The sequence below is a fragment of the Microtus oregoni genome, unplaced genomic scaffold (assembly GCF_018167655.1).
Source record: "Microtus oregoni isolate MIOR12 unplaced genomic scaffold, Mior012 000002F_ref0000024, whole genome shotgun sequence".
NCBI classification, from domain to species: domain Eukaryota; kingdom Metazoa; phylum Chordata; class Mammalia; order Rodentia; family Cricetidae; genus Microtus; species Microtus oregoni.
Genome location: NW_024543061.1, coordinates 12,864,869 through 13,009,047, shown reverse-complemented (window position 1 = coordinate 13,009,047; position 144,179 = coordinate 12,864,869). Strand labels below are relative to the sequence as shown.

The 144,179-nt window shown below is 41.9% G+C and overlaps 2 protein-coding genes and 1 pseudogene across 5 annotated transcripts; 1 reads left to right on the top strand and 2 right to left on the bottom strand.

Annotated features, from left to right (window-relative positions):
* Positions 1–15,254: 15,254 nt before the first annotated feature.
* On the bottom strand, positions 15,255–16,161 carry LOC121466004 (annotated as a pseudogene).
* A 21,932-nt stretch (positions 16,162–38,093) lies between these two features.
* On the top strand, positions 38,094–80,754 carry Kdm3a (lysine demethylase 3A). Of its 3 annotated transcripts, none has more exons than XM_041639943.1 (26): positions 38,094–38,201; positions 38,722–38,937; positions 45,984–46,139; positions 47,406–47,516; positions 50,851–50,953; positions 51,493–51,617; positions 51,842–51,914; positions 52,007–52,095; positions 57,817–57,980; positions 59,009–59,520; positions 61,949–62,153; positions 65,918–66,132; positions 68,168–68,320; positions 68,451–68,546; positions 68,890–69,017; positions 70,402–70,597; positions 72,279–72,451; positions 72,760–72,996; positions 73,934–74,105; positions 74,946–75,039; positions 75,649–75,779; positions 77,596–77,715; positions 77,804–77,943; positions 78,985–79,161; positions 79,243–79,377; positions 80,084–80,754. In XM_041639943.1, exons 2-26 carry the CDS (start codon positions 38,752–38,754, stop codon positions 80,162–80,164), a joined length of 3,972 nt encoding a protein of 1,323 aa, XP_041495877.1. In that variant the 5' UTR covers positions 38,094–38,201; positions 38,722–38,751; the 3' UTR covers positions 80,165–80,754. The 3 variants fall into 3 exon arrangements, with proteins under 3 accessions (XP_041495877.1, XP_041495881.1, XP_041495873.1); XM_041639947.1 differs by lacking the exon at positions 38,094–38,201 and adding an exon at positions 38,327–38,496 and having other exon boundaries at positions 72,447–72,451; XM_041639939.1 differs by lacking the exon at positions 38,094–38,201 and adding an exon at positions 38,330–38,496.
* Positions 80,755–88,736: 7,982 nt separating this feature from the next.
* LOC121466360 (charged multivesicular body protein 3) lies at positions 88,737–128,543 on the bottom strand. 2 transcript variants are annotated; one of them, XM_041680023.1, is made up of 6 exons: positions 128,389–128,543; positions 117,108–117,168; positions 111,796–111,975; positions 94,031–94,152; positions 90,847–90,961; positions 88,737–89,258 (listed from the first exon to the last, which is right to left on the bottom strand). In XM_041680023.1, exons 1-6 carry the CDS (start codon positions 128,431–128,433, stop codon positions 89,107–89,109), a joined length of 675 nt encoding a protein of 224 aa, XP_041535957.1. In that variant the 5' UTR covers positions 128,434–128,543; the 3' UTR covers positions 88,737–89,106. The 2 variants fall into 2 exon arrangements, with proteins under 2 accessions (XP_041535957.1, XP_041535965.1); XM_041680031.1 differs by lacking the exon at positions 117,108–117,168 and having other exon boundaries at positions 128,389–128,509.
* Positions 128,544–144,179: the final 15,636 nt, after the last annotated feature.

Below are 144,179 nucleotides of genomic sequence, written 5' to 3'. Positions count from 1 at the left end.
AACATATGATATCATTATAATTAAAATAAAATGTGGAGTGTATTTGGAGGAATCTGTGCATCTGTGAATAGCAGGGGGGAAGGCTGACTTCACGATTCCTTCTGGAAGCTGTACATTCCTGACCCGGTTTCTCTGCAGGAGCATGGACCACTATGAACAGAGCCGCCAGGGTGGGGGTCTTCTGCCCACTTCATTTCCTCCTCCGGTATCTGTAGAATCTTCTCTTCCTCTGCTTGCAGAGAACAAAACAAGCACAGGGTGAGAACACCACCTTCGTTAAAGCCCCTCCTCACCGCAGACAACAGACCTTCCAGAGTTATTTATGGACCACAGAGCCTGCTTCCCATTCTCCAAGCCTCCCCCACTCCCTGAAAGACGCGCAAGGTTCATTCCTACCACATGATCCTCTGAGCTGCTGTCAAGCCGACACTCTTGTTTGCTCAGATTCCCACTTGCCAGACCAGCTTTCCAGCATCATAATTTTGCTGTTGTTTGTTTAAAAACAGGATTGAGTTCTGATAAAGATATGTATGCTACATAACAATGCAATTGGACACTCAAATAATCAGACATATGCATCTGTATCTATTCCAATAGCGTCCTATGCAATTAAAAAGAGGAATTAGATTTTCATAGAGGATTCTCAGTAAGTCACCATGTGACCAAGCTCTTCCTCTTTTCTAGAGATTAATGGGAACCCAGAAACAGATATCTCTGAGGAAATAATGGAAAAGAAATGATAAGAAGGAGATGTTTTAATCTGTTAACCAATGAATGGCCCTTTGTGTGTGCACATGCACACCCAAGAAGATATGAAAAATCCTTCCTGGTTTACAAAGCAGGAAACAGGTAGAGAAGAAACAAAATCTTAAATCTAAGCAGCCAGATCTGGGGATATGGTGCCACTGGTAGAGCGCTTTTCCTGGTGCATGAAGCCCTGGGTTCGATTCCTAGCATTGTGTAAACCAGATGTGGAGTACATGCCTGTAGCCACAGCATTCAAGGGGTAGAGGCAGGAGGATCAGCGAGTCAAGGTCCTCCTCAGCTGCATAACAAGTTTAAGACCGGCCTGGACGACAAGAGACCCCCACCTCAGTAACCACGCTCGGTTCTGGACGCCTTTGGATGGCACAGGAAGATGTTGGGAGTCTGGGAGCTGAGTGCCCCTGTTTGTGTTTTTTCTCCAGAACTCTGATAGCTTGGAGGGGTGTCTCATGTTTCTAGGCAATGCGGTAGCAGTAGCGGAGTGTGATACCAGCCACGGAGGTCCTGGTGAGATGGGTGAAGGAACCCACCCCTCATTAAACACCAGGCAGGTGTTGCATCTCAAAGCATTGTTAACATTGACTGTTTTATATGGCTGCAGCCATGCAGTTTCACGAGCAACTTTTCTCTTCCTAAGACAAAACAGCATAACTAAAACAACTTATTAAAGGAAGTTTCAATGTGGGATGCCTTTCTGTATGCTGTGAAAGTGTTTTATTATCATTGGTTAGTAAAGAAGCTACCTTGGCCTATGGTAGAACAGAGTATAGCTAGGTGGGAAATCTAAACAAAGATACAGGGAAAAAGAAGATGGAGTCTGGGAGATGCCAGCAGATGCCGGGGAAGCAAGATGTGAGGTAGCAAGCCACAAGCCTTGTGGTAAAATATAAACTAATAGAAATGGATTAATTGAAGTTGTAAGAGCTAGTTAATAATAAGCCTGAGCTAAAAGACTAGTTTGTAATTAATATTAAGACTCAGAGTGTTTATTCAGGAACTGGAGGGCAGGAGAGAAACGTCTGGTAACAAATGGCACCCACCATCTGGTATGGATCCACATAAAACCTCAAAAAGCTTTTAAAAGGTTCTAAGTGCAAAACATGGGGCCACACTGAGCTCCCTCGTCTCTCATGATAGCCACAACACAGAGATGCACCTCTGGACCACTGCCTGAGAGATGGAGCTGGCCACCAACTGCCATGGGTTGAGCCACATGGTGGGTTCCCACAGTCTCTTACACAAGACACAGTAAAGGTGCTCCCAGCCACTGCCTGTGGGCTTGACAGCACAGCTGTGGACTGGAGAGCACAACACAGCTATGAACTACCTGGCAGATTTAGCTTTTACTCACACAGACAGAAAAGGTTTGTGGGCTGTCTGCATGCTACCTGGTGGCAGCATGGACCCCAGAGTTGGGGGAATAAATGTGACTCTTCTGGGTACCTCCGCCATGTTGGGAAGCCAAACAGGGCAGAGCCAACAGCAAAGACAGCACTTTGGTCTAGCCACACCCTCTTATCAATTTAAATGATAATGATTACAGATACATAATAAAGACAGATTCAGACAAAAAGGCCTCTAAACAGGTCACAATGTGTTTGATAAATATTCATAGGCTTGGGAGAGAGAGATAAAGGATAAACAGAATCATATATTAAAAGAATAATTTAAAGATAATAAACTGAGGGTCTTAAAAATGAAATAGAGTAATAAAAATTATAATAAGCCACATAGAAATGGAAAATATACAGAGAGTCTGGATTGTGTATTCTATTGTGTTTTCTTTGAATTTTTTGACTGTTAAAGACCTAACTGCAGAGAGACATTTATTGTGGGGGCTGCTAAGCTAAACCAACATAAAGATATCTTAACTTCAAAATTTGAGTCTAAGGATATGTTGCTTTGGAAAAGAGGTTCTTCTTTTGTTTCTACAGGAGATGAGAAGCTGTGGATCCCTTCCAAGCTAATATGGTTTGATCAAGCAAGACTCCCTGAACATCTCCAAAGGAAACAATGGCCCAGGTGATCCAACATCCACAACAACTTCAAGGAAACTGGCTGAGATGATGCAGCTTCACAGACTACTACAGCCAAGTTTAACCAGAATTCTAAATTTTCTCAGGATCCTCATAAGATTACCAGCACCCCCAATCAGCAGGAATGATATTCCCAAGATATTGTTTATAAATATTTATTTTCATTTAAAGGAGGTTGGTTATAAATGGTTAATGGTCATAGTCAATCTCTTTCTAAAGAAAAAAAGGGGGTATGATATAGAAATGATAAAAACGGTAGATTATTCAATCACGTTTGGTGTAGACACATATCTTCACAGGTCTGAGGGTTTCCTGTGGCTGATGCAAATGCTACTGTCCTAGATGGACAGGCAGGCTGCAATGATCACTTGGTCAGTGCCTTAGTTTGCTTTCTATTGCTGTGATAAATTCCACAACCAAAAGCAACCTGGGAGGAAAGGACCTGCTTCAGGTTACACTTAAGAGTCCCTTGTGGGAGGGAACTTAGGGCTGGACAGGAACTCAAGGCAAGAACTGAAGGAATGCTGCTTGCTTGCTCCTCATGGCTTTCTCAACCTGTTTTCTTATTCAACTCAGGACCATCTTCCCACTGGTCCATGACCTGGATCCTCCCACATCAACCATTAATCAAGAAAGTGACCCAAAGGCTTGCCTATGAGCCTTTCGCAACTGAAGTTCTCTCTTCCCAGATGACCCGGGCTTGAGCCAAGTATACAAAAGATTTAACTGGAGAGTAAGGTAGTTAGTTGGGAGATGCCTCATCATACTGCCTCCTCCTGATGTTGCAGCATCAGGACAGTAAAAGCTTCTCTGGTGTGGTCTTTTCTGGCTGATTTAGTCAGCTGATTGGCCCAGTTAAGAGAAGGGGCAGCAAGAGCAGAGCCGTGGAGCTGAGAGGTAGGGAGGCAGTAGCAGCTTGACAGCCAAAGAAGACGGAGCCGCTGAGAGCAGCCACAGCACAGGAGCAGGCTAGCCCTGGGAATCACTCAGCTGTGACAGGAGTAGAGATGATACCATCAGAGCTGTCAACAGAGCAACCACAGTAGAGAGGCAGAGGTCGTAACAGCCGTAATGGCCATGATGCCAACATTTTCTGACCACGTGAGCATAGTAAGGGTATTCAGGGCTCAGGAATCCTGACTCAGTAGGCCCCAAAGACGGAGCAGCAGCTGCTCTGCGGCCGAGGAGTCCTGGCTTCCTGTTAGAGCTGCACCAATCCTCGAGCTGAGGGCCCCACTGCCAGGGTTGTGGGATAACTGCACTGTTGCAGGACACCACCTGTGGCTGCTCCTGCCTTTGTGCAGTTGTTACTCCCTGCTGTCAAGTGTCAATGGATACAGGGACTGGCAAAGACCAGAGGGGTTTCTTGCTTACCCATGATTTCCACTTTGGTAGGTGTGGGTGGGACTGTGAGACGGGGTCTCATGTATAACAGGCTGGTCCTGAAGTTGCTACATAGCTGAAGTTCTTGAATTCCTGCTTTTCCTGTTTCTACCTCCCAAGTGCTGTATTACAGGCACATGCCACTGCACCTGTCCTAACCACAGTTTCTATCCCGTAAAGAGGAAGTTCTTTTTCTACTGGCTTAGGGGCTGCACCTGAATTTACTGATGTTTTAACTGCCATCTGCAGTTCTGTAGCTCCACAGACGCTGTGCCCTCAGGCCTCAGACTGGCAGGGTTCCTGGTCCCACTGGCATAGGCTTTGTCACTGCTGCCACATGTAGCCTTTTCTTTTTAAGATCTCTTTATTTGCTTATTATGTATACGATGTTCTGCCTGCATGCCAGAAGAGGACACCAGATCTCATTATAGATGTGCTGTGAGACACTCTATGGATGCTGGGAATTGAACTCAGTACCTCTGGAAGAGCAGCCTCTAAGCCATTTCTCCAGCCTGACAAATGTAGTTTTAACTAAGTCTCTCCATCGTTCTATTTACCAATAAAGACTTGGAAGTGAGATGTTGGGGTGAAAACCTGCTATCTCAGAGAGGCTGAGATGCAACCAGCTGACCTTCCTTTTTTGGCTATAGACCCAGCAAGAGAGTATCTCTTCAGTTGTCTTAAACCAAAAAGACCACACACTTTCAAGTCCCTCCCTATTCCTTCCTGTGCATCTCTCTATCCATATTCCTGGCTCCTCCTTACTCTCTATGGAAAATTTCTTTCAGTAGGTTGCTAGCTCTGCCCCCTGATTCAGGTTGATTTTATTAACACAATCTTGGATTTCACAGTGTCATCAAATATCCTACAACAGAGTATCTACTTTCCAATGGCTCTGAAATGGTATATGGAAACAGCCAGAAGCATCTGAGATGCTCCCCCAAAGGAACAAAGGGGAGAGAGGGAGAGACGAAGGGAAGGAGAGAAAGAGAGAGAGAGAGAGAGAGAGAGAGAGAGAGAGAGGAGAGAGGAGAGAGATCTAAGGTTGTTTACAATGTAGAGGTGCTCCCACAAAAGTACTGTGAACTTAATGATTTTCATTATCAGAGATCCCATTTAAAGTGGAGCAGTATCTTATTCTGTACACATTGACCAGTTGGGTAGCTCTATGTTAGTTGCCATCAACCACAAGAAGCTTCTCTGACAAGAGTTGAGAAATGCATAGCTTTATGGGTATGAGTCAGTTTGAGATGGAGCCCATATCTGGCTGTGGTAGTTTGAATGAGAATGGCCCCATAGTTTCATATATTTGAATGCTTGGTCCCCCGTTGGTAGAACTGTTTGGGAAGGATTGGAAGGTGTGGCCCTGTTGGTGGCAGTGTGTCACTGGGGATGAACATCCCAGGCCATTCCTGGTTAGGCCTCCCTCACTAGTGCCTGTGAATCAGGAAGGAAGCTCTCAGCTGCTGCCCCAGTGTCACATCTGACTGCCTGCAGCCATGTTTCCTGTCTTGATGCTTGCGGGCTCTAATCCTCTGGAACCATGAGGCTCAAATTAAATGCTTTCTTTTAGAAGTTGCCTTGGGCATGGTGTCTTGGTACAGTGACAGAAAAGAGACAGACACTGACACAATTTTTGGAACCAAGAACCTGAGGCTAGGTAGGTCATAGACCTTAGGGGAGAACTTGCTACCATTATTCTATCTGTTTTGTGTTTCTTTGATTTCTTTAGTCAGGATCTTGCTATGTAGGGCTGGCTAGCCTGGAATTTGCTATGTAGACTAAAGGACTTGGGGTTAAGCTTAGTGGTAGAGCATTTGTATATCAAGTACAAGGCTGTAGGTTCCATTCCCAGCACACACAGCCACAGAAGACCAAGTAGGCCTTAAACTTGTAATGATCCTTTTGCCTCTGCCTCCCAAATGTTGGGATTATAGGTGTATATACCATGCCAGTTCATTAACAACTTTTTGGTGCTTAGCAAGACTTATATGCTTGGTGAGCTGTACTTGATCATGATGCCCTGTATTCTGCCAGCAAAGCCCTGTTAGTTTGGTGTTTCGCTCAGAGAACACTAATAAGTTATACCATGCTCATTTATTTTGTAATATTGTTATATTCAATTTGCTTAAAACTTATTAAGAATCTTTGCATGAGTAACACTAGTCTGTAGTTTTATTAGCTGTGCCTGGTTCTGTTACTAGATTAATGTTGACTAGGTTAAGTCTGAGTTCCAATGTATTCCTCCTGCTCCTGCTTTCTGGAAACCATTATAGGCATTTAGCATAATTTTCCCCTTATACATTTGGTAGAATCACTAATTTGCTTTTAAGTTGCTCTGATAAATACCATGATGAAAAGCAACTGAAGGAGAAAAGTGATGTGGGAGAGTTTTCTGTTTTGTGTTGATTTCATTGGTTAATAAAGAAACTGCCTTGGCCATTTGATAGGCCAGCCCTTAGGTGGGTGGAGTAGACAGAACAGAATGCTGGGAGGAAGAGGGAAGTGATGCAATCGCCATGCCTCTCCTCTCTGGACAGATGCCATGGAGCCAGCCACCAGGTCAGACATGCTGAATCTTTCCTGGTAAGCCACCACCTCGTGGTGCTACACACATTAAGAGAAATGGGTTAACCATAATGTGAGAATTAGCCAGTAAGAGGCTAGAGCTAATGGGCCAGGCAATGTTTAAAAGAATACAATTTGTGTGTTGTTATTTCGGGGGGGAAAGCTAGCCGTGTGGGAGCAAAGCAGGACGAAAGGCAGGCCTGCTTGTTCCTGCACTACAGAAAGGGGTTTATTTGAACTTACAGGCTTATTGAGGAAAGCCAGGGCAAGAATTCTAGGCGGGAATCTGGGGACAGGAACCTGGAGGCAGGAACTTGGAGGCAGGAAATGAAGTGGAAGGAGAATCACAGCTGACTGTCTTACCTACTCGATCATGCTCAGCTACCTTTCTTATTCAGTACAGTAGTTCAGTCAGAAACATCAAAGGGGTTATGCTGTGCTAAGACTGGATTAGGTGAGGCAGGTTTCATGGGTTGTCAAAACTAGGTAATCTTATGGTCATATCCCTCCCATCCTGTAGTGAGCCGGACAGGATCGCCATTACAAGATGGCGCCGACATCCTGTCTTGTTGGTAATAAACAACTCCATATTTGGCTATGCCTTTGAGAGCTGCGTGTCCCCGCTTCCCGCATGTGCGGTGGATGAGGATCCTTGAGCCTATCCCGATGCAGTCTGGTGTCAGCTGTTGGTGGCAGCCAATCACAGGGCGACTAGTGTGCCAATTCCCTATTTAAGCAGCTGCCTAAGTGCCCTTCGCCCCTTCGCTTCATGCTCTCCCTGCCCTTCCCTTCCTGCCCTTCGCTCCCTGCCCCCTTCGCTTCATGCTGTCTCTCCCCTTAGCTCCCTGCCCCTTCGCTTCCTACCCTTCCCTTCCTGCCCCTCGTTCCCTGCCCCTTTTGTTTCATGCTCCCCATCAATTAAGGGCACTCCAGTAAAGCATGATCTGAGTGGAATCCTGGTGTGGTGGTTGTTCTTTCTCGCCGGTCGAGAAGTCCGCCACACCATCCCAGGTCTCAGATTCAGTGAGAGCTCCAGTAACCACCTAGCCCTTCACCCTCTTCCTCTGCCTTTACCAATACCACATTATGACCCCAGTCCTTTGTCTACCCCTGACACTGTCTTCTGTTCATCCTCGCTTGTCTCCTGTAACCCTCACAGAACAAATCAGACATGAGATTACCAGTCATTTCTGGCACTCTACCTGCCCCCCACGGATGAGCCCTCAGTAGGTGGTCTTGCCTGCTCCCTTTGCTCAGGACCTATCTTGATTCTAGACAACATCGAGAATGTTCTGAGAGATGGGAACAGTGGACAGGCCACCAGGAGGCAGCCTGATACAAGGAACCCCAGGGATGGGCTTGAGCTGGGTGTCTGCAACTGACAGGTAATCTCAGGCTGCACCTCTCTAACTCCGTTTTCTGTGAAACTTGGACAGTAGTATCTACCAGACAGGAAACTGAGGAAAGCAAAGGAGAGGACTGTAATACCAAGCACAGCCTCTAGATTAGAAGGACAGTAGGAACATGGCAGTTTTTCTTACCTCATGTTGTGTATAATCCTGAATATATTCCCTAAGAACTCAATTTGGGGCAATTTGACCTTTGAAGATTTTCTATGTCCCCAGAAAGAAGCATTTGACTATATGTGTGGATAAGGTTGGTCACACACAGTCACACTCTCCCAGCCCACTGTAAGAAGACTGTCAGAGTAGATTGCTTGTGGGTGTGTAACACATGCCTATGTGCAGCTCCATGGCTGTGTTGGAGATTTCAAGGAGATTAATCAGTTAAATCTGATTCAGATTATTACCTTCTATTAGTTTTTAACCCATGCTCAGATCTTAATCAAACCCTCACTCTTAGCACTGTAAATGTGGTAAAGCTCAAATCATATGCGGTACGGCTTCTGCTACAGGGATTTGCCCATTAAGACTTCAACATGGGCGAGGCACACAGAACTGTACTGAGGAGGGAGGAAGAGACCCAGCCTCAGGTTCAGCTGGATACAGGGTTCATTTCTGATAGGATCATTCCTGAGCCCTTCCTTCCTTCCTTCCTTCCTTCCTTCCTTCCTTCCTTCCTTCCTTCCTTCCTTCCTGTTTCTCTGTGTAGCCCTGGCTGTCCTGAAACTTCCTTTGTATACCAGGCTGGCCTCGAACTTAAGGAAATTCACCTGCCTCTGCCTCCCAAGGTGTGATGAAAGGGATTGAAGGCAGGAGCCATCACACCTGGCTCCTAAACTATGTTTTAAAAGATTGTCCTGTGCAGAATGGTCGGTGCTAAAACTATTTGTATACAAAAAACAAAAATAAATTCATCAAGATGTATTTGGACACATTTAAAAGATTGTCCTGTGCAGAATGGTCGGTGCTAAAACTATTTGTATACAAAAAACAAAAATAAATTCATCAAGATGTATTTGGACACATTTAAAAGATTGTCCTGTGCAGAATGGTCGGTGCTAAAACTATTTGTATATAAAAAACAAAAATAAATTCAAGATGTATTTGGACACATTTAAAAGATTGTCCTGTGCAGAATGGTCGGTGCTAAAACTATTTGTATACAAAAAACAAAAATAAAAAAATGTATTTGGACACATTTGTGCATACAAACACACACACACATGTGTTTGTAACAATGGTAATTAAAAGAGGCCATCAACTTGAGAGTGGGGGAACTAGGGGGGCTCAAGGGAGGAAAGAGAGGGGGAAAGTGATGCAATTCTAGTTCTAGTTCCATGTTTATCTGAAAAAAATTTATTTTTAAGTGTGTGTGTGGGTGTGGGCACGCATGTGCACGCACGCAAAGGCCATAAAATCCCCTGGAGCTGGGGTTGCAGTGGCTATGCACTATCAAGACTTGGGGGCTGGGAACCTAGCTATCATCCTCAGAAAGAGCAGTATGCTCTCTTCACCTCTGAGTTATCTCTCCGTCTCATTCCTGAACTTTGGTCATTTTTAGGGCCATCTACAGTCATACTTGAGCACACCTGATCTCATCTCTCTTCTTGCTAGCTCCATTTTCATACACTGGCTTCCCTCAGGGGGTAGGGGACCTGGCCATGCAAAGTTCCAGCTTTACGTCTACATGGTCTGCAACCAGAGAGAGCAGGGCTCTTTACAAGTTCTGTTGAGGACTATCCCACAGAGAGATTCTGGCCAGTGTTATGGAACTCTGTCCTCTGGACACGACATGGTCGTCCAGAGCAGCCGTGTGTGTGCATAGGGGACCCTTCAAGATTGGGCCGGTGACATTGAGGGTTCCGGGAGTGGCACATGAGGTCTAACCCTTCACTAAAACTATGTATGAGGGAGACTCTTCTTCAGTGGTAGGGCTATGAATATAGACACTGCACACCCCTGCAAGTCACCTCTCATCCACGCTCCTCTCATCATTTCATTTCATTTCATCATCGTTTATGCCCTGGCAATGCTTAAGCATCACGGGAAGGCCACTTATGGCGGTTTTCCAGTTGTTGCTATCCTGGGCAGCCCCAGATGCTTGTGTTATTGTCATACCCACAGTTCCATAGTCTTCCTTTATGCTGCCTATCCAGCATTTTTGGGGCCTTCCTCTTCCCTTATCCCGTGCACTCCTCCAAGCAGTGCTGTCTTCAGGTATCTGCTGTCATTCATTCTCATAACATGGCTGAAGTACCTCAAGCTGTAGTTTACTTCCTAGTTTACTTCCTTCTGTAGATGGAGATGTTTCTTAATGTCATCTCTTCGTGTGATGCCTAGACTCCTCCTGAGACATGCCACCTCAAACACATTCAGCCGCTGTTCAGAGGAGCGTCTCATTGTCCAGGTTTCGGAGTTGTAAAGAAGGCAGCTCAAGACAAGGGTCACATATACTTGTAATTTTGTTGTTATGTCTCTTGCTGACCAAACCTTTCTTAGTGCCTGGAATGCAGCCCTCACTATCCCTATCCATCTCTGGATGTCTGAAATAGTTCCCTCCTTTGAACTGAGGTTTCCTCCCAGATAAAGTTGGTTACTTGAGGTTCTGATTCTTTATTACAATGTTAAAATCCTGTGCACCCTTCCCACGCTCTTCCCAAGTATTGTATCTCAGTCTTCTCGATGTTCACTTTCTTACTAAGGTTTTCACTGACTTCCACCACTCTATTTACCATGGCCTGCAGCTTGTTCTAACTTTCAGCAAGTAGTGCTTCTCTTCTCTCATGCTCCCATAACTAACCGTGATTGAACTCATTGGCTCAGTGTGCTAGACTTGGGTGGAATTGCTCCTTGGGTCTGCTGTGGGTACTCTATCTGGGTTGATGGCTGTCAAACCATGGCTCCCCAGGAAAACTAAGGCCACACTGCTCTCCTCTGTCCACTCCTGGCTGGATTGGCATGCTCTGGGAACTGATGCCTTTCTCATGTTACCTCTACTACCCTAGCTAGTGCCAGAATGCAGGTATCACAAAAACAGATGAAGTAGGCTTCTGTTAGAGGTTGGGGATATTAATAATGATACGCGGAATGATATTAAACTTTATTGGGGAGTAAATACATAAATCAGCAAAAAATAATAAGTGATGAATTCAGTGGTTTATAAAATTCTGTTTTGATGATGTCAGTTGTCTTTTCCTAATGAGAACAGTCTGCTTGTGTTTTTCTTGTTTTCCTTTGGAGTGGGACCCTGCCTGGCAATGCCTTTTGATATCATAAACAAACCCGATCCAGTTATTTTCCAGAAAATTGCTGTGGTTTTACAGCTTAATGCATGTCCATGATGTGAACAATTATCTTATTTCCTTGATGGTAACCTTTCAAAGGGTCACATTAAACCATGGTTTAGGACACACAGAATTTAGGTCACCTCTCTTGTCTGCTCCATAGTACACAGGGGCTCTTTCATTATGTGACCACAGCGCCTATAATTACTGGTATTGATATCTGCTGACATTAAGATCTGGGCACGTAGCTTCACTGGCACAGTGTTTGCCCAGCATGCATTCAATTCCCAGTGCAGGACCGATTCCATCTAAAATGAGATAACTGTCAGGAAACTCACGGGTGGCACTTTGAAAGGGAGAATTCTGATATGCCAGGATCTGTCCTGACTTTTGTAATTTTGTGGGATAGGATCGGAAAGGACCCAAGACCAAGTAGAGGTAGGGCAGGAACTCAGTTCTCTGAAGTGGTGATAGGAGATGAAGAAAAGGGCTAACGTGTCCAAAGCTGCGGAGGAAGTGATTTGAAAGAGAGGACACAATCGACCTGAGGCTCCCGAGAAGGGCAGGAGGGCTGTTCCAGACCCGAGGCTCCCGAGAAGGGCAGGAGGGCTGTTCCAGAGCTGAGGTTCCCGAGAAGGGCAGGAGGGCTGTTCCAGACCCTAGGCTCCCGAGAAGGGCAGGAGGGCTGTTCCAGAGCTGAGGCTCCTGAGAAGGGCAGGAGGGCTGTTCCAGACCCGAGGCTCCTGAGAAGGGCAGGAGGGCTGTTCCAGAGCTGGGAGACCATGAGCTGAGAAAGTACTGGGCAAAGAGTTTTAGACCAGACACAGTGAGGATAAAATGCCAAGATTTGTTGTACTACTGAGGTAAGCAAGCACAGGGAATAGTTACTAAACTATTCCCTATAGCAACCTGGGACTCCACCAGGTTTGGGTTATAAGTACACTCCCCCTTCTAAAAATAATGTGCTTGTCAGTCTGAGCCCCTTACCTGTGTTCCCTACACACACACACACATACACACACGCATGCACGCACGCACGCACACACAACGCAGGCACGCACACACGCACGCGTGTGCCCGCTCAGTAGGGCGAACTATGTTCTCAAAGTGAACTTTTAGGGAGACTCTCTTATGTATAATCATACGCCTATGTATAATTTGGCATACATATGGTTAAAGTCAGATACATTATGGGAAGGGACATGCAGTAAAGAAATTATTATATAACTCAAATAGCAGAGACTACTTCAGACCACGCCCCTTGGTTACAGCCCTCTCATTCACCCTGCTTCCACCGTGTTGTGGAAACACTGGCAGGCACCACCATGCCCAAAGCCTAATTACCTTTGTGAAAGGAAAACTTGATAACGGCTGACACTGAATATAGGTACAAGGAAGGAGGAAGTTCCCCGAATTCTAAAACTTGTCTCAGTTCCTTAGAGACAGAGGCACTCACAGCCCGTTGGTAATCTGACTCCCGACTGCATCTGGCTCATGCCACTGGTCTGCTCACGCTCTTTGCCTTGTAGAAGGTTGCCAGAATAAACAGCTTGAGCAGAGGTTGCGCCGAGAGCTCCTCAGGGGCACCGAGAAGACTGAAGGAGAGAAGGTGCCACCCAAACTCCTAAAAGGCAGCAGGCGAGCAAGGGTAGATTTGTGCCAAATGCCAGGGAGGGGAGCTCCAAGTTAATCCCGTACTCTGGAGTTCTCCAGAGCAAAAGAACCAAGAGTGTTATGTGTGCATATATTTACATATGTACTCTTGTGCATATGCAATATATATCACTCTCATCCTGTATATCATGTATGATTGAGTGTGTGTGTGTGTGTGTGTGTGTGTGTGTGTGAAGAAGTTAACCCTCTGCCGTCTACAAGCTGGAGAACCAGGAAGCCTGTGGTATAATTCAGTACAGGACCAGAAGCAGGAGAACCAACTAACTCACAGTCCAACAGCCTAAGAACGAAGGGTGAAGAGAAGAGGAGGTTAGTGTGGGCCCTGTAGTCCAAAGGCCTGAGAAGCAGGACAAGATAAACATCCCAACTTAGGAAGACAGGTCACTCATTCTCCGCCTTTCTCTCTGGGCACACAGTGGACTGCCCACCCACGTTGATGGTGCAGATCTTTTTGACTTAGTCTACTGGTTAGATGCTGAGCTTCTTCAGAAATCCCAGCCACATCTCAAAGTTATATTCTACTTGCTCCCCAGAAATACCAGAGTCCGTCCACTTGACACATAATCATAGACACTTGAAGAATCCAGGGTGGGCTAAAGGCTTCAAGGATGGGGGACACATACAGCAAACACTTCTGGCCACTCTCCTAGTGGCTCCAGGGCAGCTCGCCTCTTCTTCCCATGGATGCTGACATCACTGTGAATGCAGACCCCAGATCCTCATCAGCACAATCATAGCCAAATTAGACATGTCCAGAAGGATGCTTCATAGGAACGTCCCTCTTAGAGTACCACAAGCAGAAATACAGGTGGGATGTTCTCAACAGTTTGCAGTGTTGAGTCACTGGCACATGTTTTAAATACTTCTTTATTTTTTTCTCTGAAATATTTCCAAAAAAATTTATTTTGTGTGTGGGTATGTGCATGCCATAATATACATGTGGAGGTCATAAAACAACTTGTGTGAGGTGGGCAATGGTGGCGCACGCCTTTAATCCCAGCATTCAGGAGGCAGAGGCAGGTGGATCTTTGTGAGTTCGAGGCCAGTCTGGTCTACAAAGCGAGTTTCAGGATAGGCTCCAAGGCTGTAGAGAAACCCTGTCTCTAAAAACAAAACAAAACAGAACAACAACAAAACAACTTGTGGGAACTGGTTCTCTCCTCCCACCATGAGGACTGAACTCAGGTCATCAGGCTTGGGAGCTGACACCTTTACCAGGGAGCTATCATACTGATCCAGTAATACTGTATTTTTATTTATTTCATTTAGAATGGAATATGAAAGTAATTCTTTATTAGGATGTTCAAGATTAACACATTATCACTCTCTTCATGTGATACAGAATACATTTGACCCACGTCGTGGAAGGAAAAGAATAAGGGCACCTACAGTGGATGTCAAACAGCTCCACAAGACATCCCCATTCACCAAGGAGAGGGTGGATGTTCCTGGTAGCATTGTCTCTGCTCTAAGTTCCAGCCAGATAGCCATGATTTCCCTGGAGACCTTTATTCCAACACAAATCGACCTTGTCCTTGTCACTCTTCAAGATCCAGGCAATCAAAGTCACCCAGGCCACCTCTGAGTCCACAGAACATCCTTTGAATTGCTCTTGCCCCGACAGCCTCAAGCACAGTTGCAAGTGAGGCGAGAATATAAGGTTACACACATCAAAGCACACAGAGCATTAATAAATGCCACTTGGACATGGACCTAACATGATCAAACTTCTTCAAAAGTGGGTAGGAAGGACAGATACCCAAAGAGTGCTCCTCATTCATGGTAACATTTATGGAGATCTTGTAGCAAAGGCATGAGGAAGTGCTACCATCATCCTACACTGTGCAGCAAGAATTTACAGACAAAAGCAGACACTATCCCTGGCTCTTCCTGCTTTAAGATGGTGACATTCTAGCTCTCACTTGTCTTAGGTTTCATTTTTTTTTAAAAGGAAGATTAAAAATGATAAAAGAAAGAATAAAGAAACTGGAGCAAAACCATTCTGTAAGGCAAATAAAAAATTACAAAAACTAGATGTAGTACAACATTTACAATAGGAACTGGCTAAAAAGCCTGCATGCCAGCAGACAATAGGATGCACAAGTAGGGTGGGAGCAGACAGGAAGGGCAGAGCCATAGGTCTACACTAAGAACCTTTCAGTAGACTGCTGGATGGACCGGATCTGCTGCTTTAGCTGAGGGCCTTCTTTGATGGTAACAGAACAGATGATGACAGGCCTGGAGACCCCACAGGCCCATCCGAGACTCTTGGAGCACACAAATACATGGGGGACATTCTTGTACTGCAGCGGGAGGTGCAGAATGATCTCTAAGGGCTTAGCATCTGCTGCCATCACAGTGACCTCAGAGATGCTCCTGTTGAGGGTTTGGTGACTTCATTGGTTCCTTTCTAAAGCTGCTTATGGTTACAGGGCTACTGAGCCAACTCCAGCAGCTTCTTGATGAGGTGAGCCTCTGCAAAAGGAGAGTCTGTAGTTGGCATTTTCTCTGGGTCACCAACTAGTTCCACATAAAGATGAGGAGGCTTATTATTAATTATGAATGCTCAGCCTTAGTTTAGGCTTGTCCACTAGCTTCTAACTTAATTTAACCTGTTTCTAATCACCTACATTTTGCCTTGGAGCATTTTACCTTTGTTTATTCTGTATGTCTTACTTTCCTGCTTCCTCCATGTCTGACTGGTTGGCCCTGTTGTCTCCTGTCATCTCCTTTTCTTTCTTCCTAGAGCCTAAATTCCTTTTCCTACTTACTCTCCCTGTCTGGAAGTCCCACCTATACCTCCTCCCTTGCTATTGGCCGTTTAGCTTTTATTTAGACCGATCAGGTGCCTTAGGAAAAAAAGGTAAAACAGCAACATATCTTTACATAGTTAAACAATTATTCCACAACATAAACAAAGGCAACACATCTTTACATAGTTAAACAAATGCAGCACGTCTTTACATTGTTAAACAAATGCAGCATGTCTTTATATTGTTAAACAGTTATTCCATAATAGTTCTTCTGATTCACATCTGCCTCTGTCATGGCTGCAATGCACTGACCTCATAGCAATCCCAATATTTTATTTTAAAATTATTTTTAGTGTATAAAACAATATGCTTCATTATGATATTTCCATACGCACGTATCACTATACTTTGCTCATATTTGCTTCGCCTGCTGCTATTCCTTGTCTCACCTCTTCCCCATTGAGGAGTTCTTTTTGGAAAGTGTACCGTGTGGTTTGCCTGGAGACCTGGCAGGAGAAACTCTACTCCCTACTCTAGGCCCCCCAGAAACTTTTTTTGACTACCAAGTGGCCCAGAAGCCTCTTTGGAGACTTTGGAGACCTTTCTCTTACAAGTATTTACAGGCTGGGTTGGCCTGAGCCTCTTTTTAAAGTCCTGTCATTTCTGGATTTGTAGGCTCTTTTCCTACTTGGTATAATTTGTGAATAACCAAGCAGTCCTGGGAGCAGGGAAGAGATATTAATCATGGATAATAAATGAAGAAAAGAGACCATATTCTAAGGACACCTTCTCCTGGAGCAGCTGTGGCATTTCAATTTTGTTTTGTTTGTTTTGTTTTTTAAAAAAGGACTGTATGTTTATGCTGTCATCAGAACTTGTCACAGGGAGGGAAAGAGTTTTCCAGGGACCAGGGCATCACATTTTCTTCCCTAATTTATGCATAGTTGGATCTGTCATGGAGCAGGGAGGTACTGTTTCCACAATTACCATGTCTCTGTTGATTGATAAAATACCATGACTAGCCGGGCGGTGGTGGCGCACGCCTTTAATCCCAGCACTCTTAGGAGGCAGAGACAGGCGGATCTCTGGGAGTTCGAGGCCAGCCTGGTCTACAAGAGCTAGTTCCAGGACAGGCACCAAAGCTACAGAGAAACCCTGTCTCGGAAAAAAAAATAAAAAACCAAAAAAAAAATACCATGACTAGGGTGACTTATAGAAGTAACAGTTTACTTGTGTTTAGAGTTCCGGAAATAGGGAAACATGGCAGCTGATGGTGGGCAAAGCACCCAGAATGGGGAGTCGAGAACTCACATCCTCAACTACAGGCACAAAACAGGTAGAGAGAAGGTAGCAGGGCGAGCACTCCAGAAGTGGAACGAGGCTTTATTTGTAAAGCTGCTCCTCTGTTATGCACTTCCTCTAACAAAGATGCCCCACCCAACCTTCACCAATGCCACCAACTGACCTCCAAGGTTTCAAAAGCCAGAGCCTTTAAGGGGCATTTTTCATTCAAACCACTACACAATGAGACTGTGATGAGTTTAAGATTACCTGGAGGGTCAACATTTGGGTCGCAGCAATCTGGATGGAACTTCACCTTCTTGACTGGCAATATATGACATGCTTTTTTTCTAGACAGGATCTCTCTCATGTAACCCAAGCTGCCCTCAAACTTCCTATGCATATGAGGATGTACTTGAATTTCCAATCCTCCTGCCTTACCTGCTAAGTGCTGGGGTTGCAGGTGTGTGCTCCACTATGTTCAGTTTGTGAGGTGTGGGGATTAAGCTCAGAATTCTCTGTATGTGAGACTTGCCCTCTGTCAGCTAAGCTGCACCCCCAGCCCTCTGTGAAAATCTGGTGGTCAGCAGCTAGGGGCATGTGGTCACTACAGCCAGTTGTTAGCTTTTCCAAGCACGCAATTAAGACAACAGATGATCAGCAATTCTGAGGCTCAGGCTGGTGACATTGCAGCAGCAGCTTACAGCCACAGTCTAGAGCTGGGGGCAGTGACAATAGATAAGGACTACTCTTTAGTTTGCTGCTAAAACAGTGTTGGAACTGGACAGTTGCAGTCAATACTGTGTGTGTGTGTGTGTGTGTGTGTGTGTGTGTGTGTGTGTGTGTAAATTCTCACATGCACGCACTTGCCTAAGGAGGCTGAAGAAGAAGCCAGGATCCCCTGGAACTGGAGTCCTAGGTTATCCATCCATCTAGGTGTGGAGCCTGAACGTGGGTGGTCTTAGGCACTGAGTCATCTCTCTAGCCTCCCCCAGCATTGTTGGAGCAGCACTATTATTATTCCTATTTCAAAAATGAGGAAACTGAGGCACAGAGATGTTGAGTAGCTTCACATTCTTATCTCGAGGGATGTATGTGATGGAGTAGAAACAGAAGCATCAGAATCCCACAGGCCTATTATGAATTCGGAAGGGAAGAGAAATCCATGACATAAACGCAGAGCCTCACAGGAATTTTAAAGTAGGCCCAGAAGGCCCACGCATCACCGTCTCATGTGTGTGTGTGTGTGTGTGTGTGTGTGTGTGTTAGTATGTGTAACATATTCATGTGGGAGTCGAGTGTGTACACACTCACCTTCCTCAGTCAGCCCTCCTGCCACCCTTTTGAAAATGTTTTTTTTTTAACCTTTTTTTTTTTTGACAGTAAAAAGCCAGATGAAAACAAACAGTAAAAAGTTAAAGAAAGAAGGAATAGTTGAACTAAGTTTTGTGTCACGCAATGCCTGCTGTTTGTGGGAGGCTGAGGTAAGGTGAAAATGTCTGGAGTCCAGCTTTGGACCAACCTGACAATTGGACAATACGGTGAAACCCCATCATGGAAAGAATGAAAAAGAGGAAGGGGGAGGGAGAAGGAGGAAGAGAGAGAGAGAGAAAGGGAGGGAGGGCAGCAAGATGGCTCAGCAGATAAAGGGCACTTGCTGCTAAACCTGATGCCTTGCATTTGATCTCTGGAACCCACTTGATGGAAGAAGAGAACTGACTCAGAAGAGTTACCTTCTCCACCCCCAATACACACAAACAAATACATTTTTAAAGGGGAAATGAGGAAATAGGGACTGTTGATATGGAAAGTTTCTTTCCTAAGGGGAAAGGGAAATAAAATAAAAAAGATTAAGAATTGTGGTCCAAGCAATGAAAAGAGTTTAAAACAGAAACCACAGGTTTAATACTTCGTAGTATGTTACTGATCCAGTTCAAACGAAAAATTATTTTTAAAGGACTTTAAAGTCAAGGCGCTGGAGATGTGGTTCCGGGAGTAAGAGAACTATCTGTGCAACCATGACGACCTGAGTTGTAATCTTTCAGTACACACACAAAGCCAGGCACATGGCTGTAACCCCACTCGGTGGGAGCAGAGATAAGAGGGGGGCTGGTGCTTGCTGACTGCCAGCCTTGCTCCAGGCTCAGCGAGAGACCTGGTCTCCAGGGAATCAGGAGGAGAGTGATCGAGCAGAACACCTAATATCTTCCTCCGGCCTCCACATACACATGGAAATGCCCGTCTGCACACAGATGTGCACACGTACTGCACACACACACATGCGCGTGCGCGCGCGCACACACACACACACACACACACACACACTTAAAATAAAATAAAACATGAAAACAAATATCTCCCCAAAATACTAAAATATGCTTTAAGAATAAATGAATAGTGCTGGGGTGACCTTTCAGGAGGCAAAGTGCTTGCAGTTGTTTCTGGTCTCAACAGGCACCACACATAAAAGAATAAAAAAATCTCAAAACTGAAATAAAATATTCATAAATAAAATAGATTTATAAAATTATTTATAAAAATAGATTAAAAATCTAAGAATATAAATTATAAAAGAAATATAAAGAATTTAAAATGTAAAGTATTTTTAAAGTAGGAGTTGACAGTATTAGGCTCTCTAGAGGAACAAAACTTAGTGAGTAAATCTCTCTACGTGTAGAAAGGGAATGAGAATGACCTACAGATGTGGTTCAGTTAACCCAACAATGACTGCCCCTGAATGGGAGGTCCAAGAATCTAGTAGTTTGTCTCAGTGGTCTTCCGTCCACACTGGACTCCTGAAGGGGAGGAGCTAATGCCAGTGAAGGAAAGGACTTGCTGGAGAGGTGAGAGCGAGCAGGTAAGAGCAGATGCTCCCTTCTTCCAAGTCCAGGTAGGCTTCCAGCAGGAGGTGTGGCCCAAATGAGAGATGGATTTCCCCAGCTCAAAAGATCCAGATTAAAGGTGTGTCTCCCTACCTCAAAGATCTGAATTAGAAGTACTTCTTCCCACTTCAAATTAAGCAAAATTCCCTCACAGGTGTGCCCAGCCATTTTGGGGTTTTACTTAATTCTAGATGCAGTCATACTGACAACCAAGAATAGTCGCCACACTGACCGAAACAAGTAAAACCGAAAGTCAAAAAATAGTAAAAGCAAAAAAATAAATAAATAAAAAATAAACTGGATTCAAATAAAATGTTGGGGAAATGTTTTTGAAATTCCATACAAAATAAACATTCAGAAAAGGAACGAGCAACGAAAATAAAAAACAGAAAACAGAATTCTTCTTTTTGAGTCATGCACCCCAGGTTGGCCTCCAACTTACCATGACCTTGAGCTTCTGACCCCTCTGTCTCAGCCCCTGAGTGCTAAGATGCCAGGCAGATGGCGCCTTGCCCACTTTAGTCTGAGGACCAGACCTAGGGCTTTGTGTCACTCTGCCGACTAAGCTACCTGTCCAGCCCCAGAAACAGGATTTAAAGAGAAACAATGGGATGGGCAGAAGATTCAACAGGTAAGAGCATTGGTGGCCTGACAGCAGAGTGCAGGCCTTAGGACCCACAAGGTGGAGAGGAGGAACTGGTGCGGGCACTTGCTCCCTCCCCCACAAACACACACACAGAATAAAAAATAAGGTAAAAATAAAACAGTGCACTTTGAAATGATTCTAAGAACAAAACATGTCGAGTCAGCAACAAAGCAGGAAAAAGAAATATTCCAGAGCAAGAGGAGGCCTAGGTACATGCAGAAAGGAAAAGGAAACGAAGCAGATGCTCAGACATCAATCTCAGCCCTCTGGGCTTGCCCTCTGAAGGCCGATCCCAGGGAGATGATGCTGCGATTCTCAGCAGCTGGCAGCCAAAATCCAGCAAGCCAACTGGGCCTTCCAGGAGCCCAGTCAGCTCTCCCTTGCACATGTGCCCTCGGCTGCAGCTGTAGGATGTGTGGAAAGACAGGCAGCTTTCTCCTGGGAACCCAGCGTGAGGTGGTTAGTGGCCACTGGGTATGCACTGGCTTGGAAGACAAACTCACTTCCTAGTTATGGTCCTCAGAAGTGTCCTTTCTGTGCCTCAAAATTCTCAGCAGAAAAGCACCCATTTTACAGTGGTATTTTGAAGATTCCATCAAAGTTGGAAATTGCATAATGAGTAATCAACATGTGGCCTTTCCTGTTAACTTGCAGGGAGGGAAAAGTCCATTTTTATTGTATATAATAATAATAAACAATAATATAATGATCATCTTAAATTTGTGAGACAAGTTCTCACTATGCAGTACAAGCTGTCTTCAAACCCACGACAGTCTTCCTGTCTCATCCTCCCGAGTGCTGGAATTTGAGTGCTGGCATTACAGGCATGAGCCAATAAGCTCAACAATCTTTATTTTTTTATGTGTATGTGCATCGGTGCACCTGTTGTGGGGGCGAGGGCATATATGTATGTATATGTTCATGTGGAGGTTTGAGGTTGACGGGGGAGTCTTCCTTGATCACTCCTCACCTTATTTATTGAGGCAGGATCTCTCAGTTGAACCTAGAGCTCACCAATATAGCTTACTGGGGGGCAGGGCGGGGCAGGGAGTTTCCTATCTCTTTCCCCCAAACACTGTAATAGCAGGCTGGCCTCTGTGACCACCCAGCATTTACCTGGGCTCTAGGGATCCAAACACTCACACTTGAACAACAAGTAATTTATCTACCCAGTCACCTCCTGGGTCCTGTAAAACCTTTTAAACTATCAGAATTATCTTTAGATAATAGGAAGGATTCAGCTGCCCACTCCCCTTTGGCTTAAAGCCACGTGTTTATTATCTCACCGTGCCAGATAGCAGAGGCTCTAAGATCAAGGTGTTGGCAGTTTCGTGTTACGGTCCCTCTGGAGGCTTCAGGACAAAGTCTGTCTTCTGCTTCTCCTACCTTCTAGAGTCTGCCTGAATTCCTTCACATTCTTCTCCCTCCCTCCCTCCCTCCCTCTCTCTCTCTCTCTCTCCCTCCCCCCTCTCTCTCTGCGCACACGCATGTCCCTCTTTCTATTTTCATATCTTAGGATTTTGTCCTGTGTTGGAATAAGGATATTGTAGTTATATCAGGTCCGACAGAATAATCCCCTTATCTCAAAACCCATCATCACACCCGCAGAGCCACTTTGTGTAAGATGATGTAATATGTTCACAGGTTCTGTGGAGTTCTTCAGGGGATTTTTCTGTATACCACATCCCCTACAAGGATTAGCCTGATACTCATTGTGTTTAGATTTAAAATCTAGTAATATAGACCAATTATTCAGATCAGATCTACTTCAAAGAACCATGTAGTAAGTTAGACCTCTGCAGTGAAACAGGCTTTCCAAGGTCTGTGGATGTAGTTCAGTGGTAAGGGACTTTCCTAGCAGGGCAAGGCCATAAATTTGATCCCTAACACTGCAAAGAAAGCAGGAAAGGAAAGAAAAGGAAAAGAAGGAAGGAAGGAAGGAAGTATGAATTGCTCAGATGCCCAACATTCAAAAAGGAACCAATATCAGTTCAATGAAAAACAGATCCCTCAAAAAAGTTCAGCATTTTAATTTTGTTTCTGCTCTTGTGATAAAAACACCCCAACAAAAGAAAATCTAATGAAGAAATAGTTTATTTGGCTTACAATTCCAGGGTATGACAATTTTGATATATACACATGTGCTCACACACACGAATGCACATACAGAGACACACATACCCCTATGTAGATCATCCTGCCTCTTGAGACTTTTCAACAAATCTCTTTACTCCCTGAATACAATGGTTAGTTTTGTATGTCAGCTTAAGGAAATACAGGATCAACTGAAAAGGGGGTTACAGCAAGAGATAGTTGTGGAGGATTCCAAGTCCAGCCTTGTGAGGAAAGTCAGGGCAGGAACCTGAAGCAGTTAGTTACACCCACGGTCAGAAGCAAAGAAAGGAATAATACATGGCTGCTTACTATTGCTCCTTTCTCTTTCTCCATTCTTATACTGTCTAGGACCCAAACCTAGAGCATGATGTCACGCACAATGGATCACCTCAATGTAATCAAGACAATCTTCCACAAGGAATTATTTTAGTAACTTTTTACCTAAAATACATGTAATTCCTTGTATATACATGTATAGTTTTTATAATTTATTTAACTTTATTTTATGTGCATTGGTATGAAGGTATCATATAAGATCACCTGGAACTGGAGTTACAGACAGATGTAAGCTGCCATGTGGGTGCTGGGAATTGAACCCAGGTCCTCTGGAAGAGTAGCCAATGCTCTTAACCACTGAGCCCGTCTCTCTAGCCCACATATGTAGTTTTAATAAACTTTTCTTATCTGAGCTGCTGGGACTCCCTCCAAGAGCCAAAGACCATCCAAAAAACCTCCAATACCAGACACGAAAAGCCCTCTTTTGAGTTGTTGGCCATAGCTAAGAGACTGCCAAAACATATAGCCTATTGTTGCCTTTGATTGCCCCCAGAGGTGGAAGGAAGGTAAGTCCCTATTGCTGAAGACACCATACACTTAGGAAACAGGGCCCAGAGACCCCTGAGCTGGAAGTGACATGAATGCCTCCTCCCCAAGGAAAGCACCAGAAAGCACCATGTAAGCTTCCAGAGGAGGGAGGCAACTAACAATCCTACCCAGTTATGACACCCATGGGCCATATCAACAGTTAGCAAGGCTTGATAGCCCTAAGGGTGTAGCAGTGGCATGCATAATTTGGCAGTAACCATAATTCTTCTAACTGGACTTAAGATTTGCCCAACAAGAGGAAAACCATGACTGGAACTAGAAACCTAGCTAACTATTTAGCACTGGTGAAGTCATGGTTGTTGGCAGAGAATTTACAATTGCTAATTTACTAAACCTGCATAATCCTTAATACGAATCTATAAACATTTGTCTCTATACCTCTCATCAAAGAAATTTGAAATAGAAGGAAACTATTATAGAAAACTAGAACCAATCAAAATGCAGAGTTGGGGAGTACAGTCCCAATGGGTACATCTACAAACCATTCTCACACCTAAGGCTAACATCACAGAGAAGGGGTGGAAAGATTGTGAGAGCCAGAGGATCGTGGAATTTGCTGTGAGGTGGTACCTCCTAGTAACATCAGAAGCTACCCCTATAAAGTCTCACCCATGTGACTGCCCAAATGTGAGCTGAACAAGGATAACACCGATTGTCATGCCAAATGGATGCAGAAAAGTCCATGAGGCCTCAACTCTTTACAAAGAACCACAGGCAACTGAGGAAATCTGGAAGCAGGAGAGGTGGTTTTCCCCAGGGAAGAGCACAAAAATTGGTTATCTGGTGCTAAACAGTCAGCTCTGAAAACATATATACAAGTAACGTTATGTGGATTCAACAGGTTATATTAATGAATATTTATAAATGTATATATACAAATATATGTGTGCAATAACAGAGAGAAAAGAGGCCATGAATTCGAAGGAGAGTGGGGGGTATGTAGAGGATTTGAAGCAAGAAAAGGGAGGAGTTTTGTGGAATATTCCTTTATACCATGTGAATATATGTCACTGTGATTGGGTTAACAAAGAAGTTGACTGGCCAGGTAGCTGGATAGGTAGAGATTAGGTGAAAATGGCAGGCAAAAAGAGAACTCAAAGAAGAGGAGTCTCAGGAGTTGTGAGGAGGTGCAGAGAAAGAAGATTAAAATTCATGTGGCAAAGTGTAGATAAGAAAAAATCAACTACCAAACTTTGCCAAACAAGGTAGGTAAGTCCTTCAAAATTCCCTGCTTCTCAGTAATGTCTGTTAGATATGCTAGGCCTATAGGTCAAAGTTGGAGTCCCCAAAGTTGCAGAAGAACTTTGTGTGACTGTCCAGGCAGCTGGATGTTTCTTTCATCCCTTAACTTTGAAAGTCACTTGCTCTGTACTTCTTGTTTACTCAGGTGATATTGTGAACATCTCACATCTTTGATGGGATTAAAGACTATATAGTTACAGTTATAGTTCTACTATATAGTTACAGTAATAGTTCTACTATATAGTTACAGTTATAGTTCTACTATATAGTTACAGTTATAGCTCTACTATATAGTTACAGTTATAGTTCTACTATATACAGTTATAGTTCTACTATATAGTTACAGTTATAGTTCTACTATATAGTTACAGTTATAGCTCTACTATATAGTTACAGTTATAGTTCTACTATATAGTTACAGTAATAGTTCTACTATATAGTTACAGTTATAGTTCTACTATATAGTTACAGTTATAGCTCTACTATATAGTTACAGTTATAGTTCTCCCTAATCATAAGTAAATCAGGTACAAAACTCTGGACTCTTCAGAAGAGGACAGCTGATGGAACATTTTTCTATTTTGCCAAATACAAATCAACTGAATATTATAACTATAATATTCTTATAACTATAAAATTTTTACTTGATAATTATTTTTGTAGTATATAATTTTATAATGTTAAAGTTAAAGCCTCCCTTTTTTATTTTGACAAGAAGGGGAAAATGTGGAATATTCCTTTACATTGTGCAAATATATGTCACTGTGATTGGGTTAATAAAGAAGCTGATTGGCCAATAGCTGGATAGGTAGAGGTTAGGCAGGACTGGCAGACAAAAAGAGAGCACAGAAATGAAGAAAGGAAGATTCTGAGAATCTTGAGGAGATATGGAGAGAAGAGAATGAGCTTGCCATACTGAGAAAAGGTACCAAGCCATGTGGCAGAGCACAGATAAGAAATATGGCTTAATTTGGAATTTAAGAGTTAGCTAGTAATAAGTCTGAGCTATTGGCCAAGCATTTATAATTAATAAGTCTCTGTGTGATTATTTGGGAATTGGCTGGTGGGACAGAAAACTCTACCTACAAGGTCTAGTAAAATAAATGCAATTATATTGTAATCTCAAAAATAAAATTTTAAAAATTCTTCACAAAGGAAGCAAAAGAAATCTTTGAAGAAAAAAAAATCAATAAGTAAAAGTCAAAAAGAAGCTGGGCCTGGTGGCACATGTCTTTGACTGGGCTATACCCCAAACTTCTCTTATGTATTTATTTTTTGAACATCTGATCTGCCCAGCACTAGGGATGGAGAGGCAGGTGGATCTGCATGCCAGCCTGGTTTACATAGAGAGTTCCAGGCTAGCCAGGGCTACCATAGTGAGGCCCTGTCCCATAAACAAATAAACAAAATGGGTTTGGACAGAAAGCACAGAAGTTAAAAGCACTGATGACTCTTTCAGAGGTCCCGGGTTCAATTCCCAGGATCCATATCATGGCTAAAAACCACCCACAACCCCAGTTCCAGTGGATCTGATTCCACTGGCCTCCTCTGACAAGGACACATGTGGTACAGAAACATACGTTCAGACAAAACACTCATAACATAAAATAAAAGCAAATCTTTTTTAAAACTTTAAAAAAGAAGAAGTTGGGGGTATAGCTCAGTAAGGTAGAGTGCTTGCTTAGCTGTGAGAGGCACTGGGTGTGATTCCTGTGGCTGCAGTCACTTGGTGGTGCATGCCTGAAATTCCAGGATGCAGGAGGTGAAGGCAGGAGATTCAGAAGTTCAGGTGTTCAAGTTCAAGGTTAGCTACAGAAAGTCAGTGACCAGTCAGGGCTCCTTGAGCCACTGTCTCAAAAAAAGAAAAAAAGAAAAAAAATTAAATCAAGCACCAATTAGAACATGTGATAGAAAAAAAACATACATGTGCATGTTTGCCCACATACATGTGTGTGCACACAAATATACATACACACAGAGATCCATTTTCCCTAAGGTAAACAATGAATAAAGAAAATCAAGATAGCTATATACAAATAGTCACGAAAACAAAAAAAATATGGAAAATATTCTTTATAATTGCTATGGTGCTCCTAGCAAAAGCAAATAATTTTTCTAATGCTTTAGGGTGATCGGAATTTACTAGAGAAAAATAGGAAACTCAGAACTCATTTATAAAAGTAAGGTCCACATGGAGCAGATGTTCACATTTTATAATTAAGTCAAACAGCGTCATATTCCTTTCCCCTTCCTGAACATTTCAATCCTGAAGCCATTAGGAGGGACAGAGGGACAGGCTCTCAGGAGAGTGCTGCTCTTGTAGGACTTTGATATTGAAGGGGTAAACAGGCAGCACAGAGTTGGGGGATGCAGGGCCCGAATGGGATAAGGACAAATACAAGCCACCCAAGCATGGGGCACTAAGAGCCCAGATAGGGTGGTGAACAAGAGCAGTCCCTTAGAAGCAGAGCCTGAGTAGGGCAAGGAGACAATTCACTGTGGCAAAGCATGGCCTGGGGTGGGGCACAAGAAGGGAGTCTGGTCTGGAATCAAATGTCAGAGACTGCCTGTAGCTCCAGCTCCGGGGCAATCTGATGCACTCTTCTGATACCTGTGGGTGTCACACACACGTGTGGCACATACTCATGTGGATACACACACCTGCACAAAAATAAAAATATATCTTAAAAAAGAAATCACCTCTAACAGTTAGTAGTAGTTCTCATATTTATAAATATGTAATATATGTGTAACATATATGATAGGCATATGTATCCAAGCTGTAGCATGTACATTCGATTAACACCCCCACCTCTGTGCACCTGAGTTCACTTCTATTCCAAGAGATATCAGAAATTTCCCAAAGCCTTTAAGACTGCTAGTAACTTGAAATCTGTTATCTGTTTGACTCTTGATGCTTCAACTACCAACCAATTAGAATACAGTATTTAGCTCTTGTAGGCTCCAGCTCTCTGTCCCTCTGTCCCTCTGTCTCTCTCTCTGTCTCTCTCTGTCTCTGTCTCTGTCTCTGTCTCTCTCTCTCTCTCTCACACACACACACGCACGCCCACACGCACACACACACAGATCATTTCCTAAGTTCTCAGACTCAAGAGAACCCTGACCAACACAAAGCCAGCCATGACTTCAGTTGTTGTTCTCCTGTGTGGATTGTGTCCTTGGACAACCAGATGGCTCTTCTCTCGAGTTATTTTCCATCCCTCTGATTTTCAGCAGCTTTATTCTGGTGTTCTTACAGGTCATTTTCTTTAGATTTAGCCAACTGAGCCCCCTAGGTCTGTAAGTTTGTGTCGAATTTTAGAAAGATTGTCAGCTATTATCTCTTCGAATGTTTTCTGCTCTTTTCTTCTTCTTTTCTGCTTTGGGACTATTGTTCTCCATACCTTAAATGCTCTCACTGTCCCTTTTCTTTGTTTGTTTCCTCCCCCTCCGCAGTACTGGGGGTTGAGTCTATGTCCTTATAAATGGTAGGCAAACGCTTTACCACCAAGTTACATCTCCAGCCCTTTTTCTCTTCTCTTCTCCTTCTCCCCGCTTTCCTTCCTTTCAGCTTAAGCAATTTTTAATGCTTTGCAATAAAGTTCAGTAATTTCTATGTCTTACCTGCCATTAAATGAATTCATCTGTATTCGTTGTTTTTCCTCTAATCTGGTAAAACACCATGGCAAAGGCAACTCAAAGAAGAACGAGTTTATTTGGGGCTTACAGTTTCAGAAGGCTAGAGTCTGTGATAATGGAGTGGAGGTAAACATTGACACAGGCTGAACAGCAGCCGAGATCTCTCATTTTAATACACAGAGAAGACAGAGGGAGAGCTAACTCCAAGTGGCACAGGTCTTTTGAAACCTCAAAGCCCACCACTAGTGATGTACTTCTTCTAGAAAGATCACACCTGCTAACTCTCCCCAAAGAGCCAACAACTGGGAACCAAGTATTCAAATTCCAGAGAGTCTGGGACATTTCATCAAACTACCACATCATCTCATATTTTCTCATTGCTGGCTTGCTCCTTGGTTCTTTGTTATAGCTTTCATGTCTTCAAGGAAAATTCTCAGATAGAAAAGGTTGAGGTTTTTTAAACCAAAGGGAAATGTTTGGCTAAGAAACTAAACAAATCTGTATTTTGAAGAATCTCTGTGGCAAGCTGAGTTCTAAGTTGGAGGAGTTGGTAGCATAGAGGTAGTAAGTAGCTTAATCCAAGTGGGTGGCAGCCAAGGTGGAAGTACGGGACAGGTTTTGAAAAACAGCGAGGGACAATCAGAAGGGGGTGGGGGCACCATTAGGACACACTGTGTAGCAACATCAAGCCAATCAACATTTCAGCAGGGAGGTGGCAGGGACTCCACAGCCTCCACCTCCTCTGAGGGGCTGCTGACAGTGGCAGCTCCTGTGAAAGGGAGAGTCAGTTCTCTTTAACGGTTGGGTGGGTCAGCTGCTCTCCACTGGCAGACTACCTCACAGCTCTGGTGAGAGGGACAAATTAAACTGGGTGTGGTGATGCCTGCCTTAATCTTAACTCTGAGTTCCAGGCCAATCTAATCTACCTAGTGAGTTTCAGTACTACACAGTGAAACCCTGTCTAAAAACAAAAACACAATTACAACAGCCCACACCTTGGCCCCATCATCACACTGAAACCGTGTTGTTTGTTCCCTCTATTACAACTGTGAGCCAAATAAAAGTCTTTGCTTAAGAAGTTACTCAGCCTCAGACATTTTGTCATAGTAACACAAAATGTACTAAGATACAAACCATAAGAGCAGCCTGGGAAAGAGCTTTTCCAGCAGAAGGATTAGCCAGCTCTCTGAGGGAGGAGTTTACATGGCATGTCCCACACAGGCTAAAGTGGATGTGGGAAGAGTAGTTACATAGAGAGAGGGCACACGAGTAGACAAAGGCAATGTGGGTCTCTGTGGGCATTGTAAGCACTTTGGACTCCAGTCCGAACTAAATGAGAAGCCAGAGAAGGGTTTTCAGAAAAAAAAATTAAATTATTAGATCAAGATGATTCTTGGGCAAGAGCAGGAGTTAGGAGTTGGGGGTCTAGGTGGGAGATAATGGTAGCAGGGAAGGTGATGAGACATAGTCAGAAAATAGAACCTCCCTTCCCTCCTTTACTCCCTTCCTTCCTCCCTTCTTCCCTTCCTTCTTTCCTTTTTTCCTTTCTTATTTCCCTCCTTTCTTCCTCCTTTCCCTCCCTCCCCCCTCCCTTCCTTCCTGGCCTGCAACTCTCTAAATAGCAGAGGATACCCTAAACTTCTGGTCCTCCTACCGCCACCTTCTTTGGTTCTGAGATCACAGGCATGCTACTTGGTTTACTTAGTGCCTAGGAGCAAGCCATCTTCTGGTTCATGGTGGACAAGCACTCTACCCACTGAGCTACATTTCTAGACTAAGTTTTTAAGTTCTATAGCATCTTTCCATGTTTCTTAGGTTGGTCTTGAAATGATGAACTCACATGACCCTTTGGGGATCAAACTGTATGCCTCCACATATGACTTAATGAATATATTTCGGAGGTTTTGCTAATAGATTAAATGTGAGGTATAAGACATAAAGGGATGAAATTCAAGCCCACATTCTACTGTTTAACATTGGACTGTGTATATACATGCTCTTTGTGAGTGACATTGCCTAATTTCCATGCTTCCTTATGTTCTTCACCACAAAATCTGTTTCCACGAGTGTCTCAGTTCAATTGTATCCATTATGGTTATAATGTTTGTTACATCACTGCAAAATAATTTATGCAAGTTCTTTATCCTGTTAGCATGACCTGCAAGAAGAGTATGCCTTCTGTCTTGTTGGCCATATATTTTATTTGGGGGCTATTTTTTATACCTGTGTGTTGTGAAATAATCTTTTTGCTCACTGTGAATATATGTTGCTCTCCTTGTTTAATAAAGATCTAGATGGCCAGTAGCTAGGCAGGAAGAGGTTAGGTGGAGCTTACAGACAGGGAGAGAGTGTGGGGATGAAGAAGGGTGGAGTTGCCAGGTGATGCAGGGTGAAGTTAGAACAACATTGTGTGTTGAAAAAAGGTACCAAGCCATGTGGCAGAAAATAGATAAGAAATATGGATTAATTTCAGTTGTAAGAGCTAGTTAGTAACAAGCTTAAGCTATCAGTCAAGCAGTTATAATTAATAATAAGTCTCTGTGTAGTTATTTGGGAACTGGTTGGCAGTACAGAACATTATGTCTATACCTGTGTAGTTTTCTGTGTTTGGTTTTAAGGTCTTTTGTTTACCACTCTTGTTAAATTAATATCGCTATTTAAAAACATTTTATTACATTTATCTATTGTGTATGCCACAGTTGGTGTTAATGTAGATGTCAGAGAGAGACTTCTAGGTTTCTGTCTTCTACTGTGTGAGTTCTAGGCATAAAACTTAACAGCAAGCATCTTTACCTGTCTCACTCATCTGAGCTTCAGCAGAACTCCTACTGGCTGGTGATCAGGCTGGAAAAGCCTCCAGAAAAGACCAAGACAAAGATGGTTTCCCACTCTATGTGAGTGGCTAGCAGTTCCCCGAGGGCTGCTTTTACTCACATCTAAGATTCTAGGACAAACAGCCTGGACTGACTCGGAGGTATGTCTGCCACTTGCACCTTAACTCAGAGGCTCTTGACCTGGCAGAATTGCATCGAAACAGGGGAAAAGTGTAACTCTCCTCACTTGCAATGACCCCCTTATCAATTATCAAGGCTACAGCTGCTCTTGCTGGTGTCACCCCACAAACCCACCAATATCTGACTGAAAAGAAAGAACATTAAAGAACAACTGTTATTAAGATGCCTGTATTCTTTAGCACCCTAAGACCTTGGGTACCCTAACATACCTGCACTTCTTAACACCCCAAGATCTTGGGTACCCTAACATGCCTGCACTCTTTAGCACCCCAAGACCTTGGGTGCCCTAACAGTCTGGTGTTGGTGACTCCAGCTCACTGTAGCCGTATAAAATGCACTGTTTGCAATTTTTTTAAAATTCTGTTTGTAATTCTGTTTGACCAAATTGGAGGTTTGATTAGCTTTCCAACCAACCAGATTTCTGCATTAAATCTTAACTGTGTTTAAATGTTACTGTGGCTTCAAAGATGATTCAAAAGTAGTGGGCTTTGAATGAGTTGACTTTTTCCTCAACTGTTTATAGGGGCTGGCGAGATTGTTTAGTGGTTAAAAGTATTTGCTGCTCTTCCAGAGAAACTGAGTTCAGTTCCCAGTACGCAGGAAGATATAAGGCCTACCAGGCGAAAAGGAGCCAAGCAGGAGTCTGCCGGGCACTGTCAGAGGTCCTGACCATGCCTAGCCAATAAGGAGTGACCAACGGATATTTCCTGAGTGCTTAGCAACAGGCGCTGTCAGAGGTCCTGATGTTGCCTAACCAATGAGGGACGAGCATGAAATGTCAACTGTCAACGGATCAAAATGCCTGGGTCAGAACGCCTGGGTGCTGGGAAGTTATAAAAGTACCTCTACCCCTCCCCCCCCCCCCACAGCGAGTCTGCTATAAACCTTCTACCCTTTCACCCCCTCCCCCGAGGAAGATGTTTGGACCCAGCAAAACCAGTACCCATGCCAGGTGGCTTATTACCCCATTTCCAGGGGATCTGACACTTGGTGTGGGAGGTCCTTTTGTCCGTGTGTCGCTTTTATTGGTTAATGAGCTGCTTTGAGCCTAAGGCAGAGCAAGGTGAGGCAGAGCAGAGCTAGGCAGGGAGGACTGGACTGAATGCTGGGAGAAAGAAGGGCGGGGTCAAGGAGAAGCCATGTAGCCCTGCCGGTGCCCCACAGTTACTGGGTAAGCCACTACGATGTGGCAATACACAAATTAATGGAGATGGGTTAAATTAATATATAAGAGTTAGCCAATAAAAAGCTAACGCTAATGGACCAAACAGTGTTTTAATTAATATAGTTTCTGTGTAATTATTTTGGGTCTAAGCAGCCAGAAACAAACAAGCGCCCCCATGCAACAGACACCCTCTCTGCCTTCTTGAGAACCTGCACACATGTGTGCATGCAAACACATGCAATAAAAATAATATCTCAAAAAAAGTCAGTTTGGGTGCTTGTCTTCCTCAGTCAACCTGGAATACATGTGTGTGTTCATGCGTGCTGCATGAGTATACAAGTTTGTATGTGTGTGAGTATACACACACGTGTGTGCCCATGTCTCCATGGGAGACCCGACTTTGATATTAGGATGTCTTCCTCTATTGCTTTCCATCATATTGAGACAGGATCTATCACTGAGCATGGAGCTTGCTGATTTGGCAAGACTAGCCAATCATCAAGCCTCAGGGGTCTTCCTATCTTTGCTTCCCCAGCAGCTGGATTGAAGAGCAGCATTCTGAGCCTTTTAATGTGGGTGCTGGGGGCTTAGAACACAGGTCTATAGGTGATTATGAACTACACAACCTAAATATGTGCTAGAAAATGAACTCTGGGTCTTTTGTAAGCAACAAGTGCTCTTTATCTCTAGCCACCACTCCGGCACTTTCAAGTATATTTTATTTTACTTTTAAATATTAATTTATTTTTTAATGTATATAGATATTTTGCCTGCCTATATGCCTTCCTGTGTATTATGTGCATGCCTGGAAATCAAGGACATCAGACGAGGGCACTAGAGCCCCTAGAACTGAAGTTACAGACCATGTGAGCTGCTAAATGAGCTCTGGGAATTGAACCTGGGTCCTCTGGAAAAGTAGTCAGTGATCGTAACCACTGTGACATTTCTCCAGCCTTGAATATATTTTAGAACATCTCACTAGAAACGCCAGATTAACACTCAAAAAGAGAGTTTATTCAATTTTACTGGAAGAAGGAAGTAATTAGTTCTTTTTTAATCGCTTGTTAATAAGCCACATCAAGAAGATAATGGTGTAGAGAGATGGTAAACAAAATACTTTTATGAATATGGTAAAAAAAAATACCCTGCTGGAAACAGAAACATAATGTGTTTGTGGTGGGTAAATCTTAGATCAGTCTTCGAAATCAGCTTCAAGGTCAATTCCAAAAGAAATTGCAGAAGTATATAAGACCAGGATCCTTTGAAGCCACAGTGAACAATTCTAATAAAAAATAAGGCTTGTATACAGTACTTATATCTAATGAACTTTGAATCATTGAAGTCAACTTAGTAAGTGCCCAGTTGTTTTCTTGTAGCTTCATTTGATGGCTTCTCTGTACCCTGAGTTCTAGATCTGCCTAGAGAATGACATCTTACTGGAAAGGAGATGAGGTGACAGAGATAGATGCTGAGGGGCGTTTTTCCTCAGGTTGGATCTCCCTGCTGAGCCTTAGCTCAACTGCTTGTCCCTGCTAGAGGTCACAGTGCCTGATGTATGCTACTCTCCTGCAATCACTGTTGCTCCTTCCAGGTTCCAGTAGCGACCCCTGTAGGTAGAGTTTTCATTGGGACTGCTGGGAAATTCCCAAATAACCACACAGAGACTTATTATTAATTAAAAATGCTTGGCCAATAGCTTAGACTTGTTACTAACTAGCTCTTATAACTTAAATTAACCCATTTCTAATCCTTTACTTACTGCCACCAGGGCCCATGGCTTGTTATCTCATTTTGTATACATCCTGCTTCCTCTCCATCTGGCTGGCGACTCCCTGACTCCACCCTTCTTCCCAGTATTTTCTCTATCCTGAAAATCCTGTCTAGATATTGGCCATTTAGGGTTTTTTTTTGTTTCTTTTTGTTAAAGCAATCACTGTGACATATGTTCATGCAGTGTAAAGGAATATCCCACAAATCCTTCCATCCTGTATTAGTCAGGGTTCCCTAGAGTCACAGAACTTTTGGGATGAATCAATCTCTCTCTCTCTCTCTCTCTCTCTCTCTCTCTCTCTCTGTGTGTGTGTGTATGTGTGTGTAAGTGTAATTTACTGTAATGACTTAAAGGCTGTAGTCCCAACTAATCCAACAGTGGTTGGTTTTGAATGGAAAGTTCAAGAATTGAGGGTGTGGGGGTACATACCCCTAATCTCAGGCAGAAGTATGTGGGTCTTTATGATTCTGAGGCTAGCCTGGTCTACAAAGAGAGTTCCAGGACAGCCAAGGCTGTTATACAGAGAAACTTTACTTCAAAAAAGCCACACACACACACACACACACACACACAAAAAAAAAAAAAGAAAGTCCAAGAATCTAGTAGTTATTCAGTTCCATGAGGCTGGGTGTATCAACTGGTCTCATGTTTATGCTAGAATCCCAAAGAAGTAGTGAAGGAATGAATGTTCTGGCAAGGTGAGGGCAAGCAGGCTTCTTCCATTGTCTTTAGATAGGCTTCCACCAAGTGTGTGGCCCAGATTAAAAATGTGTCTTCTTGCCTCATGATCTGGGTTAAAGGCATGTGTCATTCCACCTCAAGATCTGGATCAATGCCAGGTGTGGTGGCACACATCTTTAGTCCCAGCACTTGAGAGGTAAAGTCAGGCAGATTTCTGAGTTCAAGGCCAGTCTGGTCTACAGAGAGAGTTCCAAGACAGCCAGGACTACATAGAGAGAAAATCTGTCTCGAAAATCAAAAGGGGGAGAAGAAAAAAGATCTGGATCAAAAGCCTGTGTCTTCCAATCTCAAGATTTGGATCACAAGTCATTTCTGGATTGTAGTTCATTCAGAAATAGTGAAGTTGACAACAAAAAATAGCCATCATAGTCATCTTGCCCCTTTAGGCTATGGTTGGTTTGCAAGCCTTAGATGTATGTCTCATTCATTGTTCTGTGGCTCTTCATATCAGCCCTCACTCTGTAAACAGACCTTTTCTCCATTCTTCTCAGGCATCGTACTTCAGCATGCTAGGATCTGAACTAATAGAGGAGGGGCAGGAAGGCAACTTCGTTGGTAAAGTGCTTGCCTTGAAGGCAGTAAGACCTAAGTTTGATGCCAAGAGCATCAAGGAAAGGCATTTGCTGCCAGGCCTGAATACCCAAGTTTTATCCCTGGATCCACAGGGCAGAAGAATGGAATTACAAAAAATTGTCCTCTGACAGCCACAGGAGCACATACATATTAATAAATAAATGAATGTAATTTTAAAAAATTAAAATGCCAGGTGTGGTGACACCACTTGTAATATTCTGACTCCATTTCTGTGTGAATTTTTTGCCACAGTGTGAATGTGGGGGGCCAGAGGCCAATTTTTATGTGTAGTTTCTGGGGCTAGAACTCAGGTCCTCAGGATTGGTGACTGTACCTTTATCCACTGAGCCATCTTGCCAGGCATATTTTAACATATGGTCTATTAAATGTACTTTTTTTTATTGTTTTGTTTTTCAAGACAGGGTTTCTCTGTGTGGTCCTGGCTGTCCTGGAACTCACTCTGTAGACCAGGCAGGCCTTGATCTACTCACCTCTGTTTCCCAAGTGCTAGAATTAAAGGCATGCACCACCAGGCCTCTTTTTAGGCTTTTAATTTTAATTAGTTATATATCCTATAATAGCATTTTGGCAAATGACATACTATACATACAATGACAATCCCATATGATTTTGTGACATGCAAGCTTCTGTAAGGACACTATGTTATTACTATGCTGAAATAACCTAGCAACCTTAGGTTATGTTCCTAGAGCATATCTCTTATTAAATGATATATAACTGTACAGAGATGCTAATGTAGTTTTCTTTTGATTACCTTCTGATAAAATTTACCATAATTTTTCAAGCTTCTCATGCTGCAGTTTTCTTGGGTCAACACTCATTTTTTTTTATAATACTAAGTACCTTTCTGTGCTTATGAATAAAGTTAACCCATTTATATTTATTGTAAAGATAAATGGACTTATTCTAGACATTTTTTTTTTTACCATACTTTCTTCTTCTTTCTTTTGTTTTTCTTGTTCCTATTTCCGTCTTCTGTTGAAGTGGGCAGGTTTCTTCATTCCATTTTCCATCTCTTTATGGTCTGCATATTATAAATTCAACTCAATTCTTTAGCAATATTCAAGTTTTAACTTTCTAATGTCATATATTCAGACCAAATATATTTCAAAATGAACATGATACTAATTTGCGTTATATATTCATTCCTCAATCCATTTTTGAACTTTGTCTGATGTCCCATTTTCACATTTGTAAAACAGGCAATTTCCATCCATTTTATGTTAAGGTTTAAATGTGATGCTGGGTCAAGCACCAGGCTTCATGAAGAAGTCTCCAACTATTTATTCCCTTTCTTCATTCAACCAATAATTTTCTGGTACAAACCACATAATCTTTTCTCTCCTTTGTCCTCCAAAGTCACCTTCTCTTCCATTATCACTTTTATCATCAACTCCATCCACTTTTTCAGCTTCTTTGTTAAGTCTCAGAACAACTTTTATCCACTTTGCATTAAAAAAATCCATCCCACATAGTATTTAATAGATTGTTTGCCTCCAGATTTAATGAGCATCATTTTCCAGGAACTCCATTCCTTTCTTCACTTAGCCTTCAAAATGGCGGCCCTAGGCATGCACGACCGGCACCACGTGCGCCTGCGCCTCCAGCGGCCATTTCACCCAGCAGCCCAAGCTCCAGAGCCCGCCCCTGCCAGCGCCTGCGCACGAGCCTCCGGAGCCTAGTGGCTCCTCCCCCTAGCTGCGTACGCCTGAAACCGCACGTCCCAGTACCGTCCCTCCCCCGCGGGCTGTGGACCGCCCCCGCCCCTTTCCCGTGAGATTCTTCCGCCTCTGGGAAGGTCCATCTTCGCTCGACAGCCTACGCTTCGAGTGCAGTCCAATCAGCGCTCCCGGTCCAGGGTCTCCCCGTTCAGTCTTATCTGTGAGCCTGTGCGATTTCCTGCCTGGCTTCAAAGTCGATAACCGATTCGGCGGGACTTTTTTGCGTAGCGCGAGGCAACAAATGGAAGAATGGAGCAGCGGCGGAAGGATCTGCCGACTGCGTCCTGCGCCCTCTAATGGGGGTCGGCTTCGAGTCGGAGGGGGGGGAAGGGAGGAGGCAGCCAAGGAATTGTTTTTTTTTCCTCGCCCCGCCCTCTTCAGGATAGCCAATAGAAACAGACAGTTTCTTCAGATGCCCCGCCCAGCCCCCGAAGCTCAGCCAATGAACGGTGGCAGCGGCTCTGAGGGGGCGGGTCCGGTAGGCTGTGCGTGTCTTGTGAGAGAGAGCTCTTGAACCAAGTCAGAGCTGGAGTCGGCTGGGCGGCAGGGCTCTCTTGCTGCCGTCGCGGTTGACTCAGGGAGGCGGGAGGCGGGGTAAGCGCACCGCGGGCCTCGGCTGCGGGAGACCGAGAGAGAAAGGTGAAGAGTCCGTGCGGGCGGTCGCCGCGTCTCCTCGGTTCACGGCGCAGGCGGGGCGGGGGTGCGCCCGAGTCGGCGGCCCGGAAGCGGGGGGCGGGGGCGCGGCAAGTGTCGAGTCGCAAGCTTAGTCCACGGCGGCTCCGCGGCCGCCCGGGGCGGGGACCGGCCGCTGGGACGGGCCCTCTGCACTCGGGGAGCCTTTTCTTTGCCGGGGCAAGGGGACGAACACTTAGGAAAAAGCACCGGCGCTGCGGCTCCGTCGTCCTCCCTCTCGCTCAGCGTCCTGCTTTGAAAGGTTTGGAAAAAGCGAAAGTTGGTGGGGTGAGAGGGTCACGCGGCACTCGGGCCGGTGCTTGCGGCCGGGGAGGGCTGGAAGGGGGTGGGGAGGCGCGGGTGGCAGCTTGGAGTATGGGGTCCACCTGCGGGGGTGTCACTCCACCGGTCCGGGTCGGCGCTTCTTCTTCGGGCCGCCTCCGACTTCGGCCGCCCCCATCGAAATTTGTTTTTGTGCCTTTTGCAGGGAGGAGCCCTTCCTGCTGGCGTGGAAACCATGGTGCTCACGCTCGGAGAAAGTTGGCCAGTATTGGTGGGGAAGCGATTCCTTAGTTTGTCCGCAGCCGAAGGCAGCGAAGGCGGCCACGACAGCTGGGACTTGGAGCGAGTCGCGGAGTGGCCCTGGCAGTCTGGGACCATTCGAGCTGTTTCCCACATTGACGTTACCAAGAAAGATCTGAAGGTAAAAAACCAAAAACAAAACACAAACCCCCCAAACAAACAAAAAACCCATCTCCTGGGACTGGGCAGTCGGAGGGTTTTCAGTTACCTTGGTAACGCGGCAGTCAAGCTCCCCTCCCTCCCTTTTTTGAAATGGGCCACTAGAAAGTTGGCATGTGATCTAAAGGTGCAGAAATCTAGACATTGAAAGTCTTTGAAATGGTTTGTAGCGTCAAGGTGTGTTTGGCTTAGAGCTCCAGCTGCCTGAGATTAATAATGGGCTTAGGATTGTTCAGACATGCTTCATTAATGCAGGCGCTGGGTCCCACTAGGACTCTCTGATTATGCCCCCAACGGGAGGAGTGTTGTTTATTAGCAATAGGTTAGAGAAGTGGATGACATTTATTGAGGGCTAGCTTGGAAGTGCTTTCAAAATAGACGATTGGAGTTGGGAGTGTTGCTCTTTATTTCTTCACTCAACTTTTTGAACTTTACAACTTGGAAATGAAGTATGAATGTAGAGGGCGGAGCTTAGTTCCGTTCAGCTTGTTGAGGTGGGTATTTTGCTGGTGTGTGGTTAATGAGGCCGGAGTGAGTTCCTGTTGTCAGAGAGGCTGGGTTGGTTTGGGTATGACCATATATGGATGCCTTGGGTGGAGCAGTCCCATACAGGGTGTTTGGGAAGAATGCCTTCAGAAATACTACATGTGGGTGTTTGGGAGGAAGGAGAGAAAGGGAACTGATGTGACCAGTGAACATATTTTTGATGTTAATGAAAACTGGAAGCCTTCAGTTCGTTCTTTTGCAAGGATGAATTCTGCTCTCTGATACAAGTATTGGAAAGATAGTCTGGAAACAAGCAGTAAGGAAGCCATTGTGTCATCAAAGACTCCCTTGTGCAAAAAACATCCGAGAAAAAAAATTCCTAACAGACTCCTAAGTGGTGATAACTTGGAGCTTGTCAGGACAGAAGACAGTTCTACCCTGAGTAATGTACGTGCGTTGGGATCTTTGCTTCTGGAAAGCTACTCAAAGGATGCAAGTTTTAGCTGTTGTCAGTTGAATGTTGATTTCTGAAACACGTCAGTGGAACACAGACTTGACAGTGCATGCCTATACTGTTGTGGGTCTTAAGAGGATTGTTGGAAAAGGATATTTGGTTATGTATTGACAGAGTTTTTACCATGTGCCCTGTATTCATGTTGCAAGGGAAGAGTAACCACTGGACATTCAACCACGCTCCAAGCATCATTGTGATCACTAACAGCTACACTCTTTTTTTTTTTTTTAATTCCCGTACTTTGGGCTACAAAGGACTGTTGTTCCCATTTTACAGATAAAGATCTTATGCCTAAAGAAGACTAAATTTATTAGCCTGTGGGCCTCTTAGTTAGGAATGAATACAGCCTGTATTCTAACTCAGGACCTTTTCCTGCAGAGGCTTCTGGCATAACCATCATACTGCCCATCAGAGACTGGAGCCACAGTGCTGCTGCTGCTGCTGCTGTTTTTCTTCTAATCCCACTCATTCCACCAAGTCTGGTTTTAGAGATAGTAAATTGTGTGGGAATGACCAGTCTGTTTGCTCTTGGGTAGTAACCACTGCATAAAGTGGGCGGTGTACCAAACTTCAATCATGGTTGTTGTGGTTTATTCACCTGACAAGTTAAAAAAAAAAAAAAGCTAAAAAAACCCCTCTAATACCTGTTTTTTTTGTTTGTTTGTTTGTTTTGTTTTTTTATTTTATCTGATCTAAATGGGAGCAGTATTTAAGCTTTGTAGTCCTTAGTTCTTGGGAAGGTGACAGGAGGCTAGGTATTTCCTTCTGTAATTAATGACCTGTTGGATTACACATGCAATGTAAAATATGTAAAATGTCCTTAACATGTTTTCATCTCCATATCCCCTCTCCCCCAAGCCTTTGAGGAGGTGATAGTTTCACTTTCAGAGAACTCTTTGGTCCAAGCTGACATAACTAGCCACTATATGATGGTGGGAACATTTGAATCCATGTTTCCCAGTGTGTAATTTTGGATTTCAGCTCAAGAAAATTTTTGTTATGAAGGATTTTGCCTTACTGCAAATTTTTGTAACTCAGTTCTTGTGTAGGTACAAATCTGCTTTATTTTCCAAACATTTATTACTCTGTTCCCTAGTTGAGTAGTAACAGTAATTAAGTTTAGGGGGGCATATTGTATTTAACAGAAATGTGTCTTAAAACTCTAGAATCAAGTTATGCTTTGTGAGACTAAAGCAAGAAATAAGACCATGTTTACATTTGGGCTTAGGGGCATTGAGGGTGGCGGAGTGACTAGGCTAAATTCAAGGGAATTTCAAGTTGTATGCAACTGCAACTGTCCATTTATTGTTAGTCCACATGTTAGCCTTCCTAGACTTGCAATTGGATGAATGATAACAAGATGAATGCTGCTTAACATTGTTTCACCTAGAAAAAGACTTTGTAACAAAGTGATTTTAAAGATTAGAAAAGCTATATATATAGCAGTGGATTCTGAAAAAGTTAAAGTGAATCATTTATTGTCAGATGGTTATTATGTGGCAAGTGCCATTTTGAACCCTTATAAATATTCTGTTTAGGAAGATACTTTTTTTTAATACAGAAAATTGAGATTTACAGAAGTTAAATAACTTTGTCACTCTTCTGCAGACCTCAGGCAGTGCCTTTAATATTCAGATAGAATGGGGTTAGTGTTCTTTATTTATGTGTGTCTTTGTGTCTTAACACCTGGAGCTTTGCTTAGCAGTTAGTGTGTTCAAATACTTGAATGAATAAACGAAGGATTACAAGACCATTTCCTTTACTATGGGGAAATATGGAAATCATTTACTGATGAGGCCGTGGCCATTTCCTAGTTTCAGGACTTGTTTTACCTTGCCCAAGTGTTTCTACTAGAGGGTGAAGGGTACATATGCGTGTTTAGAATGCCCTCTACACCCACCTTGCCTGTGTAGGTCTTTAGCTTTCTTTGGGTCTGCTATTTCTTGAGTTTCCTACCCCCTCCTTTGGTTGTCTTTAACAGATACATAGTTTTTATTTCCTGTGTAGGTCATTTCTTAAAACTGTCAGCAATTAGATTCTTTGGTTGGTGCCTAGTCTCTGTCCTTCCCTACCACTTGAACTGGAAAATTGTGGATCCACTGCCACTGAAGCTATGTAAAATTAGAAACTCATACCACAGTGTAATAAACACTGTTTACCTCTTAAATTTGGATGTCAGGTTGTAGGATCTTCAAGTAGCATTGCACACACATATACACACACATTGAATTGTTTTTTAATTTATGGGTTAGTGAAAGTACTAGTGCTCTGAATCGTTGTATAAGCAAACACTTCTGCTCTAGCCATACCATCCTGCTGTAGACACATTTTCCCTGGCATTTCCAATGGTTTTATGATTAGATACTCAGGTGAGATGAGTTTAAAGCCAAAATTGTAGGTTTGGAGAATAGCTTGATATGATGTAGCATAAAGATTACTGTTGGGGGAAAAGTTACTTGAAATAATTTGAACTATCCAACATATGATCAAGATTTGATAGACTAATAGGTACCACTTATATACTCTATTAAAAGAAAAGCAAACTTTGAAAGTATAGGTAGTGAACCATAGTTAATTAAGCATAAGTAGTATCTCTTTGTATGCCCACGGAAAGAACAATGGGAACCAGGCAGATTGATCAGCACATAGAGTTGTCTTTGGTACTCTGTCATGCAGTTGTTACTAGAGTTGTCTTTGAATATGAGTATCTTCTGACAGAAATATTGGCAGGTGATTATCTTGAGAGGAGTGCTCTTAATTTTGTTAATTTGAGACAGGTTCCATGTATCTGAGGAAGACCTGATCTCGTGATCCTCCGGCTTTGCCTCACTCTGCCTTACCTAACTCAGGACCTCAGGTGTGCTAGGCAAGTGTCCGCACTGAGCAACAGCCCTGGCTTTTAAAAGACACATGATTTTAATAGGAAACTGAAAGATGGTGGGGAGATTACAGAATGTGTTGTGTATGAGTCATTTGTTTTTAAGCCAAAGCTAATAAGAATTTTAGCCAAACACAATCTGATACTTGAAAGTCACGTAGATGTGTCCAACCTTTGGCATGTGCCCCAGGGTAGCTATAAATGCAGCCCAACAAAAAATTGTATACTTAAAATATTAGAGTTTTTTGTTCTTTTTAAAAAATGATTGTATAGCTTTTGGAATTACACTTTGTAGATGGTAGTGTCATCTACAAAGTTGATGAAAGTTGGACAGTTTTCAATAGCTAAGCTTTTTTTTTCTCTCAAATTTGAGACTTCTCGTCCAATTTTTAAATTAGTTATCTTAAGCTTCAAATAGTGAATGGATAATAATTGTGATTGTTACTTAAGTTTTGGGAATCTACTTAGTATCTTAAAGGAAATCCTTCACCTATTGTGAATACAGCCAGATACAACGTAATCATGTTGTCAACTTTGCCAGTCCTAATATGTGATCTAGCAGTGAGAGTTACCATGAAGTCTTAAGATGGCAGAGTGGCACATAACTTTAATCCCGCCACTTGGGAGGCAGAGGCAGGCAGATCTCTTGAGTTAAAGGCTATTCTGGTCTGTACAGTCAAATAATAGACAAGCTAGGGCTATATAAGACCCTATCTCGAGAAAATAAAAGGAATGCTTCATAATTATTTTTAAATCTAAATCCAGTGAAAGGTAGATGTTACTATTTTTATTTTGAAATTAGTAAAATAATAATCAAAGGATTAAATTTAGGGTTTAGACTTTTTAACCAGTGTATTTCTTTCTTTTGAGTGTGTGTTGTGTGCAGGTCTGTATGCATGTCTGTAGACCAGAGGTTGATGCTGAGTGTCTCATTACTTTCCACTTACTCTTCGAGATAGGGTCTCACTGAGCCTGGAACTTGCTGACTGTGCAAGACTGATCAGACCCCCAGCTCTCCATCTCCTGTTCACAGCACTGGAATGACAGGCAGATGCTGCCATGCTGAGCTTTTTGTGCATACGACGAATATGAAATGGGGTCCTCATGCTGTACATCAGACTTCTCTACTTCTCTATTATCACATCATACAAAGTGATGGGTTCTTAGCTGGGGTTCAGGTTAGTTGCTTCCTTAGCTTTTTTAGGTTGATTTTGTTGGCGTAAAATCATTTTAATAAAGCTTTGGAGCTGGGGTTCAAGCCCATATCTCTAATTCTGTACTTTTGTTTATGGTTATTCCTTTTATTCCAAATTTCTAATACTTAGTAAAACTGTCCCTGAAAACTGGGCTAGGCTTAAGACTGATGCGTACAGATTCTCTGCCTAGAAAACAGGAACATGGTGATCTTTGAACATGAAACTGGTGTTAAAAGTTGTGTGCCACTGTTTGGGTGCTGGGAACCAAACCCAAGTCCCCTGTAAGAACAAGAAGCCCTCTTAGCTGCTGAGCCATCTCTTGCTGGCCTCAGTAGTTTTAAAAAGTATTGTGTAGACCAGGAAGGTTTAGGATTGGCATTACCAACATTGAGCTGGAAGCCCATCACCTTTTAAGTAGATAACAGAAACAAGAGCCAGTTTAGAGAGGAATTGTTGATTTATTCATTTTTGATAATTTGGTTAATGATTAGAAATTGTGCGCCAAGGATATATGGTGCTACATAGAAGCAGACACAGACTGACCCATTAGACTTCATGTGTCAGTCTTCCACAGATAGCACTGTGCATGCGTTAGGAAGGAAAAGTAGATGTTTTCATTCCATCTAGGAGATGTTGACTCTGATAAGGGAAAATGTCTTCAAGGAAAGGATTCTCTAGTTTCTAGCAGATGAGCTAGTAATCCTCACTGCTGAGGAGGAGTAGGAGTCATGAGCAGACTCCATAGATAAAACAGTGATTAATCCTTGAAACTCAAAATGAGGGGCTGGTTTGTAGGAGGAATTTTAAATAAAAATAATTGATTCTTTTGCGTTGGATATTAAGTGATTATTTTTTGAAATCTGCTAAAAAAGATTAAATATATAGAATAAAAGACTTAAATACTTTTTTTGTTGTTGTTTTGTGTTTTTTTGGTATTTTGTTGTTGTTGTTTTTGTTTTGTTTTTTTGAGACAGGGTTTCTCTGTATAGTTTTGGAGCCTGTCTTGGAGTTTCCTCTGTAGACCTTGAACTCAGAGAAACACTGTCTCTGCCTTGTGAGTGCTGAGATTAAAGGTGTATGCCACCACCGCCCGGCTCAATATGGGATTTTTTTTTTAGCAGATTTATATAATTTAAGTTTTTGTGATTAATTCCTGACTCAGGGAATTATAGAGATCTGCTTTGGGATTGTGGTGGGTTTTTTAATTTTTTTTGGTACATGTGTGTTTTTTTTGTTGTTGTTGCTTTTTGGTTTTTGTTTTGTTTTGTTTTGCTTGTAGGTTTTGTTTTGTCATAATTTTAATTTAAGTAACTGTATTGGCTGTGGCTGTAGCTCAGTAATGGAGCACTTGCCTGGGTTCTTCCTCAGCACTGAAAATCAGATAACAGCAGACCTTTAGAGCCGCGTCTATGTTTCTTTATGGAGTAAAGAAATTAGTTTTAGACTTCTAACTCTGAGGTGAATTTTCCATGTTAGTTGGAAGGGATGTTGAAGAGAAGCTTTGTGCTAAGTTCTTCTGATACTGGGGAACTCTAAAGGTGGGTTGTGGTAGTGGAAGAGTCATTTTAAACATTCTCTTCATATTAACAGGGAGGTACAGTGCAGTAGAATAAATACAGGGGTTTCAGATTCCTTCTAGCTCTCTAAAGGTCACACTTTGACTAGCATGTTTAAAGCCCTTCTAGTTCAGAGTTCTTTGAGTTGTGGGATTTCCAGAGGTCATCTTGAGGGTATTGACCCTAAGTGCTCTCTATACTTGTGTATCCTGGGAGCTAGAGCTTGGTCCATGTGTGAGTACCTATGATTACCTTTCATATTGTATAGTCTGTGAAGTGGGGATAGCATATGCCCAGTAGAAAAATCATGCTTACAAGTAGGATAATGATAGCATAAAACTTCAGCATTTATAATTGAGTTTGCTTTATTGTGTTTAGGTGTGTGTGGAATTTGATGGAGAGTCTTGGAGGAAGAGAAGATGGGTAGACGTCTACAACCTTCTGAGGAGAGCTTTTTTAGTAGAACATAACTTGGTTCTGGCGGAACGAAAATCACCTGAAATTCCTGAACGAGTTATTCAATGGCCTGCAATAGTGAGTAAAACTTATGTTTTGTTGAGCTGACAAGTAGAGAACATTTAATCCATTTTGGGTGAAACAAGGGGAATAAAATGCCCTTTTGACCTTCAGGGAGACAAGTATCGTGTGTGACAAGGTGGAAGAGTTAAAAGAGCACTCAGGGTTTTCTGCCTACCCTGACAGGAGCTTTGTGGCTCTAGGCAGGTCCCATGACTTTTTAGGGCCTCACTTTCTTCACTTAGAAGTAGAGATGGAGGTAATGTCAAGGTCACAAGTTAGAAAGTAACAGACATGCATTCACACAGATCCCTTGGTTTGGCTAGATGGTCAGCTCTTGAAGAAATCTGGAGTTTGCTGCTGGCTTTAGAGAAGTATGGCAGGTGCGTTCTAACAGGCAGTGTTGACTGGACACTGTGGGCATTGATACAGAGGCCTGAGCTGGGAGGGGTGGGTAGAAGGACTCAGAATATGATGGGACTCCTTAAGTATTCTGTAAAACCAGGCTTTGCTCTACCCACATCATAAGTTTGGAGCAAAAATGCTCTACCTGGGTGTGGTGGTGCACGCCTTTAATCCCTGAACTTGGGATTCAGAGGCAGGCGGATCTCTGAGTTTGAGGTCTGCCTGGTCTACAGAATGAGTTCCAGGACAACCAGGGATATTAGACAGAGAACTCTCTCAAAAAAACAAAAACAAAAACAACAAAAAAGTGATAGGTGGATATGGAGAGGACAGGCCAGATTGTGTGTGATGACAACAAGCTGGAGCTGGAAGCAGGAGTCAGGTACGGAGAAGCTGGAGAAGCCGGGAAGCAGATGGAGAACTGCCATATTGTGCAGGCTGCTAGCAAAAGTCTATATTTTGTTTCTAATTGAAAAGCCACTGTAGATGGTTGAGCAATATGGGGTTGTAGTTGTATTCTGCCCTATGTATTTTTTTTCCAGCTGTTAAGAATTTTCTAAAAATATACCCAGTCTCTCAGGAAAATCAAGCCAAAAACATGTACACATTTTTTTCCATATAAGTTTTTGGGAACTCATGGATCTGTAGACTTGATTGTGTGTTAATAACTCCCAAATGTATATCTGGTTTACATTAAATTACTAGGTTTAAATAAATGTTGTAATCTGGTGGCAACACAAACGTTAGGAAATCCTTGCAGTAAATAAAAACTTAATGGCTTTGTCACGTTCTTCATGTGTGGAAAATTGCCAGTTCCTATTTCCAGAATGGCATTGATAGCAGTTAAAATGTCATAACAGTTTTTTGTTTTGCTTTTAGATGTACAAATCTCTAATAGACAAAGCTGGCTTGGGATCCATAACTTCCATTCGGTTCCTTGGAGATCAACAAAGTGTATTTGTTTCCAAAGACCTTTTGAAGCCTGTACAGGTAAATCTTTGGAATGGTATTTAACATACAAATAGAAGTTTTTTTAATGTGAGAAGTAAAACACTTATTCATTGCCCCTCATTCCGATACCTAATAGGGAAAAACTGACCAAAGTTAGTTGTTGTGTGGCATCTCTTAGTGTTAGCCTGTGGGTTTGTGCTGTTCTTTTAGAACTAAAAGGACAACAGTATCACATTGATGTGTAACGTGGTATGGAAAGAGGTAGGTGTGATATTTTAAAATTACTTTTTATATAAGGTGTACACATACGCAATCCTCATTCATGGCTTGTGAGTTTGCCTGTTCGCTCAAATACATTTATAATCCCCAATTGCTGTTTGTGCTGCATGGCTCTGCGGAGTCCTGCACAGAGCAACGTTTTCAGTTTTCTGAGACAAGCTCCAGCTGAAGTAACACAGGGAGGTTGTCTTCCGCCATTTTCAGCTTTGATAGTGGGAAGAAATTTCATTGTGCATCTTTTTTTTTTTTTTTTTTGAGACAGGGTTTCTCTGTGGTTTTGGTTCCTGCCCTGGAACTATCTCTTGTAGACCAGGCTGGCCTCAAACTCACAGAGATCCGCCTGCCTCTGCCTCCCGAGTGCTGGGATTAAAGGCGTGCGCCACCACCGCCCGGCTCATTGTGCATCTTAGTGATGATTTTTTTTTCCTGTTCCATTTGCTCCTGTCCCCTTCTTTGTTCTCTTTCTCTTTTTTCTTCCTTCTTTCCTTTCTTCCTTTCTTTTTTTAAAAAAATTATTATTTGAAGTGTCCATAAAAATGTTACAGTGCTGTCTAGTGTAAGAAAGTGGTAAAGAAAGAATTGTTGCATTAGATACCAAGTTTTTCTCAGCCATGAGGTTCAGGGTTAATGGAACAGTAATATATACTGAGACATTATCTTTGAACACATGTACACATAATATAAGATTGTTGCATATTGATCAGCTGATGAAAATGTGAACTAGAGGTTCACAAATGCCCATGTTTCTCCTTGGAGCAGTTGTTCCATGTTCCCTAGTTCAGTGTTCTTAGAGACTCTAGTCAGTTCTCATTATCAACAGTATCACTGTGTGTGCAGTCAGGTTGCAGAACTCGCACCTCTTCTCTACAACAATTAAGGTCTTGGATCTTGCTCATAGGTGATTGTTAAGTTTGTTAGAAGGGAGGGATCACTACCTTAAGAATAGTGTTGGCTTCATAATAACATTCATCTTTTAGATAACATTTTATTAAGCTTTACCAACACCCCTTTTCACTTCACTTTGTGATTTGGAGTCTCTTTTTCTGTATTATGTAGAGTTAACTAAACCTCTCCATTTGCTAACAGACATTTTGGAATCCATGTGGTCAACAGGATTGTTGAGCCTGTATTGGGAAGCCTGGAACACTGGCTTTCTCTCTACTCCTATCTCACTTCCTTGTCTTGGAAAACAAGTCTGATAATGCATGTACTGTATAGTGTTTTAAGTGCTGACATGGGAACATGCTTACTCCTGAGTTAGTTTCAGATGCAACTTATATGTGTGTTAGGGAAGTTCAAGGGATTTTCCTACTTTAAATGGAAGAAGGACTTGTCTATAGAAAGGATCAGGGAATTATTAGTGAAATAGATGTTTTACTTTCTGAGAGTAGTTTTTACTTCTGGGCACTGGGTTTTCAGAGTTTACATTTTTCATGTGTCCTAGCTTTTCAGTGAAAGTAGAATTCTTAGTTCTGCTCCTTAAGACTGAAAATTCTAGATTGAAGTTTTTTTTTCCCGCAGGAAAAACGCATGGTGGGTTGTCAGTGTGAATTTACTTATATAATGTTACTAGCAACATATAGTTAATTGAAGGGGATATAATATATGTATGCTATTTTTTTGCTAAAGAATAGTCAAAGTTTTATTTCTTCAGGGCACCATCTTCGTAGATAGGCATTTCTCTGTAACATCCCATGTTGGAGGCTGTTATTACCCTGTGGTCTGCTTGCTCTAAAGTAATATAGACTGCACCTGAAAACCCCTTTGACATATGCAGAAATTGGAATTGAAACTGTCTTGACATTGAATATGATAATCTGTGAGTAAGCAAAGGGTATCCGAACTCACTGACAGATTTCTTGGGCCCTAAAACTCCTAGATGACTAGAGTTGGTCTGTTTCATTAGTGAACCCTGTGTAGCCATCTTTGTTAACACATTATTTCATTTTGTAGTAGGAATTGGCGAATCATCTTAAAATATTTTTTCTGAAATTATAATAACAATAAGTGCATGAAATAAAAACACCTGCATCTGAGTGTTTGGTCGTTGACTTAGAGTATTTATGGAGCTTCTAGGTTTATCTGATGTTACCTGACTAAATAAATGCAGTTTTCTAGCATGGCCTCTTACTCTGAGACTAGTTGTTTCAAGCAGGAGACATGAGCGAGCCTCATCCAAGGCAGTACAGGGTAAGCCTCAAGGTTTGCTGCTGGAGGGCTTTTTGCCTAATACCTTTTTTCTTTGCTGTATTAGAAGTTGGGTTTGTCAAGTGATTCCTATTGACAGTTTCTGTATAAATTTATCATAACTGGTTATGCACACAAAACCAGGGAGCTGTGGAATAGTGCCAAGAATGGAGCTACTGCCAAGAACAGAGTGTCTTAGAACAAGCTTGTTCTGAAGTCTTAGGCTATTCATTCAGATTTTTCTGTTTGTCCCTTCACCTTTTATAACAAGAAATGCATCTGGAATACTATTAGATTAAATGAGTTTATGTGAAATAAATTGTTTGATAAAAACAGTAATTTCAATGAATTGACATTATGCATCTGTCTTGTGTGTTTTCCCACTTTTCCTGATCCTTAATAGGGTTTGGGATATAGAATATTTTTATTTGGTCAGTTTGATTTGTGTTTTATTCCTATAACCAAGATTATGTCATGTTGACTCCTAGTTTGCCTTTTGAAAATAAATTATTTTTATGTGTCTGTATGAGTGTATGCCATATGTATGGGTGCCCTTGAAGACCAGAAGAGAGCATTGGGTGACCTGGAGCTGGAGCTAACAGTCATCTGATGTGGGTGCTGGGAACCAAAATGGGTGCTCTGGAAGAGCAGACTAAGACTTCAGAACTCTTCCTGAACCATCTCTCCAGTCCAGCCCATAGTTCATTTCATGCTCCTGACTTGGGTGGTTTAATTTCAGTCTGCTGAATACTTTGATTGGTGGTTTTTGACCTGTTCAATTCACTGGAGTTGTAGTAGTTTACAATCAAATGATTAGTAGATATCATCTTAATTAATCTTACTGAACCAATTGAAAGATCCAACTCTTAACATTCATAAATAACTCTTGTGGTCTTTAATTTTACAGGATGTAAACGGTCTTCGGCTTTCTCTTGCTGATAATCAGATAGTCAGTAAAGAATTTCAAGCTTTGATTGTAAAACATTTGGATGAAAGCCATCTTTTACAAGGTGTGTAGATAATCTGTTGTTGATGGGTCATGAATTAGCCAATGATGGACCGATAAGAAGCTAGTATTTAGATTTTTCACTTACTCTTTATTGGAAGAAACATTTTTTTTGATGTTAGAAATTGGAAATTTCTTTTTAATTTGAAAATTTAAAAAAAGGCAAGTTTGTTGCTTTCTATATGTAGGAGGTGACCAATGGGTTTATTATGCCAAATAAATTTTGAGAGGTGACACTTACAAAACCAGCTATATTTTGACATAGATTTGCTGTTTTTGGAATTTTTGTTATATGAAGTTGATAAGATATTATTTGATAATCTTCACCTTTCTGTTTACTGTTGTGGTTTCTCAGTCAGCTTCATAGCCATAAGATTTTGCGTTAGTTTTGTTTGTTTGTTTTTTGAGCCTTAACAGTTACAGGGAACAGCTCACTTGTGGTGACTAGTTTGGTACTTCTTCAGTCTCATAGAGTACGACAGTATAAATATATTGATATTCTTAAGAGAGAGAATGCAATTGTTTTTCTTTTTTCTTTTTAAGGTGATAAGAACCTTGTTGGTTCAGAAGTAAAAATTTATAGCTTGGATCCATCTACTCAGTGGTTTTCAGCAACTGTTGTAAATGGAAACCCAACATCAAAAACCCTTCAAGTCAACTGTGAGGAGGTAAAAGCAGTGATAATTGATGTCATCCTCTAGGGCAGGATACAGTACAGAGCAACTGTCATTCTAAACCCCCTTCTTCAATCAAATGTTAAAGTTAGAAATGAAAAGCATTGCAGTCATTGTGAAAAGAAGTTGTTTGTATGGTGTCCCTATTAGTTGCATTCATTTCCAAGTATTATTCTCAACGTTTTAAAAATTTCCAGTGTATTTGTTTTATTTTTAAGATTCCAGCACTGAAAATTGTCGACCCTGCACTGATTCATGTTGAAGTTGTGCATGATAACTTTGTGACATGTGGTAAGACACATTGATTAAAACTGTTCTTCCTCCTTTCTTTATCCTCACAGTAAGAGAACGGAGCCCTGCTTACCCACTGTTCTGTGTTGTAGGTAATTCTTCAAGAGTTGGGGCTGTAAAGCGCAAGTCTTCTGAGAAGAATGGAAGTTTGGTTTCTAAACAAGCAAAATCTTGCTCCGAGGTAACTGATTTCTTTTTGTCATTGTGAAACTGTTTAACTCTGACATTGCATGGCTAGTCTTTAATAGTGATGCAGCAGTTTGTTCTGCTCTTCTGTTCTGTCTTGTCTGCTGCTGCTTTAAGTTCCAGATCTTGGCCATAATTTCTGTACTCAAGCAGATGGAGATAATATAAATATCTGGTTCACTATTTTTGGGGGCCAAAAGTTTTATTTTTTTTTAATAGTTATTTGATGAACACTCGTGTGACAGTTTATCATTAGAGATGTTTCTGAAGGTAATTGAGTTGGATGGTTAAGTTGGAAGGAAACACGCCTGGCATGAGAGAAAGGGAAGAACCTTGGTATTATCAGAAGCTTGTCTGTTGAAATAGGACCCTCAGCTTCATGATAATGATACCTCACATTGATCATTTGTGATTAAGTATATAGATATGTTACCTTTTTAGAATAAATAGTTGATTAATCTTGGCTCAGAAAAACAGGATTTTATGGATGCCATGTGAGTTTAGTTGCTTTATTTAATTCTCTTCTGAAATACCGTTTAGGGCTATTTGTCCTTTTGTCTTTAGGACCTGTTACAGGACTAATAAATTTTACCATTTAGGGATCCGAATGAACATGTTAATAATTTCCCACATTATGATTCTCCAGGTTCAAGTTTAGAGTTCTAAAATTGACTAGAATGATACTGAGCTTACAGCATTAAGAGGGGCACTTGAATATTAAGGGAATAAGGCAAAGGAAAACAGACTGGATCGTGAGTCAGTGAACGAATCTAGCTAGGGTTCTGGATCAAGTGCAGGAGGGATAGATAATAGGATTATGTAGAACCAAAGCAAGCACTGTGTGACAGAAACCCAGATTAGTTTGGGGTCTAAGAGCCTTGCCTGCACCTTTGTCTGTATTAAGACAATAAGAGCTTTGGTACTTTGCCCAAGGATTCCTGAATCAAGGTGATAAAAGCTTTTTGTCTTCCTTGCAAATGTCTAGTCTTGAACATTTTTGGCATAGGCTCACATCGTTCAGGAAAGAATAAAGAGGTCATTGTAGAAATTAGTATTATTTCTTTTCATTTAATTTCAAATATACTAATCCAGGAGAGTAAAAAGATGGTGTGTTTACTATGTGCTAGATGTCTAGTCTTGGAGACTAAATGTATTTGGACTTCCCTTCTCGAAGAGCCAGCTCTTTAGAGAAAAAGAGAGACTCTCGGAGGTGCTTCCAAACTCGAAGGGCTTGTCCTGAGCAAGAGTTGTTCAGGCACCTCACAAGCAGCTCTCAGAGAAAGAACTTGTCATGTTTGCTTAAGGGGAAGTATTTCATTATGGTTGGAGGACAAGAGGCAGGAGAAGAGAAAAAGAAGCACCTTTAGAGGCGAAAGGGATGCCTCAGTTTGGTCTTGAATGTATGTTGTGATTTGGGAGGAAGTGACAGTGGAAACATGGGCACTGGTAAATGTTAGTAGCTACTGTAAGTGCGCGTCAAATGAGGCGGTAACCTAAGAGAATAACGTTAATTTGACTTGGTGGAAGACTAGGTGTTAGGGCTGAGGATGTAGGGGAATACCTGGTACAATGTAATGAACAAACAAGTTGAAAACTCAAGTGATGTGGTCAGCTGATCACATATAGTACTGTGTAGTTTCTTAATATAGGAAGGGTCTGCACTGGTTAGAGATCCTTACTCTAGAAGGAAGTGGGTAGTAAGGGTGTTAGGAAAAAGTGTTAAAGGACTATAAAGAGAAAATGGTTGCAGTGCATCTTAGGGTGTGAAGCTCAGAGAGGATCTTTCCAAGTCAGGGTTGTGAGAAGCTAAGTAAGAGTGGGAACAATTCTAACCTGCCAGCTTTTGGCTTGGGAGCATTGTTAACCATCTATGATGAAGTGAGGGAAGGCCAGTTGGCTGTTACCTGTCATGGAGAGTGTAAGAGTGTGAGTGGCGTGTGGGGAAGGGTAAAGGAATGAGGCTGGTGTACCTTGTTTGGATATTGGAAAATCGTCCTGAGATGCTGACAGAATTAGGGTCTGTAGAAACTTCTTGGGGTGTGTCAGTTCCTCTGAGTGTGGGAAGGGCAGTGAAGTCAGGTCAACTTTTGTTTAAGGAGGTGCTTGTAACATGCTTATACATAGTGATCCTCTCTCTGCCTGCCTTCCACTGGGAGGGAAGGAAGACTTCATTTAACTTGGAGCATGTCTGTACTATCTCTTCATGCTTGGTAAGTTTGTATGCTCTTGAACTGATTGTTAGAGACTATTTAAAAATTAAGTCTGAACTTTGGCCTGGAGATAGTTCATTAACCTACACACAGGAAATGTAAAACCGTATTCTGTATTTTAAAGACGTCACTTTTTATCAGACACAGTGGTGTAGTTTTGCTGTCCCAGTTATTAGAGATCTGAAGCAGGAGGACCACTTAAGTCTGGGTTATGATGGGATATGCTCATTGGGTCTCCACCTTAAGTTTTTCATCATTATGGGTGACTTCTGGGAGCAGAAGATGAATGAAAAGACTTCAACTTGAATTCTATGCTATTCTAAAGGAATTTGTAAGTAGTAGGTTTTTATTGGAGGCTTGTGGAATCCGGCGCTATTACTTCAAAATTTGTGGTTAGTCTAGAAAAGTACAACAAAGCAAAGAAATGGTAGCTTTTCCTCTGGTCTCCTTCCTCTTGCCCTTCTTTTTATGTATCACAGAGGCCCGGTGTTAATGTCTCTTTTGAAACTAAAAGATTGCTCTCTTGTATCCTCCTTGATTCCTTGTGAATATTTTCCCAAATCAGTGTTCTTTAATATTCTGAGTGATTTTATAATTAAAAGTTTGGAAACACTGGCCTGACCTAGCTTTCATGAGAATTGGAAAGGTAAAGAAAGAGGAAGTAGGCAGTTACTGTAAATATAAGTGGCAGGTGAGTACAGCCATACACTTGGCTTCATTTCCCAAATACACTGCACTGGCACAAGTTTACTTTTAGGGTGGCCTTTGGAAGACAGGAGTTTGGGATTAGGTAGGTGAGACATTTGGCTGTGGTGTGGTAAAGATAAACATGTTTGCCAGTGACATCTGGCTCCTTGAAGGTCTTCTCTGCCTAGCAGACTATATTCCTCAGAGTTATGATGCTGTTTGGTTAATTGGGAGAGTCTGCTGAGGAGTGCGAGCCAGCAGTGACCTTTTTAGAATACTGTCGTACACTCAATTATATTATCTCCGTCTGCTGGCAGGGAGGAACTATTGCCATGACTGGTATAGAAGACCTTCAGGGAAAACTCTTCAGGTAAGAAGAAACTTTGACCTTTGTCAAGTCAGAGGCTAGTGCAGAAGTGTGTGCGTGAAGATGGGTTTGGGGATCAGGAATCCTGTCCCTGTTGAGTCTTAGACAGGGTGTGGACAGGTGTTCTTCAGATTCTTAAAATGCAGTCTCAGTTAATGCTGATTCTGTCACACAGTGACATAATCAAGAACATTTGGACAAGATTTTCTTGCTTTACGAGCTTATCTCTAAAACTGCTTTTCCTGTGTGTTAAGCACTATAGTAAATGGGAACAGTGGATAAGAAGTGTCAGAAACTTTGAAAATTTCAAATTTCAAACCAAGGTCTGACACCAGAATCCAGTGCTTTTACCCACTGTGCTACTGTTGTTACTTCTCCCCAATGCCTTTCCTTCGTTTGGGGAATCACCATTGTAAAAACAGCAGACTGTATCTCCCCTTCCAGTGAATATTTACTGAGTACTCTGTGGGAGATAGCTGTGGTGAGCACTACTACTGCCTATCTTTTCAGGTAACTTCTACCACTTACCTCCAGCTACTTAAGAGTATGAAGTGCTGCTGTGTTTGTCATCCATCTCTTCATGCACATATCATCCCACCAGTGTTACTGGCCATCTGCCTAATGTCTGGCTTGATGAGTTCAGACAGGATAAAGGAGTGGGCCTATTCTCCTAAGTGTACATTGTGCAACAACTAAGGAAAAGATACTTCCTAGTGTAACAGGTGCTTTGGAAAAGGAAATGGGGCTGTGATAAAGCTAAGGAGTGGCTGCTAGAACACTCTTGGCAGTGAGTGACCTGAGACTCTGAGGAGTAGCACTTTAACTAAGGTTAAGAAGATAGAAGCAGCCAGCCACTGAAAACTAGGCAGCAGGAATAGCAAGTACAAAGTCCAGACTAGAAGGGGCTTAGGATGAATGATGGAAGAAAAGCCAGTTTAGTTAGTAATGCGGACAACTGATAGTTCAGTGAGAGGGAGTGATGGTTGGCAGCAGGCTGAACTATATGGAATTCTTGTAGGTAGTGGGTGATAGTCATACTTGATGAATGTTTTATAAACGTTAGTCTACAATGAGATAGATCTGGGTAGAAGAAACATGAGGATTAGGATTAGCAAAAATGGAGGGAAGTCAAGACTAGTCTGGGAGAAACAGTAGTGGTGTCATAAAAATGGAAAGATTGAGTAGATACTTTGAAAATGGAGACATGATTTATTGATTGGTTGTGGGAAGTGGGGAAGATGGAAAGTTTCTTGACTTAAACAGATTGATGGATATTGTACAGAGTAAAACTATGTCCTACAGTTTACAATCTAAGTTCTTAAGTATGTTGTTTTTGGAGTGTAATTTAAGGAGAAGTATTTGCATCACCTCTAGATGTATCCAAAGAAAGGGAAGTGGCAGATGGAAGAGATGCTTGGTAAAAGTGAACCTTGAATAAGCACTTATAATAATGTGGTGATTTGGCTTTTGGAGACAATGATTTCATAAGTGGTTATCAAAACAATTCCAGCACATTGATGACTTTTCTTATTTCTTTTTTTTTTTTATAAAATTCTGTATTAGTCTTTTCAAGGCTGCCAGAGTAAATGAGGAAATGATTCATGAGTAGATAGCGTTTAACATATTGGCAGTTGTTAGGTTTTAAGAATTTGAGGAAATTCGTGTGTCGTAGTTTAGAGGTTATTGGATGTAGAACTGAAGACTTTAAGTTTGGATTTGGTAAATACAGATCATGGTATATGACATACTGAGAAGGGCCTGATGGACAGATGGAGTCCAGTAAAAACTGGTAGACTGACTGTACACTCTACCATACAGAAGTTGTCTAGAGTTTATATGTTGTTTTTTTCTCATGGTAGGAAATTCTATTTCTGTAGCTAATATAAATAGCAGATATGAATATTTAATATTTTTATTCTTACAAAGGTAAAATTACATGGAAAGGGAAGGGGGAAAGATATCCAAGCTTTTTCCCATAGGCCAGTCATGACTTAATATTTTTTACAGCTTGGGGTGACCTTTGTGACTTGATGAGCCACATAAGAACAAGAATCGTGTCCTCAAATCTTTATTGCATTGCCAAGGCTTATCGTGGTACCCAGTAGGTTCCATTGCCTACAAGAGTCCTATGTGGTCTGGTCTCCTGCCAATCTACGCAGTAAGTGCGTGGTGGGCACTCAAGTCATGTCCAGATGATTGCATGTGAAGCAGCTACCGTTGAAGCTGTCACTTGAAAGTCCACCTCTATGCACTGCCACATTTCCTTATAGTGGCAGAGATCAGATAAGCATTCTTGGTGTTTGATTTATCACTTATTTGTTATGCTGGTCTTTATTTGGCAATGATTTTGTGCTTGCTTAGTATTAAACAAAGGAAACTATCTTTAATTTCATTAACATTATTTTCCACTAGGGATTTTGTATTTAATGTCTGTTGGTTTGGTATCTTTTAGGCCTCTCCCAGTGTGTGCCCTGTAGAGTCTGTTCCCACAATAGTTTTTAAGGAGATCCTGCTTGGCTGTACTGCAGCAACTCCTTCTAGCAAGGACCCAAGACAGCAAAATACTCCCCAGGCAGCCAACTCTCCACCTAACATTGGAGCGAAACTTCCTCAAGGGTGAGTGAATAATGCTTTAAGGGTTTTTGGAAGAGCAGTGAAGTTTTTCTTGCAGAAGACCTGGGGTTTATTCCCAGCACTATGTTCAGAGCCATCCATTACCCCAGTTCCAGTGGATCCAGTGCCCTCTTTCTGGCTTCCAGAGGTACCAGGCAGGTACACAGGTGGTACACACATTCATACAAAACATACGTAAAATGAATAAATCTAATAAAGATAATACATTGTATAAATGTATGGAAATGTCAAAGAATAAATAAAAATATTTTTTAAAAAAGAAGTAGAAGAAATAGTGAATAAATTTTATGTACAAGCAAGTAATCAGCTTGTTCTGCTGCTTTGGGTTCTGACCACTCATGGTGGCTTGCTATTCATAGCGGGACAAGAGTTTCATCCTGCTGGTGCTATGTAGTGTTAGATTTGTATTTTGTATAGGAAGGGATTTCTGATATTTCTAATATATATAACATACTTCAAAGCTTTTATCTTGATACATCTGTAAGCCGTGAGATTGAGTTTTCAAGTTTTGGTATGCAAGAATACTAGTTTTCTCATTTAAATTTAAATTTTTTTTATTATATAAGAGACATCAGCACAAGTTTTTCTGAAACAGAAAAAGAAGAGATTTGGTAATTGGCCTTGTGTAGACCTTTAAATTTGACACATTAAAAACTACTGGGTTTCTTAACTACTGTATGTGTTTTCTGATTACATGTGACAGTGTTTGTTTTGAGGGAAAGCTAAGATTCATCATGCTCTAAGAAGCAGAAGTGACTGGAGCAGTTACAGAGTTAGAGAGCATGCATGGAGCATTTAGGTTTACATTTTTCTGAGTGTGTAAGATACTTTTCCAGAGCCATGGATGGATTGTTCTCCACTCTATCTCACAGAAACATAGCCAACATTTTCTACCATAACAGTTTTCTTTTTTCTTTCTTGCTGGTTGTCATAGCAAACTGAATTATTTTAGAATGATAAGAGATAAGAAAGACCAGGATGCTACTACTTTCCCCTATTATGTTTTTCAGATGTCATAAGCAGAGTTTACCAGAAGAACTTTCTTCTTGTCTAAACACAAAACCTGAAGTACTGAGAACAAAACCAGATGTCTGCAAAGCGGGATTGCTTTCTTCAAAATCTTCTCAGGTTGGGGCTGGAGACTTGAGAATTCTGAGTGAGCCCAAAGGTAGCTGTATCCAGCCTAAAACAAGCACTGATGAGGAGAGCAGACTGGAGTCTGCCCCACAGCCAGTTACTGGCCTTCCAGAGGAGTGCTTTCCTGCAAAGATTTCTTCTAAGGCAGAACTGGACGTTGTCACTACTCCTGAACTGCAGAAGCACCTAGAACATGCAACTTCTACATCCGATGGTCTTTCAGATAAGCCTGAAGTGAAAGCAGGTGTCGGTAGCCTTAATAGTTGTGCAGAAAAGAAGGTTGAACATTCAGATTTAGGGTGCCAATCTCAAAATTTAAAGGAAACGTCAGTAAAAGTAGATAATGAAAGCTGTTGTACAAGAAGCAGTAATAAAACCCAGACTTGTAAGTGTTTTGAAATCTTTATTGGTGAATGATATGTTTCTTCCCTTGTGATTAAAAAAAAAGAGAATGACTGTAGGAACAAGTTCAGATAAGCCATGTTATAGAAACGAGTTTATTTTACCCTGTGGATTAGTTTCTATTAACATTTAATGCTGCAAGCACTCTATTACAGCATTTACCCTATGACCTAAAATGGGTCAGATGATTCCTAATTTTTGATGGTAAGAAAAATCCTATTTGAAGCAAAATCTAGAGTGATCTGGTGATTACTTTGTCTTTAGACTATTGCTGTTTTTGTAGCATCCATCTGGGGTTGGAGAAGTGGGGCTTTGTGCTCATACAGGTAGTTCATATGTATGTGTGTGCTTTCTCCCTCTTCCCTCTCCCTCATCTCAGGCATGGGTGGAAACACCAAGCATGGTTGTTAAGGATAGGTCTTAGCATACTCAGTTTTCAGACAGTAGTGCAGTATGGTTCATACTTACAAGTTGCACATTCCTAAGCCAGTTCATAAATGTTTTAGAATTAGAAACTGTTTGAGTATTAGCAAGACACCACAAGTGGAAAATTCCATTCTTGACCTCATGTGATGGAATTGTAGTTACAGTATGGGCACACATAAATGAATTGTATATGCAATAGTCCTTATGTAAATTGACCTTAAGGCCTTAAGTGTTTTGGGTAAGCATTCCTCAACTTGTGCGCCAGTCCATTCTAATGAGGACAGTAATCAGAAGTGCTGTTACAGTGATTAGACAATTGGAAGGACCTCAGTGTGTCAAGGTTCAAAGCTATTACAAGAAGGTAACCTGAATTAACAGTATATGAAAAATGAGTGTGGGTTTTATAAAGTTATTGAAAACCCTAGTATAAAAACCCTGGTCAGAAAAAAACAAAACCATAGTGTCAGTGGGATGGTAAAGATGTCTACTGCCAAGCCTGGTGTCCTGAGTTTAGAAGCCAACATGGTGGAAGGAGAGAGTAATTCCCTCAGGTTGTCCCATGAACTCTGTGTATACAGTGTGTTCTGAGTTCACAGACAGCCAGACCCACACTAGTTTGATAGCTGGCCTCTGACAGCAGAAGACAGGGTAGTTAGCTTGACTTGTGTTCTTTATCGTATAGCTCTGGAAAAATAGAAAAATAAAGGGCTAGGAATTCTCTCAACCCAGCTTTGTCATTCTTGAGGCTCAAGTTGATAAAGTAGTTTGCCTAAAATTGCATAAATATCATACTGTTTTCGGCATTATGTAACCCCCAGGAGAAAGTGAATATTCATAACCGTGTATCTGTTCTATTTATTCTTTTGAGTCATCAGCCCTCACAGCTAGTTGGTGAAGCAAGTCATTTTAGTTTCTGTGAAGAGGGAGTGAAAATCCTAGTTGAGTAAACACGTGGCAGGTACCCGAGTGAGCTCTGGAGTCCAGCTTTATCTCACTGTGCAGTGCCTGTGTCCCATGCTGCTGTCGGGTGTGGGCCAGCAGCCCATCAGTCTCTGGGTTGTGCCCACTTCAGTTGCTTGAGGATATAGATGGACTCTGAAGAAGGATTCTGCTTCCTTGCTCCATATAGGAGCTACAGAGCAAAAAACACCTGGAATCAAGTAGCTGATTTTCTGTTCAGTTTGGTTCCTCAGAAGTGGGCTTTGGCACTTTTGCCTCTGGCCTGAGAGATTCCATTTTAAGCCACATTGAGACAGTTTAATTTACTAATCTGTAGGTACTTCTTTCAAGCCAGATTAAAAAAAACAAAGTTTGGACTGTACCTACTTATCATATGTGGAAGCCTGGAGCAGCTCTCAAAGGGTGGTGCCTTTCACTATCTGAGCAACTAAAATCACTGTGCTGTTATGTTTAAAACCCTCCTTACTTTACTTACCCATGGAAGACATTTAGAAAATAGCTCTAATTTTGTAGAACAATGTGAGAATGATTTTGTTTTTATTTAGAATAGTTTTTTGTTTAGAGTACTTCAAGAAAATGCCTTAACCTAGTTTCTTTTGAGCATGAAAATCAAGGTACTATCTGCAGAGGCAGGCCTGGGTAGGTTTCCCCCACTCTGCGATGACTGCACTGAGCGTGATTAGAGGAGGTCTTCCTAGCGGGTTGCTCTCATCTAACATTGGGAAGACATAGATGACTGACTTTCATTTGTGAGTCTGGCTCTTGAATTTGGTGGTTTAGGTTGCCAAATGGGGATTTTTTAATTATTATTACTATTTTTTTAAAAAAATTTTATTATTTTTTAAACAAAACTTTGCTAGTTGTTGTTTTGTCTTCTTTTGAGCTATTTTGTAGAAATTTTAGCTGAACCAAAAGTAGAGAATGCCCTTTCTTTAGGAATGTTGACTTTTTAATTAGAATTCAGTCAAATGTTGACATTCTATTCAGAAACTCGAGGTTTCATTTTCTTTCTCTTATGTTCCTAGCCCCAGCCCGGAAATCAGTTTTGACAGACCCAGATAAACTCAAAAAGTTGCAGCAGAGCGGAGAGGCCTTTGTTCAGGATGACTCCTGTGTTAACATCGTGGCCCAGCTGCCCAAGTGTCGGGAGTGTCGCTTAGACAGCCTGCGCAAGGATAAGGACCAGCAGAAGGACTCGCCTGTGTTCTGTCGTTTTTTTCACTTCCGGAGGTGAGGTATTTGAGGAAAGATGTGGGCTCTGTTTACATACTTTTTCTTCTGTGCAGGAACCCTGGAATGTAAGAATTGTATTTTTACTATGTGTTTGGCAGTCTAGAGCTTAACTGTATATTATTCTTTTACAACCTTTTCTCATACATAGATTCGAGGCTGGCCTCAAATTCCCTGTATAGCCAAGGAGGACCTTGAACTCTCTTAATTCTTCTCCCTCCATTTCCAGAGTGCTGGGATTTATAGGCATGCAGAAACTGTGCTTGGTTTATGTGGTGCTGGGGATGGAACCCAGAGCATGCTAAACACTTTACCAATTAAGCTAAATCCCCAACCCTCAATTTTTATATATATATATATATATCTCAAAAACAAAACAACAACAACAAAAAACCCACATTAAAAGTACTTTTCAGATAATTGTCATAGAAGAATGCTGACGTTTCTGGAGATCACTGCAGCTAACTTTTCCTTACAGTGCATTTCTAGTGTGTGCTCAGAAAGTTTGTTTGGCACACCTAACCTAGTGTATTATATAAACTGTTTTGAATCTTCACCAAACATAAGAAGGAATATTTTGATCATATTTATCGTTGTCTGCAAATACTTGGAGATTCTGTGTTGTATGCATTAGAACTTATAGCTGTTTGGTCTCAAGTGATCATCCCCTTGCCCACATCTCTCTTTACTTTGAAGGCATGTCTAGCAGTAGCATTGCTGGGTTAGCTGAGTTTTAAGGCTGTTCTGCCAGACTCCTCTCCTCTGTAGGAAGGGCACATCAGTGTCCAGGCACATTAGCAGATCAAGCACGTCTGTCTGTACTCCTTTTCCAGCATGGAGAGCATGTGAATAATTTCTTATTTCATTTTTTTCTTTCATTTAAATTTTTGCACATTATGTAGTTTGTTGACTTTTCTCTTTGGGTGCTTCCTCCCTTCTATTCCACCCCTTTTTACTTTGTTTGTTTATGTTTTGGTTTTTCGAGACATTGTTTTCTGGAGCTTTGGAGTCTCTGCTCTGGAACTTGCTCTTGTAGACCAGGCTGGCCTCAAACTCACAGAGATCTGCCTGCCTTTGCCTCCTGAGTGCTGGGATTAAAGGCCTGGCTTCTACTATTTAAATCAGATTAACAATTATTAATCATTTGCAGGTAGTACTTTAGTAAAAATAGAATAAACCCTTAAGTGACCAGAAGAAATTAGTCATTAATAAGCTAATGTTTTAAAGGTAGACAAAAGAAATAAAATTGCTGTTTCTTTTCCTAAGCCAGTATGTTAATGATGCTCCCCTCCTCTCGATTGTTCACAATTAAAAAGTAGAGTTTACAGAATTTTACTAGAATGACATAGACAACATCAGTGTTTAACTGCTTGGCAGCTATTTATAACTTATTATTAAAGACCTCTTAGACTTTAAAAATTCTTAGTCCTCACTTCTGATTGATGTCTCTTACTTGACTGGTGCTATTAGCTTACTTTTCCCATTAGCATATAGTCACTGTAGAAGACCATGAGGTGAGTTTATGGTAACCTTTTCATGTGTAATATACTCTGTGTCTCTCCAGATTACTCCCTCACATCCTCTTTGATCCCTCCAATGTCACAAGTAAATCCCCCTTCTTCTGCTTTGGGGCCCCTTTTTTTTTTCTGCATATAAGAGAAAAACGTGTATGTGTGTGTGTTTTTTATATTCATTTTATTCAGGTCCCTTTGCCCAGAGTGAAACAACTTTGTTTTCTGTTTTGCTGAGACATGAATGAATGATGTTCTGGATATAAATAAAGGTTAGATAGTTCAGTTTCTCAGTTGTGATATTTTCATGTTCAGCTAGTTTTAAACAAGTGGTGCTTTTGTCTCTTCCTGTTGTCTTCGTCTTTTCATCTAATTTAAAATATAATTTTAAATGTAAGTTGAAAAATGATTGCTGAGCTGGGTTAAATACACAGATGATTTAAACCACTTTAGAGGTCTTACTATGGTCTGAAAATGATAGTCGAGTATCATTGCACATAGTTTATTAGTAAAGTGGGAGCATTGTAGACAACACCTTACCACCATTTGCTCCTGAGTAGTTGCACAAATGTGGTAATGTATAGCATTTAGAGCTGCTGTCATGCACATGATGCATTTCTGAGTGACACCTGACCTGGAGTAGCTTCTTAATAAAGTTGGTTATAGTCTACTTCCTCTCAGGAAAATTGTTGGTTATGCAAATAAATGTGTTAAGATAGGCACACATTTGTACTTGGACGTATTGTGGAGAAACTAGAGAAAGTTTTGTTCATTTGTTCTCCTTCTGTTTTTTAGTACTTGTGATTGAAGTACCCAACCAGTGAGCTACATTCCTAACGTACTCTTTATCTTTACTCCTTCATAAAAAATTTCAAGCTGTGCTCACTAAGTTGTGCAGACTGGCATTGTACTCTGCTCTAGCTAGGTCAGGCCCTGAGCTTGTGATTTTCCTGCCTCGGCTTAAATGCTGGTGTTAAGAGGTGTACACTCATATCCAGTGTGATACTCAACCTTCTGTGTTATGGCTATTTCCAGTTTGGACTCTGGAAATTCACATCTCCTTTGGATAAATGAAGTCATTTTGAATTTGCTATACAGCTTGTAGGGACTTGTCTTATTTGCTCTGTACTCTTGAAGAGGTTTGTGTATGTGTAAAAATAATGGCTTCATTATGGTATTTTCATACACCGCCATTGGTGTTCCTTGACCAGTGGTTCTGAAAGTTGTGTATCTCATAGACTTAGAGAATTCGGATAGTCAGTGCCCAGCAAAGATACTGGAGTCCTCCAGCAAAATGTTGAAGGCAGTCAATATTTGGCCCTTCAAGCTCTTGATTTTTATATACACAAATGAAACCTTAGTTAATTCCTTGTTAGCATTCTCATGATGTACCTGTCTTTTTCTTGTTTCTGTAGGAGTTTTACTGAACTTAGCTTCTTTCCTAATGTCTCCTTTTCTTACAAGACAAACTTAGTTACCGTCTTACCATCTCTTCCCGAAGGAAGGTAGCTGTTTGTGTTAGCCCTACCAAACTCAGATTGGCACTTTGTCCTCTGACCGTTCTTGATGTTTATCATATTCTACTTTACCAAATGGCTTATGTCAACTTCTTATGATTCTGACTGCAAGTAAAATGTTAAGTTTTAAAAATATTCAGAGCTAATCCACAGCTTCTCAGACATCCAGATATTAAAGTATTAAAAGTACATTCTGAGAATGTTCTGCCTGCCAGTGTACTCCTTAGGTTCTGCGTTCTGTCTTCAGGTTTCCTCTGAAAGGTTTCAGGAGTTCACATTGTAATGCACCTCTTGGGTGCACGTGGACCAAAGTACCGCTCAAGTCCATATGGCCATAGCTTCCGTGACTGCACAGCCCCTCCCCTTGCTGAGCATTATTCCTGAAGCAGTGCTTCTGCTCTTACGTTGTGTTGGTTGTTGGTCCCTTCTTTGATTTGTTACTGTCTTTACTGTTAAATCCAAGTCTAGTAGGTAGAGAGTGTCTTTGAGGGTTCTCTGATAATTTGGCTTGAGTTCAAAATAGACTCCTCTCACATGTCGTATCTAGCTTCTCTTTTAGGAGAAAAACAGTAATATTTTTTAAAAAAATCTTAAGTCAATAAGATTTAAAACCAATAAATTGGCTGCCATTAGCCAAGGAGAGTACAGAAAACCAAAAGAGGCTGTGTTGGTTGAAATAGTATTTATGTAGTAAGTACTAGTAGCAAATCAATCTTGTGTGTTTTCCTACTTCCAGGTTACAGTTCAACAAACATGGTGTGTTGCGGGTAGAAGGCTTCTTAACACCAAACAAGTACGACAGTGAAGCCATTGGATTGTGGCTGCCTTTGACCAAGAATGTTGTGGGGACTGATTTGGACACAGCAAAGTACATCCTGGCCAATATTGGAGACCACTTCTGTCAGATGGTCATTTCTGAGAAGGAAGCTATGTCAACTATTGAGCCACACAGTAAGAGCATCTCCTAGGGGATAGGATGTTTGACTCCAGCTTCATATTTGTTTCTTCGTGACACCTAAGTTCCAGTTGCTCTGATCTCATTTCCACCAGCAGTGTAGGTGAATGGTATTGTGAGTTTAGTTGCAGTTTTCCTTTTGCAACAGGTTTCTTCTGAGCTGTTCAGTCTCTGGATTTGTTGTGCAACAATTGTCAAAGGAAGAATATTCCTTTTTTTGTTGTTTTGAAAGGTCAGTGTGAGGTATTAAAATGGCATTTGCATAGCCACACCAGATGTGTAAACTCACCGCAAGGGAATGAGCCTTCAGATTGGTTACAGACAAAAGATTCTTAATCTATAGTACATTTTAAAAACAGTAAGAGTGGATAGGCATTTCCTTAGCCTCCTGAGTTCCGCTGTGCAGGGCTAGGTCTCATGGATACCTAGGTGTGAGAGTGGAGCCAGGTCAGATGGAGACAGTTCTTCCCATATCAAGTTCTGAGGGGACAGCAGCAGCTGCTAGCTCCCCTGTGACTGTGCTCTCTATTCTTCAAGAGCACTCCTTTACTAGTGTTCAGTCTAGTGTGCTGCAGGGGTCAGTGCTGGCATCATATATATACCCTCAAGGTAGGGTGCCTGGAAGAATAACACTTTTCTTCCTCTCTGCATGGTCTGGGGAAATGACATATCAACACAAAAGCACCATGGGACTCATGGCTTACAAGTCTCATAATTTTAATACATACATAAATTTGATAGACACAGTAGTGTCTATCATTTTGGATTTTGAATAAGCATGTTTGAATGACAGTGTCTATCCATTCAGAATTTTGTTTATACTTGCCATAAACAAACTGAAGCACGAAATACTGTTGATACATGTGGGTCCTCTTATCTCTTTTTTAGGGCTTTAAAAAAGATTATAGATTTTTATTTTATGTGGATGAATGGTTTTGCTTCCACATATGTGAATGAACTGCATCTATTTCAGCTCATGGGGGTTGAAAGAGTGTACCTGATCCGCTGAACTGTAGTTAGAGATGGTTGTAAGCCACCATGTAGGTGCTGGGAACTGAACTAAGGTCCCTCTACAAGAGCAGAAAGTGCTCTTAACTGATGAGCCATCTCTCCAGACCTGTCTATTTCTTAGATTTAAGCAATAGAACCCAGAAGTGTGCCTGGGGATCAAGAGCTCCTGGGGCTGCTGGAGTTATTCCGAGGGGAGGGTCAGCTGTAGAATTACTCTTCTGTCTGCATGTTCACAAGTCAGAGGCCTTATTAAACTCTCTTCTCTGTGCTCTGGATAGGATAAGTTTCTCATGTGCACAGTGGGCTCTTTATACAGGTGCAGGTAAAAGTACTGCAAGTACAGAACCTTCTTGCATGTTCTTGTGACAGCCTGCATCTGATTGCAGTTCATAGACACATGAGTGAAACAGAAATGCTGCTTCCCTCCTGATTCTTCAGACCCCATTGGGTTTTTGTTTATGTATATTTTTTATTTGTATATATTATTTATCTGTATTTTATGTACATTGGTATTTTGTCTGCACACATGTCTGTGTGAGGGTGTCAGATCTTGGAGTTATAGACAGTTGTGAGCTGCCACTTGAGGTTTTAAGTAAGTAATGATTTTTTTTTCTGCCCATATTGATAAAAAGCACAGGGAATTGTCTTTTAAGAGTATAATTAAAGAATTTTCTTTTTGAATCTCTTTCTTTCTTGCTTTCGTGATCATTCTGTTCCTCTTTCTTATGTAACAAGCTGGTTGCATTAGAGAAGGAAATGAAATACCATGAATGATATGTATGGAAAGATAGCATCCTACCAAGAAGGCTTCCCCTCAAGCCTGATAGTAAGAGCAAGTGTCCACCATTAGACTGAACAGGCATGCTGGGGGATTCAGGAGAGCTTTATGGGCTGTAGCGTCTGTGATGAAGTTAACAGTTCAGATGGGAACTCTGGGCACAGAGTGGACTTATACCCCCACCTGTTTAATTTCAGAGGCCTTCTTACCTCAAGACTCAACGACTTAATTGATTTTTGCAGGACAGGTTGCTTGGAAGCGAGCTGTCAAAGGTGTTAGAGAAATGTGTGATGTGTGTGACACAACTATTTTCAACCTGCACTGGGTGTGCCCTCGGTGTGGGTTTGGAGTGTGCGTGGATTGCTACCGGATGAAGAGGATGAATTGCCAACAGGGTGAGTGACAGACTTGAGTCTCCTCTAGCCCCTGATACACTGGACTTAAGTCCTTTGTTGGTTTGTGGTTGATGGTTTTCTGAAGCACCGGGGCTGTGGTTTATGGTAAACAGCACAAGTCTGTTTGCAGGTGCTGCTTACAAGACTTTCTCCTGGATAAGGTGTGTGAAGAGCCAGATACATGAGCCTGAAAACCTGATGCCCACACAGATCATCCCTGGCAAAGGTATTTCCTGTGAGGCAGGGTTACCCCCGCACACATACACACACATCTTGGGTATCTTATAAGGGCTTTAGTTTGGTTTTACTAGGTGTAGTATGATTGCCTGCTAACTTTTAGTATTGTCCTGAAAATTCTCAGGAAACATGTTAAATAATGTCCCTGTACTTTTTAAGGTCTCTGGGACAGCTTTGTAGAAGGAAACAAAGTGTGCATTTGAGAAAGGCAGGATGGATGGACCTTCATGCTGCTGAGAAAAGCATTCTTATGGGACGTTATTTTCTACTCTGTTGAGGGTGAACGTGCACAGTGCCCGTTTTAAGCTACTCACCTTTGTCCTCTGTTTTAGCTCTCTACGATGTTGGAGACATTGTGCATTCTATTAGAGCAAAATGGGGTATAAAGGCCAATTGTCCCTGCTCCAACAGGCAGTTCAAGCTCTTCTCAAAGCCAGCCTTGAAGGAAGACCTGAAACAGGTATTGCTGCTAATGCTTAGTGCACTGTCCTTGTGGTTTTGTCTGTTTCTCAGTTAACTTAAGGACCACAAAGACAGCGGTCAGTTTGGAGTGAGGTTTCATTCCTCCCTGTGACAGTTCAGCATCCTGCCTGTGTACTTTATCGGTGACTTCTTAGTCTGTTTTACATTTTTGTTCCTTGAAAAGCAAAAATATAAGATTTAACTTTTTAATTTCTGTATTTTACCTATATAGTATTAGAAGAGTTAAAGGAATTCTTGAAAATGAGCCCTGCTATGCCCAGTCCTTGATCTCACACGCCTCTTCCTGGTGGTGTTACCATCACACCTATTCCCGAGCTGCTTTCCAGCCCTCACCCAGTAGCTGCCACTGCACCCTGTGCTCAGGAATCACCATACTGCCTTCAATAAACAGTTTTACAGAATGCTTAGAAATGGCTGAGAAAGCTGTGGTGCTTGGTGACAGAACTGAACTTGCGTTCTTTTTGTTTTAAGACAAGTTCTCTCTAGTCCTGTCTGGCCTAGAAATGGGTTTATAGACTGGGCTGGCCACCAACTGACAGAGATCATCTGCTCCTGCCTCCCTAGTGCTGAATTTAAAGACTTGTTGAACTGGAATTCTTTACTGCCATTTGTCACTTTGGCGTGTGCTTCAGCTTGCTTACTAGGTCTTAGCAGTAAGAACACAGTGGTAGAAAGCCCTGGGGACCAGATAGCACTGAAGCACATAACAGAGAGGAAGGGCCAAGACCACCACAGGAATTGGAGTAGTCCCCGTTTTCCTTTCTGATTATTTGTGTAAACTCACTGCACCCAAGTAACAGAGTGAGTGTGCATTCTTCCTAGTTGTTGGTGTTGTGGTTTTCTGAAGAGCAGTTCTTCACATTTAAAGTTTGCGTCAACAGAGAATCCCCTCTCTGTGCAGACTTCTGAGCCCCCTGCTTTCACCACCCACCTCATTTGTTGACTGTAGGTGTTTTCAGTGCCTGCTCTGGGCTCTTGCCGAGTTCCCCGGAGGAACAGGTACAGATCAGTCATTGTAAAGCCACTTGGTATATGGGGCCGTGGGAATATGTGCAAGACTTCTGGTGAGTGAGTGAGTGAGTGAGTGAGTGAGTGAGGGAGGGAGGCAATACCATAGCACGCTTGTTACCATAGCTTGTGTTTTCATTAGTAATACTTAAAAGCTAAAAATGAAAATCTCTGTCTTATCCTTACTGTTCTGTGTTATTACCAGAAGCTTGCTACAGTCATGATAGCTGGGGCTATTAGGTGACTTTGTGTTAGCTGTGTGTCTCTTACTGGCAGGCTGCTAGGGACAAAGGTGTAAGAAAAAGAAGATGTCAATCTTTATTTTACACCTAATTCTCCTTTTACACTTTCAGACACCCTTACCTGGAGAAAAACCATCTCCTGGAGCCATGCTCCAGCAAAGTTCCCCTGTGTTGGAGCCAACGACTGCGGGTGGGGAAGCAGCCTCCAGGACAGCCAGCAGTGTGAAGCCTGCCTGCTCCACAAATACATCGCCTTTAAACTGGCTGGCTGACCTTACCAGTGGGAACGTCAACAAGGAGAATAAGGGTGAGCATTCCCTACCTTTTGGAGTACTTGAGTACCTTCAGAGAGACTGAGCAGCTAAAATTGCTGTGAGAGCCGGACTAGGAGTGTTGCAGCATGGAAAGTGTTCCCTGCTGTTGTCCAGGTACATGGCATCATCCCGGGAAGGGAGCTTTCTTTACTCAGGGAACTTAAGTTGAAATCATTTTGGCAAGAGTGGAGTGGTGCTGAGACTTCGTCATTACTACTGACAAAGCTCTCACTTGTACAGTGCATTCTGGTTAGTTTCCCCTTTTCTTGTATCTCCCCCTACCCAACAGTCCTGCCTCTTTCCTACAAATTTCTTTCAATGACTTTTTGTTTTGCATCTGTTTACAGAGTTTAACTAGAGCTATTTTTCTAAATCATGGGCTTGAACCTGGCCAGCTCTCTGGTGTGTGCTCAGCTGGGCACCGTGTCTCCCTCTATACTAAAATCTTTTAGTCCGCAGCGAGTGGCAGGGTCCTATTCCCCGCCCCGTCTCAGCCATAGCTAATTGTTGGGTGGGCTGATCTGTGTGGCCAGTGCCAGTAGTAGATGTAGCCTGTGGTTCACGGTCGTGGCTGCGTGTTTGTAGATGGCATTTCCCAGGCATTCTCCCTGTGTTCTGGTTCTTATGTTCTTTATGCTTTTTATTCCTTCTGTATTTCCCGAGCCTTGAGTGACTGACTGTTCACTTGTGTCTGTCTTGTCTTAGTCTCAGTGTGCTGTCTCAGAATGGCTTGACATAAATACAAAGACGTGGACTTTGGAATCAGATAAAATTAGACAAGAATTTACATAATTTTGCTTTCTGGTGAGGGAAAAATTGCAAGTGAGTTCTTTCATGCAGACATATTAAAATTTTTCTGAATCAGATTTGATACCATAAACAAAGGATTTGTATGAATGACCGTACTCAGATATGTACCGATAATTGAATATCTAAAAGTAGATAGTCGTGTGATGAGATGTAAAAAAAAAACAAGTTTAACACCTGTAATTTTTATGAAACTGAAATTAAGACTAGAAGAGACCATCATTAAGGGTTTCCCCAGCAAAAATGCTCACACCAAGTGTTATAAATGATTTTGGGGGGTGGGGTGGGGAAATGTCTCACTATGTTATCCAGTTTGGTCTTCCATTCCTGAGCTTAGTTGATCCTTCTGCATCAGCCTCCTCAGTAGGTAGGACACTACAACTGTCTTGACTTATTTTGAAGTTGTTTTAAGAGATTCTTTGTACTTGGGAATAAGATGAAGGTTCTTACTGTTTTAAGCACTGTATTAGGAGTCCTGACCAGTGTGATAACACCATACACAATAATATTTTTAAAATACCATTTGTGATATTGGAGAGATGGCTTGGGAGTTCAGAGTGCTTGCTGCTCTTCCCGATAACCTGGGTTCGATTCCTAGCATCCACGTATACTCAAAACTGTGTAATTTCCGTTCCAACATAGCAGCACCCTTTTCTAGCCTTCACGGGGATCAGAGCAGTCAAAAGACCCACCTCCATAAAATAACAGTTAAAACACATACAATTTTCTGGTTTCCCCTGGGTTTTTGATACTGATTTTTTTGGTTTTAGGAGTAGGAAGTTATATCCTGAAGTTATTCTGCTGATATTAGAGACTAACAGGGAGTTTGCCTTGAATGCACACCTGAATGTTTTGTTTTTATTTTAGAAAAACAGCCAACTATGCCAATTTTAAAGAATGAAATCAAATGCCTTCCACCCTTGCCCCCTCTGAACAAGTCCAGCACTGTCCTCCACACTTTTAACAGCACAATTTTGACACCAGTGAGCAACAATAATTCTGGTTTCCTTCGAAATCTCTTGAATTCCTCCACAGGAAAGGTATGTGCTTGTTTTATTGTTTGTACTGGTATGAAGTTGAGTAGAAGAGATGGAGAGGCATTTGTCACTGCTGGGCTTCACAACTCCAGGGGTGGGTGGGCGCTTGACTCCAGCTACTCTTTTTTGTTTGTTTGTTTTCATTTTCTTAAACCCAGTTGTGTGAGTTGAGGGCTTGCCTCTTTGTTCTGATTTGGTTCTGATTTGGTCTCTCGTGGATATGTGATATGTGCTCATTGTACCATTATTGAGATGGGTTTTCAACAGTAGAGGATGGCATATTTAAGATTTGTGCTCTATATCAAATTCAGACAGAAAATGGACTAAAAAACACACCCAAAATCCTTGATGACATCTTTGCCTCTTTGGTGCAAAACAAGACTTCTTCTGACTTATCCAAGAGGCCTCAAGGACTGACGATCAAGCCCAGCATTCTTGGCTTTGACACTCCTCACTACTGGCTCTGTGATAACCGCCTACTGTGCTTGCAAGATCCCAACAATAAGAGCAATTGGAATGTGTTTAGGGAGTGCTGGAAACAAGGGCAGGTAATACTGGCCCTCTCCCTCTCCTGTTCTTTAGCAGAGTTCTGCTAATCCCATCCCTATCCTCACTTCCCTCCTGGGTGGTTTTTATTTTCTCTCCTGTCCTTGTATTTATTTGGGGTGGATATAATTAGGGCTGGGTGTGGCTGTTTCTTACTTGGTATAAATTGACTCGACTGCACTCTACCCACTCAGAATATGGTTGCTTTCAGCCAGCCATTTCTTGGGTTTGATGAGAGAGACAGGCCTGAGTGATCGTATGTTGTCAACCTCAGCAGTGCACTTGGAAGTGACTAAGATGCTGTTGGGACTGGAGGGATTTGACAAATGCAGTTTGAAAAAAAAATCCCTTCCTGCTTTCATGGACTAAAACAGTGCTGGAGCTGGGAGATGTCAGTGGTTAAGAGCTGCTGGGCTTGCAGAGGTCCCGAGTTGCTTCCCAGAACCCATGTTTTACTTGCAATTGCCTGTGTCATCATCTTCTAGCCTCCAAGTGCACCTAAACACAGATGGCAAGATATACACAGAGGCACACAGGTATCCATATAAATAAAAAGGCAGTTCTGTGTGGACCACAGCCATGTAATGTTATCTTGGAATTGGTGTGTCCTTTTCTGATGGGGCCTGCTGTCAAGGACAGCACTGTTGGCTGATCCAGTTACTATGATCCAACACTGCCTCACTGTCTGAGGGTAACACTTTTTGGCCTAAATATCATATTCATACACACCCAACCTGGTTGTGCCTCGGAGGTCATCAAAAAAGTGATCCTTTCCCCTAACAGCAAAATAGTCCAGGATTATTACACACCCTGAGAGCAAAGCAGGAGGAAGTGAGGCTCCAGCCACTGTGGAAGCTAGAGAACTCAGCTGTCATTGCAGCAGCTGAGAGTGAGGACGAGCTGCTCAAAGGGCAGACTGACATCTTCTCTTTCCTTTAGCCAGTGATGGTGTCAGGAGTGCACCATAAATTAAACACTGAACTCTGGAAACCTGAGTCCTTCAGGAAAGAGTTTGGTGAGCAAGAAGTGGACCTAGTCAATTGTAGGACCAATGAAATCATCACGGGAGCCACAGTAGGAGACTTCTGGGATGGATTTGAAGATGTTCCAAGTATGTATTAAAGGTCTTTGAAGGAGGTTGAGGATGTGTAAAGAGGGGATGCAGGATAGCAAGAGCGAAGGATTCAGGACTTCACAATTAGCTGTATCTCTGTTCTCTTTGTTTTTACAAAGTTTGCATTTGAACTGGCGTGTTGGCCTGACACTGGTGGTGCCACTATAGAGTAAGAGCAGTTCTGACTGCACCTGCTCTGTATAGTCCAGAAGATGGGGCAGAGAGGACACTAATGGCCTTCTTGTCCCTGGACCAAAAGGAGGTGGTTGTTTCTGAGTAAAACAAGCTGTTTCTGTTTCATGCTGACTTTAGGAGATTGGTTTTGAGTCTCATCCTACCCTCCTCTAGTCCCTCCAGGGTTCTGATGGTGTGGGACGGTGGTGGGCAGTACTCACAACACTGCAGAAGAAAAACCAGGGTTCCAGGAACAATTTTTGTAGGTTCAAAAACAGGAACCCAGTAGACCTTAATTAGCAACCTTTATTTTGCTATATCCACAGTACCGCCTTTTGGAGGGGGGGGGGGGCATTGAGACAGGGTCTCTCTCTCTCTCTGTAGCTTTTGACTGTCTTGGAACTTGCTCTGTAGACCAGGCTGGTCTTGAACTCACGGAGGTCTGCCTACCTCTGTCTCCCGAGTGCTGGGATTAAAGGTGTTTGCCACTACCACCTGGCCAGCTTTATTTCTTGATGCCATAAAAATAGTTAGCAATTGGTGGGAAGGAGATAGCAGAGTTGTACAGATAAAATTCTTTATTTGCAATATTAAGGTATAAACTAACTTGTCTTCTTTTTTGTTTCTGAATTATGAATAACAATTTTTCTGATTAATCTAAAGATCGTTTGAAAAACGAAAAAGAAAAAGAACCGATGGTATTGAAACTTAAGGACTGGCCACCAGGAGAAGACTTCAGAGATATGATGCCTTCCAGGTATGGCTTCAGGTGTGGCTGAGCTAATTCTGTCCTTCACTTGGTAATACACACTCTCTGGTAGTGGGAAGGTAGTTTTTAAGAGGTGGAAGACAGCCTCCTGGTTTTGTTGGTTCTGATGTTTTTACATTGTGTCCATACCCTTTTTATGTATGCTTATTTTAAAATGAAATGGAAAGGGTAATGACTTTAGTTCTGGCTAATGGGTGGTCTGCATATTTAATAAGGAAGTGCCCTGCCCTGAAGGCCTACAAGCTGGTTTTCAGGCTTCCTGGGATTACACTCCAGAGCTCGCTCACTAACCACTAAGACATGTGAATTGGTAGATCCAAAGGAGCCTCATGACTAAGGAGTAAAGTGTCACCCGAGTGCTAGCTCCCCTCAGCAAGTACATGTCATCTCTAAGTGCCTGCAACATTCCAGATCATTTTGACACATCAGTGCCACGGGAAAGATGACATCTGTCCGTGACCACTGTAGTTCTAAATACCAGGGCTAGCCATGTCTCCCGGATGTGCCCTTTTTTGTAAAGAGGGGACAAAAGAAGTCCTAGAGTACTAGAGTAGAAAAGGAACCTTGCTTTGAAAAATTCTTGGTTTCTTGTTCTAGATTTGATGATCTGATGGCCAACATTCCACTGCCCGAGTACACCAGGCGAGATGGCAAACTGAACCTGGCCTCTAGACTGCCAAACTACTTTGTACGGCCAGACCTGGGCCCCAAGATGTACAATGCTTATGGTAAGAAGGAAATAGTAATTGAGCATAATGGTAATAAAACAAGGTGTTTGTAAAAATGCTTAGAGAACAGCTGGACATTCTCTCTCTCTCTGTCACGCATATATGAATTTGCTTTTCACAGCTGCAGTTCTAAGGCAGATTGCAATTTTATGTTTTTCTGTCTTCAACATCTAACTTTAATTGCAGAAATTTCATTTTGTGTGGTCATTTCAATCTCGGTGGAGATCTAGGTCAGTTTTGCTAGCTTTTTTAACTCTTAGTATTTTTAACGTTTGCTACTTAAGTGCAGAGTACTTAAAGTACTCTCTTCCGTGTGTGTCTGCTTTGCAGACGCCCTGACACGGTAGAAGTATGTGAGAAAGTTTCAAGATCAGGTTGGTTGACGTATTTTAGTAGCAGATAGATGTGTTCCTCCCAGACACCAATAGGTGGCAGTGTCTGTAAAAGCTTTCCATAGGGAAAAACTGAGACTCCTGGTTTGGAGGGAGAGGTTGTTGTGTAATCCTGGTTCCATCTGAGCTAAGGCTGCCTCTGTGAGGAGTCGGGTTGTTTTAGTAATAGTAGCCCATTACTGGAAAGGCTATGTCAAGAAGGAGTTAGTTTATTTTGTTGCAACCCTTACTTTTACCCAGTATTGCACAGCTCAAAATAGCCGGCAGTCCCCAGCTACCATTCTCTTTGGACACTTTTCCTTCTGGCTCTACCCTAAGTCTCTTGTCCCTAGTCACTATCTTTGAAGTCTATGCTTATCATTCTCTCGTATTTATAATTCTATAAAATAGATTTCTGGAGCTAGAGAATTGGCTCCGTGGTTAGGAGTGTTTGCTGCTGCCCTTCCAGAGGGATCAGTTCCCAGCACCCATGTCATTAGCTCACACTGCCTATAACTTCAGCTCCTGAGAATCTTTTGACCTCTGACCTCTGTGGGTACATGCACACATGTGACATACACACAACACAAACCCATAGACACAGAAAAAATGTTTTAAAGATAGTGGATCTATTTTGGCATAGTGTTGTGTATGCCCTGCTTTTAAGCTTTATGTTAAGTAGAATCTGACTTTTAAAATACTCTTCATGTGGTCATATATAACTCTTTCATCTTATTTTTAGCTTGAAAGAACATTTTAAACCTATGTTTTGTGCTTTTTTCCCATATAACTATTTTTAAAGTCATTGAAAACTCCAGTGTTTAGTGCAGGGCCCGTCTGTTCATGCTGCAATGTAAACCCAGATCAGCTCTTTATGATCGTCTCATTGTGTCTTCCCTTCCTATTGGTCCTCAGCATTTTAAAGCCCTTCTCAGATAGCCAGGGCTTTTCTGTTCTCAGGGCTGGTGTTTCTGCACGGTGCACAAAACAAAGTGTAGCTGAGTTCTACGGTACCAGGTTGGTATGAACCACTGTCCCTCAGCTGGAGCCTCCCTCAAATGACAGCCACCAAGAAGCCAGAAATGAAACCTTTCTGATGCTACAGGCCTGTGCCTGCCATACTTAGAGGAGAATCCTGGTGTCAGAAGTGCCCAGTGGCCACTGAGCAGGGGAGCTTTCTTGGGTGGCCACACTGTGAGTGCTGCAGGGAACTCCGCGTGCTGGGCAGTGTTCCCTCTGACCTAGTGGCGCTTCCTGACCTTGCACTGTATGTGGACTCCTAGTGAGCTTAATGATGGCTTTTGTCTTTGAGCCAGAGCTTGCCCTTAGCTGCTTCTGGAAGCATCCTTTGAGCAGATCTTACCTGCAGATCTTCACTACTCAGACTCCTCGCTCACGTTCTTGGTTCCGAGTGCCTGATGCACTCGGGCATTTTATCTTCACAGGATTGATCACCCCAGAAGATCGAAAATATGGGACCACAAATCTTCATTTAGATGTATCTGATGCAGCTAATGTTATGGTTTATGTGGGAATTCCCAAAGGACAGTGTGAGCAGGAAGAAGGTAAGATCTGAAACATGGAAGCTGGGCCTCTACTGTCTTACTGTCTGTTCTAGGACCTGCGGTTCACACCTGCTTTCTCTTGTTCTAGAAGTCCTTAGAACCATCCAAGATGGAGATTCTGATGAACTCACAATCAAACGATTTATTGAAGGAAAAGAGAAACCGGGAGCCCTCTGGCACATATATGCTGCTAAGGACACGGAGAAGATAAGAGAATTCCTTAAAAAGGTGTGCTTCTTCTTATCCTGTGGCACGCGAAGAGAGTATAAGAATAGTAATAGTATGAATTACCACATGATGCAAATCCATATCAACTGGATGGGCTGTCAGTGGTTGCTAAGAGACCGGGATTCTAAAAAGGGAGGTCTTGTCTTCTGTATTTGTTTCCTATTGTAATGCACTTGAGTTTTGTTCTGTCTTCAGTTGAGGTCATCAGATTATCACCTTGCATTTTTTTTCTTTTAATATTGCTCTGAAAATAGGGGCATTTCATTAGTTCATCTTTCAGCCATGGGCCCCAAACTCTCCTGTTCTCAGTGATTTACTCAAGTCCCTGTTGGTTTTGTTCTCAGTTGGTGAGCCACCCTGCTTTAGAGGGCCGCAGGAGTTGGGAGGACTCAGTGTCGCTGTGGTTGCGGGATGTGATGTGCAGGTTTCTGGACAGATAAAGCTTTCTCTCTTCAACTCATGCAGTGTTGAGGCACTTGTTGCAAACCAGGGCTGATCTTCTCTAGTCATACTTGAGTCAGAGGAATAACTAGCCCATTTGTGGTCCTGACACCAAGTAGGTTCTTTAATGGCCAGTTGCTAGAAATGGAGTATTTCTGTTAAAGATGGACTCTTTGACCTACTGGTCATGTGTTCCCTTGATAATGTATGCTTTTCCAGACACTGGATGTGGAATAAAGAAGTTTAGTCTGTATCTTTGAGACTGTTTCATAATTCAGACTGCTTGAAGTGCATATGGACCATCAATAAGTATAAGACAAGTTGATTCATAAGGAATCTATTTACATTTAAAAATTGGATCTAAAATATTGTCGAAGAGTGTATCTAGACCGTAGGAAACAGTAGCAGGCAGGCTAGGTTTCCTTTGTGGTTCTCTTGATTCATGTTGTTCACGTATTTGAGTGCGGTTTCTGCCAATGGGAACACATCACTTGATGGCAGCCCGATGTGTTTATTGACTGCTTGTGTTTTGGGAAGGGGTAACACCCTCTTCGGTTCTTGGCATCTGCTAAGTCGCATGCTATTTTTAACGTGTTGTAGGTATCCGAAGAGCAGGGTCAAGAAAATCCTGCAGACCATGACCCTATTCATGATCAGAGCTGGTATTTAGACCGATCACTAAGAAAGCGCCTTTATCAAGAGTATGGAGTTCAAGGTTGGGCTATTGTACAATTTCTTGGAGATGTGGTATTTATCCCAGCAGGAGCTCCACATCAGGTCAGAACCAGTTATTACTATTTATTGTGTTTCTACTATGAACTTGTGGGTTTGTTACAGCTGTGGCTTGGTGTTTTTCAGGTTCATAACTTATACAGCTGTATCAAAGTGGCCGAAGACTTTGTGTCTCCAGAGCATGTTAAACACTGCTTCTGGCTCACTCAGGAATTCCGTTATTTGTCGCAGACTCATACCAACCATGAAGATAAACTGCAGGTAAAAATAGCTCCGACTCCTGGCATTTGCTGCCTGTGGCTTCATGACCCAATAGTCTGTTCTTGGCCATATCACAGAACAGTGAAGTAGCTTGCTCTCTAGTGAGTGACAGAACCACAAGCTCAGAAGGAAGCCTCACCCTTATCATATTGCTTAGGCACTGAGAGTTTTTAGTGCTGATGATGAAGGCTTTTGCTCCTTGGCTTAGCTACTAGCAGGGGTCTGGAACACAATGCCTGGTGTTTAGTGCTGTGGTGTTTTTTGTCATATGCAATAGAGCAGGACTGAATAGATACTGGGGTCAGAAGGCGGTGTTTTCAGAGACCTGGTTTGAGTAGTGGCTTACACATACTATTTTGGCTCATACCTGCAGTCAGTCCTAGCTACTCTAATCTAGAGGCTGGGGGAAGACTGGAGGGTTTGAAGCCACCCTGAACTACACAGCAAGATCACACTTCAAACCAAATTAACAGTGAATTAATACATATTGCTTCATATTTGAAAACTACAGTAATTATTAATTAGTCTTATTGAGCAAAGCCAGTTAAGAGCTTTGTAAGTTCTCCAGAGAAGGCTTGCATTCTGTGTGGCTACTGGTCTCCAGGAGGCAGGTCCTTGGCAGTACATGTTGTGTATGGCAGTGTTATTCTTAGTGAGGGAGTTTCGGTTTAATGAAGCAGTCATTTTTTTTCTTTCATTTCTTTAGGTGAAGAATGTTATCTACCATGCAGTGAAGGATGCAGTTGCTATGCTGAAAGCCAGTGAAGCCAGTTTGGGCAAACCTTAGCTCCTGACATTGGAGATGATTATTGGCAGCTGATCAAACTCTTCAGGCATGCTTCCTGTGGACTTTGAGACTTCATGTTACCTCATCTTTTTTAAAGTACACCCGACTTGCAAGGGTACTGTCTCTAATGTATATTCTAGTGTTTACAGACACTAAGTGTGTATATGTAGTAACTATTTACAGACCATGCATCCTTATACTGTGACTTCACCTAGTGCAGATCTTCTACCTAGCTGAAGACCTGTTGGCTCTGAAACAATACTTGCAGTTATTTTCCAGCTGTTTGTTTGGACAGCTCATTCAAATGGAATTTTTAACTATTAAGGATTACTGCTATGTTTAATGGGATTTTATTTTATTTTATGCCCGTTGGAAACCCTTCCCACCCACTAGGGTCCAGAAGAACAATGGAGGAAATGACAGCTAATGGTGCAGTTCTAAATGTATTGTGTAGGACTGGCATTATATAGCAGAAATAACTACTGTATAATTTTTAGGGTTAACCATCTTTAGGTAATGGAATTTTAATTTAAATGAAGCTTTGCTAATTTTAAGTGGTAACCATTTTGCATTAAAATATTCATATAATACTTTGGCTTGGTTCACTGGCCTTTTTCTGTGTTTGCACACCTTCTAGGCTTAAAATATTGGTGCAGGAGCCTTTCTTAAAAGCAAAGATCCTAGGGAGTCATCATTTCTTAGTGACTAATAACACAGTGCTGATCTGTCCTGCTTCTGTGAAGAGCCCACCACATTTGGAAGTGGGAACTAACCACAACCCAAATAGTGACTGGGAGCTAGCTGGTCCTGTGTGTACAGAGGAGGAGCAATGCTGGCGGGTCAGGACAGTTGCACCCCGAAATCCCCATCTCCATGAAGGGGGAGCATTGGTGATGAAGATTCTTCCCTGTGGCTAATCTGTTCATCAGTGACAGTAGACAAGCCTAGAGTGCAGGCGTTAAACCTGTGAGCTGAGTAGGATGTCAGTAAGGAACTTCTAAGTCTGTAGGAAAGGTTTTCTGAGAATTTCTTCCAAGCTCTTATAGATTGGGATTTAGAATGTGCATTGTTCCTTAGAAACCAGCCATGCCAAAACAGTGAGGAAGCCACATTCAAGCCTTCTGTAACAGGATCCTATACAGAATCACAGTTACTCAGAGCTGAAATTCTAACAGCTGCAAAAGGCAAACGCCAACAAGAACTGTCACATCCTCCTATACCCCTGAAAAGTTAGAGATTCTGGATTCTAGAGAGTCTGAAATCTTGAGTATAGGAAAGTGTCTGAGTAATGTCAGAATGACCAGGTTTGGAAAAAATCTGCATTTAACTTAAAATGCATCAGGATGCATTTAGAAAGTCAGTGTGAGAGGCGGGCTGGCTCAGCAGTTAGATGAAGCTGTTTCTCAGAACGCATTAGAGTAGGAGGAAACCAACTCCAGTGTCCTGGCTGCTTCACACATGCCCCATGCCAATTAAAACAATGATAAAAAACACCGGTCTGCGAACTAGATCATTGAGGAAAAAAACAATGTGACAGGACACTGAACATCAGAAAACATAAAAGATGCTAATTAATATGAAGGACACAGAAAAATGTTTAGTGACAGAATTGGTTGTTCAGAGGTACCAGTTTCCCATATTTGACATGTCATCAAATCGAGAAACCCAAGTAAATATGTGAAGATACATTTTTTAAAATGTAGCAATAAGTTAATACTAGGAGACTGGGGAAAGAGCTGTGTCTGTGAGTTCAGGTCCCAACATAAACAAAAACCTGGACATGGCAGTCTGACTGCAGCCTAACCAGCTGCTAAGCCTCAAGTTCAGTGAGATACTCATGACAGAAAGTAATTGAGAACACACTGGATGTATGACGACATCGAAAGAAGAGATGGGGGCCAGAAAGCACGTGTTTTTGCAGAGGGCCCAAATGGTTGCCTACAGCTGTCCATAACGAGATCCAGGGACTCTGATGCCATCTTTCCAATCTCCACAGGCATCTGGCATGCACATTGCAGACAGAACACACATGCACATGAAATAATAATTTACTTGTTAATCAGACACTTTTAAATTTAAAAATGAAGTGATAGAGAACAATTAAGGAAAACACCCAACATTGACTTTGCATCCACACATGCAGGAGCGTGTACTTAACACTACATAAAATAACTGTAACCTGAAAACGGTTCCCTAATGATGCCCCACTGTACTTTTCAATTTTATCATTTTCATAAGTGATAGCCATTCAGTAGAAACCGTGCTTCAAATGTTAGTAAATGGAGTAACATAACTAAAGCCATTGAAATCAGAATGGAAGAGAAGTATTTGGAACTGAAATATGAAAGTTCAACTCATGATAAACAATGATTCAGTTAAAACAGTACCAAGAATTTCTAACATGAATTACCCAGACTGCTCCACAGAAACAGAACTAACAATATATAGGTTAAGGGGGGATTTATTAGCCTGGCAGTTCAACAGTCGCTGTCTCGTGACTAGAAGGAATCTAGTTGTTCATCCATGAGGCTGGACACCTCTGCAGTCACAGTATGGGGCTGAGTCCTAGAGAATTCCTGGAGAGCTGCTGGGCCCCAGTGCTCGTTGGAATGCTGAAGAAACTGGACATAACACTGGCCTCAGCAATGGGACATGGACTTGCCAGTGAGACTGAGCCCGCATGGAAGAAGCAAAGCCATGTTCTGTACCTTTTTTTATTTAGGCTGCCCATCAGAAGGTGTGATAGAGATTTTGGGTGGGCCTTCCTGCTTCAGATAATCTAAGGAAATCCCTCAGGCCAGCCCAGCAACCTGGGTTTTAGCTGACTTAAGCTGCAGTCAGAACAGACAACCAAGATTTGCCTTCACATTCATATGAGAAGACTTCACCAAACTTGGCAAAATAGCTATCAATGATATAATAATGAATATTTAAAAGTAAGAAATGTGTTGTTTGCAAAGATTAAAAATTAAATCTCAGCCGGGTGGTGGTGGCACACGCCTTTAATCACAGCACTCAGGAGGCATAGGCCGGAGGATCTCTATGAGTTTGAGGCCAGCCTGGTCTATAAAAGAGCTAGTTTCCAGGACAGGCTCAGAAGCTACAGAGAAACCCTGTCTCACAAATAAATAAATAAATAATCTCTAAAGACTGGCTTTTTAAAAAGTGACAATCTTCTGCTTCTATGAATAAAAGTTAAGAGATGCTGGAGACAGCCTGGTAGGTGTGCTTGTCTTGCACAAGGCCCTTCAGTACAGCTACTCTCTATGGCGGTCTCTCTTGACCCAGTCACACCAGTGACTCAAAAGAACAGGGACTTGCTGGAGGAGCAGGTGTGGATGAAAATGGAGCTACTACTGACCCAATAATCTCAAGACTCAGAAGCCACAAAAATGGCAGGTTAAGTTGATACTCTGAACTGAGGGAAAGTACATATATACAAGAAAATACATACAAGAAAATACATACAAGCCTAAACCCATTTCTTTTGTAAAGAGATGCTATTTTGTAAAAATATTCTTTTTGTAAAGAATAAAGAACTAACCCAGAAAAATACAGTGATCAGGAGAAAAATTACCAAAACAGAACTGACTCAAAGCTGACTAAATGTGTCCTCTACTTCTCGAAGACAGCCTCGACTGGCCTTTAGCTCACATGCACCCACCTCTGCCTGCCAAGTGCTGAGATTAAGTGTTCTCTAGCTGGGCACTTTATAAAGAACAGGATTATTTAGATCAGTTTTGGAGCCATGGCCTCTGATTACAGTCTCCTGGTAGGTGGCAGCCCTGACAGTACAGTGCATGAAGAGGGAGAGAATGTGAGCCAATGCCAGGGAGAAAGACAACGCAGACAAGCTTCTCGAAAGCCCTGTGGATTTGATGCCAATCTCACATGCCAAGAATAAGAAAATTAAGTCAACACTACTCTTTAAGAATACAAACAAGGGCTGGAGAGATGGCTCAGCGGTTAAGAGCATTGCCTGCTCTTCCAAAGGTCCTGAGTTCAATTCCCAGCCACCACATGGTGGCTCACAACCATCTGTAATGATGTCTGGTGCCCTCTTCTGGCCTACAGGCATACAGGCATACAGAATATTGTATACATAATAAGTAAATAAATAAAATTAAAAAAAGAATACAAACAAAAACTCATAGGTGAGAAATATTGAGAAGTTCAAATGCAACAAAAATGGGATGGCAGATATACATGATCAGCCCGATACTAGACTATCCACATAAATTAGTTTTCTTTCTTTCTCTTTTTTTTTTTTTTTTTTTGAGACAGGGTTTCTCTGTGTGACTCTGACCATCCTGGAACTTGCTCTGTACAGATCAGGTTGGCCTCAGATTCACCTGTCTCCTCCCAAGCCCATCACTATCTGGGTTTACATGTTCATTTTGAGATATTAACAAAGTACAGTTCAGGCTGAACACAGACTACTGTCAAAAAGTAAACGCACTCAAGGAGCTGGTGAGATGGGTTAGGTAACGACACTTGCCACCAAACCTCACAAGCTGAATTCAATTCCTGGAACCTGGTGAGTGGGGAGAACCAAGCCCTGCAAGTTGTCCTTTGACCTTCACACATGTCTACACAATACACAAAATAATTGTTAAACTCCAAATCAAACATATGACAATATTTGTTGCTTTGAACAAAAGTGTACAATGAAGTGGGAACAACACTAGTCCTTCTTCATCACTCCATACAGCAGCTCTGTATCCAGCAATGCCTTACCCCTTTGGAGACATGTCTCTATAGCTCTGCCTGCCACAGAACTTCTAAGTAGACCACAGTGGCCTTGAACTCAGACCCACCTGCCTCTGGAGTGCTGGAATTGAAGGTGTGTGCCACTGGCCTGTGCTAGTCCCTTTTCACCTCCATACAGCCCCCATACAGCCTCTGGTTGGTAGACTCGCCCCTCCTCTCCTGTTCACCTACCTATCTCTATATTGTATAGCTTTAGGTTACTATCTAGTCATTTTAGCCTTGCACAGGGGACATGCAGAAGAACCTATACCTTTAGCTTTTGCTCTCCAGGAAATGTTTTATTTTTTCTTTGTTCTGAAGAAACTGTTTTGCTGGACAGATTTTTTTTTTTTTGAACATTCTAAAAATGTTACCCTGTTGTCTCCTGGCCACAGCAGTCTGTAATCAGTAAGCATACATAGATCTTACTAAAAACCCCTTTACCTACTCTTTGGTGGCTTTAAAGATCTTTCTCTTCTGCAGCCTCTACTGTCACATGTCCCAATCAGAGTCCCTTAAAGAATTTAGCATCTTTCTGAAATGAGCACTCCGACAGTGAGAGTGGATGTGATGTCATCAGTGGGCAGATGCCAGGCCAGCTCCTGAAAGGTCTCGGGGCTGTGTCCAGTTTGAATTCTCATTTTATGCTCTAAAACCACAAGATGGGATGTCAGGTTGTTAGGGGCAGTGATCCATTGGTTCAGCTGTTTCTCCAGGACATTCTGTTCCAGGCAGCAGTGAAGTCACGCTTGGCAAGCGGCGGTACAACTGTGCTTCATGTCAATCACTGTAAATACCCATGTATCAGTATCTAGTTATTGATTGATCTTTTCTACCTCATTCTTCCAGTGCTGTGACTTTGTGCTTCTTGAGGAAATTTTTACAGACTCGGGAGAGCTTCAGGCATTCTTTCTTCAAATACTGTCTTTGTCCTGAGACTGCCGTCTGTAATATTAACCTCAATGGGAACACTCTATTAGACTCTTTTCTTCATTGACTTTTAAGCAAAATACTTGAGGACAGAAAACAGGATTTTTTTTTCATCTGCCCCTGTAACATAGGAGGCAGCTTGGCTGTGAGATGGAGGGGCTACGGCAGGGGTGCAGGGAAGGCCACAACTGTCTGCCTAGGGTGATGTTTCAGAGTAAACTGTCAGAGTGAGTGGGCTGGGAGTGCAGTGATAATTTAGGTACCCTTGATGGTGCCAAGTGGGTCCTGATGGGATGGCAGAAAAGCCAGTGTTTCTGTTACTGTATCTAGTTTAGTACCTGGGATAGAGGGACAGTTTGCAGATCTGAACTGTTTCCCGTGATGCCATCAAAGCATATGAGGGGGAAAAGGAATACATGACAGACAAGCAAAAACGCTCTGCTTAGCGAGAAAACGTGAATGTGATAACCTGCTCATTGAGTGCTTAGAAGAGAAGCTGTCACTGTGATCTACTTGGCTAAAGTTTGATTATCAATATACAAACTCAAGTGCCCAGGGATGTGGGCAGCTAACACCAGTGTCACCTTGTAAAGAAGCTCACTGGCTCAGTGTAAAGCACTGTGGCGTCATTACAACATGTCAGTTCTTACCAATGGAATCCACAGGTTCAGTGCAACCCCAGGAAAAACTAGCAATTTTTTTTGAATCTCAGTAAATTAATTCTAAAGTTTACATTAAGAGGCAAGAGACCCATAACTACCACCACAACTTTTAAAGAAAAGAATACCAGGTGTGGTGGTGCACGCCTTTAATCCCAGCACTCCAGAGGCAGAGGCAGGTGGACCTGTATCAATTTGGGCCAGCCCTGTCTACACGGCAAGTTCCAGGCCAGCCAGTGATAGTGAGCCACTGTCTCAAACAAGTCAAAGGTAACTCAGAATTATGGCCTGACTGAGAAGTACTAGAAGGCTGTTTTGGTCATCAACATTTTATAAAACTATATTCTATATAAAATTTATTTAATTAGAAATATGTAATTAGACTGGCACAAAGACAGCCTTTTCAATGAATGATCTTGAATAACAGAATATCCACCTGCAAAAAAAAGCCACCAAACCTACACACAAACTTTAACATCCTTCATAAAGATGAACTGAAACTGGGTTAGAGACCGCAATATAAAATACAACACAAGGGCCATAAGCTGGTTGAGTGAAAACACATGCTTACCTCCAAGTCAGAGCACCCGAGTCTGATCCCTGGAACACATGTGGGAAGAGAACCAATTCCTACAAGTTGTCTTCTGACCTTCAAATGTACACTATGGCTCATACATCCCGCCAAAATAAACATATGTAACTAAAACAAGACAACTACTAATAGCACAAACATTGAATGATCATGTGTGTGCTGGCACTTGAGAATTGAACCCAGGACCTTGTACATGCCAGGCCAGTACTCTAACTACTGAGCTACATCCCCTGTAGTGATACTCTTTTTTTTTTTAAAACACCAAAGGCATGATATACAAAATAAGTAAGAAGCAGGGTTTTATTAAAAGTAAAAAAAACTTCAGCTTTGAGCAAATGTCAACAATGAGAGAACAAACCAGAGAATAAAATAAAATCTGATAGACCATTGGTCCAAAATATATTAAGAGGACCTTAAAATTGAATAATCAGAAAACAATCCAGTTTATAAAATGAACAAATACCAACAGTGAAAAAATTCAGGTGGCAAGCTGGGCATGGTGGTAGAGCAGAGAGGTCATGAGTTCAAGGCCACTATTTCAACATTTCCAAACAAAATACAGAGAAGGCAAGTATAAAAACAGGTGCCCAGCATACTTCACCAGGGATTACAGATCAAGACAAGGTACCAACGAAACAGAAATCCTTCGTGACAAATACTGCCAAGGTCACAGAAAGGCGTACTCTTCCTCCTAGGTATGGCTGGTTTGGCCTCTTACGGAACCAAGTAAGTATGTGCTGAGCACATGGTTGAGCTCCCTCATATCCACAGGAACTGAAAACACACACACAGGGAAAACTGCTGCAGACATTGCTTCAGGACAAACTGGTACATCCAGCAAGCGGAGTGCTGCTCAACGAGACCCACAGAGCAAACTCAAATGCCTATGGCCACACGAGGGAAGACAGTCTGAAAGGCTGGAGAAGGAAAACCCAAGGAGGCAGTAAACAGGCCGAGGGATCAGAAAGGAGGGGATGCACAGGGTGCATTGCTTGTGGGTAGCAAGGCCATTCTGTGCCACAATAATGGTGGAGACACGCCACTGTACATTAGAGTTTGTGACTTCAGCAAACAGCTGTTGCCATCTGTGAGGTCTGAATGAAACCATGTATGCCAAAGAGCTTTTCCAACTGTCTCAGACACACAGTGGAACTGCCAAGTTACTTCTCAATGTATCTAAAGCATGTCCTGTTTTCGATGTTTAACCAAAGCTTCTTGCTGGTTAGTTCTTGGTGTTTATGGTTAGGCTATGTCCCTGTATGCAAGACACTTGGCTCCAAGCAAGAATGGGGTGTAAGAGTCCCAATCCCAGTGCTGTCTGTTCTGCATGACCCTTGCTGTGGGGAGAAGGCCTAGCAGCTGCAAAGACTCCCCATGCATACGCCAGTGTGTGATATGATCCCCAGCCAACACAGCACATTACCAACATCCATCTGTTAAAGGGATGATAACTGCGCAAGCATGGCCCCCAAACCCTGTCTGTGAAGATTAGGACCAGGCTGCAGAGCAGAAGGCACTTCTGCTGAGCTCCCACATTCTGATGCCTGGCGATGGCACCCTCTTTCCAGGGCCAACACTGGGACATCATCTGGGAGATCAACACCTTGAGTGGACTGCATGTGACATTTCCAGTGAGACCAAGAGCTAAAGCAGAAGTTTATTGACATCCACTTAAGTAGTATTTTACACACACACCAGCAGAGAGTTGTCAACATTCAATCAACTCCTCTCAGAATTGCTTCATGAGAAAATGGGTTTCTTTGCCCTCCCCCAAGGAAGATACTTCTACTATTTATGCTCTTGAAAATGATGCATTGGATTACACCACTTTCATGAAAGCAATCCTTAAAGTCTCTGCCGACAGTGAAGATAAACTACCACAGAACCCTCTCCAAAATGTAGTGCTTCACCGCAGAGGTATAGTGCAAGAGATACAGGAAACGGTGATTCCTCGAGGCTGTGCCCACACCTACAGAAGGGCACCAGAGAGTTGAGGCCCCAACTAGGTGGTCCTAGCTTCGGAGTGTGGCCAGCCGGGACTGCATGGCCTCCAGGTCCTCTTCATCTTCCTCATCATCTCCCTCTTCTGAGGCAGCCATCGCTCCTGAAGGTTCAGGCTCAGGAAGGGCGTCAGTTACTTTACTGGGCGCCTTGCCCAAGGCTCCTGAAGAGAGGAGAGTGAAGAGCTTAGAACACACCACGTAAGAACAGTTCCTCAGTCTTCCCAGCCTCCTCTCGTCCCAGGACCGAGGACCAAGGCAGTGGAGCTGCTGTCAGAGGGATTTTGCTTCCTCTGACAATGCACATCACAGCAGAGAGCAAGAACTGTGCAGATGGACAGATGGACAGATGGATTTGTTATGTTGCCCTTGAGGGATCCAGCCTCAGACTCCCAAGTAGCTACTACTACAGGAGTAATCCACATCCACCCCAAATCATAAGAATTTTAATTTCTAGAAAATTGGGCATGGTAGTGTAAACTTGAGTCCACATACTTGTTACTTTTGCTCAGGATTTTGAGGCCATCTTAGGCAAAATAGTGGGACTTCGTCTCAAAAAAAAAAAAAGTAAAAAAGCCATAATTCTGAAGCTCCTAATTTAAATTCCCAAATACTACTGAAAATCTCATTTTTTAATTGTTGAAGCTAGTCTGGGTGGCACAGGTCTCAGCTAACTGGGAAACTGAGACAGGATGATAGAAAACAAGTTTATCTACACTATAGAGTAAGTTCAAGGGCAGCATGGGCAAATTAATGAGTCCCTATCTCAAAATGAAGGCTGGGAGTACTGCTCAGCAGTAGAGTGCTTGTTTCATGTGCAGGAGGCCTCAGGATCAGTCCCCAGTGCCACAGAAACCAAAGGCAAACAACCACATTGCTAGCCAGGTATGGGGTGCACGTCTGTAATCCAGTCCTAGCCAGGTATGGGGAAAACACCTGCAATCCAGTCTTAGCCAGGTGTGGAGTGCACATGTGTAATCAGTCCTAGCCAGGTGTGGGGTGAACACCTGTAATCCAGTCTTAGCCAGGTGTGGAGTGCACACTTGTAATCAGTTCTAGCCAGGTGTGAGGTGAACACCTATAATCCAGTCCTAGCCAGGTGGGGGTGAACACCTGTAATCCAGTTCTAGCCAGGTGTGGGGTGAACACCTATAATCCAGTTCTAGCCAGATGTGGGGCGAACACCTGTAATCCAGTCTTAGCCAGGTGTGGGGTGAACACCTATAATCCAGTCCTGGCCAGGTATGGGGTAAACACCTGTAATCCAGTTTTCCAGGTTAAGCAAGAAGAGTGTCTGAGACCACAGTGGACTGTAAAATGAGACACTTCAAACACCAAAACAAATCAAATAAACAAAAATCTAAACCATTTCCAAATTTTCACAAAATACTTTCTCAAAATACCTTCCTTCTCCCAACAATTTAAAGCAAAATAAAAATGAAATCCCACCATTTTATTAGCATAAAATTAAGAAAACTCAGAATCAAAAAGTTATGAAGTTCTTAGAAATAACTATTTTGTTTATCTCTATGTTCAACACAGACATGTTTTATACTAAAGTCAGGTCTATACTAACTCAAATTCCTAGAAGCTGTTTTCAGCTATTGTGAAAATCAGAAACTAAGAATCCTCTGTTCCTTGAAAACTGGACATCCTCTTACTGCACATCCCCCTCAAGAAGTACCTTGCACATTCCAATAGAGGAAAGATGCAATAGCCAGTGTTGACTACCTGTGGGAGGAAGGCCCATACCTGCTGTGATTTCAAAGAGGATTCTGTCAATCTCCATTTCTGCTGCTTCTTCCATTTCTTCCTGATCATCCATGCTTTCAAATGTATCCTCTAACATCTCCTCTATGATTCCAGCCTGAATAGACAACAAAATGCCATCTCGCTCAATGTTACATGTGTTCCCAACACCCCTAGACAGCACCCAGAGGGAGCTGTAGTCTCGCTGAGTCTAGTCCACCTTTCCCAGGCAACAAGTGAGTCAGTGGAAAGGAAATGCCGGAGGACGGCCTCTCTCAGACAAGGACCCAAAGGGAAACTGTGCTCTCAGTTCACAGGACTGGAGGCCGCAGCTACTGGTAGCAGTTCCTATAGAACACTGACTATGGCAGCAGGCCTCAGGAGCACACCCTTGAGCTGCCCGGAAAGCACTGCCCTAACACAGCAAATAGGACCTGAAACAGGATGAAACTGGCTGGAGCCACAGGAGACAACAGGATAACAAAGGCATGAGGCTTGAGCAGGGAGGGAATCCAGAAAATGCTAAAAAAAAAAAAAAAAAAAAAATCCCAGCGTGGTAGGTCACAGCTGCTGGTAAAGTTAATCTGGTGGGTGGGTATGCTGAGTATCAATCCTTCACCAAACTCTGATCACCTCTCTCACAGGAAGTCAAGAGTTCCTGACCTACAAAGCAAGGTCAGTCATATTACTGGAAGTCTGTGCCTGGCAGCCTGATGCAGCTTTCTTTTTCAGAGAGAAGCAAGGAGGTGGAGAGATGCCTCAGTTGATAAAGAGCCACAAAAGCTTGGGGACCTTTTCAAATGCCCAGCACCCACTTCAAGAGCTAAGCATGGACAGCCCACATCTGTACCCAGCACTGCGGGGAGGGAGGGTGTTTTAGCAGAGGCAGGGTGGTCTCTTAGGCTAACTGGCTGGCCTGGTGAGCTTCAGGTTCAGAGAAGAGTCTATCTCAAAAACAAATGGAAAGTATAGAGGAAGGTACCCAATGCTAACCTCTGCTTCCACATGCACACAGCACACATCCATGCGAATGTGTATATATATCACCATGCAATAGTGTTCACACATGTACATGCATGTGTATACATGTGCATGCACATGCATGCAAACACACTTTTTAAAAAGAAAATAGCAAGGGACCACTGTTAGGCACAAACAAAAGGCCCTCCAAAGCCCTGAAACTGTCCTGCTTAACAGTGTCCCCCAACTCCAGAGGAGGCCACTCGGTGTCTGTTAGCAGAGCAAAGGGTCAGAAAAGCACCTTCCCATGTCAGAAAGGGGTCCCAGACAAAAGGCCAGAAGGGAACCCTAGTATTCTACAAACCAAGAGGCATAGCTCTTTTACACAGCCTGGAGCAGGCGGCAGTGACAGCTCTGGCCTCTGCTCCTGTCCCAGCAAATCACTTACCTTCTAGTCCTTGTGCTTCCCGACCTGAGGTGACTCTCCATGACACAGATCTACTAGTGCCTAGCCAATTTGAGCCCCCTTCCCTACCCTATGAACAAGCTCATATCATGGTCAACAAGGTGGAGTCCTATAGCCTAGGTAACTGAAGTTACTCCTATGCTGGAGTCTACTGTTCAACAAACAGCACTTGGCAGGCTGGAGCATGACAACTGTAGCCTGTCTCAACCAAAACAAAACCCCACAGACTAGGAAAACCAAACACTCAAACAAAAAGAGGATCAATAAATAATTGTTGATTGGTTAAAAGAACTTGTAACAGTCCTCCTCTTTCTGGAGAGAGGGTATCATCTATCTATTGGTTCATTCAGTCATTCATCTAATTCCTGACACAGCCAATAGAGCAAGATACTGGGGACAAATGCAAAGTCTAAGAACATGTGCCCGCTCTTTCAGAGCTGGGTCACCATGGGTAGCCTCAATATACACGCAACCATGCATCACTATTGGCACTCAGTCCTAGAATCTACAATACACAAGCTTCCTTCAAAACAAACTTTAATGTTCATAAACCACTGTGAAAGGAGCTTACAGGATTTTTTGTTTTACTAATTCATTCACTCAAATTTTGGTGGCCACCTAAGTTAAAATGTGCAGGCCTGGAGGCCACCATCCACCTCTAACCTCCAGTTTGAGTACATCCCAGATATAAAGGACACACTTGATCCTGTTAACTGCTACTGCCCAAGCATTTTCTTTCTAAAGAGCTGGGCTCTGGACTTTTACGATATTTTCCTATCTGTTCTTCTCCAGCCTGTCTGCACACCCCTTCTGGCTGCCCCCAGTGCCCAGTGTATGGTTCACGTTCACAGATAAGACACTCTGGTAGGTAGGAGGAGACCCACACACAGGATTTGAGTTGCATACTCCTGGTTATCAGACCACAAGTCTAAACTAAGAAACAGCACTCATACAAGATGTCAGCTCAGATGATGAGGGCAGACACACCTGTGGTTCAGCTCCAGATTTACTTATATATAATCCAAGAGATCTTGGGCTGCCTGGTAGCTTTAAAACTCAATGTCCTGTGTAAAATACCCCAAGAGGGCACCTGGAGAACAAGACAGGAGAAAATGCTACGTGCTATCAGTTGTGGTTCAGTAGCAATCCCTCCTCGGATCCCTGGCCCTGTCTGTTGACCCCTAGTGTAGTTCCTGCCACACCCTTATCCTAGGGTGGCAGGTGCCTATGTATTTTCCATTTGGTTCTCAGTCTCTCCTTTTTGTGGTTAAAACAGGCATAAATAACTGCAGTCTGCAGGCCAGATCTGGTGTTTCCTAAACAAAGGATTTGGGCCACAGTTACTTTGTTTAAATGCTATCTAGGGCTGCTTTTACAATGACAGGCAAAGTTGAGAGGTTACAAGAAAGACCATCAAAGTGTAACATGCATTTTGCTATATCTAACACTGTAAGAATGAAATCACCTCCCTTACCAGCTTCACTAGTGCCTTCAGAGCAGACAGTGAAAAGGCATTTGTATCTTCCCTCCTGCTGGAGCCCACAGACCCCATCACTGGATGGATCCCTTCTGGAGATCTAAGCAAGCTGTGCTTCTTCCCAACACTTACAATTCCACCCAGCCTCTACTATGCTTGCACAAAATGGTTTCAAGCAGATAACAACATCTGTTCCTTTTCTCAGAACACTTGTGGGAGCAGTCCCAGCCCCAGCTCAGAGAACTCTCAGGGGTTTGGAGACAAAGCAGAACCAGCACAATCACCTTCATCATCTCTTTGGACAGCTCCCGCATGGTGGCCTGGATTTCTGGGATCTTCACAAGACTCTGCATAGCCTTCATCACTTCTGTGCTCTTCTGCAGGGAACCAGCTACTCTTAGGACCGCTGAAAAGGAAAGGCTGCATCAGCCAGGACTGTTCAAAAGACAGAATGTGGGGGGCTGGAGAGATGGCTCAGTGGTTAAGAGCATTGCCTGCTCTTCCAAAGGTCCTGAGTTCAATTCCCAGCAACCACATGGTGGCTCACAACCATCTGGAATGAAGTCTGGTGCCCTCTTCTGGCCTGCAGGCATACACACAGACAGAATACTGTATACATAATAAATAAATATTTAAAAAAAAAAACAAAACCATTAAAAAAAAAAAAAAAGACAGAATGTGGAATGAGAGAGCCCAGCTCAGAACTGCTCTGGTAGGTAGACTACCAAACTTACTGCCATGTCTTTATGGTATATCACTGTGCTAGATGGCTGAGAGGTCATTCTTTGAAACTAAGTCCCACCTAGGTGTGCTGGATAGTTTCATGTCATCTTGACACAAGCTAGAGTCATCTGAGATGAAGGATCCTCAATTAAGAAAACGCCTCGCTAAACTAGGCTGTACACATTTTCTTAATTAGTGATTAATGGGAGAGTGCCCAGCCCATTGTGTTGGTGCCATCCCAGGACTAGTGGTCCTTGGTTCTATAAGAAAGCAAGCTGAGGGGGACTGGAGAGATGGCTCAGTGGTTAAGAGCATTGCCTGCTCTTCCAAAGGTCCTGAGTTCAATTCCTGGCAACCACATGGTGGTTCACAACCATCTGGAATGAGGTCTGGTGCCCTCTTCTGGCCTGCAGACATACAGACAGAATATTGTATACATAATAAGTAAATAAATATTTAAAAAAAAGAAAGAAAGAAAGAAAGAAAGAAAGCTGAGTAAGCCATGATGAGCCAGTCAGTAAGCAGCATCCCTCCATGGTCTCTGCATCACATCCTGCCTCCATGTTCCTGCTTGAGTTCCTGTCCTGACTTCCTTTGATGATGAACTGTGATGTGGAAGCATAAGCCAAATAAACCCTTTCCTCCCCAACTTGTTTTTTGTTGGGGGGGGGGGAGGTGTTTCATCACAACAGCAGAAACCCAAACTAAGACAAGGATATTATGGTGTGAACTCTCTGAGCAGTCACACCAATGGGCCACTGTGGAGAGTGGCCTGAAGGTCTGCGTGCAGCTGACCATCAGGGAGGGAGACTTAGTATGACACCTGGAAACAGTTGCAAATGAGAGGCAGGGTTCTAGGCTAAGGTTAGAACCACAGTGGAAAACAGAAGGCTTCCAGCTACCCAGGTAGACTCTCCCACCCACTAGATGACGGACAGTGCCTGCTCTGTGAAGAGCCTGTTGCTGTTCCTCAGAAAAGTGAGATAAACAGAGTTAAAACTGAGTAAGTTTATGTGGGTCAACACACAGCTACAGTCCCTTGCTAGGGAAAAGCCTTCTGTGATCTCATACTATATGTATCTTCTTTCCAAGAAACTGCCAAAGAAGCAAATGGCCATTCCCCTTTCTGTGTTCATCGTTAACATGTCAAGTAAAGGGTGAGCAACCTGATGTGTTAGAGAATTTCAAGATTTAAACTTCCTAGAATTACCACTTACTATAAAGCAAGTAATTCACTGAAAGTTCCACACTCTTCCTGCACTGCAGTACCTGGCTAAGCCAGGAGGCAATGAAAATTTAACTTTGGCAGAATCCAGACTATAGGAACCTTTCACTACTAACAGAAAACACGAGTGAGCAGGAAAATGCCTGTCTAACATACACCGAGGATGTGTGAGGTGAGGAAGGTGCTAGGGGCAGAGAGTTCTTCAGTTCTCTGGCACTGGAATAGGAAAGTCAAACATTAATTTATGACAAGTAGAATCTGAGGAAGGGTCAAGAATCTACGAGGGCTGAAACAAGCAACAAAGTACCCACACCATTAAATGGATGTAAAAAGACAGGAGGGGCTCTGGGGTTTGCCGACCACCAGCCTAGCTCCAAAATCAGCGAGACCCTGTCTCAAATAAGGTGAAACAGCAGGTTATCCAACATCTACCTCCGAACTCTGCACATTCCCAGGTGTGTGCACTTGCACTCATGCACACACACTCACACACATATCCAAATACACAAAAATAAAGAAAATGCTAAAGTTACTGTTGATCACTGTTCAAGTGTACACAAAGAAAAAGAAGATAAAAGGCGAATCCCATGTGGCTCTGAGTAATGAAAACATGCTGTCTGTGCGGCCTGTGTCTTACTTCTGCAGCAGAGTACACTAGCACTTCTCAGTGATCACTCAGTTGAAATGCAAATAGCAGATTGCTGGCTCAGGCAATACAGTGCTTGGTGGGGTGACGGAACCTCTAGGAGTGCACGGGACCACAGGGAATGGGACCATGGAAGCGGCAGTGCTGGTCTCACAAAGTGTGTTAGTTCTTAGTTCTCTAAAAGGCTCCTGAGCCTCCCCATGAAATTTTTCTCACACATGCTGCTGTTAATGAAGTCACTCATCATGAAGCCTTCACAGGCACCAAAATGATGAGACTTCTAGATACCAAAACTGCCAAGTACAAAATCATCTTGATCAAGTACCCACCTCAGGGATTCTGTTATAGAAACAGAGAGTGGACTAGGACACATATAAAAATAGTGTAAAATAGCTGAGGCCAGATGGGTCAGCAGACAGACACTTACCACCACGCCCAATGGCCTGAGTTTGATCCCTGAAAGTCACACAACCGAGGGAAAGCACTAATTCCTATGATCTGTCCTCTGAACCTCCACATGCACACTTATGTATACAGACACAAACTAATACAGCAATAATTTTCAAAATTAGTACAATTAGAAATAGTCAACTGAGGGCTGGAGAGGAGGCTCAGAGGTTAAGAGCACTGACTGCTCTTCCAGAGGTCCTGAGTTCAATTCCCAGCAACCACATGGTGCCTCAAAGCCACCTGTAATGAGAACTGGTGCCCTCTTCTGGCGAGCAAGCATGCAGACAGACAGAACACTGTCTATATAATAAATAAATAAATAAATAAATAAATAAATAAATAAATTTTAAAAAGAAAAGAAAAAAGAAATAGTCAACTGAGATATAGATCATTATTGGTTCTTCTCTGATATTTACAAGGCTCTGGGTTCCAACCCCAGCACCACAGGAAAAACCGAGAGACATGGCGGGTAGTGGCTTGGAACTCGCTGTGTAGGCCAGGTTGGCCTCAGGCTCACACATCCTCTGCCTCTGCGCCCCAGCACTGGGTCTGGAATACTGGCTGCCAGCTATTACATGAATGCATGTGCTCATTGAGAACAAGCTAGTGAGTCTGCTCCAAATAAAAATGAAATAAATAATAAATATAAAATAAATAATATAAGTGTAAAATAAATAATAAAAATGAAATAAATGAGTGTTTTTTGAGAAAGTTATGATTAGTTATAAAGAAGAGAAGAAACCTGGTGCAGTAGGAAGGAATAAGAGGTGACCTTGAAAATAAAACATAAAAAGACAACTTCAAAAACCAAAGCAGACCAGAAAAGTTGCTTTCTTCATTTGTTTTTTTTTTTTGGGGGGGGGGGTTGTTTTTGGATTTTCGAGACAGGGTTTCTCCGTAGCTTTTGGTTCCTGTCCTGGAACTAGCTCTTTTTTTTTTTTAATTAATTAATTTATTTATTATATATACAATATTCTATCTGGCATGTATGCCTGCAGGCCAGAAGAGGGCACCAGACCTCATTATAGATGGTTGTGAGCCACCATGTGGTTGCTGGGAATTGAACTCATGACCTTTGGAAGAGCAGGCAATGCTCTTAACCGCTGAGCCATCTCTCCAGCCCCTGGAACTAGCTCTTGTAGACCAGGCTGGCCTCAAACTCACAGAGATCCACCTGTCTCTGCCTCCCGAGTGCTGGGATTAAAGGCGTGCGCCACCACCGCCCCGCTCTTCATTTGTTTTTAATTACATGTATGGATGTATAGATGTGAGTCTGTGCATATGAGTGAGGCTGTCTGGTATATGAGGAAGTCAGAAGAAGGCATTAGACCTCCTGAAGCTGGAGGTGCCACTGAGGAGAACTCAATTTAATTTTTATTCAGAGCAGACTCACTAACTTGTTCTCTAGTTTGGTTATGTGTCAAGTGAGTCTCATGTCTGTCTTCCTATTGGCTGCTTCAGCTTCATCAGTGAAATGTCAGTTTTCAAAAACCAGCACTAGGGCGCAGAGGCAGAAGATGTGTGAGCCTGAGGTCAGTCTAGCCTAGGTAGTGAGTTCCAAACCACTACCCACCACATCTCTCAGGGGAACTGGTATTTTTTATTTGTGGTGCTGGGTGTGGAACCCAAAGCCTTGTACATGCCAGACAAGCACCAACAATGATCTCTATCTCCAGTCCAAAGAGCACGTGTAGAGGTCAGCAGAGACCTCTCAGGAGTTGGGACCCTCCTTCATAGTGGATTCTGGGGATGGACTCAGGTCACCAAGATGTGCAGCAAACACTGAGCATGCTTGTCAGCCATGGTGTTGGCTCTTGAATAGCTGACACCACTGGCACACAAGCAGGTAAGAAGTACCTATCGACACCTCCTGTGTGCTTCGCATCCAGAAATCCAGGAAAACAATACATTCCTAGGCTAGACATGTGGTAGAATGTTATTTGACCAAGGCAAAAATGTGTTACATTTGTTTCTGCTGCAGAATATGACTTTAACTATGTGAAGGTGTGTCACATTATTTCCCTGCCTTTGTTAACCATGTAAAGATGTGCTACATTTGTTTGTATTGCATTTGTTTAATTGTTTACTATGTGAAGACGTGTTGAATTTGTTTAACTGTTTAATTATGTGAAGATGTGTTGCATTTGTTTCGCTTTGCCTACCCAATTGATCTAATAAAAAGCTGAAGAGCCAATAGTTAGGCAAAAGAGGGACGGGCGGGGCTGGCGGGCAGGAGAGAACGAGAAGAACAAGCCCAGGGTTAGAAGCCAGGCAGTCACCAGTCATCCAGACTCGAGAAGCAGAAAAGATACAGAAAAAAAAAAGAAAGGTTAAAAAGCCGCGAGACAAAATGTAGATGAAGAGAAACAGGTTAAGTTCTAAGAGCTAGCAGAGATGAACCTAACCTAAGGCGGAGCACTCATAACTAATAATAAGTCTCTGTGTCATGATTTGGGATCTGGTTGGTGGCTCAAAAGAAAGCCTGCTACAGATGCACATTGACCTATCAAGGAAATTCAGTCAGTAATAAAAAGTCTCCCACTAATGAAACACACAGGACTGGGCAGCTTAATTCCTAAATTCTACAAAAGAGTTAGGTGAATTAATTATTCTCAAACTTCCATAAAATTAAAGTGAATATCTCCAAACAAATTTCTGAGGTTAACATTATCCTGGTACCAAAATCAGACTAGGGACCTACATGAAAAATAAAAGCTAATGTCACTAAGTGAACAGAAATGCAAGATTTCTCAACAAAATATTGTAAATAAAAGTCAAGCATATATGAGCCAGAGGAAGAAGGGGGAAGGAAGGGAAAGTGATTACTAATAATTCACCGTGATCAAATGGAATTTATCCTTGGGATGGAAAGATAACATACACAAAATAGTATGACACCATTTTAATAAAATGAAGGGTAAAAGTGGACTTATTTTAACAGATAAAACAAAACAAAACAAAAAACCCCCCCACATCCTTCCATAGTAAAAACAGCCTGGAAGAGATTAGGTAGAGAAGGGACATAGCTGTAATAAAGGTCACTATAGCAAACCTGTAGAGAAAGGAGATGGCAAGACCAGTTAGGGACAAGCAGGCCCACTCTTCCCACTTCGTTTCCTCCTCGCCCCACCTAGGTAGGGAGACAAACTGAAACTAGAGCTTCAGATGCCAGGCCAGGGTTCTGCTCCTGAGCCCAATAATACTGTAGCCCAATAATACTTTGGAGGGGAGGGGGGACTTTTGTTTATAGACAAGAGTTTTACTATGTAGCTCAGACTAGCCTAGGACTCACTTTGAACTCATGGCAACCCTCTGCCTTAGGCTCCCAGGTATCAGAATTACAAGCATGGGCCACCATGCCCACCTACTTCTTTATAGCACAGTACTGGCGATCCTAGCCATCACAACTACTCAGGAAGAATAAAAGGCATCCCAATAAGAAAGAAAGAAGTGAAATTTCTGTATGCTGTTGATCATATACAGAGAAATTCTTAACTCAAAGAAACTATTATAATTAACAAATCCAGTAAACTTACAAGTAAAAAAAATTCGACAGAGCCTGCTCAGGGCCATGAAGAGTGGGAGACAAAGACCCACATGCCCACCTGGGGCTCACTTAATATAAACATAAAGACCACGTGCCCGCCAAGGGCTCACTCACTATACACATAAAGACCCACGTGCCCGCCCAGGGCTCACTCACTATACACATAAAGACCACGTGCCCACCCAGGGCTCACTCACTATAAACATAAAGCAAGTTGTCTGCTGAGAGTCAGACCTGCCCTGTACTACAGTACCTGGTTAAGGCGGGAGGCCCTAAAACTTTAACTTTAGCAGAATTCATATCCTAGGAAGCTTTCACAGATGCATAAGGTGGAGAGCTTGCCCTGGTAATGAGGACGCGGGAGAGCTTGCAGGCTGAACGACTCAGCAACCACCAGGCCCAGAACCAGGGCTATGAGTTGGCCCACCCTAACACCCACCCCATCAATTATCTGCTGGAGCATGAGAAGGGGCTAGTCCTGCAGATCCAAAGTTGCAGGACTTCCATGACACAGAACAACAGATATCCAAAAATCAGTAGCAGTTCTTTTTCTTTACTTCCTGGCTTCTTACCAGCGTTTATCTCACCCAAAGCTCAAAGCAACAGGGCCAAGTAACCAAGGATGAAACCTCCAGAACCATGAGTCTGGAGTAAAACAAATTTTGTTTCTATGAACAAATAATGAATCACCCAGAAAGGAAATAAAATAATCTTATCTATAATAGAATATGAAAATTTACGTACTTAAGAACTTTTATCATAAGAATATAAATTAGTATAACTGTTACGAAAAATAATATGAAGGCTATTCCTGCTGACACACACTATAATTCCAACAATTGGGAGAGAAACAGAAGGACCACTCTAAGTTTGAAGCCAGCCTAAACTTACATAGAGTCCTAGGCCACTTAGGCTAGAAAATAGCTGGGCTATAATGCAAAACTGTCTTTGTTAGGATTACTACTGCTGGGAGGAACACCACGACCAAAGGCAACTTGGGGAGGAGTCTATTTGACTTGAATCATAATAGTCCACTAAGGGAAGCTAACAAAGGAACTCAGGCAGGACAGGAAGGGGGGGTGGGTAGGGGGCAAGAGCTGGTGAAGAGGCCATGGAGAGCAGTGTTACTTATTGGCTTGCTCAGCCTGCTTTCTTATAGTGCCCACAATGGGCTGGCCCTCCCCCATCAATCACTCATTAAGAAAATGTCTTACAGGCTTGCTTACAGCCTAGTCTTACAAAGGCATTTTCTTAATTGAGGTTCCCTCCTCTTGGGTGGCTGTAGCTTGTGTGAAGTTGATATGAAACTAGGTAGCACAAAGAGTCAGTCAGCAACAACAAAACAAAAATACAATAAAATGGTATAAAGGTTCTTAAAAACCACTAAGTATGTGATCTAGTAAGTCCACTTCTAGCTATATAGAAAAATTAGTGAAATGAGAATGTCAAAAGGGCATCTCATTTCTCATGTTCACTGCAGTCTCACGATAACCAAGATACTGAACCAAACTCACCCACTCATCTACATATGAATGATATAGAAAATCTATAAACTTGTTAGGTTTAAACCTCAAGTATTATATGCCCCAGCTCCAATCTGCTTTGGCTCAGTTAGCATCAGTCTAACGATGCCTAGTAGCGGCACTATTTGGGAGTATGTGGAAACTTTAGGAACTGGAGTCTGCCTGGCAGAAGTGGGTACTATGAGAGGTCCTCCGTAAGTTAGATCCAGCCCCTGCTTCTCGTCTTGCTCTCTGTAACCTCTTCACTCCAATGTGCTCTGCTCTGCCCTCCCTACCTTAATGGACCAAAGAGTCAAAATAAACCTGTCATCCTAGGTCAGGTATGTTGGCTACAGTGGCACCAAACTAACATACCACAGCAGAAAACTACACTCAGCCTTAAAGGGGGAGAAAGTCCTTGTCACTCATAACAATAAGGATGAATCTGAAAAACATAATTAGTCAGTGGAGTAAGGTAGACATGAAAAACAGAAAATACACATACCACCTACATGGACATGCTAATAAGCTAAGATTACAGAAGCAGAGAACAATGGTTCTATCTAATGGTTTCCAGAGGATGCCAGCCAGAAGGAACTTTGAAGGGGATAAACGAGTACTGCTGACCAAAAGGTAGGAATTGCTTTTGAAATGTATTTTTCACAGTAGAGTAACTATAATCATAATAACATATATTTCAAAGGAACACAGAGTGGGGCTAGAGGCACAACCCAGTGGCAGAGGGCCTGCTTAGCATATGTATAGCCTGGGGCTCAACCCTCAGCACTGTAACAATGAAAAAATCCAGGCAAGAGAGATGAATATGCTAACTGACCAAGCAGGTGAAAAACCACATTTTATCCTAGAAATGTTTACAATTTCGGTCTGTTAATAAGGAAAGTAAGAACCCCAGCGAACGTCAAAGAGAACGACGTTTTGGCACGTGGTGACACAACTGTGACTACTCGCAGCAGGTAGACAACAGCTGCATCTATTTCAGAACTCACAGGAAACGGAGAGCTGACTTCCCAGAACGACCCATGCCACAGGTAGAGCCACAATGAGACAGTGATCTTCCACATACACGGTCATCTTCCAGGGCCAAGGATACCATGAACTTATACTATGTGCACGCTGACCAAGAATGTCACACAGATGGACAGAGTGGCCCTATCCTCCTCTGCAACAATTGAAGATTCTGTATTTAGAGAAAGTGGAGTTGATTTCCAAGCAAGGTATGAACATACCATTTTATAAATGTCTGCTGCATTTTTAAACAATTAGCCGAACTCTAGCTACTTGGGAGATATGCGCCAATCTCTAACCTTTGTTAGGAGGTGTGTTTACAGCCCATCCATTGTAGCGTATGTCAGAGTTTTCTCCCCTTTAAGAATGAGTATTATTTTGTATGTTCATGGTGTATGTCCACAAGTATGCTCGGGTTTGCATAGCTTGTACATGAAGAGGTCAGACACTGGGTTTTGTCTTCTATTGCTACTCACTTTATTTTTTGAGACAGGGTCTCTCTCTGAACATGAAGCTTCCTATTTTGGCTGAGCTGGCTGGCCAGCCAAAATAGTTCCTAGGATCTGCCTATCTGTTAACGCCCTGAGGCTGCATGCATGAGTGGCCATGCTCAGCTATTAATGGTTGCTGGGAAATCAAACTCATGCCCTTTTGTTTGCACAGCAAGCATTTTTACCCACTGGGCCATCTTCACAGCCCCAAGCTGAATAATATTTTAACATGTGTAGGTGATGGAGGAAGGTCATTGGTTAATTATAATAAAGAAACTGCTTGGCCCTCATAGGTTAAAATATAGGTGGGAGGAGTAAACAGAACAGAATGCTGGGAGGAAGAGGAAGTGAGCTCAGAGGCCATGCTCCCCTCTCCCAGGCAGACGCCATGAAGCAAGCTGCCAGGTCAGACATGCTGAATCTTTCCCGGTAAGACTGATGCTACACAGATTATTAGAGATGGGTTGATCGGGATATGAGAATTAGCCTGTAAGGGCTAGAGTTAATGGGCCAAACAGTGTTTAAGTGAATACAATTTGTGTGTTGTTATTTCGGGTAAAGCTAGCCGGTGGCGGGAGCTGGGTGGCGGAATGCAGCCCCGCAGCTCCTACTACATGTAGGAAACATTTTATTTATCTCTCCATCCACTAATGGGCACTTGTGTTGCTTCCACCCTTTGGCTACTACAAATCACTAGGGACATGATGATACACATATCTGAGCCTCTGCTTCCAATTCTTGAGTACACACCTAGAAGCAGAATTGCCAGATCATATGGTAATTCTGCTCCTGCCCCACCTTTGAACCTCTTCCTTAACTCTTGCCCCCAATCAAAACATGCTCATCATCTGTCTTTTTCTGCAAGCAGCTGCTGTCAGAAAGCTGTTGCTTGCCAAGTAACTAATCACGACAATATATTAATAGCTGACAAGGTTTAACATCCACCTGGAGACAGGTACATTTTAATAGGAGGAACAGTTTAAGAAAAAAAAAAGATCACTTCTGAACAGTCACAGGCTGGGGCTGGGATGCAGGACACTGGGGCCAAAACTGACAAACAGTGCCTAGGAGCGCTGGTTATACTATTTCCTTGTTTCCACTCCCAGAACAAAGACTTCCCTTTGCCTCCTTCTTGGGTTCCATCCTGTTACCCCTCAGCTGTATTAAACCTCCTGGCATACAACCCTCCACAGCCACTGATATCATGGAGCTAGCCCGCTCAGTTCCAAGTGGAACCTGTCACAGGCAAGTTCTTCTGAGTTCTCAGTGTTCTTCATTACTGGCTCCACAGTCTTGCCAGGGTCACAACACCTCCCTCTGGCTTTCACTCTCTCCAGATTTGCCCTTCCACTCGGAGATGCACTGACTCAGACTCCCAGTACACTACATGTCCTCTCAGGCCGTAAGCTGCATCTCCAGCTTCAGGTGTCCGTGCACTGACAACAGCCCAGAGGAGTTCTCCATGCCCACAAAATGAAGTTACAATCCCTCAAGCTAACTGAGGACTCTAACTTCAACCTTCCTTCCCAGCTCCACTTTCCAACTTTCTCCTTAGTGCACTCCTGTCAAACTGTCTCCTGAACACAGCCTGAGATGCTTCAGCTGTCTCTGCGCACTTAATCCTTCCATTCAAATACCTCCCTCGATCTCCCCAAAATATCTCGCCTTCTAACTCCCACTGCCCTTTATCTGTACTGTCACTACAACAGGCAGCACTTCGAGCTGTCTTTAAAAACTGGTCTCCTAAGCTGTAAACACTCTGCACCTCATTACCCCTTCTTTCCCGACACCTCACCCTTTGCTCAGCATCCCAACCTCCCAGGTCCCCTTTAGTGTTACAAACACCGTTCTCTGACTCCTCCAGTCCTCTCAGTTTGGAATACCCACCCCCCCCCCACAGCCTCATACCCTGCTTCAGACCTTTCAGGGCCTGAAAGACACCTCCTTGACTCTTAGTTCCCCTTTACAGTTTTTCAATGTCTAGCAGTTTGCAATTATAAACATATATTGATTTGATCAAGCTTATTATTTAAATTTATTTGAAGTACTTGCTTTCTATTATATTCCTAAAATAATTGTGTCTGTATCATTCATATTTTAATCCATATATATTCCATATATAGAGATAAAAATAGATATATATAAATATCTATCTATATGGATTATATATATGGAATCAGGTAAGTGGCTCCATGTGCAAAGACACCTACTGACAAATCTGATGACCTGAATTCCATTCCTGAGATCCACATGACAGGAGAGAACTGACTCCCAAAAGCTGTTCTCTGACCTTCACACATGTGTTGTGTAAAAACACTCTGCATATATTGTGTAAAAACATACCCCCCCTTTTTTTTTACTGTTCTTCAACACAAAGAGGACTGAGAGCCAGGTGGCCAGGTGGTGGTGGCGCATGCCTTTAATCCCAGCACTTGGGAGGCAGAGGCGGGTGGATCTCTGTAAGTTGGAGGCCATCCTGGTCTACAAGATCGAGTTCCAGGACAGGTTCCAAAGCTACAGAGAAACCTTGTCTTGAAGAAAAAAAGAAAAATAAATAAATAAAAGAAGACTGGACAGATGGCTCAGCAATGAAGAGCAGTTGCTGCTCTTAAAGAGGAAATGGATTTGGTTCCCAGTACCTACAGGGCAGCTCACAATTGTCTTCAACTCTAGTTCTAAGGGATCAGATACTCTCCTCTGGTCCCCATGGCACCAGGCATGCCATGGTGCACACAAATACATACAGGCAGGCAAAACATTTATGCATAAAAGAAAAGGAAAGGAGGAAATAGAGAAAGAAAGGAAGGAAGGAAGAATGAATTTTCCTTTTCAGTCCATCTGCATGAAAAGACTGAGCAGGGGACAGATGGAGCCCACACTTAACCAGCCTGAGCCATCTCTCCCACCTCTGCCTCCCACTCCTCACTTATTTCTTTTTACTTATTTATTTATGTGTTTGCTTGTTTATTTATTTATTTGAGAAGGGTCTCTCTATGTAGTCCTAGCTGTCCTGGGACTCTGAGACCAAGCTGGCCTCAAAGTCAGAGATCTTCCTGCCTCTGCCTCCCAAGTAGTGGGAACATTTACACAGTAGTTTGGACTCCACTGTAAACAGAGGTTTCTTTGTCCCATCCTGTCCTGCCGCTGCTTCTAAATAATCACTCAGAGGCTTAATATTAATTACAAACTGTTTGGCCTATAGTTCAGGCTTATTACTAAGTAGCTCTTACATTTAAAATAACCTATTTCTATTAATCTATTAATCTATGTATTGCTACATGGCCATGGCTTTTACCAGTCTTTTGGCATCTTGTTTCTTGGGCTTGCATCAATCCCAACTTTGCCCTTTCTTCTCCCTCAACTCAGTTTGACTTTTCCTCCTAGCCTTATTCTGCCTGGCTATAGCTTTTATTATCAACCAATGAGAGCAACATATATTTTCATAGCGTACAGAAGGGTTTTCAAACAGTATTTTCCCCCTTTTGGTCTAATAAAAAAAAAGCTGTGGGATGATCTTTCTGTATACTAATATGTGTTGCTCTCACTGGTTGATAAATAAAGCTGTTTTCGCCTATGGCAAAGCAGGAGGGGGGGGCAAGCAGAGATACAGGAGAAGAAAGCACTGAGGAAGCAAGACATGTAAAAAATGAAGTGGTAAGCCACAAACCATATGGCAAAGCATAGTTTAAAAAAAAATATGGGTTGATTTAAATTTAAGAGCTAGCTAATAACAAGTCTGAGCCACTGGCCAAGCATTTATAAGTAGTAATAATGAGCCTCTGAGTGGTTGTTTGGGAACTGGTGGGCAGGAGAGAACCTCTGATAACACTCCACTTTTTTTTTATATTATTTTGAAATAGGGTCTAACTATGTAGCCTTGGCTATCCTGGAACTGGCTATATAGACCAGGAGGCTTCCAATTCCAACTGAGATTCACCTGCCTCTGCCTCTGGAGTGCAGGATTAAAGGTATACACTGTCATGTCGGACCTGTACTTGCTCTTTTCACATTACACTGCCATGATTAAATTCAACACCAAGTCAGAAATGCAAATAAGAAAGTTAAAAATCTCATGAAAGCAAATGACCATAATATGACCTACAGATACATGTCAGGTTTATAAAAAATATAAAAGATGACTTAAAATTTGTTAATTCTCAAAGAAAAGTCACACAAAAAAGAATATATTATTTGACTCCTTTGGAAAATCTTCTAGAAGAAAATGGCTGACTGCTGGGAATGATGGTAAATGCATGTGATCCCAGCTCTTGGAAGGCAGACATAGGCAGATTCCTGTGAGTTTGAGGAAAGCCTAGTCTACATAGTGAGTTCCAAGACAGCCAGAGCTACACTGTGAAAACCCTGCCTTAAAAAAACAAACAAAAAGAAAAGAATAAGGAAAAGAAAAAGAAAAAAAGAAAGAATAAAAGAAAACAGCTGGCCTTAAACTCACTGATTTGTTTCTTCCTCCCAAGTACTGAGATTATAGGCACTATACCAAAATATTCAATTACCAATTCCAAATATTTATTGGCGGGGGCAAGCATGCCATGGTGTGTGTGTGTGTGTGTGTGTGTGTGTGTGTGTGTACGAACTCTAGAGGAGTCAGTTGTCTCCTTCCACCATTGATGTGGGAGTGTCATATATCAATCTGTTGATTTCATTGGTTAAGCAATAAAGAAACTGCTTGGCCCTCATAGGTTAAAACATAGGTGGGAGGAGTAAACAGAACAGAAGACTGGGAGAAAGAAGCTGAGTCAGGGAGTCGCCATGATTCTCCCACTCCAGACAGACGCAGGTTAAGATCATTCCTGGTAAGCCAGCTCGTGGGCTACAGATTATAAGAAATGGGCTAGTCCAGGTGCGAGAGTTAGCCGAGAAAAGGCTAGATATAATGGGCCAAGCGGTGTTTAAAAGAATACAGTTTGTGTGTTGTTATTTCGGAGCATAAGCTAGCCATGTGGGCAGCCGGGGTGATGGGGACGTAGCCCCACAGCCCTTATTTCAACAGATTGGCACCCAACGTGCTAATGAACTCCACGTAAAACCTGAGAAGGCTTAAAAATAAGGGAGGAAGAGGAAGTGAGCTCAGAGAGATGCCATGCTCTGCTCTCCCAGCTCCTGGGCAGACGCAAGCAATGAAGCAAGCCGCCAGGTTAGACATGCTGAATCTTTCCCAGTAAGACTGGTGCTCACAGATTATTAGAGATGGGTTGATCGGGATGTGAGAATTAGCCTGTAAGGGCTAGAGCTAAAGGGCCAAGCAGTGTTTAAATGAATACAGTTTGTGTGTTGTTATTTCGGAGCATAAGCTAGCCATGTGGGCAGCCGGGGTGATGGGGACGCAGCCCCGCCGCCCTTATTTCAACACACCATGGGTCCTGGTCCTGGAGACCAAACGTGAGTTATCAGGCTTGGCAGCAAGCACCTTTATGCTGAGAGCCATCTTACACCCCCAAAAACCTATACTTTACCCTCTGACAGAATGTGATCATCTCATTCCAAAGTACATTTGGGGGTTAGGGCTACAGATCAGTTGGTATGGTATTTGCTGAGGATGCATGAAACTCTGGGTTCAATTTCCCAGCATCATAAAACCAGGTTCAGAGACCCACATTTTCTGACCCTAGTACTTGAGAGGAAGTAGAGACAGGAAGAACAGAGGTACCAAGTCATCTTCTACATAGGATGCTCAAGGCCAGTTTGATCTACATAAGATTCTGTAACAAAATAGCATAGTTTGAATTCTTATTGGGATTGAGAATTTTTATATATCCATTTACTCTCCTTTGTCTCTGTATAATTTTTTAAAATGGTTTTCAAAAGGCTTTTGATTAAGCTATCAATTTTTTGCATAATACAATTGCTTAGTCACTTTTTCTTTTGGATTTATGGGGAATACTTTTTAACTTGTTCATTATCAACCTTTTCCTTTATAAGATTTTTTATTTGACCCTGAAAAGATTTTTTCATTTCAGCTTCTTGCGTCTTAAACATATTTTCTTCTGGTGCTTTTGTGAATTTATTTTCAATGTTTGATCTACTCGTATAGATTCCTAAAGTAGACTCAAATGCAGAATATAATTTCCTAATTTCCTGAGTCAAAACTCAAAGTAAAAAGTTTCATATGCTATTTCTGAGTATGAGAGTCTGTTAGCTGCTAAGTATTAGAATTTCTAAGATGACTACAATTTATGGGCACAATAAACAAAAAAAAAAATACACTTGAAAACCAGAAGCCAATATACTGAATTGAAACAAAAGAAATATAGTCAAGGAGAGTGAGCAGGAAAATCATGATTTCCAGGCCTGGCTATAAGACTCTGTCTCAAAAACAACCACCACTAACAAGACCCCCCGCAACACACACAAAATGATGCATTCCATAATGAGTCTAGTGAGTTTTGACATAATAAAGTCAAGAAGGGACCTAGGTTCCAAAGGTACTGTTCAAGACTGCAACCTTCAGTTAATACGGGAATAGCACACTATTGCTGAAAAATCTTACAAATGCCTAAAAATAAGCAGCCAGGGTGTATAAGAAGCATTACAATAATAGGCAGTGAAGATGCCTGAACCTGGATGAGTTCTGCAAGTTTTACCTGGAAACAGAGTCAGTACAGAATACTTAGACCCGGACACCTGTTACATAAGGGATCTAGATTGAGATATCATGTCATCTGCATGTGCTGAGGGGCTTCCTGAGATCTGAAGTTCTAAGATCAAAACTGGGATGTGGAAAAGAGGAAGAAAAACAAAAGGGGGAAAAAGCTATAAAAACTAGCTGGAAAAAAATTAAATAATAAATACAGCTATAGAGATGGTTCGTTCAGTGGTTAAGAGCATCTGCTGCTCTTGCAAAAGACAGGATCTCAGTTTCCATCACCTACATCAGTTGGCTGACAACCACCTGTAACTGCAGCTGCAGGGAGATCTGATACCCTCTTCTGGCCTTTGCAAGCACCAACAAGCATGTGCACAGACATATACATGAATACACATAAATAAAAGTAAGATAAAAAGGATGGATATATGGCTTAGTGGTTAAGGGCACTGGCTGCAATTCTAGAGGACCTGGGTTCAATTCTCAGTACATACACAGCCACTAACAATTGTATATACTTCCAGTTCCACTGGATCTGATGCCCTTTTCTGCAGGTACTACACACACATGGTACTCAGACATACATGCAGGCAAAACACTCATATACATAAAAGAAAACTAAATAAATAAATCTTTAAATAATACATAACAAAAGTATCTAAAAATTGAATTAATGAATAAAGAATTCTGCTACATGTTTAATATTAAGAATATAAATGAAAAACAACTATATACACAGAGAAACAGCCACTAGCACTTGACTATGTTGTGGGAGTGCTCTTCATAGATATTCCATGACCACACACTCTTCTAAGCTGGAGATATACCCATGGGCTAGACAGACTAGGATTCCAGCTCTAATAAGGGGACACAATATTTACATTAAGAACAAATGAATGCTGGCCACGTAGTGCTCACCTTTAATCCAGCACTCAGGAAGCAGAGGCAAAGGGATCTATGTGTTCCAGGGCTGCACACTGAGATTCAAAAAATTTAAATGAACAGAAAAGAACTAGAGATATAGCTCAAGGGTATATCAAACAAGTTAATTTCATTAGAAATTAGTACTTAGAAGAAGCCAGGCTTGGAGGCATAAGCCTTTAATCCCAGGACTTAGGCAGAGGCAGGTGGATCTCTGTGAGTTTGAGCCAGCCTGGTCTACATAATAAGTTCCAGGAGAGCCAGGGCTGTTACACAGAGAAACCCTGTCTCAAAAGAAAAAAAAAGAGAAAAGAATTATAAAGAAATTAAAGACACTGTCATGTGCTGTTGAGAGAAGCTGTAGAAAAGGCTTCACTGTGTGCCTAACATCTGAACTGAGACCTGAAGGACAATGACCAGTGTGTACTTGCAGAGAGATCTCCAAATGTAAAGGTTCTAAGATAAGAATAAGCTGGTTCTGGTCCCGGAAGAGAAAGATGCAGAGGAGACAAGGAGATGAGGTCAGAGCACATAGGACCTCCGAGATCAAACTGAGAATGTGGACTTTAAGCAAATGCAATGAGAAGGCATGGCATTTTAAACAGACTACTCAAGAGCCATGTTCATTTCATAAAGAGTATTCAAGTGTCACATGGAGTAGACTGCAGCTAAACATATACATTCAATATATCCTAACTTCTAAACAAAGACATCAACGTAGAATTTATTTCAAAAACACTGGCAAAAAATAACAAATCAAGAGTGACAATTATATTTTACATTTATACAGTACCTAGTTAGGACAGTGTAAAAAGTAAAAACCAGACTTGAACCTATTCTTCCTATGCAAGGAAACCAGTGCTGACAGTAACAATAACAGCATTATTGGGGAATGTAAGGTACGTGGGCCTTACCAAGCTGGTTCTTCATCCCCATGAGCACAGAGTTCATGTGTGCTTTGGATGCATAGAGCTTGCTCACAGCCTTCCTTGACCTGATCATCTCCTTGGCCAGAACTACACAGACATCCTTCTGGCCCTTCTTGGCTGCATCTTTCACAGACCGTTTTACTTTCTCTTCTTCTCTTTGGATATCTAAATTTAGAATAGAGCATTAAAAACAATGAGTAGGGGCTGGAGAGATGTTTCTGCAGTTTAAGTACTTGCTTCTCAATCTTGAAACCAGAGTTCAGACCCCAGGACCCATAGTGGGGCTCTCAGAATGCCTCTAACTTCAACCCAAGGAATCTGACACCCTCTTTTGGAGTCTTCGGCCACCTACATACATGTAGGCAAACATACATACATACAGACAGACACACACACACACATACACAAGGGGGGAAAGGACAAATCAGGCTTGGCAGCACTCAAACTGTTTTTTATTATAATATAGATATATCTGTAAGAAATGATATAAATGAAATAAAAACAATGTATGGCTATTTATTTTTTCCTGGAACAAGACTAACATAGTTTGACAATAAACAGTAGTATAATCCTATTGTACCTAAAAAACTTTTGTGAGCCCACTCTTACATTGCTTGGTACCTATCTATACTAAGGAGCGTAATGCATGCATCCAAGAGCTAATTCTGACAATTAGTCTGCAGCTTTCTTACAAGTATGAGAATACAATCTCTGAACAGTAATTGTTACAAAAATCTACAACATGAGGAAAATTTGAGCACACGAGAGCACTGTATCAGCATCAACTAGAGCTTAGACAAGTCTGTATATGCTTTGTAATGAGTAAAAACTTTTGAACTTTAAAAACTTGACAACATACACATTAACATTATTTACCATCCTAACCATTCTCAATTGTACAATTAAATAATGATCTGAATCAAGCAGGTCATTCTTCAAAGACTGAGTCCTGAGAGAAAAGACCGGGAGATCAAAAGATAAAGACGAAGATAGAGAAGATAATAAAGTTTGTGATCAGGACGTCTTGCACAAGCTGTGTCTTAAGCCAAGCAAGCTTGAAGTACAGCATCTTACATACTATTTTTAGGAAAGAAGTGAAACAGAGTCAGCAGAACTACCATACAGTGGGACTAGTCAACAAGAAGCTAATCAGGCAATGTTACACAAAGGGAACATGGGGCATCTTAAGAACATTACAGATAGTACACACTGGCCTTGGAAACGATAACTATAGCCCCTTGCTGTGGGAAGAACTAGGTCCTCAAGGTCTCAAACCAAGGTTCCCCAAGGCCCCAGTCCCAAGCCATTATCAGCTCTGCCACTTCCTGGTTTTAGAGAAGTAGCTACTTTCCTTTCTATACACCAGGGTCTCAGAGAAAAATCTCCCAAAGGCCCTGGCCCCAGGCTATTATTGGCTGGGCCAAACATGTTCCTGGTTTTGAAAAGGAGCTGTGTTCCTTTTTCATGCTATCAAGGCCTCTGGGAAAGCCTCAGCTCATCAGCTCTAGTATAAGCACATTCGTAAGGCTATATACAACCATCACTACCTTCCATCCTTAGGACACAAAGTCTGAATCTAAAAACATCTATTACCAGAAATCCTACATTCTCCACTCTCCCCAGTCCCTGGCAAGTAGCATTCTACTTTCTTATAAAGTGATTATTTTTAGCTACCTTGTGCATGTGAAATAGAGCAACATTAGTTCTTTTTTGATATTACTTAGCATATGTTCTCTTTATCCACAATATAGCATGTAACTATTTTCTGGTATATAACATGCTTATATTTTTTTTTTAAAATCTTATAAAAACTTCAACTACTATGACTAATTCTGTCAGGGATATTTATTTACAAACATCTCTTCAAGACTTAGCCTTCAGTTGTTTGTATATATACATAAAGGAGAATTGTTGGATCATATGGTATTTCTTTTTTGGGAGGGTTGGGGGAGACAGGGTCTCTCTAAGTAGCCCTGGCTATCTATTCTGAACTCTCTAAATAGGCTCCCCTAGATCCTAAGTGCTTGGATTAAAGGTGTATGCCACCTTGATGCCAGACCTGATAATCCTATTTTTAATTTCCTCAGGAGCTACTCTATATTGTCCAAAGTGGTTGCACTTGTTTTATGTTCCTATTCATGGTACACAAGACTTCTAGTTTCAGCAAATTCTTACCAACCAACACTTGCTATCTTGTGGTTTGGGGTTCTTGTTTTGTTTTGATAACAGTTACCCGTTAGGTATGTAGCAGTATCCATTGTGGTTGCCTTACAGTTCCTTAATGATGAATACCTTGAATGGTTTCTCACTGGTATAGTCTCGTTGGAGAAATGTCTCTTCAAGATCTTCTCCTATTTCTGAATAGTTTTAGGAGTTCTCTGTGTGCTCTTAGGGATATATGACTTACAAATATTTTCACCCATTGTACAGGGTACTTTATTTTTGTTGTTGCTGTTTGAGACAAGGTCTTTCTACATAGCCCTGGCTATTCTAGAACTCACTATGTAAACACAGGTCATAGCAGTTCTATTGGTTTTGTTGTCTCCTCTCCTTCCTTCCTTCCTTCCTTCCTTTCTTCCTTCCTTCCTTCATTTGGTAGCACAGTTTGCAATCTCCAATTTCTTTGGTCTCATTTTTATAGAGTCCAATCTGCTGCTGTGTCCATTTAGTGTCGTTTTCCTTTATCTTACGATTTAAAATTTCTTTTCCACATCTTCTAGTTAGGTCATTTTGTTGATGGCTTTGTTTTAAATTCTTTAGTATATTTCCTATCCTTTTATAGTTAATTGCTTTTTGATCTATTTTTATTGTCTACCTTATTTATTTTACTCATATGGGCCATTTTCTACTCCCCTGAAGTGGCCTTTTCACTGCATTCCTGTCACTGAGAATGCCTCAGTGCTGGATGTCATAATTCTGCAGTCCTTTAAAGAGCACTACGTTTTATTTGGACTGGAGCTAAGTCACTGTTTATAAGCTTCCCTCAGTTGGTGCATTTATTCTTACCTTAATACTAAATGTGGTCCTTCTCCAGTCTATATTAAGTATTTAAACAACATCTCTTTACTGTCTTTGCTTCCAACCCTATTAGCTTAGGATTGTTCCGCTTAAAACTTCCTGGTAGTTGTTCGGTTCCCATTAATCATTCTTTGTCCAGCCTCTGCAAATACCACTCTAAGTATGCACAGGTCAGTGTTCAGCCACAATGCAGATCACATGGAGATCTCTGGAGTTCTTTCCTTGGTTATATTCCTTTACTCTGTTACTCTGCACCACGTATTTTAGCCTTGCTCACCCCTTATCTCCAAGTCTTCAACTCAGAGAGACTACCATGTTCTTTCTGGAATCCCTCCCATGTGCCGCCCGCATTCAGGAAAGTATCTCTAGACAGAAAGACAGGACTGTTTCTTTTCCCAATATTCACAGTCACCTGTCCAAACTTTCATTGACAACTCAAGTAGAAGTGTAAGACTAAAATCAATTATCGCAGCTGAATAGAATTCTCATCTCTAATTCTTTTTTAAAGTCTTGATAGTGTAATACTGGGACACTTTCCTGGTTTCAATCTTTTCTATTCATGAAGGTGTTTTTTAAAAACCATGTAAGAAGGAAGAGGATAGTAGAACCCCTAAGGTATAAAAGTAGAGGCAGGGGAATATTGGAAGCTTAAGAAAGGATAGAGTAGAACCAAGTATTAGCCTAAACTAGGGCTCTAAAAACCCTTAGAAACCCACTACTTTGTAAACTAATCAGGCAGGGCATGGTGGCCCATGCCTTTTATCCTAACACTTGGGAGGCAGAGGCAGGCAGAGCTGTAAGTTCAAGGCCAGCCAGGACTATACAGAAAAACCCCGGTCTTAAAACACAACAACAAATTTTAAGGCTTTTAAATGCAGATAGAAGGCATGGATGAACAATACTTCTCCCAGAAGACATGAATTAGGAATTAAAAATGTCAGTGCTAGGCTTTCTTTTGGTAATAGGAGGACCCCAGAGGCACTAAAAATAACAGAGGCTACCTTTTGGCTGCCTGCCGGAACTAGATGGTAAGACCTTACTGCTGAAACACGACACATATTTTGCTTACAAGACATAGCGGAATCAAGCTAGAATTGACCTGAAAATTTCCTCTCTACTGGTTAGCTTCAAGTGCTAGAAAGTGCCAAGCAGGCCACTGTGGGGTGGGAAGGAAGCCATCAGTATCATCATCCAGCAGCAGATCCTGCATACTACAGTGCTAACACAGTCACTAGTTTAACGGTGGCATGAAGGGTACTGGGGCAACCAATAGCTTTTGGGTTGATCTGACATCTGATTATAGGAGGAAATTCATATCTGATACTTTAAACACCGTCAAAGGTCCATGACTTAGGATGTCTAGGCTCTACTGTGTAGCCTCCTACTGACAGCTTGCTAAATTATCATGTTGACAGATTAATGCTGTCCTCTACCTGGGCCTTATAACTTGGGACTCAAAACTAGTCAGTGTGCTGAGAATAAATGACTATTGAGTGCTCAGTCCTAAATGGGACAGCTATACCAGCATCCAACCCAAGGCTCAGGAACCATCTCAGAAGGGGTGGAAAGAATGGATGCATGTGGAAGAGTACTGTGAAGTGTTGTCTTCTGACAGGACACGGCCATCGCACACATAAACTCACTGCAGCTGTGGAGGCCTACACAGACCTGCACAAGGTCAAGCCAGCAAAGCCAGTCAGCACTCCACCAGACAGTACTAACTAGACTCCATGGATTACAATGGATGTGGAGGTGTGGACATGAATATGAAGTGGGGGAAGATAACATGGGCTGCCTGAGGGAAATGGGAGGGAGATCTGGGGTGGGTATAATGAATATACATTGCTTATATGTATGAAATTGTCAAAATATATAAAACTTAAAAAAAAACTTAGTTTAAACATTACCATTTCTTGGCCACTCACCTTAATTTCAAGTAACTTTTATTTAGAAATGTATTGTTCCCAATTTAAAGTTATGTTGAAATATGCAGAGCGTAGAGATACTGAAATTGCATTGTTTTCTTATGCACAATTTATTTAATTAAAATTCATTAAAGACTTTTGTTTGCAAGCACCAAGGGCTCTCTTTTGCTCTTACTATATAGTTTATTTCAACCATTACCGTTTGTATAGAATTAGAAAACAAAAGATTGAGAATATCTACACATAATAAATGATAATAAAGTGTGTCTTATAATGTAAATAAGTTTACTGTTATGCACTGAAATGAAAAATAGCATTAGAGTATAGAAAAGGAAACATAAAGTAGTAATTTACCTCTTATTTGCCTGTCAACAACTCTCATTTCCTTTCTGATCTTCAATGACCATTCATTGACCTGAGAAAAATTTTAGATAGGGAATTATCAGAGAAGCAAACACTCCTAGCAAGCTTTGCGCATTTTTAGGAATTCTACACTGAGTTTAGACACAATTTTTTGGTTTTTAATTTGGAAGAAAGACCTTTAGGTTTATTTTTTTTTCCTTTTTGAACCAACTCTATTATTTACAGTACATAGATGCTGGGGATTTTGGCTCCTCACTCTGCTCCATTCCGAACCCCACCCAAATGTTCAACTGGAACTGAGCCTCATTCCTCCCAACCCAGACCCCAGCCCTCAGAAAGTCTGCCAAGGCTCAGCTCCTCCCCAGGAGGTGCGGAAGACCACACCTATAGGGTATTTAAAACTTGGAGATCTGCCACTTGCCCTCTCCTGCCTTCCCAAGAGACACCTGGGAGTTGCTTCGCTCTGCCCTGCTTATTAAATGTGGATTTAATAATTCAATCTTATTTGGCTTATTGCATGGCAGGGACTGAGATCACTTTACAGAAGACTTAGGCACGCAAGGCTTCTTTTGGTACATGGCAAGTACAGTCTCAGGACATCTAAAAATTTTCATCTTTTACATGAAATTATTTTAAAAACTTTTGCTTATGTACTGGGAACTCATCTTTTTATATGTTAATTTTCTTCCTATCAGGTTAAAACCTCAGAGGCACCAAATGTAGCCAAGTGGAGATAGGAGTGTAGATAATGCTAATAACTAACACATTTTCATGCAAGTGAACTGTTTTCCAATTCTTCAAGTTTACTCAAAAATACTGAAGGGAAATCTGAGGTGTCAGCTTATGGATCATTAAAAGCATGTTAATTATTTAAAAATAAATTAAAAATAATTTACATTAACTTACAGTGTGCTTTTTGGCGGAAGAACTGAGTGACACTGCTCTATCCTTCCAGCATCAGCTACTTACTAAAAGGATTTTCAGCACTGAAGTCTAATCAAATAATTCTATATTAATTCTAGAGCAATAGAACATTGAACCCTGTATCATTCACCCACAGATACATGAATTAAAGAGTGTAAAATTTCCTGTCATTAGAAGATGTATTTTCATTAAATTTCAACTTTAACATTTAATAATTACCAAAATTTGCAAAATATTCACAACAACAATGATGCAACCAAAAAGAAATGTTTCAACACTGAAGAGCCAGGCATGACCATGAGTGCTTGTAACCCCAATGTTGGGGGACAGAGGTAACTGAATCCCTGGAGTTCACCAGCCAAGCCAACCTAGCCAAATGGTGGGCTTCACGTTTAATGAGCTTTTAGGGTTAGTCTCCAGGCAGAAAGTGACAAAAAAAGGACACTTGATATCCTCTTTTGCCATATGCACAGGTATGGCATCTACACACACACACACACACTAAAAATATAAATAACCCTGTCTCAAAAAAACAAACAAAAAAAAACCCAACCCATAAATAAAACTTCAATGTAACACAATTTTTAAATTATTAATCAGGTTAGGTTTATGTACCTTTAAGTGAAATTCATATAATATGTAACTAATCATACTCAAGTATATGATTGACTGTGAAACTTAGTGCAACTTGCCATCAACCCTTAAAATGTTTTATTGCCTTGGAATACAGTATGACCTTAAATAATCCCTTAAATCTCCCCATCCACCAATTCCTTGGCAACCAATAATTTGCTCTGTCTTTACAGAATTGATTATTCTGAATATTTCATATAAAAGTACTCATACAATGTGTGACCTATGACTCCAGACCTTTCATTTCATAGCTTGTTTTCAAGGTTCACCCATGATGTGGTATGTATGAGCATGTTGATCTTTTTATGCCTGACTTTCATCCCATTATATGTACATACCACAACCTTGTTTCTCTCTTCATCTATTGATGGTTATCTGAGTTTGCTGTTATCTATGACTATCGTAAATATTAATGTATAAATAAAAAATACCAATGTAACTGGACTAAGCCAGCCCAAATGACACTCAGCATTTTACATGTATCCAGATGATTCCAATATTCTTTTAGGGGTTAAGAAACAGTCCAAGACCAGGAGCTCAATAAAATGTTAAAAACATGTCTCATGACTGTAAAGATACAGTAGAGAAAATTCAAAACAGATAATAATATAATAAGTGAAAGAGAACATACGGAATACAGCTACAGAAATTTTTAAGTCAATCATTAAGTTAAACTGTGCTGTAAAAACCATAAGGAACCTACAGAAAGTTTCAGACAAGTGCTTTATTCAAATCTTTTACTGAGTCTATTATCTGCCAGACACAAGCTAGGTGAAGGAAACTGAAACCAGCAAGAAGGCATCACCTACAACCAGTGCTGAGACAAATGGCACACAGAAACCAATAGTCCAAACTCCTATTCCACCAATCCCTGAAGCTAATTCCTGGTGGATTGAAAACAAATATGAGGGCTGAAGAGATGGCTCAGCAGTTAAGAGCACTTGCTCTTCCACAGGACCTGAGATCAATTTCCAGCACCCACATGGCGGATTCACAACCACTTATAATGGGATCCAATGCCCTGTTCTGGCCTGCAGGCATTCATGCGGACAGAGTCCTCGTATACATAAAATAAATTAAAAAAATCTTAAAAAAAAGAAAACACACACATGAAATGAAAAATTGTTACACCGTACAAACAGAAGGCTGGAGATGCAGCCCAGTGGTAGAAGGCTTGCCTGTTACACACCATGAGGCCTCTCTTCAAGTCTCAGGTCTACAGAAGGAGGAAAATACATTCATGATATCAAGTTAGGGACTCCTTAAAACACAAACAGTACTGGAGAGTTGGTCCAGCAGTTAGGACTCTGGAATTCCCAGCACCCATGTTCTAGGAGACCCAATGTGTCAGGCAACTGGCTCACATGTATACAGCCACAACCAGACACACACATACCCTTAACTTCAAAATAAATCTTTAAAATTAAGTTTTAAAAGACACAAGCAATAATCAGGAAGGAAAAGGGCTGACACTTTTACTTAAACTGAAACTACAAATTTCTATTTTACTAAGTCTGTAAATTAGAAAAAATACCACAAATGGGAAGATATTTATAACCATACCAAAAATAAATAAAACCATTTATTTAACTTTTGAAAAATACTTAAATATTATATATATATATGTTTTGCCTACATGTCTGTGTACCATATAAATATATATATGCCTGGTTACCAAGGAATTTGGATAAGGGCATCAGATCCCCTGGACCCAGAGTTAAGGATGGTTGTGAGCTTACCATGTGAGGAATGGGAACTGAACAAAGATATATTTTTAATATAATTTTCTTTTCTTTTCCTCTCTTATTAAAAATAATTTTTCCATATACAATATATTCTAATTACAATTTCCCCTCCCTCTACTCTTCTCAGCCCTTTTCCACTTCCTCTCTAATCAGGATCCATTCCCTTACTGCCTCTCATTAGAAAAGAATGGAAGTTCATACCTAAATATAATAAAAGCTATATATAGCAAGCCAATAGCTAACATCAAATTAAATGGAGAGAAACTCAAAGCCATTCCACTAAAATCAGGAACAAGACAAGGATGTCCACTCTCTCCATACCTCTTCAATATAGTGCTTGAAGTTCTAGCAATAGCAATAAGACAACATAAGGAGATCAAGGGGATTCAAATTGGAAAGGAAGAAGTTAAACTTTCCTTATTTGCAGATGATATGATAGTGTACATCAGCGACCCCAAAAACTCTACCAAAGAACTCCTACAGCTAATAAACACCTTTAGTAATGTGGCAGGATACAAGAACAACTCCAAAAAATCAGTTACCCTCCTATACACAAAGGATAAAGAAGCAGAGAGGGAAATCAGAGAAGCATCACCTTTCACGATAGCCACAAATAGCATAAAATATCTTCGGGTAACTCTAAATAAGGAAGTGAAAGATCTATTTGACAAGAACTTTAAGTCTTTGAAGAAAGAAATTGAAGAGGATACCAGAAAATGGAAGGATCTCCCTTGCTCTTGGATTGGGAGAATCAACATAGTAAGAATGGCAATTCTACTAAAAGCAATCTACAGATTGAATGCAATCCCCATCAAAATCCCAAAAAAATTCTTCACAGACCTTGAGAGAACAATAATCAACTTTATATGGAAAAACAAAAAACCCAGGATAGCCAAAACAATCCTACACAATAAAAGTACTTCCAGAGACATTACCATCACTGACTTCAAACTCTATTACAGAGCTACAGTAATGAAAACAGCTTGGTACTGGCATAAAAACAGAGATGTTGACCAATGGAATCGAATCAAAGACCCGGATATTACCCACAAATCTATGAACACCTGATTTTCGACAAATGAGCTAAAATTATACAATGGAAGGAAGAAAGCATCTTTAACAAATGGTGCTGGCATAACTGGATTTCAACCTGTAGAAGAATGAAAACAGATCCATGTCTATCACCATGCACAAAACTCAAGTCCAAATGGATTAAAGACCTCAATATAAATCTAACCACGCTGAACCTGATAGAAGAGAAAGTGGGAAGTACTCTACAACATGTGGGCACAGGAGATCACTTCCTAAGTAGAACCCCAGTAGCACAGACAATAAGAGCAACAATGAATAAACAGGACCTCCTGAAACTGAGAAGCTTCTGTAATGCAAAGGACACTGTCATTAAAACAAAAAGGCAACCTACTGAATGGGAGAAGATCTTCACCAACCCCGCATCAGACAAAGGTCTGATCTCCCAAATATATAAAGAACTCAAGAAACTAGACATTAAAACTCTAATTAACCCAGTTAAAAAATGGAGTACTGAACTGAACAGAGAATTCTCAACAGAAGAAGTTCAAATGGCCAAAAGACACTTAAGGTCATGTTCAACCTCCTTAGCGATCAGGAAAATGCAAATCAAAACAACTTTGAAATACCATCTTACACCTGTCAGAATGGCTAAAATAAAAAACACCAATGATAGCGTTTGCTGGAGAGGTTGTGGAGTAAGGGGAACACTCATCCATTGTTGGTGGGAATGCAAACTTGTGCAAGTACTTTGGAAATCAGTGTGGCGGTTTCCCAGGAAACTGGGAGTCAACCTACCTCAGGATCCAGCAATTCCACTCTTGGGAATATACCCAAGAGATGCCCAATTATACTACAAAAGCATTTGTTCAACTATGTTCACAGCAGCACTACTTGTAATAGCATAACCTGGAAACAACCTAGATGCCCCTCAATAGAAGAATGGATAAAGAAGGTGTGGCACATATATACTTTAGAGTTCTACTCAGCGGTAAACAACAGTGACATCTTGAACTTTTCATGCAAATGGATGGAAATAGAAAACACTTTACTGAGTGAGATAACCCAGACCCAAAAAGAGGAATATGGTATGTACTCACTCATCAGTGGATTCTAGCCATAAACAAAGGACATTGAGCCTATAGTTCATAATCCTAGAGAAGGTAAATAAGAAGGTGAACCCAAAGAAAAAACGTATAGCTATCCTCCTGGATATTGGAAGTTGACAAGATCGCTGGGCAAAAGTTGGGAGCAGGGGGGAGGGGTGAAGATAAGGGGAGATGGGGAGAGAGAAGGGAGAAGTGGAGGATTGGGGAGAGCTTGGGGGAATGGGATAATTGAGATGGAGAAAGGGTGGATATGGGAGCAGGGAAGAAGTTATCCTAATGAAGGGAGCCATTTTAGGATTGGCTAGAGCCTTGGCTCTAGAGGGGTTCCCAGGTGTCCAAGGGGATTTCCCCAACTAGTTCCGTGGGCAGCAGAGGAGAGGGTGCCTGAACTGGCCTTATCCTATAGCCACATTGATGAATATCTTGCATATCACCATAGAACCTTCATCTGGTGATGGATGGAGATAGAGACAGAGACCCACATTAGAGCACTGGACTGAGCTCTCAAGGTCTAAATGAGGAGCAGAAGGAGGGAGAACATGAGCAAAAAAGTCAGTACCACGAGGGGTGCGCCCACCCACTGAGACGGTGGGGCTGATCTATTGGGAGCTCACCAAGGCCAGCTAGACTGGGACTGACGGAGCATGTAATCAAACCGGACTCTCTGAATGCGGCTGACAAGGAGGGCTGACTGAGAAGCTAAGGACAATGGCACTGGGTTTTGATCCTACTGCATGCACTGGCTTTGTGGGAGCCTAGTCTGTTTGGATGCTCACCTTCCTAGACCTGGATGGAGGGGGGAGGACCTTGGACTTCCCACAGAACAGGAAACCCTGACTGCTCTTAGGACTGGAGAAGGAGGAGGAGGGGGAGGGAGGAAGGGGAGGGAAATGAGAGGAGGTGGAAATTTTTAATAAATAAATAAAATAAAATAAAGAAAGAATGGGCTTCTAAGAGATAATAACAAAATAATAAAATAAAATAAAACAAAAGCCATCACATCGAAGTCAGACAAGGTAAACAAATAGAAGGAAAAGAAGAGCCCTAAGAGAAGGCCTAAGAATCAGAGATCCACCTGCTCTCACACTCAGGAGTCCCATAAAAACACTTAACTTAAAGCTAAAATATATGTGCAGAGAACCTGGTTCAGGCCCGTTTAGACCCACTGCATGCTGCTTCAGTCTCTGTGAGTTCATATGAGCTTTGCTCAATTGATTTAGAGGACCTTTTTCTCCTGGTGTCCTCCATTCCCTCTGGCTGTCACATCCCTTCTGCCTCCTCTTTCACAAGGTTCCCTGGGCTTTGAAGGGAGGGATTTGATGGAAATATCCCTGTAGCAAGCTTCCTCACTGGACTTTCTTGGATTGCCAACTCACAAATAACTATACAGAGATTTAATAACCATAAAAACTTGGCCATTAGCTTAAGTTGGTCCCACTAGCTCTTATAACTCAAATTAACCTGTTTCTATTAACCTACGTTCTACTACGTGGCTCAGTTACTTCTGCTCTGTAGTTTGAGTCCAACTTCTTCAGAGTCACTGGCATCACCACGTGCCTAGATTTCTCCTACCAGTTTCTCCCTCTCTCTGCCCAGAAATCTCACCTAAACCTCCTACCTAGCTATTGACCATTCATTTTTATTACACCAATCATAGCAATACATCTGCACACAGTGTACAAATATCCCACGACACAATCCACTTAGAACTGTGTGCTAAACAAGTCCCCCCAAAAATGTATAAAGACTTTGTATCCAGGATATATGAAGGTCTCCTACTCATAAAAGTCTTCTTTTTAAAAAATTAATTCTGAACATTATGTGTGAGAATCTGCAGGATAATTTAAGTCTCTGAATGTGACCTTATCTTCTTCCACAGAAAACTTACATTTATTTCTGCCAAACATCTAACTTGGGTAATTGGTTCTCAGTTAATCTGTTGAAGTCAGTGACTGCCTGCAATTAGCTTCAGTATTTGTGAGTGCCATCTGTCTCCAGTCACATACTCCTAAGGTCTTTTTTTTTAGAGTTATATGCCAGAAACCTTTCCCTATGGTGTGTCACACAATCCAGTTAGGGTGCTCTTGTAGTCAGCCACAGGCTTTAATCAACAGGCCTGCTCAGGCTCTGAGTTTCTTGGCCAATGCACTGAGCATTAGTGAGCTCCTGTAACTGAGCATCGCAGTTTTTTGGGATCTTGACTGTGATATCCCACTGCATTGGCATCTACAGTGGTTTCATACAGTTGTACTTTTTGTTTACCTCCACTTTTTTTGGCAAAGGGTTGGTTTGATACAATTTATAGTCATCATCACAATTTTTAATTTAATATACACTCTACTCATGTTTCATTAAAAGGCCTGGAACTGAAGGCATTCCAATAGAAAGAAACAGCACATGCACCCACACTTTGGGTCCTAAACAGCACTGCCATTATAAGAGAAATGGTGGATTTGGGGTGCTAGGATGGGAATATATATATATCAAGATATGTATCAAGATAATATTATACTAGAAAGCAAGCAAGCACTTCAGGACCATTAAGATTATAGTAAAAAGTGACAGAAACTGTTTACACCACTGACTTGTATTTCAACATCACATAAAATAATGATGAAAAGTGACTGTGACATACAACACATCTTAAAATCCACTAGACTAAAATGGCACTGGACAAAAAAGTATTTCACATCTCTGGAAACCATTATGCCAATCCCTTATTCTAAACATCAGTAATTAAAGAAAAGGCAACTAGGCACGTACTTCTCTTGCCTTTTTAGGAGAAAGTACATGTCCAGGTAACCAAACATGCTTAACTAAAGGAAGATCTTTACTGAAGACTGTCAGCCAACAACTAAGACAGGAATGATAAAATTAGAAAACAAATCATCAATCATTCAAATCCATTGAGCATTAAGGCACTGAAGAGAAAGGGTTAAGGAGACTGCATAGCAATCCATGTAACTCCAAGGTAGCACCTGTCATGTTACATTACTAAGGCTAACCAAGAGTTTATTAGAGCAAAGCAAAACAAAACCTAGTCATAAATCAGGCAACATCCAGAACCAGAGCAAGTTCTGAGAAATCCAACCAGCAATAATGATAAGATGGCATTTAGAGAAAATGGAAGAAAGCCAGAAAGCAAGACAAGAACTATAGCTTCGTTAACTAGTCAACAGGTTACCACTTTGCTAATTAATTGGCTGCAACATTTCTTACAACTAGTCAAACTGTGATTAAATTATATTGGTTTGGTAGACTACAGGTCAATCCAAGTATACAGCCTCCCACAAGACTGTACTGAACGGCAGCAAAAAGAAAAAAGTAACACAGATTGTTTGACATGGTCCGACGCAGGTGGCCACAATTAGCAGCCAAGCATAGCAGTACACATCTGGAATACCACCAGTATTTAGAAGGATCACCAGCCTGGGCTACACGATGTTTTAGTTTGGTTTCTATTGCCATGATAAACGCCATGAACAAAAGCAACGTGGGGAGGGCAGGGTACACTTCAGCTTACAGTTGTAGTGCGCCATGAGGAGAAGTCAAGGAACCTGGAGGCAGGAACTTAAACAGAGGTAGTGGAGGACCATCCAGTACCACCTGCCTAGGAGTGGTACAGCTCAGAGAGCTAGGCTCTCCCATACCCATCATTAATCAAGACAATACCACACAGACTTGCCTACAGATATTCCCCATCTACAATTCCCTCCCCCCAGATATGTCTAGGCTGTGTGAAGCTGACAAAAACCACCCAGCACATACAGCAAGAAACTGTTTACAAACAAAATGAGACTATTCATTATAAGCCTTCTGGTGTATATATACAAACAGTGAGTCTTATCTATCATATACTTATAAAAACTTATGTCTTTTCTATCATATACTCATAAAAACTTACGTTTACAAGGAATTAAGATCTTTTAATCTTCCCTACCTTGTAAGTCTTTTATACAAATCTCTGAAACCACCACCACACACACACCAGGTAAAATTTTTGTTTACAATGTGTTTTGTTTTGTTTTTTGCGAGACAGGGTTTCTCTGCAGCTTTGGAGCCTGACCTTGAACTACTAGCTCTGTAGACCAGGCTGGCCTGGAACTCACTCACAGAGACCCGCTTACTTCTGCCACCCGAGTGCTAGGATTAAAGGCGTGCGTCACCACCGCCCAGCTATAGTGTTTTTTTTTAATGCAGGGATTAAATTTAAAAAATAAATGCACGGGACTGGAGAGATGGCTCAGTGGTTAAGAGCATTGCCTGTTCTCCCAAAGGTCCTGAATTCAATTCCCAGCAACCACATGGTGGCTCACAACCATCTGTAATGAGGTCTGGTGCCCTCTTCTGGCCTACAGACATACACATAGACAGAATATTGTGTGGTAAATAAATAAATGTGCGGTAATGACTCATAAACTCTACAACACCCAGACTTTTCCCTAAAATCTTTGCTTTCTGAGTAACTGCCCAGCCTAGCCTCAAAATCTTGCCTTCGGGAATATTTCCTTCCCCGGAACTAAACTATAAGCCTGCCCCACTCACCTCTTAAAACCCTTTTGTTAAGAGCACTCGCCTGTTACCTTTTTCTCAGTGGTATAAACTGAGTTTGTGGAGCTTAAATTAGATAAGTACTCGCTTTCCCTTTAGACCATTATGCTGATGCCTACTCTGTGGTACTTGTATAGTCTTAGTGTGCGGACAGTCTAAAGAAAACAGTCTCAGGACTACCTAAATTTGTGCCCGATGTGTGCATTACTCATATAACACTTTCGTTTTTTAAAAATAAGTGTAGATGCTAAAAACACGACATCATTTTCTATCCCAATAGAGTAACCACGTAAGAAATAGAAAACACACCGGAAAATGGCAGAGTTTATGAATGAGACTGGCTAGATAGCTGAAGTCACCTAAGAAAGGATTTGAGGGCCAAGTGTGAGTGCTGTAGAAACTCTGCTTCTCGAACATTAGGGCACATACTAACCATGGCAGAATTCAAAATCTGATTCCGCAGGTCTGTAATGGACCCCCACAAGTCTAAAATGCTCGGGTGCTGCCACTGCTGCTGCGGCTGGCGGTCTAAGTGGGAGTAACAGGGCGAGGATGTAAAGAGCACACCTCCACTATTAGCCGCTCAAGCTTTTCACCTCTTGGTGGTCACTTACTGCACCAGCTCTATTTGACAGGTGAGGAGGAGGCTCGGACAAGTCTCTCGGGGTCACAGACCCAAGATATCTGAAAGTAGGACTCAAATAGAGGCTGATTCTTGGTTTCCAGAACAACTCAATTATTGGGCAGATCTACGAGTTCCGAACAGATCCGAAAATACAGGAGCTTTCTGATGGGTTGGGTCCTAGTAGAACTACTGCGCCTCTGAAGTAAACACAAGTCGGGCTTCCATTCACAGAGGTGAGCGAAGAAGGCACCATAGGTGCCTGGACCTTCTGGGGTCGCTGACCCGTTCAACGCCCCCAACCTTCCGGTCCGGGACTGGGGGTGCCCCGGTGGTCCGCGGCCCGGCGCGCCCGCGTGAGAAAGGTTCCGGGAGGCCCGTACCACCGCGCACGGGGGGAGTGGTTTCTCAGGGCCAGGCTGTGTGACGCCTTAGTGCCGGGTGGGGGCGAGGCCAAGGCGCCCCGAAACTGACCCTTCGCATCGTGCTCGGGCGCCGGGGAGCAAGGGCCCGCTTTTCCTCACAGCACGCTCCTAAACTCTTCCCTCGGCCCCTAGACCGAGTAGAAGGCCCCGGAAATATGGGCCAGCCTGAGAGCGCGGCCGGCCGGCCCCCAACTCCGCTGCCCAGCGCGCGGCCTCCCGGTCGCTCGCCCTTACCAGCTCTTTGGGAGGCCTCTCCTGGGTTTTTCCAAACAGCCCCATGGCGAACTGGACTCCTCTTACCCCTTCCGACTTCCCGTTCCCTGCACCCAGGCAGGTCACGGGCAGCCGCCTGGGCGGGGCCGCGAGGAAGGCAGGCCAGACGCCCAGAGAAGGGCGCGGCGGCAGCAGGGGTAGTACGCACGCGCGCTGCGCAGGCGCAGAGTTGAGTTGGGTGGGTTTTTTTTCAGTCCGGATGACGTCATTGAGCCAGTTATGGGTGGTTAGATGAAGTATAGAAGTAACTATATTTATTGACTACGTTTAAAACCTGTCACTTATTCCAGAAATCTATATCTCGACGCGGTTACGTATATTTATTTCCAGATATTTGTGGGTGGCTTCCTCTGTGTCCGGGAGTCTCCTCACAGGCTACAAACCCATCCTCCTCCTCTTAGCACCTCACTCAAACTTGTTCATCGTCCTCTTTCCCCTTTTAGGAAGTCTCAAAAGTTCTAACTTTTCATCGAGTCAAAACTTTAGCCCTCTCATTGCATCCCGACCGTGGAAGCGTTTCTTCAGGCTGCCACCAGTTCCGGATCCGTAGCGGTGATCTATGCTGAAGCCCTAGAAGAGGAGACAGATAGAACAGATTATTACATTTATTTCACTTGTAAGATTAACTTTCAACAGACCTGCAGGTGTCCCAGCTGAAGCTATCTTCTGAAGAAGAGATATCAAAAGACTCATTCTGCATCTATCAGAGAAATGGATTCATAGACAGGGAACTATGCAGGGGAACTTGGGCCCACTAGAAGAGTAGGAAATGCTCTCAAATGCTGAGCCTCTTCTCCAGCCTCATTTTACCCCTTTTTTTTTCTAAATAAGAAAATCTTTAAAACCCTATTTATGCACTGAAACCTTAATGATAAATAAGTAAAACTAAACTATTCTCTAGCAGAACAAAGCAACTCAGGGCCCTAGTCCATTTCCTCTGGAAAGGAAGCAGTATATTTTACAGTTAAGTCTTCATATATTCTAGCTTTTGTATCAGCTTTCCATATGTAATATGACCACTCGCGGGGTGGAAACAAAATCAGACACCATTTTGGTCAAACTATTGATTGATATGTTCATTTTTCTTCACAACTTCATTTTTCAAATTTATTGTTTTATAATTTCATACATAAATGTAATGTTTTACTCAAATGGTTCCCCCAACTCCTTCCTTGGCCTTTACTGTTTTTTGTTTCCTAACTTCATATATATATATATATATATATATATATATACATACATTTTATTGATATTTATTGAGCTCTACATTTTTCTCTGCTCCCCTCCCTCCTGCCTCTCCCTTCTCCCCTTCAATCCTCCCCCAAGGTCCCCATGCTCCCAATTTACTCAGGAGATCTTGTCTTCCTAACTTCTTTTACAATAACAAAGGAACTAAACTGGCAGGTTCACTTAAGGAGTTGCCCAGATGGGCACAAGATACCAACACAAAGCCTGCTGTGCCTACCTGTGCTACCTCTTCAGGTGGATGTTGAGTTTTCTGCACTGGTTGGATACCCTGTTATTTTGTTTTCAGAGCATTTGTTTGTTCGCTAGCAATTGTCCCTTTTCCTCCTGGCACTCCCCCAACAACTAATTCTAGCTGCTTTTAGTAAACTCGCCTCTTTTAATTTAGAAAGTCTATCAGTGCCTGATCATAAAGACGCTGACGATAAGAGGCACTTGTTCCCTCTCGCCCAACAAAGTGGGTGTCGGAAGCATCTCCCATAGCACATGCAGTAGCCTCAGAGAAAAGCCCAAGACAACGGACTACAGCTCTGGTTGAAAGGAAGCTTATTGGCTCACCTGGAAAGACACATGTAGGCGATGACACAATGTCTTCAACCCTTCAGTCCCAATAAATTTACAGGATAAATCTGAGACAATGTGGGAAGATCTGACCTTTGGGCATAATATTTATTTTGTGTCCCTTTACATTTTAAATTAGTATATGTTCATGTTACAAAATGATGGGTTTCCTTAGGATGCTTTCATATGACTGAACCACATGAGTTGTTTATATTCCATATTCAGCCCATTATCCTTTCTTGTCCCTTCTCTCGCTCCAGCAGTTCCCTTCCTACCCCCAAATAGTCTCACATGAAAGTAGTTTCATGATATGCACACACACAAACTAGATTTTATATAAGAGGAAATGTGATACTTGTGTTTCTGAGTCTGGGTTTCTTGTTTGTTTGCTTAAGACAAGGTTCTCCAGCTCTATACATTTTCCCAGAAAATTATTTAATTTTATTTCTTTATGATCTAGGTAAAACTATATTGAGGGGGCCTGGAGAGATGGCTCAGCAGTTAAAAGCATTGCCTGCTCTTCCAAAGGTCCTAAGTTCAATTTCCAACAACCACATGGTGGCTAACAACCATCTGCAATGGGATCTGGTGCCCTCTTCTGGTCTTCAGGCATACACACAGACAGAATATTGTATACATAATAAATAAATAAATAAATAAATAAAACAAAACTATATTGAGCATCTATGCCACATTTTCTTTGTCCACTGGTCTGTCAGTGGGCATCTAGACTCTGTAAACCAGCTGTTTGAATTGCCACAATAAATATAGGCATGCAAATATCGCTATGGTAGTCTTAGACTGCTCTGCATATGTATCTAAAGTAGTAACGCTGGATCTGTGGTAATTCTGTTTGTTTTCTGGGGTTCCTCAATAGTGATGTCAGGACTGGGGATACTCTGTTTTATTCCCACCAGTGCTGTGCAAATGTTCATTCCCCCACTGCATCCATGATAGTGTTTGTTTGTTTTCTAGATGAGGGCCTTTCCAGCTGGAGTGAGAGGGAATCTCAGGGTAGTTTTAAACTGCAATGAATTAATATCAAAGGATGTTGACATTTTTCTCCTATGTGAGAACTCTGTTCAATTCATTTGCCTCCATATTTTTTGATTGGATGGGGTTATTTTTCCTTGGTTTGGCATGTGTGTTTAATTTTTTAATTCCTGTTTTTGTGTGTTGAGATATTGTCTCTTTATATAAACCCAACTAGACTGAAACTCACTATATGGACCAGGTTGTCCTTAAACTCATGAAGATTTGCCTGCCTCTGCCTCCTGTTGCTTGGATTAAAGGCTGGTGTCACCATGCCTGAACTACTTTTTTGAGTTCTTTATATATTCTTATGTAGAAAAAGCAAAGAGTTTCCCCCTTTGTATAGGCTATCTCTTCAGTCTTTGTTATACAAAACCTTTTTCATTTCATGCAATTTCATTTGTCAGTTATTACAATTATTTCCTATGTGGCTGTAGTCCTTTTCAAAAAGACTTTGACTATTCCCATAGCTTGAAGTTTTCCCCTATATTTTCCTCTAGAAAGTTCAAAGTTTCAAGTCTTATAAGGTTCTTGATCCATTTTGAATTTAATTTTGTTAAAGGCAACATATGGGAATCCAGTTTTTTTCTTCTGCATGTGGCTACCCAGTTCCTCAGCAGTATTTGTTGATAAGAGGTGGTCTTTTACCAAAGTGTGCTTTGGGCATCAGGTAACTGTTGCTGTGTGTGTAGACTTCTGGGTTGTCTATTGTAGCCCATTGCTTTATATGCTTGTTTTTGTCCCCATGCAAGGCTATTTTTAGTCTTATGCATCTTCAAAACCCTCCAGCTTTGCTCTTTTTATTCAGAATAACCATAACTATTTCCATGTCCAAAATATGTTAGATAATGGCCTCCTCCCATATTAAAACAATCCATCCTGCCGGGAAGCTCCTTTAACAGAAAGGTAAACAAGTCAAAATAACTTTAGGAAGTCCCCAAAACTGACCAGATTCACTGAGCCCCTCCCTGCCTGAGAGAACAGTAAAAGTTGCAAAGAAAACTCTTAGACAAACAGAATTGTAAAGAAAACTCACAGACAAGACTAGCTGCATGGAAGAAGTAGAAACCAGCCAAGTTGCCTAGAAGAGGTTTAGACCAACTCAGACATCTGAAAAGAACACACTCCACCCCGTTGAGCTGCTACAGGCTGTGCTCCAGGTTCCCAGCTTTGTGAACTGACACTAATGTGGGTGGAGGTGGGCTTGGTAATGTAGCTAGCTGTCTGAATCATTTATGAAGAGGACCCCTGCACAGCAGGAAGTGGGCTTCCTCCTGGACCCCAGATTAGGCATAAACCTCACCAAAACACACACACAGATCTTTTATTAAGTGGGGAAGAAAAGTTAAAGTGGCAGCTTTCAGGCAGAAAAAAACAGCAGCAAATGGCCTTGAAGGCATAATTTTAAGAGGAGAAAAAGGAGAGATCTATGATAGAATGAGTTAGGATGTGGTGGTAAAGGAGGTAGGGGACAAGCGAGAAGGGGAAGGGAAAAGGGAAAGAGTGGAAGGGGTATTTGTCCCAGAGAGACAAAGGTCTTCCTCTGGATAGAGAGGAGACAGACATGGCACATAGGAAAATGGTGGTTTATAAAGGTAAAGGAGGAAACCCCATGTCGGGGTGCGTGGTTCAATTTTAAATTGGGTGTGTTAATTGGGTGAACCAAAGGGGACTTTTGAGTACAGAACATTGGTAACTAGCTTCTGGAAGAGGAAGTGGCCAAATAAGCTAGCCTGGGTGGCTCGCTTCGGGAATGTAATCTATGTTTTTATCAAGGCAGAGGGAATTGGAGAGAAGTGCAAGGCTTGCCAGAGCCACATGCTCAAGTGGGCTAGTGTCCCTTCAATTTTTGCTCCTAAAGTAACCCCTGACCCATATTATTGGGCCAGTAATACTCTAATTCACCAAGTTAGACTTTGGTGGTATCAATACCAACAAATGGCAGTCTTCCCATCTGGGGTGGATAGGTGTGTGTGTTTTATCTCCCCAGCAAAAGTTTTGTCACACAACACAAATTTTAGGATTGATCTTCCTAGTTCTGTGAACAATGTCACTGTAATTGTGGTAGGAATTGGACCTATCATTTGAAGTAACCTCCATTTTCACAACATCAATTCTCATGAGCATGAATGTTTTTCCATCTTTGGTCTCTCTAATTGTCTTCAGGGTTTTAAAACTTTTTTGCAGAGGTTTCATTTCATTGAATAATGCCTTAACTATTGTTGTAATGTTGTGATGAGACATTGTGACCAAGGCAGCTTCTAGAAGAAAGCATTTAACTCGGGGCCTGCTTACAATTTCGGAGGGTTAGTCCGTGACCATCACAGTAGAGAGCGTTGAAGCACAGACAGGCATAGTGCTGGGTGGTAGCTGAGAGCTACAGGCAGAGAACAAGCTAGACTGGGCCTTCTGTACACTTTTGAAACCTCAAAGTCTACCCCAGTAACAACCTCCTCTAATAAGGCCACATTTCTTAATTCTTCCCAAACAGTTCCACTAACCGGGGTCCATACAGTCAAACATGAGCCTATGGGAGCCATTCTCATTCAAACCACAGGTTTATTTCTGGGTGTTTTTCTTTTTCTTCTTTTAGAAAAAAAAAACTATTTTTTTCATTATACATACCCAATCAACATTCCCACTCCTTCCCTCTCTTCCCATTCCCTCTACTTAACTCCCCACCCCACCACCCATCCATTCCTCAGAGAGGGTAAGGCACATTTCTTTGGGGAAGGTCCAAGGCCCTCCCTACTATATCTAGGCTGAGCAAGGTATCCATCCAAAGATAATAGGTTCCCAAAAAGCCAGTACAAGCAGTAGAGATAAATAAGGGTGCCAATTCCAGTGGCCCCTCAGTCTGCCCCAGCCATGCAACTGTCAACCACATTCAGAGGGACTAGGTTCATGTTATGTTTGTTCTTTCCCAGTCTGGCTGGTGTTGGTGAGCTCCTATTAGCTCAGGTAGACTGTTTCAGTGAGTGTCCCCATCATGGTCTTGACCTCTTGGCTCATATTCTCATTCCTTCCACTCTGCAACTGCACTTTGGGAACTCAGTCCAGTGCTCCGATGCGGGTCTCTGCCTCTGTTTTGTTTGTGGGAAGTTATCTGTTTCCTGTATTTTTATGGGTACAGTTAGCTTCCTTGAGTTGGAATTTTCCTTTTAGTACTTTCTGTATGACTGGGTTTGTGGATACGTATTGTTTAAATCTGTTTTGTCATGGAATATCTTGTTTTCTCCATCGATGGTGATTGAAAGCTTTGCTGGGTATAGTAGTCTGAGCTTGCATGCATGGTCTTTTAGTGTCTGCAGCACATCTGCCCAAGACCTTCTGGCTGTCATGGTTTCCACTGAGAAGTAGGGTGTAATTCTGATAGGTTTACCTTTATATGTTACTTGACCTTTTTCCTTTGCAGCTCTTAATATTCTTTCTTTATTCTGTATGTTTTGATTATTATATGATGAGGGGACATTTCTTTTTTGATCCAGTCATTTCGGTGTTCTATAAGCTTCTTTTACCTTCATAGGGATAGCCTTCTTTAGGTTGGGAAAGTTTTCTTCTAGGATTTTGTTGAATATATTTTCTGTGCCTTTGAGCTGGAGATCTTCTCCTTCATTTATCCCTATTATTCTTAGGTTTGGTCTTTTCATGCTGTCCCAGATTTTCTAAATGTTTTGTTTTAAGAATTTGTTAAATTTAATGGGGTTTTTTTTGACCAATGAATCTATTTCCTCTATAGTATCCAACACTTGAGATTCTGTCTTCCATCTCTTATTTTCTGTTGGTTATACTTGCCTCTGTAGTTCCTGTTCGTTTACCCAGATTTTCCATATCCAGAATTCCCTCAGTTTGTGTTTTTTTTAATTGCCTCTATTTCAGTCTTAAAGTCTTGAACATTTGTTTCACCTGTTTGATTAATTTTTCTTAGTTTTCTTGGTTTTCTTTGAGGGATTTATCAATTTCTTCCAATTTTTTGTCTTTTCCTCCATTTCTTTAAGGAAGTTTTTCATGTGCTCTTTAAAGATATCCATCATATTCATAAAGTTATGTTTAAAATCGTTTTCTTCTACTGAGTTAGGATGATCGAGTCTTCCTGTTGTGTAACCACTGGGTTCTGATGTTACCATGTTGTTTTTTAGGTTGTTGGATGAATTCTTGCATTGGTGCCTACCCATCTCTTCCTTCAGTTGATGCTGGCAGTGTCTTTGCATCTTGGCCCAATATTTGCAGTGGCTGTCTGAGTGTTTGGGAATTGTTCTTTGTAGTAAGAGGCCACTTGTTTATTCCCGGAGGCTACATGGCATCTCACTGACTTTGTCTTCTTTCTCCCAGCATTCAGTTTAGTTTTCCCTGCCTACCTCTGTTCTGCCCTGCTATAGGTCCAAAGCATTTTCTTTATTAACCAGTCATATTCACAGCATACAGAGGGGAATCCCACGTCAGTTCTTAGTCTGCTGTCAATGTCTGTGTCTCAGAGAGCCACTGACCTCTCTATTAGCCTGCTCTCTTGGTCTTCTCTCCTGGTTCGCTCTCTTGGTCCACTCTGCGCAGGCACAGCTTGTGCTTCAGAGTTCCTCTTTTGGTCTTCTCTCTTGGTCCTCTCAGCAGGAAACTCTCCTGCTGGCTGGCTAGAGAAACTGAGGCAGGTGGGGGAGGGGCCAGGGTTTTGCCCCACTATGGAGGTCCTAGAGGGTGTGGTGTGGCTGCTCACTCACCCCTTGGTCCTCTCTGTATTGTAGCAAGTTGTGTTTCAGAGTCCCAACGAGGTTGCCAGAGGATAGGCAAGTTTGCATTTTTATTTTTCTTAAACTCTTCTCAAGTGGAACAATTTTCCCTTAAGATATTTCTCAGCATGCTTATTATTAGTATATAATAAAGGTACTAATGTTTTGGATGTTATTTTATATCTTCTGGTATTCTGAAAGTGATAGCCAGATATAAAGGGTTTTTTTATATTCTTCAGAGCCTTTTAAGTATAAGATGCCATTACCATCAGCAAATAATAGGGATAATTTGATCTTTTTCTTATCTGTGTCCCTTTTGTTGCTTTCTCCTGCTTATTGCTCTGCCTAAGTCTTCAAGTTCCATATGGAGTATGAACAGAAAAAAAGAACACTTTCCTTGTTGCTGGCTTTAGAAGAAAGGCTTTCACCTTTCTCCTGTTTACTATAATATTGGCTACAGGTTTGCCATGTTTAGCCTTCATTATGTTCCTGATTTCTTATGAAGAGACGCTAGCCTTTGCCAAAGGCATTGTCTACATCAATTGAAATAACCATGTGACCAGTCTATGTACTCTGAGACACTAACTGATTTGCATATGTTGAAATTTTCTTGTATCCCTGGACTGAAACCAATTTGATCATGGCACACCTTTTATCTGTTGCTGAGTTTGGTTTCCAAGTATCAGCTGGGGAAATTTTGCATCTACATTCATCAGGGAAGTTGGTTTATAGTTTTTTTTTTTCTGTTCTTATCTGAATTTGTTACCAGGGTAGCGCTTGCTTTGTAGAAGGAATTCCGTGATAATCATTCTCTTTCTATTTTATGAAGTAGGAAGTAGTATGAATGTTAATTCTTTGTTAAAGGCCAAGTAGAATTCGGCACTGGATCCATCTGGTTTGGGTTTATCTTGGTTGGGGAATTGTTAATTATTGCTTCCGACTTCTCTTTCATTATGAATCTATTTAAGTTGTTTACATTCTCTTGATTCAATTTTTGCATGGGTGCTTAGAAAATTACTAATTTCTTTTAGCTTTTCCAGTTGACTTGGGGAGGAATATACATTTTCATCATATTCTCTAATAATGACGTGCTAGATTTCTCTTTCTTTTTCAGTTTTATTTTGATTCTGTTTGTTTGAGAAGGGCAATTCATGTGAGAGAAGATGCCTGGAGGCCAGAAAAGGTGTGAGATTTGGAGCTAGAGTTACAGCTGCCCAGTGTGGTTGCTGGGAACCAAGTTCAGGTCCTCTGCAAGAGGATCACTGAGTCATCTCTCTAATGCAGACCTTCTGCATTCTCTTGCTATATTATTATGTCCTGTTTTATTATGTCCTATTTTATGTATAATTTTATCAGTTTGGATCTTTTTCTATTACTTTTGGTTGTTTTGGATACAAATTTGTTGGTCTTGTTCATCTCTTCAGAAAACCAGCTCTTTGCTTCTCTGATTTCTTATATTGTTCTTTTATTCTCCATTTCATCGTTTTCTACCCAAATGTTTATTATTTTTTTCTATCTCCTGCTATTAGATTTGTCTTGTTTAGGTTTTTCTAAGACTTTGAAGTGCATTATAAGTTGTTTCTTGGTAGTCCACTCAAATATATCAACTTCCCTCTTAGAATTCTGCCTTCTGTATTTCAAAGTTTCTGATAAGCTATATCTTCATTTTCATTTTCTTCTATTAATTCTAAAACTCTCTCCTGTGTTTTGTATGACCTGCTGATCATTCAAGATGTGTTGTTCATGATCTAGGTTTTGGGTAGTCTCTTTTGTTAGTGATTTCTAATTTTAAAGAACTCAGTTTAACTATGTGCATGTCTGTGTCTGTGTGTATATGTGCATATGAATACATGTGCTCTTGGAAGCCAGATAAGGGCATCAGATCACTTGGACCTGGGGTTAGAGGCCTTTGTGAACTGGCCAACATGGATGCTGGGAACCAAACTCAGGCCCTCTGCAAGAGCAGTACACGTTCTTGACTGCTAAGCCATTTCTCCAGCCCCAATTTCTAGTTTTATCCTTGTACCTGGTAAAATACAACATATCACTTCATAAATCTAAAAATTTGTTAAGACTGTTTTGTGGCCTGAAATATGATTAAATTTTCAAGAAAGTTTCATGGGATGCTGAGAAGAATGTGTACCCTAAAGCTTTTGGATGAAATATTCTGTGGATATTTGTTGAACTTATTTGATCTATAGGACAGTTTAACATTTCTCTGTTGATGTTTTTTAAAAGGTTCATTTGTGTATCTGTGTGTGTTTATGTGCCCATAGAGGCCAGAAGAGGGCACTGTGTCTATTGGAGTTAGAACATTTGTGAGCTACCAGATGCTGGGATCTGAATTCCGGTCCTCTGATGGAGCAATAGGTGTTCTTAACTGCTTAGTAATCTCTCTAGTCCCTCAGGGTTAACTGTTTTTATGTGAATTATCTAGCTGTTGATGAGAGTGTGGTGTTGAAATCACCCACTACTATTGTATTTGGACCTCTCTGTCCCTTTATATCCAATAGTGTGTATTGAAATTGGATATATCAGTGTTTGGTGCTGGTATTTTTATAATTATTATAACTTATTGAAGGGCTTTTCTCTCTGTTAACATGCAGTGGCCTTCTTTGTCTTTTCAGACTAAATTTGGCTTCAAGTCTACTTTGTCAGACATGGGCATTGTCTTCCATTTACCTGCTATATCAACTTACTTTTTTTTTTTTCCACTTTGGCACCTGTCCTGGAACTCACTCTGTAGACCAGGCTGCTCACAGAGATTTGCCTGTCTCTACCTCCCAAGCGCTGGGATTAAAGGCGTGCGCCACCACCACTAGGCTTCAACTTACATTATTTCAGCTGTATGTTTGTTGACCCATGGATATGCTTCCTGAAGACAACAAACATTTGAATCTTTTCTTTTAATCCAAGCAGTAGCCTGTTACTTTTAATTAGGAAGCTGAAACCATTTACATTTAGACTTATTAACCTAATTATAAATTATGTTTATTTGCCTAATAAAATAAAAACCTGTGAACCATTTACTTTTAGGTTATTTAGAAGTATTTGCTGGTTCCTTTCATTTTGGTTGTTTTCCTGGTTGGCTGAATATTACTTGTTCTGTCCATACTACTGATGGTTTGCTGGACAGGCATTAATTTATTCATCTATTATCTTCTGTAACTGGGCGTATGGGTTGTTTCAGTTTATCCTTATCTTGTGTGTTGGTGTCACAGGGTAAAGACCTAGAGACCACTCAGCATGACCAAAATTCAAACTGAGAGTCTGTATTAAGCTATCCAGCGACTGCCTGAAGAGAAACATTCCTCACAGAGCAGCCCAGATGGATATTACAGGGAGTTTTTAAAGACGAAGAACCTCCTGGTTGGCAGTTGCAGCGGTGAGGTGGGGGGTGTCAATCAAGCAGTTCAACAAAAGCCAAGAACCTGCCTTGAGTTCCTGCCTTGGTTTCCCTGGAAGACAGAATAAACCCTTTCTCTTTAAATTGCTTTCAGTCATGGTGATAACAGCAGTATAAACCATAACTAAGACATTCTCGAAGGTTTTTATTTCTCCATGGACTTAAAAAGGTAACTTTGCTAAATATGATCATTTTTGGCAGTTATTTTATGAGCTTGAAATATATCATCCCATGCGTTCCTTCTATTTAGAGTTTCTCCTAAAAGATCTGGTATTATTCTCATGAGTTTACCACTGTGAGTTGGTGTTTTCAACACCACCTACTACAGCTTTTAATATCACTTCTCTGCTTTTATTCTTAGCATTTTTATTTTATCTTGTATTTTGTTTTATGTGGTTACTGGGCAGTATACTCTAGAGCCTTGCACATGCTAGTAGTCTATCAATGAGCTGCTTTCATACCATTTTTTATTTTATTTTAGGACACAGCATCACTCTGTAGCCCAAACTGACCTTAAAGTTGAGGTCCTCTCATCTTCTGAGTTGCTGAGATTATGGGCCAGCACCACCACACCCTGCACTGTATAGCAACACAGCCGACAAAACTAGGCATAGAAACACAACCAAAAACACTTAAAGCACTGTGTGTATATATGTGTGTGTGTGTGTGTGTGTGTGCGTGTGTGTGTGCTCACGTGTGTGTGTGCGTGTGTGTGTGTGTGTGTGGACAGGGCCTCTCTATGTAAGTCTAACTGTCCTGGAATTACAAGGCTGGCCTGGAATTTACAAAGATTTGCCTGCCTCTGCCTTTTGAGTGCTGGGATTAAGGGTGTGCACCACCACACCCTGCCGCTTGAACCCAGCATTCTTAACTTTTAGCTATAGTGTGTTCTAGAGAGGTTCTTTTCTGGTTGTGTATATCTGTGGTTCTAAATGCTTCTTGTGATTGAGTGTCCATCTTTCCCTATATTGGAGGAATTTTCTGCTATAATTTCGGCTAATAGATTTTTTAATTTTTTATTTTATTTTATTTTTTTTTTGAGACAGGGTTTCTCTGTAGGTTTGGAAACTGTCCTAGAACTCACTCTGTAGACAAGACAGGCCTCAAACTCACAAAGATCCACCTGTCTCAACCTCCTGAGTGCTGGGATTAAAGGTGTGTGCCACCACCCTCCAGCTCGATTTTTTTATTTTTGAGACAGGCTCTCATGTGGCTTCTTCTGTTCTTACTTGAGTCTTCTTAGGAACAGGCTTTCTCTTGAGGAGCAAGTCCTAAAAATGAACCAGAGAGGAGAAAATAGACTACTGCAATAGCAACACAGCCAACAAAACTAGGCATAGAAACACAACCAAAAACACGTAAAGCCATCTGCTATATATCACCAATGACTCTGGAGGAAAAGTGTCACAAGTAATATAGAGTAAGCACTGAAATTGAAATGCAATCAAGATAAAAGCAATGACAATAAACTATAGTTTTTAAATCTGTGACTGTGTAACTCTTTCTCCATTCTCTTCTAAGCCTATCTAATATTCCTCAATAGAATGTAACCCTCTTAGAGGCTTTTTTGTATGAATCTCTCCTTATTGTGTAGCTTCGATCTTTTTTTTGACCACATGAGACTTTAAAGCTAAGTCTTTGATGGAGCTGAAGACTAGATAATTATAGTTATAGTTTTTCTTAGTTATGATAAAAGATAAATTAGATATAAAACATTGAACTCACCAAGATAGAATAGATATTTAAATATTTTCTCTAATTTTATCAAATACAAATATACTAGATATCATAACTGTAATTCTTACTTGATAACTGTTTTGTTGTATGTAATTTTACTATGTTAAAGTTAAAACCTTCCATTTTGATTAGACAGAAAAGGGGAAATGCTGTGGGATGATCTTTCTATACATGTAAATATGTATTCTTCCCATTGGTTAATAATAAAAGCTGTTTGACCAATAGCCAAGCAGGATAAGTTTAGGCAGAACAATCAAACTGAAAATTCAGATGAGGAGAGGTGGAGTTGAGGAGGTTCCAGCCCGCCTCTAAATAAGCAGGATATATAGAAAATGATGTAACAAGCCTTGAGTCATGTGGCAAATCATAAATAAAAATATGGGTTAATTTAAATGTAAGAGTTAGCTAGTAATAAGCCTGAGCTATTAGTCAAGCATTAACAATTAATATATGGTGTAGGAGCTCCTTCTGTTTGTATGTTGCTTTAATTGGTTAATGAATAAAGAAACTGCATTGGCCTAGTTGATAGGCCAGAACTTAGATAGGTGGGGAAGACAGAACTGAATCCTGGGAGGAAGAAAGGTGGAGCAAGAGAGAGATGTCATGGATCCTCTGCCTGAGACAGTCGCTGGTTAGACTCTTTCTTGGTAAGCCACTGCCACATGGCAATATATATATATATATATATATATATATATATATATACAGATTAATAGAAATGGGTTAAACCAAGATGTGAGAGTTAGCTAATAAGAGGCTAGAGTTAATGGGCCAAGCAGTAATTTGATTAATACAGTTTCTGTGTGGTTATTTTGGGGCTAAGATAGCTGGGCAGCTGGGACAAACAAGCGGGCCCCCCCTCCTTGCAACAAATATAAGCCTCTGAGTAAGTATTTAGAAGCAGACAGAAAGACCTCTGTTTATAATTTTTATTTGTTTGTTTTTGTAGAGAATGGAATTTATTTCACCAGCATACAATAAGGCACAATTACGTTCTTTATTAATTTGTCTTTAATTTTACACATGTACATAATGCAGACTGACCACTCTCAGCTTCCTCCCATCTTCCTAGGACCCCTATCTACCACCCTCCCATCCCCTCAAACCTCTCACATTTATTGTTTGGGTTTGGAGCTGTGTGCTGGAACCTGATGGGATCATCAGTAAATACACAACTGAAGTCCTCCGCCCCAATCTGTCAATAGCCAATAATTCAGCAGTAAGGGATAGTAGGGCCATATGAGATCTTTCCTTCCCCATGACTGACTGTTGACAGGTCCAGTCTTGTTCAGGGCCAGTGCAGGTAACCACAGACGTTATAATTTCGGTGGTGTGTCATTGGGTCTTGATTACCACGCCCAGTTCTGGAGCATGCCAGAAGTCACAGTCACTTCAAGGACTTCCCAGTTTTGTACCCTGAAGTGGCTAACATCCAAGGCAAGAGAACTGGGAAAGCAAACCAAATCCTGCCATCCCTCCTTGGGGACCAGTCTCATGTAAGTAATACAGATCCTGTCCAGCAGGGAAGCATCCTGAAAGAGAGAGGAAGCTGAATTTCAAGTGCTGTCAGTCCCACAGGCAGTTATCCAGGCAACTGGGAGGCAGCTTGAGAGACTGAGTAGTATACTGGCTGTGGGCTCTGCTATAGTCTGTCTCCATAGTTACCCTCTGGCAATGGGCCTGCTCTAGCATCAGTCTCTATAGTTACCCTCTAGTAATGGGCTCTGCACTATCATCCATCTTCATGGTTGCCCTCTGGCCATGGGCCTGCACTGTCATCAGTCTCCACACTTACCTTCCAGTGATGGGCCCTGCACTATCATCCATCCCCATAGTTACCCTCTGGTCATGGGCTCTGCATTATCATTCATCTTCATGGTTGCTCTCTGGCCATGGGCCCTACACTATCATCAGTCTTCATAGTTACCTTCCAGTGATGGGCCCTGCACTATCATCCATCTCCATAGTTACCCTCTGGTCATGGGTCTGCACTATCATTAGTCTCTATAGTTACCCTCCAGTGATGGGCCCTGACCTATCATCAGTCTCCATAGTTACCCTCCAGTGATGGGCCCTGCACTATCATCAGTCTCCATAGTTACCCTCTGGTCATGGCCCTGCACTATCATCAGTCTCCATAGTTACCCTCCAGTGATGGGCCCTGCACTATCATCAGTCTCCATAGTTACCCTCCAGTGATGGGCCCTGCACTATCATCAGTCTCCATAGTTACCCTCTGGTCATGGGCCTGCACTATCATCAGTCTCCATAGTTACCTTCCAGTGATGGGCCCTGCACTATCATCCATCTCCATAGTTACCCTCTGGTCATGGGTCTGCACTATCATTAGTCTCTATAGTTACCCTCCAGTGATGGGCCCTGACCTATCATCAGTCTCCATAGTTACCCTCCAGTGATGGGCCCTGCACTATCATCAGTCTCCATAGTTACCCTCTGGTCATGGCCCTGCACTATCATCAGTCTCCATAGTTACCCTCCAGTGATGGGCCCTGCACTATCATCAGTCTCCATAGTTACCCTCCAGTGATGGGCCCTGCACTATCATCAGTCTCCATAGTTACCCTCTGGTCATGGGCCTGCACTATCATCAGTCTCCATAGTTACCTTCCAGTGATGGGCCCTGCACTATCATCTATCTCCATAGTTACCCTCTGGTCATGGGTCTGCACTATCATTAGTCTCTATAGTTACCCTCCAGTGATGGGCCCTGCACTATCATCAGTCTCCATAGTTACCCTCCAGTGATGGGCCCTACACTATCATCAGTCTCCATAGTTACCCTCTGGTGATAGGGCTCTGCTGCTTGCCACTGGGCCACCAACCACTGTGCCCTTTACAGTCCTAGCTGTTGTGTTGACTACACTCAGCATATTGTTGTCCAAACCTCTTCCTCCATTCCCTTGTGTGACCGTCTGCCCCTGAGTCCCTCTAGCAGTGTCCCCAGGCTTCCACCTTGCAATTGTCCCTTGTCTTCAGAATATACAAGTCTCTAACAGTTGGCCCCCCTCAAGCAGGATACCAAGAGT

Bases quoted from the DNA above. Each gene is read 5' to 3' on its own strand.
- Kdm3a (XM_041639943.1), top strand. From the start codon at position 38,752: ATGGTGCTCACGCTCGGAGAAAGTTGGCCAGTATTGGTGGGGAAGCGA. The intron at 75,040-75,648 runs GTATGGCTTCAG...TTCTTGTTCTAG, and splicing joins AGAGATATGATGCCTTCCAG to ATTTGATGATCTGATGGCCA. The intron at 79,378-80,083 runs GTAAAAATAGCT...TCATTTCTTTAG, and splicing joins ACCATGAAGATAAACTGCAG to GTGAAGAATGTTATCTACCA.
- LOC121466360 (XM_041680023.1), bottom strand. From the start codon at position 128,433: ATGGGGCTGTTTGGAAAAACCCAGGAGAGGCCTCCCAAAGAGCTG. The intron at 117,169-128,388 runs GTAAGGGCGAGC...AATTTTTCTCAG, and splicing joins AGAGGCCTCCCAAAGAGCTG to GTCAATGAATGGTCATTGAA. The intron at 94,153-111,795 runs GTAAGGCCCACG...TTTCCTTTTCAG, and splicing joins GGGGATGAAGAACCAGCTTG to CGGTCCTAAGAGTAGCTGGT.